Raw genomic sequence first — 144,179 nt, forward strand, 5'->3', positions numbered from 1 at the left:
AAATTATAAATCTATTCCTTTACAATTTGGCCATTTAAATAAAATGATATTCCTGTGGAGTGAATGTGCATCTCCTTCTCTTTTAACTTGTGAATTTAAGTCAAGTCAATTTCATTTTGTATAGCCCAATATCACAAATCACAAATCTGCCTCAAGGGGCTTTACAGTGTGTACAGCATTACAACATCCTCTGTCCTTAGACCCTCATTCCAAATAAGAAAAACTCCCTAAAGAAATCCTTTAATGGGGGATAAATGGAAGAAACCTCAGGGAGAGCAACAGAGAAAGGATTCCCCTCTGAGGACACACAGGAAATATATTTGCATACAGAATATACCCTCCAAAAAAGACAAATTACAGCAAGATGGCAAAATCATAACCTCCATCACCACGGAGACCTGGGAATTATACTTGGTAATCTATAGTTAAAGCTAATATGCCAGTCTACTGGGTCACGTAAACACAACACCATTAGAAGCCGCCTGTTGAATCCACCAATAAAAGGAGCAGCCTGGGAGCAGCCATGGATACCAGCACACGTACTGTATTACATCCTGCTTGCCTTTTCTCACTTGTCTCTGCATGGCCACAAGGCACCAATTTAGAAAATAACTGCACATTTTACTACATAGTTGACCTAGTTTTATGTCACTCTTTCCAAGTAGTGAAATTCCTTTTTATTTGTACACATGCAAATGAATTCTATTCTATGGATGTTTGTACCACTGAATCAACTCACATCATTCAAATTATTGTTATTTTGGAGTTTTCTACCATGAGAACGGTCAAGAAAAGGTGTTCTTCTTTGTTGACCTGCAAAAGGGGGAAAAAATGATTTCAGCATGACTTCAATCAATACTTCTCACTACCTATCTCCCTGCTTTGCCCTCAATGTATGGTCCACTCATGCATTTCCCCACACCTATCCTCCAGCCCTGCAATTACCTTGAAAATAACATGCTAGAAAAAGCCTAAAAGACATTTAGGATGCATGTGCAGTGTATGTAAGGGTGGGGGTGGGGGTGGGGAATAAAGGTCAAGCATTAGCTTAATGGACTGTACTTATCTAGTCTACTGACCACTCAAAGTGCTTTTACATTACAGGTCGCATTCACCCATTCACACACTGATGGCAGGGGGCTTCCATGCAGGGTGCCAACCTGCTCATCAGGGGAAGCTAACATTCACACACCATTGGTGCAGCCATCAGGGGTTAGTAATGTATCTTACCCAAGGACACATCCACATGCAAACTGCAGGAGAATCAAACCGCCCGTTTTATAAGCAATTAATAAAAGACGAGCATTAGTGATGATGAGCTACAAGCTTCAAACCTACTGCCACAGGTGTAACTGAGTACAATGTATCTGATAGGACATAATGCATCTTTTCTACTAGTTCAGTATTCAGCCAGAGTACTGTTGGATAATGTCAAATTGTTTTGATAGGAGACTTCACCACTTCCACTTCCTGTTAGATGTAATTTGATGTCTACTTCCTGTAGTGGAATGTAACTAACTACATTTACTCAAATGTAATTTTAAGGTACTATACTTTTCAGATTACATTTTTACATCAAGTAAAAGAATGGGTTTATGAAGGACTCTTCATTGTTAAAGATTAAACGAGTTCTTCCCAAACTGTTTGTCTCATGGCCCTTCACAAGAAATCAGTGTGTATTTATGTTTCTGTCATGTTTCAGATGTCTTTGAGTAATTTGAGACATTTCTCCTCACACGCTTTCAATTAAATAACTGTTTGAACGAAACATGGAGAGGTAAATTTGTTTTTGTTGATAGGAACAGAAAACAAGAAATTGAGCTGAATTTCCGATTTTCATTTTTTGCCCCAAAATGAAAAAACAACTTGTTTCTGGTTTCTTCTTGTGTCAGTTATTCCCTGAAAACAAACTGATAAAACGTACCTTGGTCTTGAAGCCTAAAGAGGTGAAATGATTCAATATTTAAGGAAAACCTCTGAAAAAGGAATCTAAAGTCATGCAGTGGAACTTCTTTCTACCCAACCAATCATCTAAAACCCCTCACATGTATCCTGTGACCCTTAAAAGCAGTTCAACAATAAAATGCTGCTTATGCATTAACTCATTATTATACCTGACCTTGCTTTAGTATTTTAGGTCAATTTAACTGGTAGTACATTTTCTTCTGTACTTTTACTTAGGTAAGATTTTAAATGCAGGACTTTTACTTTTAATAAAGCATTTCAACATTGTTCTATTGATACTTTTACTTAAGTAAATGATCTGGGCAGTTGTTCCACCACTGCCCACTCCCCACTCCACTTCCATTATTTGCACTTCAAGTAGTCATATTTAACGTGTGTGAGGCCAGGCTTGGCTGCGTGTGGATATTAAGGTGGTCTATCTCTCTGATGTGTCAGCATCACTGCGCTCTGTCTGTGTCTGTAGATTGAACAGTTCAAAGTTGAGGAGGATAATCTGCACAGAGAGCTCCTTCTGCCTGTTACAAGCATGCTGCCTCCTCTAAATAGCCAACCTTCAAATCCAACCTAAAGCCATCAAATTAATCCAGAGATGGGGAGTAGGGGGTTAGGGGTTGGGGGGTGCAGCAGGTAATCTACCTAACTGCAAAAGCTGGTCAAACTTCCAGCTTCCACTGTGGATTTTCACACCCAAAATTTAAAAAAAACAGGAAGTTGACAGCTGCATATGGCACACTGATATCTCACTGAAGGTTATTCCAATTATGCGTGATGGAAGTGCATCCTCATAAGCCACTTTCCTATAAGAAGGGTCCACACATGAATATGAATCAGAATGAGGAGCCGATGGGTGGGAGGATGAAGGTAGAGGAGATGGTGATCTCAATGTCAGTGTGACAGGAGAGGACGAAGCCTTCATTAGAGCAGGGGGGGGGGGGGGATTGGTGCATTTACATTTACATCAGAGACGCGCATGACAAAGCGAGCGTGCTGTCCGGCATTCTCATCTCAATCAGTCAAGCAGTTATCATGGAGCCACAGTGTCAGATTCAACACTGATGCTGCTCTCCAACGCCTTGAATGCACATATTAGAAGACGTTAGGCATTCATTTAGCTGACTGTGGAGAGAGTTTATCAGTGTTGGCTTTCCTCTGTTATTCCTATAATTCCTCAGCATCTCCTTTACTTCACTCGCTTTGAACCTTCAGATATGATGCAGCAAGTAAAAGTGATGGGAGATATTTATGTCTGACTGCTTCCAGTAAATGAAATATTATGAGTGTTTTATCATAATTACACCACATATGCACTTGAGGACTTTAGTCGCAGATCACTGCTACTGCTTTCTTTGGATTTATTGCATTTTTTTTACATTTCAAGTCAGAGTTTGTGAGCATGTTATTCATTTGAATCATCACGTATTTCCTGATGAGATTACAGCTATGTATTAATGCAAGGGAGAGCATATTCTGTCACTACATTTAAGCAAAATATAACACATGATACTAAGTTGAGAATTAGGATACATGTATAAAAATCCTTAGGGTTGCATCAGTGTTCATATTAACCATTGCATACTGTTCATATTCTACACCCTCACAGTTTTGACCCGGTCTAAGAATCTCATAAAAAGTGTTTATACCAAATGTTGAAGCACAGATGTGTTTAGAAAGCATCAATAGTGGATCTGACTGATCAATAAATGTGATTAAACCTTGATTCATGTTTCAGAGAGCAGAGAGAGTGTATGTTTTAGCTTTTACATCACTCATTGTTGGAGAAAAAACATCTACTATCACACAATATCATGTCCTATTTGACCTAAGACATGAAAATATAACATAGCAATAATGATGGAAATGTATTTAATGTAAAGGTAAAATAACAAGAAGTTTATGGAAGTGTGGGGTTTATTGTATAACCATTAGAGCCATCAGTCTTCACTGCTACATCATAAAAACTACTATCTTATTAAAACTATTAACTATTCATTTCACTAAAACACATGGCAATAGAAACAGCTATTAGCACCTATACATAGGTGTAACATTTTAAAATATTTTCATTTTTGTGCAAAAGTCATCAAATTTCAGAGTAAAAGACAGTTGTTTTTACAGCTGTCAAATGTCAAAACAGATCAAATTGACCCAAACAATATGTAATTTTTAGAGTCAGGGGTTAATCCTGGAATGATTTGAGCATTTTGTACTGCAGTGTTTTTTTTTATGCAGCCAATTCCATCAGCACAGAGGAGAGCTCCTTTCTGGAGTATCTTCATTTATTGAAGAGTTTTCACTTGATTTTCTTTGAGAGTGTTCTTCTGATATCTTCAGTGAATTTATTTATTTATTAAACTTACTTTTTGTTTCCTGATGTCTTGGAATGTATTGAAACCTTTGTGGTGATAATGTACTATTAATTAAAATGTAAATGACTGAAGAACACACTCAATTTTAAGGGTGTTAATAGATCATTTAACTATGAGAGGAGAGTTTATCTTTAAAAATGCAGTAAGATCCTTAATGGAAGAGCGATACTAAAATCTCTACAGTACCCTTTTAACTTTAAAGAGCCCTCCCAGTCCCAGACATATAAAAATACTCCACTTGAAACCATAATGTATTTCCAATAGTTTTTCCAACAAAAAAGTATGATTTTCCGCTATAATGACATCTACTTCTTCTCCCCGAATCTATTAATATACAAATTCATTTCAGAAGATGTCTCTTACTTCACTGCAAAGTCAATTCTCAGTATTTGTGCACTAGAAGCTTCCTGTTTCCACATCACACTTAAAATTAAAACAATTGAATATCGGACCAAATCACTCTGTCCCCACTCCTTAATATCAGATTTGTAATTTTACAGCACATATACATCGTTATGCTCAGAGAACAAGAAGAAAAACATACTTTTGAGTGGAGTGGACCTTTAAGTAAACAAGTATGAGCACTAAAATGTATACCAAGTAGAAGTCATCTTAAACAAACATTCCTTTTAGAGTGAAACATAATTGATATATATCTGACAGCAGCAACTGCTAGAGGCTACTACATAGACCTACTGCTGTAGAAACTGTAGCCATGCATCATATTTCATAACGTAATCTGTCCCAAATTGTCCAACTCCTATAAATGAAATCCTCAAGAAAATGCCAATAAGTAAAAACTTCACCACAGTGATTCGATTTCTTTCTTTCATCCAATGCTTATTATCTCTTTAAGATCACAGTATAGGCCTTTCTCACAGTACTCATCCTGACTTGTCATAGTATAACCAAACATTGTGTGAGTGAGTGTGACAATGGAGCATTGTGGTTGATGTATGATATGTGGTTATCTGGAATGGGGCTGTATACAGCACAGGTCAGCACAAACACAACAGCCTATATGATATGATGTCATTTTTCCTCCCTGTATCCTTAGCACACAGTGTGTATGTGTGTGTGTGTGTGTGTGTGTGTGTGTGTGTGTGTGTGTGTGTGTGTGTGAGGTTATGAGGGACAGAGCCATATAGGGAGGCATGTGAAAACAGAGTTTATATGGATCCATCTTGACCTCTGAAAGAGAGAGAAAGGCAAGCAGAGCAGAGTTTATTAGATTACTACTGATCTCTAGTGACGGACTGCCCTTCCAGGTATACAGACATATGGAAGAGACAGCTTGATACTCAGCTCAACACTGCCAGCAAGTGGGCAAAATAAAAAGTTACCTCTATACCAAGGCTCCTGCTATGGTTTTAACTGAGATCCATACTGTATAACACTGGTAGATGTTTACTGGCCAAATCACAGGTAGGAGGAAGAAATCCAGCTTTATTGGAGTTTAATTGTTTATACTGTATAGATAAATGAGGAAATGTAAATACATTACATTTGTTGTTGTATTAGTCCCTGTCAAATTACTTCCAGTCTTGTCCTCTGAATTTTAGTGGTGGTACGACCATTTGCTTAACATCCAGATCACAGGTGTAACTGTAACAGTTTACTGCCTGTCTGACTCTTACATGAAAGAAAATGTATAAGAATCACATATTTGTCCATTAATTATGGTAGCCTATAGGGGACTATATTAAAAGGTATAGTAAGCGATGTGGAGGAAAACGAGAAAAGTTGTTGATATTTGAGTGAAAACCAAAACAACCTCCCAGATCCCAAGATCCTTTGCGCGCCGCTGTTCAGTGCCGGGAAAACATAACAATGGCGACACCAAGCTGTGAAGAATTTACATTTAAATGTAAGTATTGGGTTTTTTTTATTTAATTACTTTTACTTATTACTACTTATATTTTTATACTTTTACTAATTACTTATATTTTATTACTTGACTTATATCTTAAGCTGATGTCCATTTTTGTAAATCTTTGCATCCCTGTGTTAATGTGATCTTGTGTTTACCTTTTCTCTTGCTTCCCTCTGTGTTTAGAGCAATACTGGAAAAGATGGGCCTGGAGGGGAAGGTCCAGCCCCATCAAACTAAGAAAAAGTGGGATAATTTAAAAATAATATAATATATAATAATAAATATATAAATAATAATATAAAATATAATTTAAAATTAATATAATATATAATAATAAATATATAAATAATAATATAAAATATCATTTAAAAATATATAAAGTAGGTACAGGTTTGGATTTGTTTTACCCATGCAAGTTACTAAATACTTTGCTGAAAATTGCTGACGTGATTTATTTCCACTGCCTTAGGATTGCAAATATCCAGGGACAGGAGAGGGGGTCAGTGGGAAGCCCACTGCTGGTACTTGGCCCTGGTTTGTCCTCATGGATGAGGTACTGGGGCAGAGGCCTTCTATTGCCTCCATCCCTGAGGACACACCAGGGCCAAGTGCCGCAGTGGGTGACCACCAGGAAATGCTTCCAAAGGCTAGACCGTCTCATTTAACAACGATTGATGCATCCTTCGGAGGTTCCTTTGGAGGTTCCTCAGAAGGATGCATCCTTGGAAGGATGCATCCCTCTATCATTAAAAAGAAATTTATTAAAAGATTACTCTGATGATGTTATAATCCGGATTAGAACCAAGTACCTCTCTCTCCCAGTCCCTCCAAAAACTAAAGAAACTCATTTTAAGATCTTAAATGATATTTACCCTTGTTGATTTTCTTAGACAAAGATTTAATGTGGAATGTAATAATTGTAAATTCTGTGACCTACATATTGAAACTCTTGAACATGTATTTTTTGATTGTCATTGTATCAGAACTTTTTGGGGATTTTTTCAAACCTGGACCTCAGAAAAGGACGCTCAAGCACCGATCCTAAATTTCAACTCTATTAAAATAGGGGTTTTGATGCAGGATAAAAAGAGCGATATGCTATATAACACTTTAATTATTTTGGCGAAATATTTTATCCATAGATTTTCAAACAGCACACCACTGTTTTTATTTTTTTTTAAATGAGATGTTTATTTTCAAAAAGTCCTTAAAACATATCAAAACGAAACAAGCCTTATGTGTTTATGAAAGTTTAACTACTTTAATTCCAGACTAACTCTGACTGTGTATTTTTTATTTATTTTTTCATTTGTATGTTGTTTTTGTTCTATCACCTTATGTTGGTGGTTATTTATGTATTGTTTGCTTGGTCATTTTGGCCACATGTTGACAGAAATATTTAGAATTTTGTCTATGTAATGCCGGATTTTGTCAATAAAAATTGAGATTGGAAAAAAAAAAACTTAGAAGGGACAGCTAGTGGATAGTGAGGAGAGATTTGGTGATTTTGACAAAAAGTGTATTGGATTATTATCGTGTACTACACGTTTAAAATGAAAATTTAAACTTGAAAATGAAAATGTAATTCCGCAACAACATTATAATCTTCTGTTATGTATACGTGATATAAAATAAATGTACGTATGTAACAGTGCCTCCAGTCTTTTGCATTTACATTCATGGGTCACAGACAGTTTGCATTTTCATTTTCACATCAGAGGAGCCATGGACTGGGGGCGCTATTTCACTTATTACATTTAAATATTGTCCAGTGTACAGCAGATTAAGTCTCTGAAAATGAAATGTCAAATGCTGTTTTATTTTCATTTTCAAATTGTTTGAAAATTGCATTTTAATTTGAGTTGTGACTTGAGTATTACTTACATACATAGAAAATCAGGTTACATGTATATATTGCATTTAAACTTGAATTTAATTACAATTTGCTTTACAAAAAATTGAATATAAAACAGCTTTACCATTTTCATTTTAATATAATCATACAACGCCCATAGAAGTAAAGGAACATGCTAATTGGATTATTGCATTTGTATTTCACTTTTCCTTGTAACACCTTCATATGTGGACAATTATAATGCTATTGTGGTATTACATTTTCAAGTTACATTATCATTTTAATATAATCCCTTATGGGCTTCCATTATAAACCAATTATTGTATGAATTAAAATGTTGACCTGTTCCAGTTACTGCACCCAGTGGTTGTTCATCAATAACTACTTAAAGCACACTTGATATTTAAAGGGCAGTGCAGTTTTACATTGCTTTTTGTATACAAACTACATACATAATCAGAGTACAATTAGTAGAAGTGGTGAATTTTAGATGTGTTAGTAGGTGTATTTCTTAACCTTAGCCTGTTTCAGAAAGCAGGTTTAGTGAAAACTCAGTTAGTTAACCCTGAGATGAGGGAAACTCTGGTTTTTCGGTTTCACAAAGCCAGTTCAGCTTAACTCTGAGTCAGTTACCCTGGCAACATACTCCGTGAACCTAACCTGCTCGCTGGCAGGTTTTCTTCAACTAACCCTGAGTTTCTCCTGCTCTTAAGTTGAAGCCTGCAGGCTGAAGGCCGTGGCAGACATGGCATGTCCTTTTCTTGAAGAGCCAGTTGATGTCTAGGCGCAGATACTCCGCAGAAATCTCCGTCGGGAGAGGATTATTAGACGTGTTATCATTCCCTGATGAGTACCTGTTTGAGCGTTTCCGTTTCTCTGCATCATCAATTATTTATTTAAACAACATTCTCAGCCCTCACATCATTCACATGACACATCGTGGACACGCTCTCAGTTCTGAGCAAATTCTTTGCATTGCACTTCGTTTTTTGCCAACGGCAGATTTTTATACAACATCGGTGATGCAGAGCATGTTTCCAAGGCAACTGTCTGTCGGGCTGTCCGAAATGTGACACTGGCATTGAAACGGCTACTACACATGTTTGTAGTGTTTCCAGGTCACAGACCCACCAGACTTCTCAAAGAAGAGTTCCACAGAATTGCAGGTATCAGTCTAAGCAGTAATTAATTTATGTCATGAAGCTTGAAGCACTAATCAGTCAATTTGATATATTTTAGGGTTTCCAGGTGTGATTGACTGCATAGATGGCACTCAAATTCCGATCATAGCTCCTTCAATGAATGAAGGAGATTATGTGAATGGGAGATCTGTCCACAGCATTAATGTACAGGTAGACCTAAATAGCCTTTAATATTCCAAATTAAATATACTTCACTATACAGCTAATTACTGTTCTCCACTGTGAAGATCATATGTGATGCAGCCCACATGATAGATAATGTGGAAGCGAAGTGGCCTGGGTCTGTGCATGACTCACGAGTGTTTCGTGAGTCTACACTGAGTGCCAGATTTGCCCGTGGTGAGTTTATATAGCTATATTCTATTAGCAATATTTTGTTTCCTCCTATTGCAACTGAAACATTAAACTGTATCTTGTATTATCATAGGAGAGTTCGATGGTTACCTACTTGGAGACAGAGGGTAACCATGCCAGCGCTATCTGCTGACCCCTTACCCTGAGCCTGGCCCACAGCAACACTACAACTTGGCTCACTGCAGGACACGAGCCAGAGTGGAGATGACCATTGGGATGCTCAAGGCCCGGTTCCAGTGCCTTCGTAGGCTCAGGGTCACCCCCGAAAGAGCTTGTGACATTATAGTGGCATGTGTGGTTCTCCACAACATTGCCACTATTAGAAGAGAACAATGTCCTACTCTCCCCCCTAGTGATACAGATAATAATCCTGACTCCTGACTCCTGACTCCTGACTCCTGACCCCCCCCCCCCCCCCCCCCGGCTGATGCACGAGATGGAAGAGCTGTCAGAGACATGATGTGTTAATCATTTCTAATTGACCCAAAGAACAACAATATGCCTCTCATTTTATGAAGTCTTCTTTATTTCCTAGAGGGACAAATGTTCAATGTTGTTAAATCCCTTTTTGTTGAAACAATTAAAAATCATGTGGGCACATCACCCACCTTTAACTGATGGTCCAGCAGTTGTATTTCCATTTTTGTCTTGGTGATCTGCAGCCTTATGTGTTCCATCTCTAGTTGTGATTTGTTGATTTGTGATTGTAAATATAGCTTGTAGATTTGTTTCACAGGGAGCTATAGGAACATAAATGTTGAATTTCACAGTGCCATGTCATTGTAAGTTGTGGGTCAATACTGAACATCTTACTGAGGTAAGCTGTGCTGTGGAGGTTGATGGACCTTCTTCCTCATTGTAATTTCCAGCATTGCTCTGTTAGAGAAACAAGTTGCAAGTTGTATTGTGGAACACAAACTGAAACCAAAGTTGTTTTATTTTTAAAAAGAAATAAGTGTGAACCTCAACATGCCTCTCTGCATCTCCCCTCTCTGTGGCAGCTGATAAGGTGTCTTCATCTTCTCCTGTAATGAAACAGAATGTGTATATTATATTCTACCCATTATGCCAAATCTGTAATATTGAATACTTACAACAGCATGGAGGTCTGTTATGGCAGACGCTCCACGAGGCAGATTACACCATCAGTAACTGGTAGAAGAAGATTAGATGGTTGATTACCCAGACAAGTGCCCCACCTAATTTTATTTTATTTTTTTCTTACAATAGTGTGCAGGTCCCATCACATTTTTTCAAACTGAGTCACCTTATAATAGGTTGATATCTGAAAGCAACAGCAGCCAATTACAAAGACCTGTAGCCTACTGCTACAAGAAAAAGGGTGCCAAGTTGTGTCTAAGATGAATGAGTGGCCATTACTGAGAGAACACTAGAAAAAGGATGAATGTACATGCCATTCATTTGAATAACTTACCTCTTATGTAGGCCCCTGTGTCCTGGGGTGTGGCTGGGTCCGATGAGCTCCCCCCAGAGATGCCCTCAGCAATGGGTCTCCCACTGTCCTGACTGAGGGCCATCTCTTCAGCCTCTGTGAGAGGTGGTGGACTGCCACCTGTTTTGCAGGCCTCAGCCTTTTTTCTGTTGGCTATAATGGAGGTCAAATTTAAATATATCCAGAAAACACAAATTTGGAGACTTGTTGGCTACTGTATGTATAAAAAGGCATTTAGGTGTTGCTTTCATATAGACAATATTAAATACTGGCAGTGTTTCCCTAATGACTTAAATATATCTATCACATGTGGAATATAGCCACTGAATGCTGTTTAATGAGGGCAGGCTAAACAACATCACAATTGGTTGTACTTATTATACCTTACCTGTTTGAACTACATTTTTATATTTCATCTTTAGTTGCTGCCAAGTCCGTTTGGTGCCTGTTGGGTTGCACCTGTGCGCACAAACACACATATGGAATATCATTTTTGAAAAAGTGGAACATTCAAGACAAAATATTTCTTTTTTTCTCCAATTAATACTCACGCATTGACTTGGTCAGCAATTTTCTGCCATGCGAGCTCCCGCTCTTTTACTGCTGCCACAGTATTGCTTTTTTTTAAAAATATATGCTTGCTTTCTGCATATGCAGTCATTAATATTTCCAGCTCCACCGAGGAGAAGTAGGAGGATCGAGGCTTTTTCTCACTTGTTGCCATGGTGAATCATGTTATCTGTGTGCCATTGATGAGGGCTTTTTATATCCTCATGCACGGGCTTCACTCAGGGTTACCTTGACTCAGAGTTGATTGAACTAAGTGTTATCACCTGTTCTGAAACTGAAAACTCTGAGTTTGACAGCTCAGAGTTGGTCAACCTAGAGTTAAGGTTTTAACTCAGAGTTTGTTGAACCTGCTTTCTGAAACGGGCCCCAGCTGTTTCTTCCTGCTTGCTTGCTACTGTATGCCATTGTATCTGCACATTCAGATATATCCAGGATATAAGTGTTTAATATTATGATTGGTAAAGACTCTCTTTTTTGGCAACACAAGCGTCCAGCAGCTGATTGTCCACTGGTGTGAGTACTGATCCTTTAAATAACTGGTATCAAATAAGTAATCAGTTCACCAAAACACCATGTGGACACCAAAATATTACACCCATATTATTGTTGAGCATCTCATTCCAAAACCATGCAAATGAACCAGCTGCTATTAAAGACTCCATTTGTCTTTGAAGGCTTTCTAGACTTCTATAACTGGCTGCAGGGATTTTACTTCCATTTAGCCACCAGAGCATTAGTGAGGTCCAACAGTGATTTGGCTTCCTGTCAGTGTTCTGGTTTATCCCAAATGTGGATGGGATTAAGGTCAAGGCTCTGTGTTGGCCAGTCAAGTTTCTCCACCCCAAACCAGCAAAGGTATTTCTTTATGGACTTTGGCGTTATATGGGGCTTTTTTCTACCTTTATTCAAGAGGGTGGTCTTTCAATTTGAGAGTATAGTTTATTGATTTCACATTCAGACATTATAATTTCTTCTCTTAAATCCTACCCTTAAATAGCATCTGATTATGTTTAGAGAGATTTGCTCTGTTTCTGCTTAACCTGTAGCTTGCTCTCTGATATGTTGTTGCTTAAACGGAGTTCCTGCTCCAGCTTCAGCTCTTCTCCTTGCACTCAGACTGATTCTGTGTGCTTGTGAATCGTCAGCTCTCACATTACTGCTTTGTGTGTGTGTGTGTGTGTGCGTGTGCAAAAATTCTGTCAACATTCCCCAAACTAATAGAATACCAGGTGTCGTGTTGACCCATGAAATGTCGCTGTGGATTGTAGATATTTGAACTGGAAGTTTTTTCCTATCAAAGATTTTTTATTTATCCAGAATGTTCATTCGGAATATCAAAAATTGAAATTGTGGATATCCTAAATTGAAAGCCCAGTACACATGAATGACAAAAGTGATATAGTCTGTCCTAGGAAGAAATGACAACTGTGGATAAGAAAAATGTCTTAAATTTATTTTTGACTGTAAAATCCAAATTGTAAATATCTTGAAATACAATTACTAATCTTAGTACTCTAGTAGTATACATTTAGTAGTGGATATCATTAATTTACTGGTATTAAATGTTCCTTTATGTCCTAAATGTATTATGCCTCAGGGAAAGCTATCTAAATGTCCTTATATTGTTGTCTGGCCCTCAATATAATGACAATAAAGCTACTACTACTACTCTCACTATTCTCTAGTGAGAATACCATTTTGACAAGGATAAATGTTAGTGAGTGTGGTATGATGATATGATTGGCCATGTACTCACCCTGCACCCACCCATGTACCCTATCTATCTGTCTATTGGTTATCCTTTCTCATGACGCATTTTTACCCTAGCCAGTCAGATTAGTTTCGTCACCCGGGTGGTGTCGCGGGAACTGCAGCACACTCAAAACAACAAACCACGGAGGAGGACATTACAACAAGTGTTCCGCCTGTACAGCAGCAGATATCCAGTCCTTTATGTGAGTTCTTCTGATACACACTGATACGTTTAGCTTGCTGAAAGTCTAATGCATTATTCCTCGTGTAGTTGGCAGAGTTAGAGGGCTATTGTCACTAGCTAACGAGATAAGCAATTTAAGCTACTGCTAAGCCTGTCAAATTATGTGGAAAAAAACCGGAAAGAAGGACACATTCATTTCAGAATAAAAACGGGGCATCCACACTACAACGTTACACACTGCTGTAGCTGCTCTGGAAAAATAAGAGTGTGACATTTCTTAAAGTAAACGCCACTTTCAACTGTCTTAAGGGTAATCCTAGTGTTTTTACGTTAATAAGTTATTTTATAGACAACGCAATTAAATTAGCTGCATCCTGTTGTTGAAGCTGTGAGTTTAATATGAACTGTAGCTTCAAGCTGTGAGTTTAATATGAACTGTAGATTGCCCCGGCTTCACTCAGTTACATACTTAAACCTCGAATACCGTTTAATTTTGACAATTTTGACCGGAAGTATTGGTTTCCTAGGCAACAACATGATTCCGTCCTCTCGTGTGTAGTAAAGCCTGTAAAACTGTATTTGTACATTCAGCAGTGTTCTGAGGCACTGCTAGGCTATTCTAATACATTCAGCAGATAGTATGTTATTTCAGTAAAATGTCACTTGCGCTTTTACAGACACAGAGCATTTATGAACAGCATTACGCTGTAGATCCCCGCTGTTTTGGTAAACATTCACCTAATCTGATATCAAAGGTAACAGATATAAGACAGGCTGCATGAACTTGGACCACCCACTTTTACCATGTCAAAAATCAGTACATTAATTTATTATGAATATACTAATCATCAATTTCTATACTTTTAGCTTTTTAATATCTTCTAATATGTGATCTGGGGCCAAACGTGTCCTCTGTATGTAATTACAAAATGTAGCCATCATTTATCTCACTGTATAATCAGATCAAAGTGTCAAAACACCTGTTAAAATGCACTATGAAAAAATGACTATGAGAAAATGACATCTACTCTGTTTAAACATTTCCCCACACACCCCTATTATATTATCTCACCTATATTCCTACACCCATGCTGTACATAGTCATGTTTATTTACTTAAAATACAAATTGAATAAAATCTCTTTGATGTATGGTGGTGACCATGACAGCCCACTTTCCATCAAATCTCACTGAGGTTTTCTGAAAGGTTGACAGCTCTGGCTGTGATGTTCGATGAAAGCCTCAACAAATCTCTCCAACTGAAACAAATGGACCTGCACGTCAGGATTTGGGATGGGGCGTACTGTGCCCTATAGTCACTATGTGGGCCTACCTTTGTAAACCACTTAAACTAAGTCATGGAAATGGGGTAAAATATTGTGGAAAAGTTTTGAAAATTCATTGGTAAAAATGTGTGTGAACCCTGTAATATACATTAAAGTGGATATATAAACACAGACATAATAACAAAAAAGAAGTCAGATAATATTTTATGCAGCCTTCCTAAGAATAAACAGTTCAAGTGATTTGACACACTGTCATATGACTGTTCTTTAAGTAGTAGATGAAATATGTCTTGTATTGTTTTGTAAATATAATGTGTCAGTATTTGGAGGATGACTTTTGGTGCTGTATGTAATGTGAACATGGAGCCTCCTTAATGTTATTTATCACAGCTGTGCTTTTTCTGCCCTGACAAGTCAAAACTGAAAGTCTATTGTATTGTTTTTAACCATAATGTAGCTTTTACAGCATTTTAGCTAATGTGTATCACCATATTATGATGCCCACAAACTTGATTATACTGATTTGTGCTACAGTACGTAATGCTCTTAATTACACTTCACCCTCCTCTTATTCTCTACTATTAGATGTTTAATGTTAAATAAATCATATCTCTGCATATAATCTTTTTGTTGATTTTCTGATTATAACTAACTAATTTTGTTATGGTCAACATTATTTTCAACAGTTTTTTATAGCCTGTTCATATGTTTTATGTTTGTCTTAAAGGGACATTCCATCTATTTACCATATGAAGATCAAACAGTTTTAACAGTAATGTGGAGCACTGCACATCATATCATAAAGATGGATTGGTCTTTTTAATTTCTGGGTGTTTACCAAGCAGAAAGATTCTATCATCTCAAATGCATTATGGGAAATGTAGAATTCATTGTTTTTGGACTAGTTTGTAACAGTCAGCATATTTTGGCATCTGCTGATTCAATTTGAATTTAGCCTCTAACAAACCCTCCAACTTTATTAAGGTGAAAATCTAAATATTTGGTGTACACCTTTTGATATTCACATTATCATACTGTTTAGTCATTTACACTTTAAAAACACTAAATATTGATTATAATTATCCTTGATGGCCAGTATTGTGTAGTAACATACTTGTACCTGTGAATAATGTAATGTATTATACCTCATCACTTTTAGGTTTGTTTATGTTTTAAGGATAAAAGTGTCAAACGTACTATATGAGCTTTATTTTAATTTTTTTATTTTAATTTGAAATATTTTTTCTTGTGATGTCAGTGTTCAGGGTTCCTGTTGGCTGATGGAGCAGACAGCATCACTATGTCTCACAGGCTGACCAAAGAGGAGTTGGATGAACAGTTTGAACTGTTCATGAAGGAGGTAATAGAACACTGTGCAGTCATAGATACAACCTCAGTAATAGAGACATGATTACTGTGCACATCCATGAATCAGTCATTACACACATGCTGTTTACAGTATGACATGTCAGTGTGAAACTGTTACTGTTACTGTGCCTCATCAACAGCATCAGAGGCACAGAGAGGATAACCAGAGGCCTGTTTCATTAAGCACTTAACTCTGGTTTTCTTGTTTCACTTTGTCTGGATCACCATGGTAACCAATGTTGTATCACTTGTTCTATCCAATGGATCATAACACAGACTACTGACCAATCATGTCAGAGGAAAATAGAAGTCATAATACTAAATATAACAATATTTAAATGTACATAACAGTACAAGCAGTACACTAATTACTGGTATTTTCCTGACCTTAAAACTTGCTTTGTTCATCAACAGTGCAGAGTCTAGAGTCTTACTTAATGGAATAATGCTTAAAAAGTAAATACATTGGCTTTAAATAGAATGTGTTTAATGCAAGAACACAGGCAGGTTTATCTCTGAATCACTGTTACATGAGTGATCTTTCCAGTATCTGCTGTTCACAGCTGATCTCTACTGTATGAAAATCTTCTCTGTCACTTCATGTGATGCAGACAGCAGGACTTGTATGTTTATATGTGTGCAGTGTCACTACAAACAGCAGTGCACTGAGTTTACGTTAATGCAACCACATGCAAAGGATAGCAGACTGCTACAATATAACCACATTCCACACTGGTTTGTCATAACTTGGTATTATTTTCAATTACAATATGATGTGACCATTTACATAGGGAATACAGTAGACCAAATGCAGTGGTAATTAGTTCCCAGTGTAACATAAATGCAACTTTTCAATCACATAGACAGTCCTTATCTTTTTCCAAATGTGAATGCACAAACTGTACTTTTCCTCTCTATGCTTTTTCACCTGAAATCAAATACTCCACTCCTGATCTGAAGGTGTTGGATGTGATTGGTTTGTTGTTAAGACATCCGCCTCTCATATGAACGTGCGGGGCATGAACTGGGAGACTCAGACTTAAACTGGGCTAGTTGACAACCATCTTTGTGATACTGGTTATCAGGGAAGTGTTATGTTTAGTGAAGCAGGTGACCCACAGACAGACAGACTACACAGCATGTTCTTGATGACTCAGGCCTATGAAATGACTGATTTAAATTATCTGCAGTAGCAACATGACAGCTGCATGTCTGTGTAATCCACACCAACTCTGATATCAATACTGGATGTTAAAATCTCTTCTTTAGAAGTAATGCAAGTAATGTAGAAGATGAACTTAGATTTAGGGTAAGGGGATGACTTTTTTATTTGTTTTGACTCTGCATGTTGTTGTAGTAGCTGAATTATTTGTTGACCTTGTAAATGTCAGCTGAGCAGAGCTGTGGAGCTGAAATAACAACTGCTCTTTTTAAAGACAGAGATGTGAGTGCTGAATATCAAAGATGGAGACAAAAATAAAGGATGTTATAGGTTGTTGTCCTGACTGCTGCATCATTCTGACTTCAACTCCTTTTCAGTCTGTTTCAGATGACTCTGTGGATTTGGGAGGCTCTGACAAACAGTCAGGTGTCAAAAGTAGTCCGAAATTATCCCGGAAAACAACAGTGTCATGGTGGCAAGATGACGAACACAGTGATGGAGCAACAGGAAGAGGTAATAACCAACTACATTTAATGGTTACTATATACTTACTAAAAGTTACAGCCGACAAAATTACAGTTCATAGTTCATCAATATAAAGTTCCCCCCTCCCAACCCCCTCTGCCTTACACTTTGACTCCTCTTTTCTGAAGTTATGTCCCTCCTCGCACCAGCCTGATGGTCTCATGCTGTTTCTCTGTTTGATTTCTTTCTGCTTTTCTTGCAACACCATGTTCTTCACCTCATCTTCTTTTCTGTTTACTGTCAGTGCTGTGAAAAGGTACAGCAGGTGCCTCGTCAGTTTAGCACATCTTTCAGGCTCATCCTGTGGCTTGTTGTTTGATCTCTTGGTGTTTCACTAACATCAAACTTCAAATTGGCTGCAAACATGCAGCTAGATGAGAGTGTACATTTTCACAGCTCTGTGTTTTCTGTCCACTAACTCCTTTATTTGAAAGACTGTCCTTTTCTTGTTTTTCCTCTTTTTCCTTGCAGCACCGACCAAAAGCAGATTTATCAAAGCCAAAAAGTCTCAACCTGAGAATCAAGAGGGTGAGAGAAAGATGCTACACTGTCTGTTCATGTACTGTAGTATGCACAGTCATGAATCTGATGACTTTGGACTCAGACAATGACTCACAACCTCATTTGGGCTCTTTACTGAGACTGACTTGAGATCCTCCCCAAATTAAGAGCTGCAAGACAGGTGTGCAGATAATCAACTATTTCAAAAGACAAATGCATATTACTGCTCATCAGTGGTAACTAGTAAGCAAGACAAGGCACCTTTATTCATATAGTGCATTTCATACACAGAGGCAACTCAATGTGCTTTACATAAAAACAAAATAACAAGAGATGATTAAGCTGTAGAAATTGGAAACATTAAAACATACAAATAGAAAAAGAAAAACCAAGTAAAGAAAATTAGAAAGATAGAAAGAAAATAAAAAGCTAGACTAAAATAGAGCATTAAATGAAAGTTGCAGCATAAAATAAGAACATACAGTGCAAATGAAAGATTAAAATTTAAAGTGCTTTCAAAGAGCTTAGTCATAAGCACATGATTAAGAAATATATATATTTTTAGCATACACTACTTCTGTAAATGTTCAAATCATTTTCATTTGTCATGTTGTGTTTCTTTGACTATCTGGAAAAATAATTGCATTAGCATTTGGTAAAGTGTTCATAATGACTTGTTCAGGACTTGAGATACACTTGTGGTCTTTATTTAGTACTAGACTCTGGCTTTACTGGTCTGGACTTGACACCTGACTCAGGACTTCATAACCAAGACTTACTAGTGTTCTTTACATGTGTAACAGCAATGACCTAATTCCACCTTTGGTTAATACACCACAACTACAGCTGCTATCCACATTCCATAATGTAATCATGACACATGTTTCACAGGATTGTAGGTTAAAATAGAGGGGATGTTTAGCATTAGGATTATAGAAATGTTTTTAAAAGAATTGATCCTCATAGTTAAGTCTAAATTCCTCTGTATGCCTTGAGAAACATTCAGTCTGCAGTGTGACATCGACTGTAATTGGACAGTGCACATATATTATCTGCCCTCTTTTTCTTCTTGCTTGTCTGAAGTCGCCACTGCAGAGCCTTTTTATAAGCCAGTCCCCAAACCTCGCACTAAAGCTGTGGACAAGACCCCCAAAGATACAGTTACTCAAAGTTTGTGGAGACAGAGAAGTCCAGCTGATGGCTCTGACAGTCTGAGCAGTGTCACACATGAAAAGCTCCAGTGTGCATCAGGACAGAGGAGCCCTGATGACACACTCTCTGATGATACTGCAGCAGTCAGCACTGATAGTCAATCCCAGGGGGACAGTGAAGATGGTAACTCCAGCTCAGACCGCTCCCCCCCCAACCCCCCTCCTCAGTAGACTGATAGACATCACTCACCCTCTTAGGTTCTTGTGTTTTTGTCATAGTGTCTGTTATGTTTTAGTTTTTGTGTTACAGTTATTGTTTTCTAATAAAATGTAAGTGTTTACTAATAATCTTTTATATTTGCTTACTGCTATATTCTATTACATAGGCCATAAAAGGCTCTATCATTGTCATTCACTGCCTGATGGAACGTCATTTGAACCTCAATTTTCCTGTCAGCAATTTCACTTCATAGATAAATAGATAGATTCAAATGACAGAAACATACCTTAAATTGTGTGAATAGGTGGTGACATGATATATATCAGCAAACATCTGAAAGCTGACACTTAAAACACAGCTGTGATTTCAAATATGTTCACCTCAGTTAACAAAACAGAAGTCACAGTGGAATGTTGCATATATACCAAAAGACACTAGGTGGCAGTAAGGAGCTGTAAAGGAGTGATAAAACCTTATCCATCATAACTTCAATAAGGACATACTCTACATGTGTAATTGTGTTAAATAAGTGACTTTACTCTGACACATGGAGTAGTGAGTACAAAGAAGAAGAAGGATGCCCATTCTTTCTTATTAATTATTCACATGATGTTTGTGGTTATATAGACTGTTTTGTCTTGGGTGAAACACATATTTATCTATGTCCCATCAACTAGTGACCATAGTTAATACCAAAGGCACCGGCAAGTACCTGCAGCTGATATTTAATGCCCGACCAATAATTGTTTTTTGCGTCCGATACCGATATTGGGGAGTGAAAAAATTTCGATATCAATATATTGGCCAATAATGTTATATGTACAGAATATGTAGTTAAACACATGTTCCCTCAAATGTAATGAAAGTATGATATTTTACAGTTTAATAATAAATATTATTGTCTAAAATTACATCACTGCACCAAAACAGTAAACTTGTCTGGGAATGTAATAATTAGAATTAGCTAAGAAAACAGGTCAAATATACATAAAATGCAGCCTATGTAACTTTGGAAAATAAAAAAAACTATATTGGCACATATCAGACAACATATTCACCGATACCAATAGATCTGTGATAGGTCAATATCGGCAGATAATATCGGCTGACCGATATATCTGCTGAGCTCTAATTGACAGGCCAGATTTCATGTGGTCTTGACCAACAACCTGTACCTGTAAGTAAAATGTAACATATTCCAATCTCTTGTCTTTTTCAATTCATAATGTTGTGATTGTTTTCTAGTTATTGTGTCAGCTGTCTGTTTGTGGTATTGTATTGTACTTGTTCTCACATACAGCTGGTATTAGCAGTGTGTATATGAAGACAAGAGAGTCCTCAGTATTGAATGGCACATTAACACAAGAGGAGTAAATACACAAAAATAAATGGCTGTGAATTATAGTCAATAGTTTGTCTATTTACAGGTATTATTCAGAACTTCAGCTGATGCTTTATCAATTCTGCTCTATGGCATTTTTGTTTAGGACTCCTGGCATCTGGGAAGACTTTCAGGAAATCTCTGAGGAAGTCTCTGCCAATTCGAGAGGAGGACGAGGATTCAGGAGACACTGGATTGAAAGAAGGCTTGGTAGCAGCTGTTCTCAGCAGAGACAGCACAGACACAGAGGGTGAGTGTGAAACAGGGAGAGACATGAGCAAATATTGTCTAGTCAAAGAGTCTGACAGCATTTTAGTCTCTGTTTACTGTTCCACATCTTGTCTGAACAAGCTATAAATTGAATACGGGACTGCACTTTTTTTTTTGTTTATCATTCTTTCTCTCTTATCTTCATACATCTATAAAAACTCAGCGTCAGCACCAGCTGTGACCAACATGGGGATGGATACTCTGGAGGAAGAAGAGGAGAAAGCCAGGTTCTTTGCCCAACTAGAAGCCGGAGCTTTATCAACTATAGATTACTCCCAACTGAACAGAGAGCTAGACTCATCTACTTCTACCATGGCTAGTAACCTCAGGTATAGAAATAGACACACTATAGCAGTACAAACACTCAACACTCATAGGTCTGAATAAAGATAACGATTTAGTTACTTAGGTTTGTGTTAATTATGTTATTAGTATCTCTGTGTATCTATTCATCATCCTTTGACTGATGAGCCAGAAGTGAAAGAGTGAAATGTCATATAAACTGTGATCTCTGGTGCCGTGTCTGTACTGCTGCTCAGTGCTGTTGTTATAATGTGATGAGGATGGATGTCCTCCCTCCAGGAAAGCTGAGGAATCAGTGGAGCAGAGTCAAGATGATCAAAGGAGAGGCAGACTCACAGAGACTGTTAGAGACTCTCCAGGTAAGAGTAATGATCCCCAAACCTCTCCTCACTTTTCTTTATCTCTTTCTCTGTGTGTCTACATCAGTCATTCTCTCTCTCTCTCATTCCTCACAGGCTCTCCACACTACAGTGAGGATTTTGAAGAAGAGGAGAATGAAAAAGAGGTTTGTAGCTGGAATCTATAGCTATTAAACTCTGAGAGGGCTCTCAGTGACTCATTTTTAATTTCAGCGTTCATTGGCATTCCTGCTTGATGTTAGGTTCACTATGTTTGTAATTTTCAATTATGTGAGTCATTTCAACTCAAGGTCCATTTACTAGCATTCTTTTTAAAGAGAATTGTATTCACATCTCACAATCTGAATGGAGCTGTTTCAGGTGTTACATGTGACCTTGGTGTAGAATATAGTTCATGGAATTGACATTCCTGACTCATTACTCTCAAAAAGGAGCCTCCTCAGTGTTGGTGTTATATTATGTGGTCTGCAGAGTATGTGTAGTATTAAAAATAACTTCACTGACAGATCAATGCATTTCGATCTTTGGCCTTCATACTTCACACTTTATAAAATAACCTATCTATATAAATATGCAAATCTGAGTCAGAAGTACCATAGAACTCTTTCTCCATGTCCTCAGATGGAGATCAGTAGATACATCACATACAACAAAAACCTTCCAACTAGCTGATCAATGTTGCCCGTCTGTGCAAAGCTGTAACAGTAAATGTGAACTATAGGTAACACTGTTTCACTGCCACATCACAAATAGTTAAAAAAAGACTCACCTGTTGAAAGTCTGAACATATCAGCAACAACAGAGTCACAGCATCTCCTTGATAACATAGTTTCCTTAGAAATTGGTGCTAAATAGGACCGGTTGGTTGAATCAATTCTCTGTCAGAAGCTCATGATGTTAACAACAGGTTAACTCCAATACATCATTAAATCTTTGGACTGCATGGTGGTTGGATGAAGCTGAAAACGAGGTCAATAAAGTTTGTGATGACTGAGGCTCCACACTCTCAGCTTTATTTGTGAAATCACAAAATCAATCATTGAAATGTTTTGCCACAGGTTCAGTAATTCACGTTATTCTCTGTTTTTCAGAAGTCTAAAATGTCTCCAATTCTTGCTAAAGGTAAGAAAAACTATATATTTGTGTGTGTGTGTTTGTGTGTGTGTGTGTGTGTGTGTGTGTGTGTGTGTGTGTGTGTGGGTGGGTGTGTGGGTGTGGGTGTGAGTGTGTGGTGGAAAAATACAAGTTTTCAGTCAAAAAGAATGTGGAACATGGCGTCTTCAAACAGTTGACACTAACTTAACATTGCTGTCAGTTTCTCTGTATGATTCCCTGGATGACACCGGTGGAGAAGACATGAGGAAAGACACAGCAGTATCAGTGGAAAGAGGTAACACATACCATAAATAAAAAACCCAACTAACAAAATAATAAATTATTCTGTTTCATGAAATTCAGCATTTAAAACAAATGCAAATGCAAAGCTTCACTGTAAGGTAGTTTTTGTATACATGCTTACTAAAACATGTTGATACAATAAGTGAGCATCAGTCAGCATCAAGCAGTAGCTCTGGGTCTGAAAGGTGAAGCCAGTGTGGAAGTGTCTTAACCCCTGCATCAAGATAATGGCCAGCAGGGGGAGACTCCTAAAAAGAAGTCAGTTTGTATAGAAGTCTATGAGAAAATGACCCTATTTCTCACTTGATTTGTTACCTTCTTCAGTGTAGTATGATGTTCATTTTGTAAATTATGGCTCTCTTTACAGTAAAAATAGACCATAAAGCAGGGTATGCTGTCTTTCAGTTCATAAACCATCATCAGAATGTAAGATACGTTCATGTAATAGAATGTTTATGTGAAAAAATACTTTTCACAGCAGACATTTTGACTTGTCTTAGGATAAGGATAAGAGGTGGAACTGATAACACTAACAATGGCACAATTCCATAACAGTGTCCAAGGAAGCCTTTACTGGTGAAGCATCATGCACTATCACAGGATCAGTCACACCTGTGCCTTTCCTGCTTTGACATGTCCAAATGTCTGCTGTGAAAAGGTCTGAACAGTGGGCAAGAGTGGCACCTCTTAGTGGATCTCTGCTATATAAAGCTGGACTATTTGGCATTTTTTTATTTCCATATAAACTATTGTCTGTTATCAATACTGTATATCTGTGCAGGTCAGTCTTACGTACAGAGTGGAGGCTCAGAGATGGAAGCTCTTCATGACGCCTACAGACAGATCCATGTTGTGGAGGATTCAGACGATCATCATTCATTGGAGGGAAGGGGAAGGCTCAATAGACCTATATCTCCATCCTCTCCTCCTCACTATGCCAGACAGTCCCTACAGCCTGCTTCTACCAATGAGTCAGGTTAGACACACCATACTGTAGACAGTGTTTGGAGGAGTGTACAAGGTTATCTCTACTTCATGTCTGGACATTCCTCTCTACTGTGTTCTTGTTAGTAGCGTGGACATATTTTTATAACTACGTATAGATTTTTACAGTCACTGTCACTTAAACTGTCAGTGAAACATATTAGAGCAGTCACATGTTTTTAATGTAAGCAGGACAGGAAGCTTCAGAGCTTAGCGTAGGACGATAGAGCCTTTTTATTACAGACACTTGTCAAAGGAGGAAAAGTATAGGTGGAATGTATAACCTTAATGATGGCTGCAGTCCATTCAAGTGAGCCACTTAAAGCACTCTGGTATTGTGCATGTCAACCCTCTGACATGACTTTCTGAGGCAATTCATGGACCAGAGTCACAGTTAGGGTTATTATTTAAACCTACACTTTTCTCTCTTTGACAAGGTAAACTGTTTGAAAAGGCTTCATTTTTCAAGAGGAACTATGACTATGGATTAAAGAGACTGCTTTGGCTCAGTGCAGAAGATTTACACAGTCACATTCAGTTTTTGTCAGTTAGTAAGCTTAATGTGCTGTTGTTAATGAAAAATGGTTTGACATTAGATCCATTTTCCATCTTGATTATACGGATATTTACTGGTGGTTATTGCCTGATGTATGTTGTTGAGTAAACTGGCCCTGTATGAATGTGTATGTGTATGTGTGTATGTAGAGCTGCCCACTGCAGAAGAGCTGATGAGGCCCATCCGACCAGAGACGGACCATACCAGAGGTTTCTCCCTGCAGCCTGTCAGGTCAGACTCACTAAATGTTTCTTAAAACTGTGTAAAATGATGAAATCAAAAACCAGGCAACCAAGAGTCCAGTTTACTATCTAAGGATGCTAATAATTGCTGATAATCTTACAGATACAGAATATATACATAAACACACATTTTTTGCAATGAGCCCTCAGATGTGGTTATCAAATACTTGTGACAAAAATATGTAGTGGAGGTATGATATTTAACAGTTTAACTTTAACTTTATTGTATAAAATGGCATCAGATCACTGAAACTGTGAACTTCACTGTGAATTGAATCAGTATAAATAAGTATAAATAAAAAAAACACACACTGGCTGATATATCAGTTGAGCCCTAGTTTGAATTCATGTTGTATTTAAATAACAGACTTTTCACATCTGTGTACATTTCCATTGTTTTAACCAGAAGGTAACATAATGGCATATTACACATGGGCTTAGGCATACCCTTTCTCACATTTAATACTAATACTAATAAGCTTTTACAGATTTTTTGATGTGAGTTTTGTCATATTCTCTGATGACAGTGCTGTACAACTTGACCAAGACAAGAATTTCCCTGATGTGAAGTCTCCAGACTCCCATCAGAGGCAACCAGGGCGTGCTGACTCTGTAGGGTCAAAGGCAGCCAGGGGATTGACGAGCCACCCATCTATCTCCCCGGATCATCTCAACCGGGACTTGACATGGAGCATCAGGGAGGAAGTGGAGAGACTGATGAGCGATCAGACCACTTTTGCTCCTCACTCATCCTCTCAGACTGGCAAAGCTAAGAAACAACCAGTGAGAATGGCTCAATACATAGAAGGAGCAATCTTAGAACAGCTTGCACACTACAATCACACTTATTTCCAAGAATATAACTTTGTTCCATGATCATTATCTGCAGGCTTCCCGTGGCTCCACCATTTCTCATACTACTACATCTTCATGGAGGAAACCATCTGTGTCTGCTGTGAGAGGCAGGAGAGTGGAGGGTAGAGCAGCTGTGACCTCCAGATCGACCGGGCTGAACAGAGCTGCTGCTACAGCCAAGTCCCAGTCTACTGTTTCTCATTCTCAACAACAGCCACGAGAAAAAGCCAAACCCACAATGAGCCAGGAAAAAGATGACAGCAACTACACAGGTTCTGGCTGTAATACTGTTCTAAATCATACCATGATACAGATGCTATAAAAGATTCAGCCCATTTATTTTCCTGCTCTATAATACTAGCTAGTTTTGTATCCTAATAATATTAATAGTTGTCTATGAAACTTGACTTTGCCCCATTTCTGAATCCCTTCATATCTTCATGATGCAGGATTCTGATGTGATTATGTGAAGTCATGTGTTCATTTGTCTGACGTTCATTGGATATCTTTTGTGTTGAACTGATTTGCAGAGACGGGTCAGAGGGTGAGCAGTGAGCTGGTGGCATCTGTCCAGTCTTTAGTGACAGTCCTTCAACAGCAGATAGACATTAGCGGCCGCCAGGATGCTGCAGAATCACAGGAAGTCAGAAGTTCTCAAGAAACCAGACTGACACAACATCTCCTGAGGAAGAGCGTAAGAAAACACATTTTGGTGACTCAACTGACTTGACACATTACTGTAATGAGGAAAAATGCTTGAGATGAAAGTTCCCAGGAAAAAAAAGTGAGCATGCTCAGTTCATTATCCATGTAAGTGTTGTGGAAATAGAGAAGCAGCATTTTTATTGTATTTCAGGGTCAGGATAGTTTTCTAGAGAGTTTTGTAAGGTGAAGTGTGAGTAGTTGTTTATTTGCACTTAGCTTCAGCATTCAGCAAAAAGTATTGTTGCTAAGTTACTAGACAGCCAATGTCTGGAGCAGGATCAATTATTGGTGTTTGCAGGTGGGAAGCCAGTGAGGGATCATCCTTGTTGCTGTACTAGTGTGAAACTCTTCGCACACATAACAAGTGCTTTTCTGTCCTTTACAAACTCAGTAAGTTTAAGGTGTAATGTTTGTATGTGACTTTCAGAAGGAAGAGGACAGCTCTGTGGTGGAGGAGCTCAGAGTCCAGCTGGCCCAGAAAGAGAGAGAACTGGAGAGGATGAAGCAAGAAGCAGAAGAGCTCCACTCACTCAGACAGCACAATTACCTGCTGCAGAGCAAGGTGAGCCCTTCACACACACACACACACACACACACACACACACACACACACACACACACATATATATGAATGCAAGGCAACTTCTTAGACCATTTATCTCCATGGTAACCCACCTACAGTTCATTATCAAGGAACAACTTAGACTCTCTAAGTACGTTAAAGTGAATTAGAATTGAAATAAATAATAAAGGTGGCACTTTATAGTTTTATAACTTTGAAGTAGGGCCACCTTTATTTTTCACAACAGTTAACCATGGCTCCCAGTACCTCCCAGTACCTCCCAGTACCTCCCAGTACCACTAATAACACTGAGGCTGTTTATCCCACGAAGATTGCACACTTGTATATAGTCCCTTAGCAAAAAGTAGTTTATTCAAGTGTACTACGAGTATACTTATTTTATACTAAAGCTGAGGCAGTATACTTAAAGTTTATTTTTTATATACTATATTTTAAATACTTAAGAATAGTATAGTGAAGTATACTTGGCTTATACTGAAAAGTACTAAGTACATTAATACTAAGACTTACAGCTTATACTTTAATACTGAAGCTTATACTTGTACTTTAGTATACTTTTTACTTCTTTCTGCCACAAAGTGCTAATACTTAGTATATCTTGATCCAAGTACAGAATAAGGTCAAGTCATTGACTCGTGCTTACATTTAATTGAGCAGAATAAAAATGATTTTCACTACACACATAAGCTTTGAGGTTTTACCCCTGTTATAAACTTATATGTTCAACATCATATAGTATAGTACAATGGCAGTATAAAGAAGAGTGTACTTGTGGTATATTTTAAGTATACTTCAATAAACTAAAATGTGGTCTAGAAGTATAAACCTAGTACACTAGTAGTATCTAGATGAGTGTACTTGTTGTATACTTGGAAGTATACTTTTGTTAACTTAAAATAACCTTATGACGTATACTTAAAGTATACTTTTATAAACTTGAAAATGTTCCAATATAGTCCGAAGAGGTATTAAATTAGTATACTTCCTAGTACACTACAAGTACATGGTCCGTAGTATACATGCTTTACTTATACTTACACTCAAGCTTACTTAATAAAATGAACTTTTTTTTGCTAAGGGGTATCAGGAATTTTTACACAAATATTGTTTATTATATAGAATTTTATTTTATTTGTATTTATTTTTTATTACTTTCACCATTACGAGGCTAGTGTTCTGTCAAATTTTGAATTCCTCCCTAGAGGGCTCAATAAAGATACCTTATCTTATATTAAACTCATCATTTTGGTTAAAATCTAGTAAACTTGCAAAAAAAACCACTAAACCACCACTTTTATTTAATACATTATGATACAGTCCAAACATGGAAAACACTTTGCCCCACACCAACACTCTGCTCACTATGGAGAGAATACAATGCAGGAAGCAGCTATCACACTAATCTGAACTGACTTTATGCACTGTTTAGCTTTACTGTATGTACATAAAATATATTTTAAAAGTGACTTGTTATGTGAAGATGGTCAATATTGAAGTATTGTATTAAATAAGCTGTTTTGTTGCTCAGCTGCACAGTGCAGAAGAAGCCAATCAGAAGAGGAGACTGACAGAAGCCAGTGACTCTGCTACAGAGAAAAAACTCCAACAGATTGATAAAGAAATAAAAGAGCAGGAGACGCTCATCAAAGGTTACCAACAGGTTTGTTTCTCTGAACACTTCTCTCTTTATGTGACTGTCTTCACTCTTCATTTGTATGTGATTTGTATGCACAGGATTTTATAATACCGTGAAGAGGGATTATTGTTATCATTTTAACCTGCTATTTATCATATAACACAGTAAATGTACTGTCCACAGTTTGATTATAGTGAGATGTGTGTAGGTCTGAATGAAAGTGAAATTTATGCTCATAGAGTGTCGTCTAAAATTCCCACAATGGAGTAAAAGTATTGTCCATGGTATGTTCATCACATTCTGTCTCTAAATTTGAGCTGCACATCAGCCGGCTGATGTTTTATGTTCATTAAGTTGGATCCTAACCTATTTTTCCACACTGGAATACTGAAGTTAGTTATGAATATCTTTATGAAAGACTGAAATTATAGTTGCCCCTTTGTGTGGCTTTCTCATTACTTTTTTAATTTCCCTTATAGCATATTTTGACACACACAGAGGTGACAGGTCTGTTCAGTTGACCATAAAATTGAGGTCCTTAATAATGTCAGCAGGAGGACATCACACACATGGAGGCCACATGTAGAGTTAGTTATTTTTTATTATGTATTGTTTCAGCAGGGACAATGCACAGTAAATATAGATTAGATTAGATTAGATTATTTTTATTTCAAATGTGTGAAATATATTGCAGCAGAAATAGTTAGAGCTCATTTGCTCCTGTAGTCCCTGGGTAGGGGTCACACACACAGTTCTGAATATATGATTAAAAAACAAAATACATAAATATATCATAATAAAAATTAGCGATACATCAAATTACGCTTATAGTAACATTAAACATGACACTTCAGGACAATCAACCTGTAGTTTGTGCATATAACTGTCCTTATTCACAGACTGTTTTTCTAATCTACTGATTACAGCTGAGTTACACTGTGACTCATCGTCTTTTCACTAAAGCTGCTGAGTAAAACTGAGGCAGCATATCAAGCACAACTGTATCCAGCAGTGGTTTTAATGCATTTCCTGTGGTGTTTTTAATGTAGGAAGTAATGTAGAGTAATATGCTGCTGCCCACAGAGCCAGCCTGAGCCCAGTGTGTTTTGAAGAAGCATGCTAATGCTTTATTCACCTCTACAATGTGTCATTTTCTTTGACTTTTAAAGCGCACTAAAACAAATGTGTTTCACAGGAGAATGAGAAGCTATACTTGCAGATGAAGGCTCAGCAGGTCAGGAGTAAAGTCAATGAGGAGGCCATGTTTAATGAAAACCAGAGGCTGCTGAACGAGCTGGCTTTCACAAGGTGAGTTCACTGATGCTGTGTATCAGAGCTCTAGTTTAGTGTAGTGTAGTGTAGTTTAGTTTAGTAGTGGAGGAGTTCAAGTACCTCGGGGTCTTGTTCACGAGTGAGGAAAGGATGGAGTGGGAGATCGACAGGTGGATCGGTACGGCATCTGCAGTAATGCGGACTCTGCACAGATCCGTCATGGTGAAGAGGGAACCCGTTGCTCCTCTGCGTTGAGAGGAGCCAGATGAGGTGGCTCGGGCATCTAGTCAGGATGCCTCCAGGACGTCTCCCTGGTGAGGTGTTCAGGGCACGTCCCACCGGTAGGAGAACCCGGGGAAGACCCAGGACACGCTGGAGAGACTATGTCTCTCGGCTGGCCTGGGAACGCCTCGGGATCCCCCGGGAAGAGCTGGACGAAGTGGCTGGGGAGAGGGAAGTCTGGGCTTCCCTGCTTAGGCTGCTGCCCCCGCGACCCGACCCCGGATAAGCGGAAGAGGATGGATGGATGGATAGTTTAGTTTATTAGGATCTGAATTAGTTATTGCACTGGGCAATTCCTGGGATCCACAATTAACACAGAAAAAAACAATACAGTTATATAAACCCACAATACAGAAATACAATACCAAAAAAATGAAAGAGAAAGAGAGCATGCAATCAATCAATCAATCAATCAATCAATCAATCAATCTTTATATATATATATAGCGCCAAATCACAACAAAAGTCATCCCAAAGCACTTTACACATAGAGCAGGTCTAAACCGTACTCTTCAAGCAAGAAAGTAGCAATATATGTTCAAAGCATACAGGGGGGAAAAGAGGAAAAATAAAATCACACAAATGACAAGATTGTAAAAGAAAAGTAAAGTGTTACTGTGTTGTTGTAAATGTCTTTCAAATATGAATTTAAAGAATCTGTAGAATGTTGGTTTATTTATGAAGCATAATTATGTTCTTGAAAGGTATTTTTCAATCTTTACGAAATTTCTTCCATCTGCACCAGAGAGCAGCTGAATAAAAGTTCAAGGCCTGTGGGAAACGTGTGCTCAATGGATCACACTCAGCGCATCACTGACTTGTTGGCTCAAATAAATACATTTCAGGTATTTAATCAACTGTCATTGACTTTCTGACAGACTGAGGCTCTGTTTCAGCTGCCTGGCACGTCTTTAAAATGTTTGTTGTCTGCAGAGGAATGAGGCGAAGCTGTCTGAGGACATGCACAGGCTGAAGCAGGAGAAGCAGGCTCTGGAGGTGGACATGCAGCTGATGAAGAAAGAGAGAGACCTCGCTAAAGCACAGGCCATCAATAGCTCAGGTCAGACACACTGGAGTGGATACACACTGTTAGGGCTAAAGCTCAAGCAAACACAAACATGTTTCTAACAGCTGAATATACGCATGTCCCCATCAGGTGATAAGACGTTTGAGCTGCGCGTTCTGGAGGAAAAGCACAGAGAGGAGGTGTCGGCCCTGAAGAAGAAGCTGCAGTGGTTTGCAGAGAACCAGGAGCTTCTGGACAGAGATGCAGGCAGACTGAAGGCAGCTACAGCTGAGATACACCAGCTGAGAGAACAGGTGAGCTGATAGAGGCTGATGGTGAAGATGTGTCTCAGTTCAGAGGCTACATGCTTTGAAAGACACGGTCCACAAAGGTTATATGAGAAGACCAGGTAATACAGTAGATAGTAGAAGCATGTGTCAGCATTCTACTGAGGTAAAAATTGATTTAATTTATCGAATGAAAAAATGATGTTTTTGTGGTCTGTATTAGAATCAGATCTCAAGTCAGTAAGTTATTATTGTTGATAGCTACTGGACATGTGAGTGGTTAGTGGGCTGTTATAGGATCAGATCTCATAGTGTCTGCTGTGCTGTGGGGTAGAAAGGCTGCAGTAAGACAGTTACAGTAAAACAGTTACTATGTTTAAAATGATCTGTTTCTATTTCAGGTGGAAAAGCTGAAAACAGAAGTTGGCAGAAGAAGCAGTGAGCAGCAGAGAAAAGCCAAAGACAAATCTATGGAGAGTAAAAGGATGCAGGACCTGGAGCGACAGGTGTTACACACACACAACAACCAATCAGATTTGTTCCCCTCCCTTTTTTACTTCACCACTTAACCAGACTTCCGGTCTTTTACCAGGTGAAGGAGCTGGAACAGATACTAAGACGCAGAAACCCAAACTCGCTGCCCGCTCTGATCTACGCAGCAGCCACGGCCGGGAGCCAGGAAGACGCCGACGCTGCGAGGACACCTGACCGCATCAACGCACTGCTGGAGCGCAGGATCCAACGCCTGGAGGCGGAGCTGGAGAGCCATGATGAGGAGGCCAAACGCTGCCTGAGAGCCATGGAGCAACAGTTCCACAGGATCAAAGTACAACACAAGTCCATATTATAGAAACTGCTGTATGGTTTAGTTACTGATAGAGACTGGTAGTATCACAGCTTTGTTAAGATGAAATAACACCCACAATGTCACAATGTCATGTTTATGTTATCCATCAGCTAACATCATCATCTATTTGTTTATGAGCAAGAGCTGAGCTTCACTATTAAAACTAATGATGTGATCAATCATCCTCAGTTTATTAAGAGACTCTGCTGTGATCTTTGTGCCCTATTTGAAGTATAAGAAAGGGAATCTTTAAAATCCTGATCAACATCTGTATCCAAATCAGTAAATCATTTATTGATTATGAATGGAAATTAACTCTAAACAGCGTCTTGATATCTGACACATGGTAAATATCTGAGCACCAGCTGCACTGTGATTCATCCAGTTAGTGTCTAGTACATCATTCAGATATCCACAATAATGTCCTCTGAACAGATGTGACAAACACACAGCTCAGATTTAACCATCCTGTTGTCTTTCTGTTGAATGTGCAACTTCTGTCCATCCATGTCACAACAGACCTGGTCTGGTTTGACTCTTTATAAAACATAAGGTATAAATTATCACCCAATTCTGTGTTAGACCTTTATACCCAACTTCATTCCAACTTATTACCACAGGTTTTACACATATTTTTGGAAATTAGGGTTAATAATCCTCATTTAAACAAACTCATACCTCATGTTTTAGTTTTTAAAAAAGCAGAAATTATTAATTATTTGAACTAAATTTAAGATCAGAGGAAAATATGTTGATGGGTCATTAAAGTTTAGTCAGGATACTGTTTTGAAACCATTTCAAATTCTTTAATGGCAGCACATAATCACACCTGTTCTCACAGGTCAATTATAAACCTGTGAGGACAACAGGACGGTTAATGAGCTTCATCATAATATAAATATTATAAAATATTCTGAAAAGTGTAGTATCATGGAATACATATATGAAAACGCTTCAGGGAATAGAAATAGCAGGAAATGTGCAGTCTTTGCCTGTATAACTGTGTGTGTGTGTGTGTGTGTCCTACAGCTGCGCTATGAGCAGCAGATCTCAGATCTGGAGCAGAGGGCGGAGCAGCGGGCGGAGCAACGGGCGGAGCAGCAGGTGGAACAGAGGGAGCAGCTCACAGCAGCAGTTTCAACATGTGGTACTGAGCCGTGGGCGTCACAGGTGAGAGGACTGGAGGAGGAGCTGCAGCGTGTGAAGGAAGGCCAGCAGCAGAAAGAGAAATCCCTGCAGGACCAGATCGAGTGTCTGCAGGAGCAGCTCAAACACAAGGTGGGTACAGTGCTGTGTAGACTGCTGGACCGTATGAGATTAAGCCAAATTGTGGACAGACAGTCAAACTTATCCGAACCCCCCTTCCTCCTCCCCCCTGCAGGCTCAGCCCAGCCCTGGCCGACACCAGCGCCAAGCAGAGGCAGCGACTGGTGCGCGGTTAGAGCGGCTCAACCAGGAGCTTACCGCCAAGACACAAACCATCCAGGAGCTGAACCGCACAGTACAGAGACTGCAGAGAGAGAGGAGGAACATGCTGTCTGTCCCCAACACACGACACCAAGCTCGTCCTACAGAGACCAAACAACAACCACCAGCCCAGACCAAGACCCTCTGCCCCTCTGCTGCAGGAGATGAAACCTTTCCTGCTGCTCACTATGAGAAGACCTACCAGCCCACTGTGTTCACAGGTACGCATGAAAGCAAATGTGCTCAATACACCAAATGACAGTCATGGAAAGCACTTCACCTTTGTGTACATGAAAAAAAAACCACTTCAAAAATGCAATAAAACGTGTTTATAATTTGTACTTACTTGTGTTCTTTGCACAGGGTGTCATATCTCAGAGGTCCTACAGGAGAACGAGGCTCTAATGGAGCGCCTGGAGCTGTTGGAGCTGCACGGTGAGCAGGAGAAGAAGGCGTTGAAGTCGGAAGTTAAACAAGCTGAAGAGGAAGTGAGCAGGTATGTGTGTGTGTGTCTCTCAGTGTCAACTACAGCAACAGAGCCTGAGCGTGACACTGATTACGATGTCATCCGTCAGGCTGAAGCAGCAGTTATCAGAGCAGCTGTCCTCTCTGAAGGCAGAGCACCTCGGGGTGTTGGAGCGTCTGCAAGCCACACAAGCACTGGAGCACTCGTCCTCAAAGGTGGCTCAGCTCACTAACGAGCTCAACACTCAGGAGGTACACAAGTCTCTAACCAAACAGTTTCATATGAAAGGGGGGGGCTCCACCTCACACCTGTCACCTCTTTGTCCCTCACATCCATCTGCAGATTATGGTGAAGCATCTGCAGGAGCAGCTGAAGGAGCTGCAGGGTGTCAGAGAGGCTCTGACTGTGTCCAGGACGAGAGAGGACGCTCTGCAGAAACAGGTTTTTATTGTCTCTATACTACAAGACACAGGATGCATTCAATCCATCCATCAATCCATCAATCAATCAATCCATCAATCCATCAATCCATCCATCAATCCATCAATCAATCCATCAATCAATCCATCCATCAATCCATCAATCAATCCATCCATCAATCCATCAATCAAACTTTATTTTTACAGAAGCTTCCATACAGGTAAATGTAGTTCAGAGTGCTTCACCAGCTGATTGACAAGCTGACAGAACAAGTGACAACATAAAGAAAACAAAGAACAATTTGAGACCAATGCACATGAGAGAAAATAAGAAGAATGATAAAAATTTGATTAAAAAAAAAACCCAACAAAAACCAAAAAAATAGTATTATAAAAGTCTAATAAAAAAATAATGAATTATAATAAAAAGTTAATTAAAAATATGAAGAAGATTAAAGTTAAATTAAAGTAAAATAAAATAAAATAGATGAGATAAAATATAAATAAGAGCAAATAGGATAAAAAAGTTTAATAAATCAACAAGGTTGAAAAAGATTTAAAAGACAAAAGAAACAGATGAATAAAATCAGACATGATGCATTCAGGCACAGTACTGAGTGTAGGACGTTCACGTTTTGGCAGTGTTCAGATCCCAATACATGATTAATGTAATTACACATGTAAAACAGGGGAACAATGACTTGAAGTGTTGAAATATGCTGCAGACTGTCTATACGTGTGTACATGCATCCTGGTGCATAAAAAAACTGCTCCAAAGCACAACCAGAGATCAGAAACTCCACCAGTGAGATCAATGTCAGAGCTGTAAAAACTCTTTTATACTACATCACACAGTTTTCTTTTAATGGAACTATAGAAATGTGTGTGTGTGTATGTTGTCTGTTTCATGTTGTGTTCAGCTGAGCAGGCTGCTGAAGGATCTGAAGGAAGCTAAAGAAGCTCAGAGCCCAGAGGTGAGACTGGTGTGCAGCCTGGAGAGGAAGATCCTCAACATGGAGCTCAGACACCAGCACAGAGAGAAAGAGCTGCAGCAGGTAGAGGTGACAGCTCTGAGATGATAAAGAGAACAATTTCAGATAAAGTCAGCACAGTTCTGATCCTCTCTGTCCTCCTGCAGGTGATTGGAGGCTCATGGACGATGCCGGAGGCTGAGCAGCAGTCAGAGGTGGAGCGCTGGAAGCGTCTGGCTCAGGACAAAAGCAGAGAGCTGGAAGCTTTCCGCCTGGAGCTGGACTCTATCCTGGACATCCTGAAACATCTCCAAAGGCAGGGAGTGGTCCTCACACCACCAACATAACCCCCCCATCCAAAAGACTTCATGCACACATCACAAGCTTGTGGTGTAAAGCTAAATAATGACTAGAGGAGCAATAATCAATATCTGAGCAATATAAGGGCTTCTCATAGACAGCCAGAATGAGATCAGCAGCTGCTGTAACATCAGCAGTATTTAGTGTTTACATGCAAGAAGCTCCAATATGTCTGAATGTTTTTCTTAAGATTCAAACACAGAAACACTGTTCATGTCTTTATACACATACCCTAACTGTTGTTATTTAAATTATTGTAATTTATTGAAGCTATAGTAAAAATAAATGTTTTTCCAAGTCTTAACTGATGAATTGTGACATTTACCACAATCCCAGTCATGAATGTGTTAACCTTTTAGCCAGCCTGGCAGCATTAATGACTGTGTCACTCAGTCACTGGCTCCACACTGAAAGATTCATTCCTTGTTGTACAAATAAAGTGAAAATTCTCTTATGCTGGATGTTTTGGGGGTTTTGGACAGTTATATAACACAAAAGACAATTTTGGAATGAGAGCGGACTTCTTGTAAATTATGATGGGTATTTTTGTGTCACCATTTGTGACACTGTAAAGACTAAAGACAAAAAAAATCCTGGAAATGTAATAGGTGACATCAATAACCCTATAGGCAGGTGCAGCGCAGACACTGTGCTTGTCACGCACACATGTGCACGCAGCAGCACACAAACATTCAAAACATCACTAATAAAAGGACCACAATGTGAATTGGTATTATAATGTACATCAACATATTTAAAAAAAGTCACAATGACGTGCCACTATGTATCAGAATCAGTCAATGGCAGTAATGCTCAATGAAACTGTCCATGTATGTGACCAATCCTAGTAAATCCGTCATCAAACTTACAATTCACCAAGGTGACAGCGCTCCTGGATATTAAAGGGAATGAGAGATGACATTGATTGGTTTACCGCTTGTTACGCCCAAAACATACCTATGATTAATGACAGGACTTAAGTCCAACCCTTTTATATTTTTTACCATGCGCCTGGTGCAGTGAACATTTTTCCACCTTACCTTGATGAGATCAATGTGTGGATGACTCATAAAATCACAACTGATTAGTCTACATCTAAGTAAGGCTATAGCCTTGCTACAGCCCCTACATCTAAGTAAGGCTATAGCCTCACCTTGATGAGATCAATGTGTGGATGACTCATAAAATCACACATGCAAAACATCACTAATAAAAGGACCACAATGTGAATTGGTATTATGATGTACATCTATGGAAGAATGATCCTATCTTTATTCAAGAGCGTAGATTTTGAGACCATGATTCTATTCCTTTTCAGTGACACAGCTCCTTCATATGCTCACATTTATTCTCCTCATTCTCACATTTTGTGCTCGCACTGAGATGCTGCTTTCTTTCAAAATGTGTGTTTGAACTCAAAAATCACATGCTTGTGCTCACACTTCTTCTTCTTGGACACAAACATTTCGCTCGCATTTAAATATGTCCTGTGTGCACTCAGAACTAAAGTCTGCGCTCTCAAATCTAATGTGCACGCACTCAGAACACGCACATGCTCTCAGGTATATATCTATGGAGATCTCTGCGCAGACTAAAGGAAGTCCCGCCCTGCGCTTAAAATAGTGTTTCACCAGCCAATAGGGAGACCGCTAGAGTGTGGACCAATCAAATGACAGATGCCGTCTTGGGTACGCTCTGTAGGGGCGGGTATAAGGTCTGTTTGTAAAACTGCTTCTCTCAAAATACACCAATTTACCATATTAGCTAGCTATTTGAATCTCACCTATTTAAGACGCCAGCATATTAATGCATAATTAATCTTCAGTAATCCTAAAAAGAGTTATCATAGGTTAGATTCTCTTTAATTTCATATTAGCGGGATATATTTTATATACTATAAATACTCTTATCTATATGGCAATGTTTCGACAGTCAAAGTATATTGCCATCCATTGCAGACCATGGGACACCGGTTCGCATCCCGGCTGCCGGACTCTTGCTGAATGTCATATTATGATTCTAAATCTAAATTAATAAATTAATGTTACAGTAATAGAATCCGTATAACCAGCTGATTCTCTTATTGAAACGTTTAACAAGAGATGACGGGTAAATAGGCTAGGCTACGTTATTAAAAAGTTATAATAAAAAATACAAGCGTACTCAGTCTGAGCGAGAAACGCCTGATACAAACATAGTGGAGAAGGAGAGTTGACCAAGGAACATCCAGAGAGGAGAAAGTTAGAAGAACATTTAATATAAAAGAAGGACTTTGACCAGACAAGGACCCGCGGACACATCAGTGTGGTTTTCTAACGGTGGAGGGACAGACAGAGACCCTGCGAAGGGACAGACGGAGACCCGGTGGAGGACCTGAGGGTGAAGACGCTGCTGTACTGGACAGGTGAGTAACATCAGCTCTGCTTCACATAAACTGTCAGGTTACCTGCTGACATTCAGCTCACTGTCTAGTTAGTCATGATATGTTGTTGTTGTGATGTTAGCTGTAAAGTAGCAGAGTTGTTACTACAGCTGTTTGACTCTCTGCACGTTAGCTTAGCAGCTAACGTTAGCATCGTGCTAACGTAACCTACAACGTAGCTGCTGTGTATCTGGTGTTTGTTCACTGCTTTCAAAGTGTTTACAGTCATGAAGACATAAACACAGACTGTCTATCACAATAAGATTATTTGGAGTGATACGCAGGCTAACATGCTATGTTATCATTAGCTTCAACTCTTCTCACTGTAGTTGTGTAAAATCAACCTAAACAGCTAACTCCTGCTAGTTTTTACTCCGTTGTGTTTTATTACATAAACAGATTGATACATAGATAAACAGATTGATACACAGATAAACAGATTGACTTTATTGATCCAATATTTGTAAGATCTTGATTTAGAGCAGCATGTTATCCAGTATATATAATATAATGTCTGTTTAATTCAGCTAAAAAAAATCAAGGTTTAGTTTAGTTTATTTGGATCCCCATTAGCTGTTACTCAGGCAACAGCAACTCTTCCTGTTGTTTAAAAAAACATATATTCCAGAATAATGTTAAACGACTCCGTCTTAATCTATCTTCCACCTTCAACCAGACAAGATCAGCATGCATTTGGTCTGTACTTTTTCTTATTGAACACCGGAGTGCAAGACGGGCTGCTCTATATTGTACTAATTGAAGCTTATACAGCTCTTTATTAGCTGCACTAGACCAGATAGCTGAGCAATAATCTAGATGAGACAGTATCAAAGCCTGAATAACCTGTGATGTGGTACTTGGCGTAAGAAAAGAGGAGCATCTTCTTATAACAGATATTCCTCTCCCCATTTTCCCAATAATTTTATCAATGTGATTCTGCCATGATAGTTTACTATCAAGGGTGACCCCGAGACGTTTAGCCTCACTGACCTGCTCTATACAGCTGCCCTTGATGGATATGAATAACTGCTTCTCCTCCCTTAGTGCATACATTGATCCAAAAACAATACATTTGGTCTTAGACACATTCAAAACTAAATTGTTATTCTCTACCCAATCTGAAATATGTTTAATTTCATTTTGAAGGAGAACATTTAACTCTTCCACACTGCTTGATGACATATATACAGTAGAATCATCAGCAAACATAGCTAAACTGGCTTTACAAAACAAGAGGCATGTCATTGGTAAAAAAAATAGAATAGAGCAAAGGACCCAAGCAACACTGTACTGTCTTGACAGGTCTGGTTATTTCCAAAACAAAAATACAATCAGCACATATTTTCTCCACACAGTTGTTACAATCCAACTGTATATGAAAGTTTAACATTGCACATTACTGCAGCCATCACATCAATCTTCTCAGTTATCCAGTAACAATGGCATAAGACTGATAATGGGTCTGTATTTATTCTTTTTAAAGGCATCCCAGACACAGATCTTCAGCCTTTTCCCCAGTTCAATATCCCATTTCTATTCCCCTCAATAAATGTCCTTTCCCTCAGTCATGCCTCCTCTCCCCTCTGTGTCATATACTTATGGCGCTTTTCCACTACACAGTTCCAGCACGACTCGACTCGGCTCGGCTCGATTTGGGTTTTTTGCGTTTCCACTTGGGGTAGTACCTGGTACCTGGTACTTTTTTAGTACCTGCTCTGCTGAGGTTTCAAGCATGACGAGCCGATACTAAATGTGACGTCAAAAGACTGCCGGCCACTGATTGGTCAGAAGAGTTGTCGCTGGAAGAGTCATGAGCCGTCCCACACAAGAATCAAACCCGCCATTTTTAAATACCAGCAACAGTGTTACAGCCATAAGGCTCAATGTTGTTACTTTGTGTGTGACAGAAAGCCACATACAGCAAGTACACCATCGCCTCCATGTCCTCCATTGTTTATGGGTTTGTGTCGCGTATAAAACGAAGTCATGGCAGTATCGCAGAGCCGTGCTATGACGACACCGCCCACGTTGAGTAGGTACTTCTTTAATGGAAAAGGTTGTTCCTTGAACTGAGCCGAGTCAAGGCGAGTCGAGTCGTGCTGGAACTGTGTAGTGGAAAAGCGCCATAACTATCTTCAACTAACAACTGAGTATCGTATTATGTAAGACTTTATACTATTTACAAATATGTTTGTGTACATTTTTCTACTGATATTGTGATTGTTCTGTTTTATACTGATAATAATACATAGATTAAGTAATTTTACTCTGCAATGATAAATTGAAAAATGTTATTACAAACACCCATGTGTTGTTTTCCATATTTATTTTCAATTTTCAGCAAACAATGAGAAAAAAATAAGTTGAAACCTACAAAGTGAATATGAGAAACTTATAAAATTAGGGAAATACAGTCTGGGTGACAGATCTCCACACAGAGCAGCTTGGTATCACTACTCTTCTGCCCAAGTTCATGTTGCTTCATGTTGGAGGGAATCTGCATCTCTGGCAGAAACACCAGGCTGGCTGACCCTGGACAGGGTGAGGTGATGCTGTAGGTCTCCAGGTGATGAAGGCAGGGTGAGGTGATGCTGTAGGTCTCCAGGTGATGAAGACAGGGTGAGGTGATGCTGTAGGTCTCCAGGTGATGAAGACAGGGTGAGGTGGTGCTGTAGGTCTCCAGGTGATGAAGACAGTAAGTTGAACATCATGCTTGGGTCTCTCATCAGACAGTGCAGCAGCTGATGAGACTGCTCAAGGTCCAGGTCCTGAATTATCTCCTGAAATGAGAAAATTGTTAACATTTCATTAGTGTTCATAAGTCAGATTTTATTATGACCAGATGCAGTTTTCACATTATATGTTGAGCCAGTGTCAGTTCAGAGTAGGGCTGGGCGATATGGCCTAAAATCAATATCACGATATATTGAGCAGTTCACCTCGATAACGATAAATGGACGATAACTACCACCAGAGCGATAGATATAACATATGTTTAGATATAACATAAGTTATATCTATCGCTACTATCGCTGACTACCACCACCCCGTGCGCTAAAAAAACTTTGGCCACTAGATGGGGCTGTGGCAGCATAATTGCTCCACAGCCAGTTAAAGATTCCCCTGCACCTATTTATTGCAACTATTTTTTTTATTGTCACTTTAAAAAAAAAGGCCTGTAAAACCTACAGTGTCTAAAAAATAAATGAAGATACAAATTAAGTACTTTTAGTTCAGATTTATTGAACAACTAAGCACAACTGAACAAGTTTAAAAGTATAAAATAACCTGCATATTAAAATACAATGTCTTTGTCACATTCAAGTCGTCAAGTAGCAGGTTCTCTGCATCCCTTGTAAACAAAATAAATAAAATAAATAAATTTAACAAAGGCAATGCCATCAAGTGCAAAGGCATATTCTCTTTAAAGGCCTGGAGGTAGTGTAACTTGTAAACAAATAATAATGTCATGGACAAAAATGTCACTAAACTGAAAAAAAGTATTGCAAATAAACACTTAACACTGCCATATAACGGGTGACAAATGACAACTCTTTTAAACAAATACATTAAATAGTGCAGTATGCAAAAATGTCATTAGAACACTGAAAATTAAGAATAACAGGGGCTTGAACAAGGCACTTAGAGGGGGCAGCAAACTCTGTATCCTCACCTCTTTACTAGCATTTACTCGAGGTTCTTGCTAAGAAACACTAGCATGTTTACCATTTCAGGTTTCAGGCTGGATCTGAGGCATGTAACAATGTTTCCTCCAGAACTAAAAACCCGCTCGGATGGGGAGCTAGTTGCTGGTATGCAAAGGTACTTTTTTGTCACCTTACTTAGAGTGGGAAAATGCACCTGATGCTCTCTCCACCAATCTAGTGGACTTCCCTCACTATCCTGCACAGGAGACATCAAGTAGCTGCTCAGCTCTGCTTCTACTGCTTGCTCAAGTGACACAGTGGGTGCAGTTGAAGGAGTAGCCTCAGTTCCTTTGAAAAAGCTTCCCAGTGATCTCTTGTGCTTCTTTGCTTGTTATGATGTAGAAGGCTGACGCTCGGTGCTCTCTGTGGTACTTGCTGTGTGGTCTGCACCTGCTGCCTTCATTTCTGTTTTCACTTTCTCCTGAATGGCGGTAACACGGTCTGCAGAAATGTATGCCGCTTTAAATCTGGGGTCAACAAAACTGGCTGTGTCCAAAAGCTCTACAGTGGGGGGATCTGAGAACTTGTCATCAAGGTAGGAAAGGATGTCAGATTTGATGGCTTTGGTCAGCGCCACATCATCATCTTCCTCAGCCAGCACTCGTGTGTGTGTGTAGAACAGGCTTCACAGATGAGATGGTGACATACTCTTCCCCTGACAAGGCATCGGTGAACTCCACCAATGGAGCGAGAGCTTTGTTGACGGCCTCCAAGACATCTAAGTCAGACCATCTTGGAACAAGATGCCTTGATGCTCTGTCATCAGCGAGGACCTGTAATAATAATAATAATAATAATAATAATAGTAATAATAGTTATTATTTTATTTATATTGTACTTTTCATCTTAAATGAGAGATCACAGCAATTACAATAAAGGCTACTAAAATCATTACCTGAGCCCAGCCACTAAAAAAGACACACAATAAAATAGAGTACCAAGGATCATAGAACCTACTTGTGTGATGGCATTCTTCTGCTCCAGGATCCTTGCTGTAATCAACTGCATGGATCCCCATCTGGTTGGACATGCCGTTTTGAGCTTGTGCGTTGGCAGGTTCATCTCTACTTGTACCTTGCGTAATGCCTTCTTCTTTTTCCAGCTGTAGGAAAATGCACTGACGATCTTTTTGCAGACCTTCATTGCCCATTCCACAGTGGCTTGATTTTTCAGAGCGTTTTCTGAAACACACACGCAGACATGTTAAGAAAAAGAAAAATGGCTATAGCCATTAAACTGTAATTTTGTAGCTAGAACGTTACTGCTGTAGCTCTAGCCTATTATCTATTATTATTAAAATGTGCACACTTACCAATTGCCAGGTGCAGCCTATGCCCAAAACATTGCACCCGCATCCAGTTATTGAGCTCAGCGGCTTTCACAATATTTGTGCCGTTGTCAGTTGTAATGGCGACAAGGTCCTCTTCTCTGATGTCCCACTTTGACAGCATCGTTCTCAAACCCTGTCCAAGCATCTCCCCCGTGTGATCAGATGGGAAATATGCCGTCTCAAGGACTCTGGTGCGCAGTTTCCATTTCTCATCGATATAATGCACTGTCAGACTGATATAGGGGTCCATAGTGCGACTGGACCAGAGATCGGACGTGGCTGCAACGTGCTTAACATCTCTCAACTCAGCAGCGACCTTTTCTCTCTCTGTTTTGTACATGCTGGGAATCACAGTTTTTGAAAAATACTTTCGCGATGGCAGGCCGTATCTCTTGTCGACGGTTTTCATGAGGTGTTTGAACCCCTTGCACTCCACCGTAGCAATGGGAGCCATGTCTTTAGCTATATTGTAGCCTAGGGCATTAGTGATTTCGATCCATCTTTTTGATGTTCGCTCATATTGTTGAGTACTAGCAAATGCTTCAGTTAATGACTGTTGTCTGGGAGCACTTTTTGCTGGTCCTGCTGATCTCTTCTCGCTTTGGGCTTTTTTTACTTCGTCGTATTCAACCACGTGGTTGTATTTCAGGTGGTGGAAAAGGTTAGAGGTATTGCCCTGGCTGGTGACGACTGTCTTTTTGCACAACTTGCATTTCACCTCTTTCTGAACAGTATCTTCCCTATTGAACCCAAAATGTTGCCACACGATTGACGAAGCGTTTTTCTTCGGAACAAGCTGCTGCTCTTCCTCCTCCTCCACCAGGTGTACCTCCGCCGCCGGCGCTGCAGCTACCGCTTCCACGTTTGAACTGTCCTCCATTTCGTCACCGTTGAGCCTAGTGGAGCCACGTGACTACATGCTACGTGTGTAGTGTCTTAAAGGGACATGAACACAGCCTACCTATACACACATAGCCAAAAGACAAAAAACACTTTTCTTTTCTCTTTTTTTAAAAACCGAATATACCGACATGGGCAAAATGACGTCGGTTATGGTCGTAAATTTCGGTATCGATACATTTTCGGTTTATCGCCCAGCCTTAGTTCAGAGGTAATGCTGTTACACTGATGTAATCTGGATTCATTTCACAGGATAGGGGTATAGCCTTACTACAGCCCCTACATCTAAGTAAGGCTATAGCCTTACCTTGATGAGGTCAATGTGTGGATGACTCATAAAATCACAACAACTGATTAGTCTACATCTAAGTAAGGCTATAGCTGATATTTCATTGGACATTACATTTAGTTACAGAATTAACATTGATGGGAGAAAGACAAAAAATGGCAAATTTTAAACATTAAGATACAATGATATAGAAAGATCTAAAACTATAATACGTGGCTGTTGTCCAGGACACTTCTTGGCTGTTGTTCAGTATTGGGAATACTCCTTGCTCTCTAGTCCTATGAATATGTATACGTATATTATTTGTTTTATTCATATGGATGTAATGTGCAGTACCAGTCAAAGGTTTGGACACACTGCTCAATTCAAGACTAGTGGGCTCATGACAGCTGAGAGGAAAAAGCTTACAGCACCTGGTATTCCCAGGCGGTCTCCCATCCAAGTACTAACCAGGCCCGACCCTGCTACGAGATCAGATGAGATCGGTGTTCTGGGTGGTATGGCCGTAAGCGATGAAGCAGGCTGCAGAAACCCCATTTAAAGCTACGCCAGGGCCCGTTATACCCGCCCGTGTCATTGAAGGAAGTAAAAATGGAATTTTTCACACATTCTATTCACTGTAGACATAATCCATGTCACATATAGCAGATACCACCATACCATCAGCCACATATACCTAATCTTTACACTTTATACCACACCATTCCTACCTACAGTGCCTTCAAATACAAATTGATATCTCACATATTTACTGTATACTACCTATTTGCCCATATTATGATTATTTCTAAAGCACAAAATCCTCCATTCAGCCAAGTGTGCAAAGGACAACACTTAATATGAAAACACATTCATAATATAATGTGTGTATAGCTAGGGGATTGATTTGGGATATCACAAAACTGCACATCTGGTTCTCTTATCAAATCTTTTATATGTGATTTGCATTAGATCCTATCAATACGTTTATGATTTTTTTGTTTTTGTTGTTTTGTATTCATGAAAAATTCATTACCTACAGTTAATCTTTAGGAATATTTCAGCTCTCCAAGATTATGTTTCTGTTTTACCTCCAAATGGCTTGGTAGAACTTTTTTTTGGACCTAGTTGCATGTTTCCTGAGTTCCATGTTATCATAACTGATAGAACCAATGGCCCGAACTTTGAAAATAAATCAAGTTTTTCTTATTCACAACTTTGGACAGACCTTCCCATTCACTTGAATGAGAAACTGATCCAGCAAATCTGTATTGTATTAAGACAGACAAATAAAACCTGCACCTATCCTTTAATGTATGTTTACACTTTCTTATGTTCTCAGATTGAGTGGCTGCAACCTATCAGAGAGAAGCTGTTAGCTTTGGCAACAGTCCTCAGCTCGAAGTCCTCCAGTCTGACAGAGCTGGACCTGAGTAACAATGACCTGCAGGATTCAGGGGTGAAGCTGCTCTCTGCTGGACTAGAGAGTCCAAACTGTAGACTGGAGAGTCTCTGGTCAGGATTCAATCTGTTCATCAGATAACTCTTTAAATCTCTATTTAAATTTAGAACATTATCACTGAACAAAGGACCAACCTTTATAGTATTTTCTGTGACTGCTTCTGTTGCCAATCTTTGGCATAGCTTCTGGCAATCATGTATTATTGTGTCATCATGAGAATATTTAGTTCTATTATCTAATCACTGCATCACTGCTGTTAAAGCCTATCAGACTAAATACATTTCAGTTTCCCATTCATTTGTTAATTCATTCATTAGTCCCCATTTCTGCTTGCAGGCTGTCAGGCTGTCAGATCACAGATGAAGGATGTGTATCTTTGACCTCAGCTCTGAGGTCCAACCCTTCCATTCTGAGAGAACTGGACCTGAACTACAATCACCTGGGAAACATGGGAGTAAAACTGCTCTCTGCTGGACTTGAGAATCCACACTGGAAACTTGACACTCTCAGGTATGGAGAGAACCTCCAGCATTTTTAGTCACTGTTTGATAGAGGTCTACCCTTTGGAAAGCCTTTTACCCATCATACTGTCAACCTGTGTCATCACAAACAAGTGTGTTGTGATGTTAATGAAAGGAATCTCAGTGTGTAGCTGAAATGTGGAGACTGTAGGGACCAGTGTGTGGGTGTCACAATGTATTTCTGTTGTTTACGGATGCTGTGGTCCTGCTGGCTTCTTCAGACCATGTAATACAGTGACAGTCAAAAGCTTAGACACATTTTAGACCATTTCTAAATCAAGGGAATGGGTAGGTCTGTCCAAACTTTTGATTGGAACTGTACAATCCATGTTGCCTCAAGTGGCTAAAAGTTAGAGCCAAGTTTGACAATGTTGGGTTAGGGTTAGGTGTCTTGTTCACAATTCCTTTAGCATCAGCAGTGATGTACCACACTGGACTGCTTGTGGTGAAGGAGCAGGGCCTAAAACCTGTTTTAAGCTTCAATCTGTGGTTAAAAGCTTTGGTTAATGACCAAAATAATGGGATCAAGAATATATGTGGTAAAAATGGTTTCCTTCATAGGGTGGTTAGATTCACCCTCAATGTTAAAATAAGGAACTGTGTGAAGAGCTCAGAGGAGCACCATTGCACCTGTCTATTGAAATGATGGAGTGTATTTTCTTGTTTCAGGGTTGACCATGGAGAGCGATGTTTGACACCAGGCTTAAGAAAGTGTAAGTTAAGTTTTTTGCTGGATTCCTAAAACCAAAGCTTTTGTTTCCATCATTCTATGGAGACTGCATGAAACACAGGCTTGTAGACTGTCAGAAGAATGGCATCTCAAATTCTAATCTTTAGTTTCCACTCAACATTAGAGGCACATAAAACTGAAGTTTGAGCTTGGTGATTTTTGTGTGTTACCAGAATGTTATTTTAAGTCATGTTGACGCCGTATTCCTTAGGTTTTAATTGATAGCCTATAGATCCTTATCCTTATCCTTATAGTTCCTTAGACTTTTATCAAAGAACAAAGATCTCTTCCAGCACAGTTGGTCAGTCACCTGACACACATATTGTGTGTTAATGGGATTTCTTTCTGATCAAGTGTCATAATTACAGTTAAGTGTCAAAATGTTAGTCATAAATCAGTTCAGTCCTTTTGCATTTTGGTGTTATTAAAAAACAAACAGGCTGGTGTTTAGAGATGTATCACTTTTCATGATAAATAGGACAAATGTTACTGTTTAGGTTTCATTCTTTGGTCAAATTTTCCACCAAATTCCACAAAGGAGGTCCAAACCAATAATGAATGAATGCATTTGTATGTAGCCTGCCATATAGCCACTGTTGGTCAAACACTGAATGCTCCCTCAGCTCAGTAGGTCTTGAATGCAACCCCAGGCTTGGCCCCGCCTCTAATCAAGGTAAGGTTATTTAAGACACCTGTGTACCTTTGTTCTTCCTTTTCTGCTGCCATGTGTTCTGGACGGAGGTCGGTATGCTGAGATTTAACTGCCACAAGTTCTTGTTTCTGAGTGCTAACTTTGGTTTTTATGCTTAGTTTCTCTGTTGGTGTCTCCAGCTCGTAGACCCTTTTCTCTACTATGGTGGAAAGTGGTGCCTGGACAGTTTGATTCTATTGTGTATGCAGGTGGCTAACTAACTCTGTCTCTTTTTGTAGGATACCATCTGCTGCTGCTTTTTGCCTGCCCTCTTTAGTACAGCCTTATAAATATTAGAGATTAGGACCATCTATTTTTGTTTAACCTTTGTAGTTGTTTGTAGTTTTATTAGATTTAGTGGAGTTGTGGGCCAGTCTGCTGGGACAGGTTTGTCCCTCTGGTTGAGGTCCCTTCACAAGTGAGTACATGTTAGCACACCTAGAGATCTGCTAGACCCAGTCCACTTGTTTTAACTATTGGTAGTATATTCTGATTTTAATTTTTAAACTGAATTTGTAATAAATACTTTTACATTTTAACTCAATATTGTCTTTGAATCATTTACTTGTCAGCTTATTCTTGAAAAATGTATTGGACTCTATTTTGGAGTCACTGACTTTTTACAATAATTCATTCTCCGAGTGGTCTAGTATCACATCTGGTCACTTTCAAACCATTAGCACTGCACAATGTACAGCAGTTCATTTTGGATACAGTCCTGCTGGAAATGGTCCAAATGCACCATTTCCTTATTAGAAACAAGTGTTTACTAACCTCATTTGGTTACATACTCAACCAGTGTGCTTAAAGTGCCACTTATTTGAAACTTGCTTTAGTTTGGATTCTGCTAATTGTCTTATACCTACAATGTAGACATGTATAAACTTCTTTACACTCTAAAGCATGTAGTTGTGAGCTATTGCACAGTCTGTTGAATACACTCATAATGTAGTCAAATCTGGGGGGGGGGGGGGGGCGGGAGCCTAATATAAACCACCAAACAGTTGCTGCAGATTTTTCAAGTTTTATTCAACCATCACAGATCTTACATTCCAGTAAAGTTGATGTAATCAATGTTTGACAGTTTAAATTTCATCCTCAAACTCAGGCTGAGCAGAAGTGCCTGGTCACATCCCAGCAGGTGGACTCCAGTTCTCCACACCAGTCAAGCAACACTAAAAAAAAAGAGAACACATTACTAGAGAGCACTTGAGTTTTTAAACACATTGCAATTCACATGTTAGCTTAATAGAATGTCTCCACAGCAGATAGGGAAGTCTGCCATGGCAGTACAGGATTGGGGATACATACCTGACATCAGTCTTGGTTCCTGCTGTGTACTGCCCCCTACAGGCCAGCTGCTCCACACACTGCTGTAGAGAAAATAGTTAAAGCAGGAACAATACTGATCACAGCCAGCTGCTATGCTCAGGGTTTGATCATCACCACAGCACTAAGTGCTTTAATATAATTATTGGTTTTGCAGCATGACCTTCATCTCCACACTGAGTAGCTCTGCCTGCAACAGTCAACAAGAAAAATTTACTTAATTAACATCATAAGTCATATGGCTACTTTGAAAACTTATTTTCTACCACCACCTATGAAAGTTCAACTTCAAAGCTTCCTTATAGGAGTGAGTCTGAAGTGTGCAACCTTGTACTTTCGTTGGGCTAAGCTCTGCAGCAGCTCAGCGACAGACTCTAAAACAACCTGCAACCAAATACAGAGATACTCTACCAGCACTGTAACACTGAGCCAGACACACACTACCTGGACAGCTGACTGAGGACTGGAGTGAAAGAAACAGCCACCATGATGTGCATCTACTGCAACTTAAACATTTTGCTGTCTTTTTAAAATCACTAAAAATGATTTGATGTGAAAAATAAAGAAATGTAAAGTTCTGGGACATGACTTGAATGCAATGTGAATCTTAAAGTGAACCATCACAACTCTGTATACACTTTTACTCCAAATAAAAAGGGCAGGAGGTTGGTAGTTTCATCCCATGGCGGGCTCTGTCACCGGGGACCCAGCATCTCTGAAACAAAACATAAAGGTCACAACTTGCTGCAATGGAGCCAACAAGCGTCACAGAAATTGATTACTTAATTACTGGTTTATATATTTATTTAAAGTAAGGTAAACCTTGTGAGGTAATATAAGTGCTCAAGTTCAGCTGCGTGATTGAACACGTTCAGTAACGTTAGCCGGCAGCACAGTAACTATCCAAGTTGCACAGCCTCACTCAGGTGTTATGTGCAAGTCTGTTCCCCCGTCTATATGTGTCCCCACAAAATAACCCAAACCAGTCCTATTCTGATGTGGTTAACTTTAACCCAAGTTTACCTTAACCCCAACCAGCTAAAGTAACCATAACTTAAGTTTACTAGGAGGGGAACGTTATTCGAAGATGAACCGACTTTAACACCGGCAAAAACCGCCAAAAAACGACTCATATAGGCTAATAAGCGCCATTTTATAAAAGTACTTAAAGTTTCTCACGAATTGAGTACAATAATACATTTCTTTAAAAAATCCTAAATTCTTACCACGTTTAATTAAACAGATATCAGAGTCACCTCTCTCACACGCGTTCTGTTTCTTCCATTGACTGTACTGAGATCCAGAGCGAAAGGCACGCTCATATTTATAACATACGGCTGTCGCAGTGCATTATGGGAAGAGAAGCCCTTCCAAAGATCGTCTCTTAAACAGAAGGACCACTAGTTTATTTCCCCCTGGACGATATAACAAAGGTTTTGAAAATATTATGGCCTATTTGTTGAACTTATTCGTGTAAATATATTATTACTGTGATAAATAAATGTAAACATTGTCACTACAGTTCAATAAGCTAGTTAACTGTAATTCACAGTTCCACCAACAGAATATACAGTGGCTTTATATGAGAAAGTTGCAAACTAATTATATAATTCATTCCATCATTTTAAGTCTTCCACTGGGAGATGTTTTCAGGACATCCCTCATACCCTTGCAGTGTTAGTATGAAGTAAGAGAGCTTTCTTGTAGAATTTTAAATCAGTATAGACTGGATAGGCTATCATGAATATTATTTCATATATTTTTAATCAGGTGATCTCATCAGGATCAAAATATATTTCACAAAAGAGTGCAGAAATACACACTTGGTCTACAGCAGTGGTCTCCAGTCCTGCTCCTGGAGAGCTACTGCCCTGCATGTTTTATACACACCTGATTCTAATTATTAGCTGAAGCTCGTTAAGGGGTTTGATAACGTGCTAATAATTAGAAACAGGTGTGTTAGAGTGGGGAGATACCTCAGGGCAGTAGCTCTCCAGGAGCAGGGTTGGAGACCACTGGTCTACAGCATCTGAAACAAATGAGAAACCATTGAATAGACTCAAGGTTAAAAGCCGGCCAGTGGGATGAGAAAGATGGACTAACTGTGAATTAAATAAAATATGTGTGATGTGTTCTTTCATATTAGATTTCACATTTGATATTTCACGTACACAAATATATTAGTGCATTTGGAGAAAAACTGAAACTGAGCAAATGGTCCAGTTACATGAGAGCAGATCAGTTTGATTAAAAAAATGTACAGTTATGTTCAGATCTACCATACTGGCAATCTGGGTAAGTAAGTGCCCAGGGGTCCTTGAGCAGAAAGGGGCCCTTTCTGGTCAGGCTTTACAGAAATGTTGATAATTATGGTCACAGTAGTATGTCTGAAACAACATATGGAGTTACGACGTTTCCACATGACAGCAGCAAAGGTCCCTTCCCGGATTTGAACCAGGGACTCTGCCGTTATGTGGAATGCGCTTTAACCACTCAACCACCCAAGCACCCCCACTCATGTGTTTTTAATGGTATTTGGCAACAATGGCCTACAGCAAAGAAGAATAAGATCTATCAGACTTTGCCCTGAGGTATCTCCCCACTCTAACACACCTGATTCTAATTATTAGCACGTTATCAAACCCCTTAACGAGCTTCAGCTAATAATTAGAATCAGGTGTGTATAAAACATGCAGGGCAGTAGCTCTCCAGGAGCAGGGTTGGAGACCACTGCTGTAGACCAAGTGTGTATTTCTGCACTCTTTTGTGAAATATATTTTGATCCTGATGAGATCACCTGATTAAAAATATATGAAATAATATTCATGATAGCCTATCCAGTCTATACTGATTTAAAATTCTACAAGAAAGCTCTCTTACTTCATACTAACACTGCAAGGGTATGAGGGATGTCCTGAAAACATCTCCCAGTGGAAGACTTAAAATGATGGAATGAATTATATAATGAGTTTGCAACTTTCTCATATAAAGCCACTGTATATTCTGTTGGTGGAACTGTGAATTACAGTTAACTAGCTTATTGAACTGTAGTGACAATGTTTACATTTATTTATCACAGTAATAATATATTTACATGAATAAGTTCAACAAATAGGCTATAATATTTTCAAAACCTTTGTTATATCGTCCAGGGGGAAATAAACTAGTGGTCCTTCTGTTTAAGAGACGATCTTTGGAAGGGCTTCTCTTCCCATAATGCACTGCGACAGCCGTAGGTTATAAATATGAGCGTGCCTTTCGCTCTGGATCTCAGTACAGTCAATGGAAGAAACAGAACGCGTGTGAGAGAGGTGACTCTGATATCTGTTTAATTAAACGTGGTAAGAATTTAGGATTTTTTAAAGAAATGTATTATTGTACTCAATTCGTGAGAAACTTTAAGTACTTTTATAAAATGGCGCTTATATGAGTCGTTTTTTGGCGGTTTTTGCCGGTGTTAAAGTCGGTTCATCTTCGAATAACGTTCCCCTCCTAGTAAACTTAAGTTATGGTTACTTTAGCTGGTTGGGGTTAAGGTAAACTTGGGTTAAAGTTAAGCACATCAGAATAGGACTGGTTTGGGTTATTTTGTGGGGACACATATAGACGGGGGAACAGACTTGCACATAACACCTGAGTGAAGCTGCGTGACTTGGATAGTTACTGTGCTGCCGGCTAACGTTACTGAACGTGTTCAATCACGCAGCTGAACTTGAGCACTTATATTACGTCACAAGGTTTACCTGACTTTAAATAAATATATAAACCAGTAATTAAGTAATCAATTTCTGTGACGCTTGTTGGCTCCATTGCAGCAAGTTGTGACCTTTATGTTTTGTTTCAGAGATGCTGGGTCTCCCGGTGACAGAGCCCGCCATGGGATGAAACTACCAACCTCCTGCCCTTTTTATTTGGAGTAAAAGTAAACAGAGTTGTGATGGTTCACTTTAAGATTCACATTGCATTCAAGTCATGTCCCAGAACTTTACTTTTCTTTATTTTTCACATCAAATCATTTTTAGTGATTTTAAAAAGACAGCAAAATGTTTAAGTTGCAGTAGATACACATCATGGTGGCTGTTTCTTTCACTCCAGTCCTCAGTCAGCTGTCCAGGTAGTGTGTGTCTGGCTCAGTGTTACAGTGCTGGTAGAGTATCTCTGTATTTTTTCTTTGGTTGCAGGTTGTTTTAGAGTCCGTCGCTGAGCTGCTGCAGAGCTTAGCCCAACGAAAGTACAAGGTTGCACACTTCAGACTCACTCCTATAAGGAAGCTTTGAAGTTGAACTTTCATAGGTGGTGGTAGAAAATAAGTTTTCAAAGTAGCCATATGACTTATGATGTTAATTAAGTAAATTTTTCTTGTTGACTGTTGCAGGCAGAGCTACTCAGTGTGGAGATGAAGGTCATGCTGCAAAACCAATAATTATATTAAAGCACTTAGTGCTGTGGTGATTATCAAACCCTGAGCAGTGATCAGTATTGTTCCTGCTTTAACTATTTTCTCTACAGCAGTGTGGAGCAGTTGACCTGTAGGGGGCAGTACACAGCAGGAACCAAGACTGATGTCAGGTATGTATCCCCAATCCTGTACTGCCATGGCAGACTTCCCTATCTGCTGTGGAGACATTCTATTAAGCTAACATGTGAATTGCAATGTGTTTAAAAACTCAAGTGCTCTCTAGTAATGTGTTCTCTTTTTTTTAGTGTTGCTTGACTGGTGTGGAGAACTGGAGTCCACCTGCTGGGATGTGACCAGGCACTTCTGCTCAGCCTGAGTTTGAGGATGAAATTTAAACTGTCAAACATTGATTACATCAACTTTACTGGAATGTAAGATCTGTGATGGTTGAATAAAACTTGAAAAATCTGCAGCAACTGTTTGGTGGTTTATATTATTAGGCTCTTTTTTCCAGTTTTGACTACATTATAAGTGTATTCAACAGACTGTGCAATTTCTCAACTACATACTACAGCTTTAGAGCTCATACAGGTCTCTATACATTATAGGAGTGTCAGAGGCTGACATTTTACCAAATATCTAGCACTGGTTGAAGACATAACTAAGTTAATGCATTTGGACTATCCAAAATGAACTGCTGTACACAGCAGTGCTAACAGTTTGAAAGTGACCAGATGTGATACTAGACCACTTGGAGAATGAATTATTGTACAAGAAGTCAGTTACTCCAAAATAGAGTCCAATACATTTTTCAAGAATAAGCTGACAAGTAAATGATTCAAAGACATTGAGTTAAAATGTAAAAGTATTTATTACAAATTCAGTTTAAAAATTAAAATCAGAATATACTACCAATAGTTAAAACAAGTGGACTGGGTCTAGCAGATCTCTAGGTGTGCTAACATACTCACTTGTGAAGAGACCTCAACCAGAGGGACAAACCTGTCCCAGCAGACTGGCCCACAACTCCACTAAATCTAATAAAACTACAAACAACTACAAAGGTTAAACAAAAATAGATGGTCCTAATCTCCAATATTTATAAGGCTGTACTAAAGAGGGCAGGCAAAAAGCAGCAGCAGATGGTATCCTACAAAAAGAGACAGAGTTAGTTAGCCACCTGCATACACAATAGAATCAAACTGTCCAGGCACCACTTTCCACCATAGTAGAGAAAAGGGTCTACGAGCTGGAGACACCAACAGAGAAACTAAGCATAAAAACCAAAGTTAACACTCAGAAACAAGAACTTGTGGCAGTTACATCTCAGCATACCGACCTCCGTCCAGAACACATGGCAGCAGAAAAGGAAGAACAAAGGTACACAGGTGTCTTAAATAACCTTACCTTGATTAGAGGCGGGGCCAAGCCTGGGGTTGCATTCAAGACCTACTGAGCTGAGGGAGCATTCAGTGTTTGACCAACAGTGGCTATATGGCAGGCTACATACAAATGCATTCATTCATTATTAGTTTGGACCTCCTTTGTGGAATTTGGTGGAAAATTTGACCAAAGAATGAAACCTAAACAGTAACATTTGTCCTATTTATCATGAAAAGTGATACATCTCTAAACACCAGCCTGTTTGTTTTTTAATAACACCAAAATGCAAAAGGACTGAACTGATTTATGACTAACATTTTGACACTTAACTAATTATGACACTTGATCAGAAAGAAATTCCATTAACACACAATATGTGTGTCAGGTGACTGACCAACTGTGCTGGAAGAGATCTTTGTTCTTTGATAAAAGTCTAAGGAACTAGCCTATAGGCTATCAATTAAAACTTAAGGAATACGGCGTCAACATGACTTAAAATAACATTCTGGTAACACACAAAAATCACCAAGCTCAAACTTCAGTTTTATGTGCCTCTAATGTTGAGTGGAAACTAAAGATTAGAATTTGAGATGCCATTCTTCTGACAGTCTACAAGCCTGTGTTTCATACAGTCTCCATAGAATGATGGAAACAAAAGCTTTGGTTTTAGGAATCCAGCAAAAAACTTAACTTACACTTTCTTAAGCCTGGTGTCAAACATCGCTCTCCATGGTCAACCCTGAAACAAGAAAATACACTCCATCATTTCAATAGACAGGTGCAATGGTGCTCCTCTGAGCTCTTCACACAGTTCCTTATTTTAACATTGAGGGTGAATCTAACCACCCTATGAAGGAAAACATTCTTACCACATATATTCTTGATCCCATTATTTTGGTCATTAACCAAAGCTTTTAACCATAGATTGAAGCTTAAAACAGGTTTTAGGCCCTGCTCCTTCACCACAAGCAGTCCAGTGTGGTACATCACTGCTGATGCTAAAGGAATTGTGAACAAGACACCTAACCCTAACCCAACATTGTCAAACTTGGCTCTAACTTTTAGCCACTTGAGGCAACATGGATTGTACAGTTCCAATCAAACGTTTGGACAGACCTACCCATTCCCTTGATTTAGAAATGGTCTAAAATGTGTCTAAGCTTTTGACTGTCACTGTATTACATGGTCTGAAGAAGCCAGCAGGACCACAGCATCCGTAAACAGCAGAAATACATTGTGACACCCACACACTGGTCCCTACAGTCTCCACATTTCAGCTACACACTGAGATTCCTTTCATTAACATCACAACAGACTTGTTTGTGATGACACAGGTTGACAGTATGATGGGTAAAAGGCTTTCCAAAGGGTAGACCTCTATCAAACAGTGACTAAAAATGCTGGAGGTTCTCTCCATACCTGAGAGTGTCAAGTTTCCAGTGTGGATTCTCAAGTCCAGCAGAGAGCAGTTTTACTCCCATGTTTCCCAGGTGATTGTAGTTCAGGTCCAGTTCTCTCAGATGGGAGGGTTGGACCTCAGAGCTGAGGACAAAGATACACATCCTTCATCTGTGATCTGACAGCCTGACAGCCTGCAAGCAGAAATGGAGACTAATGAATGAATTAACAAATGAATGGGAAACTGAAATGTATTTAGTCTGTTAGGCTTTAACAGCAGTGATGCAGTGATTAGATAATAGAACTAAATATTCTCATGATGACACAATAGTACATGATTGCCAGAAGCTATGCCAAAGATTGGCAACAGAAGCAGTCACAGAAAATACTATAAAGGTTGGTCCTTTGTTCAGTGATAATGTTCTAAATTTAAATAGAGATTTAAAGAGTTATCTGATGAACACATTGAATCCTGACCAGAGAGTCTCCAGTCTACAGTTTGGACTCTCTAGTCCAGCAGAGAGCAGCTTCACCCCTGAATCCTGCAGGTCATTGTTACTCAGGTCCAGCTCTGTCAGACTGGAGGACTTTGAGCTGAGGACTGTTGCCAGAGCTAACAGCTTCTCTCTGATAGGTTGCAGCTACTCAATCTGAGAACATAAGAAAGTGCAAAAATACATTAAAGGATAGGTGCAGGTTTTATTTGTCTGTCTTAATACAATACAGATTTGCTGGATCAGTTTCTCATTCAAGTGAATGGGAAGGTGTGTCCAAAGTTGTGAATAAGAAAAACTTGATTTATTTTCATAGTTCGGGCCATTGGTTCTATCAGTTATGATAACATAGAACTCAGGAAACATGCAACTAGGTCCAAAAAAAAGTTCTACCAAGCCATTTGGAGGTAAAACAGAAACATAATCTTGGAGAGCTGAAATATTCCTAAAGATTAGCTGTAGGTAATGAATTTTTCATGAATACAAAAAAATAAAATAAAAAAATCATAAACGTATTGATAGGATCTAATGCAAATCACATATAAAAGATTTGATAAGAGAACCAGATGTGCAGTTTTGTGATATCCCAAATCAATCCCCTAGCTATACACACATTATATTATGAATGTGTTTTCATATTAAGTGTTGTCCTTTGCACACTTGGCTGAATGGAGGATTTTGTGCTTTAGAAATAATCATAATATGGGCAAATAGGTAGTATACAGTAAATATGTGAGATATCAATTTGTATTTGAAGGCACTGTAGGTAGGAATGGTGTGGTATAAAGTGTAAAGATTAGGTATATGTGGCTGATGGTATGGTGGAATCTGCTATATGTGACATGCATTATGTCTACAGTGAATAGAATGTGTGAAAAATTCCATTTTTACTTCCTTCAATGACACGGGCGGGTATAACGGGCCCTGGCGTAGCTTTAAATGGGCTTTTTGCAGCCTGCTTCATCGCTTACGGCCATACCACCCAGAACACGCCCGATCCAGTCTGACCTAAGTAGGGTCGGGCCTGGTTAGTACTTGGATGGGAGACCGCCTGGGAATACCAGGTGCTGTAAGCAGCTCAGCTGTCATGAGCCCACTAGACTTGAATTGAGCAGTGTGTCCAAACCTTTGACTGGTACTGTACATTATGTCCATATGAATAAAACAAATAAAATACGTATACATATTCATAGGACTAGAGAGCAAGGAGTATTCCCAATACTGAACAACAGCCAAGAAGTGTCCTGGACAACAGCCACGTATTATAGTTTTAGATCTTTCTGTATCATTGTATCTTAATGTTTAAAATTTGCCATTTTTTGTCTTTCTCTCATCAATGTTAATTCTGTAACTAAATGTAATGTCCACTGAAATATCAGCTATAGCCTTACTTAGATGTAGGGGCTGTAGTAAGGCTATAGCCTTACTTAGATGTAGGGGCTGTAGTAAGGCTATACCCCTATCCTGTGAAATGAATCCAGATTACATCAGTGTAACATTATTACCTCTGAACTGACACTGGCCTCTACATATAATGTGAAAACTGCATCTGGTCATAATAAAATCTGACTTATGACCTACAGCATCACCTCACCCTGTCTTCATCACCTGGAGACCTACAGCATCACCTCACCCTGTCTTCATCACCTGGAGACCTACAGCATCACCTCACCCTGTCTTCATCACCTGGAGACCTACAGCATCACCTCACCCTGTCTTCATCACCTGGAGACCTACAGGATCACCTCACCCTGTCTTCATCACCTGGAGACCTACAGCATCACCTCACCCTGTCCTCATCACCTGGAGACCTACAGCATCACCTCACCCTGTCTTCATCACCTGGAGACCTACAGCATCACCTCACCCTGTCTTCATCACCTGGAGACCTACAGGATCACCTCACCCTGTCTTCATCACCTGGAGACCTACAGGATCACCTCACCCTGTCTTCATCACCTGGAGACCTACAGCATCACCTCACCCTGTCCTCATCACCTGGAGACCCTACATCATCACCTCACCCTGTCTTCATCACCTGGAGACCTACATCATCACCTCACCCTGTCTTCATCACCTGGAGACCTACAGCATCACCTCACCCTGTCTTCATCACCTGGAGACCTACAGGATCACCTCACCCTGTCTTCATCACCTGGAGACCTAGAGCATCACCTCACCCTGTCTTCATCACCTGGAGACCTACATCATCACCTCACCCTGTCTTCATCACCTGGAGACCTACAGCATCACCTCACCCTGTCTTCATCACCTGGAGACCTACAGGATCACCTCACCCTGTCTTCATCACCTGGAGACCTACATCATCACCTCACCCTGTCTTCATCACCTGGAGACCTACAGCATCACCTCACCCTGTCTTCATCACCTGGAGACCTACAGGATCACCTCACCCTGTCTTCATCACCTGGAGACCTACAGCATCACCTCACCCTGTCCAGGGTCAGCAAAATATGTGCTGATTTTATTTTTGTTTTTGGAAATCACCAGACCTTGAGATTTACAGCTGAATTAAACAGACATCATATTATATATACTGGATAGCATGCTGCTCTAAATCAAGATTTTCCAAATATTGGATCAATAAAGTCAATCTGTTCATCTGTGTATCAATCTGTTTATGTAATAACGGAGTAAAAACTAGCAAGAGTTAGCTGTTCAGGTTGATTTTACACAACTACAGTGAGAAGAGTTGAAGCTAATGATAACATAGCATGTTAGCCTGCGTATCACTCCAAATAATCTTATTGTGATAGACAGTCTGTGTTTATATGTCTTCATGACTGTAAACACTTTGAAAGCAGTGAACAAACACCAGATACACAGCAGCTACGTTGTAGGTTACGTTAGCCCGATGCTAACGTTAGCTGCTAAGCTAACGTGCAGAGAGTCAAACAGCTGTAGTAACAACTCTGCTACTTTACAGCTAACATCACAACAACAACATATCATGACTAACTAGACAGTGAGCTGAATGTCAGCAGGTAACCTGACAGTTTATGTGAAGCAGAGCTGATGTTACTCACCTGTCCAGTACAGCAGCGTCTTCACCCTCAGGTCCTCCACCGGGTCTCCGTCTGTCCCTTCGCAGGGTCTCTGTCTGTCCCTCCACCGTTAGAAAACCACACTGATGTGTCCGCGGGTCCTTGTCTGGTCAAAGTCCTTCTTTTATATTAAATGTTCTTCTAACTTTCTCCTCTCTGGATGTTCCTTGGTCAACTCTCCTTCTCCACTATGTTTGTATCAGGCGTTTCTCGCTCAGACTGAGTACGCTTGTATTTTTTATTATAACTTTTTAATAACGTAGCCTAGCCTATTTACCCGTCATCTCTTGTTAAACGTTTCAATAAGAGAATCAGCTGGTTACATGGATTCTATTACTGTAACATTAATTTATTAATTTAGATTTAGAATCATAATATGACATTCAGCAAGAGTGCGGCGGCCGGGATGCGAACCGGTGTCCCATGGTCTGCAATGGATGGCAATATACTTTGACTGTCGAAACATTGCCATATAGATAAGAGTATTTATAGTATATAAAATATATCCCGCTAATATGAAATTAGAGAGAATCTAAACTATGATAACTCTTTTTAGGATTATTTAAGATTAATTATGCATTAATATGCTGGCGTCTTAAATAGGTGAGATTCAAATAGCTAGCTAATATGGTAAGTTGTTTTTTTGTATTTTTTTTTGAGAGAAGCAGTTTTACAAACAGACCTTATACCCGCCCCAACGGAGCGCTCAAATGAACGAAGGAACGCACCCAATACGGCATCCGTCATTTGATTGGTCCACACTCTAGCTGTCTCCCTATTGGCTGGTGAAACACACTATTTTAAGCGCAGGGCGGGACTTCCTTTAGTCTAAGCGGAGAGCTCAACCTGAGAGCATCTCCGTGACTTGAGTGCGTGCACAGAGTTTGGTTCTGGGTGCACACAGGACATATATAAATGCGAGCGAAATGTTTGTATCCAAGAAGAAGAAATGTGAGCACAAGCATGTGATTTTTGAGTTCAAGCACACATTTTGAAAGAAAGCAGCAGACATCTCAGTGCGAGCACAAAATGTGAGCATGAGGAGAATAAATGTGAGCATGAGAAGGAGCTGTGTCACTGAAAAGGAATAAAATCATGCTCTTAAACTGAAAATCTACGTTCTTGAATAAAGATAGGATATTCATATACTTACTTCCATATAGCCTACATCAACATATTTTTAAAAAAGTCACAATGACGTGCCAATAGAATCAGTCAATGGCAGTAATGCTCAATGAAACTGTCCATGTATGTGACCAATCCTAGTAAATCCGTCATCAAACTTACAATTCACCAAGGTGACAGCGCTCCTGGATATTAAAGGGAATGAGAGATGACATTGATTGGTTTACCGCTTGTTACGCCCAAAACATACCTATGATTAATGACAGGACTTAAGTCCAACCCTTTTATATTTTTTACCATGCGCCTGGTGCAGTGAACATTTTTCGCCGTTAAAATGGCTAAAGTGGATTTGGATACGCCCAAAAGGTACTAGCATCACGCGCTTCACGCCATGCGCTATAGATCGTTAAAATGGGGGCCTAAATGACTTATTTATTATTTATTTACATGTATGGCAGGCTTTTAGTCACAATCACATTGATTTTCTTCCTTTAACACAAAACTGAGCAAACTCTGTATGCTTCAGTCTGTCTGTGTAAACATGGTTGCAACATTAGTTTGGCATACATCCTCATCACAGATGGTTCCAATGACACAAGTATCTCACTAACTGAAATATTGAGCATGTTTTTCTCCTCCACCCACACTAATCCACATCATTTATTTTTGTAACCATTTATTTATAGACACATGGGTGGGAGGGAGGGGTCATGTTAAGCTCATGGTTTTATATGCTGTCATTGCAGGAAGAGAGAAGATCTTCAATAGAAATAAAGTAGCTCACTGTTTCCTCTGTCTGCACACCAACAGCCCAAAGTCTTCTTTAACATCATCAATGCCATCTTGCAAGATAATGAAACAACTCATCCTTAAAAGAAAAAAGATGTCCAAACAGCTGTGTTGGATTACGCAATGGTTCAGAGAATTGTCTTTACATATACTCTAAAAGATAAACGAGAAATATTTCAGAAAATATGAAAAATTCTTAAGCCAAGAATACACTTGACAGTAAATAACTGAGTCTAACACAAACTCATTTTGTTGTTTCTTTATAAATGTGCTACAGGAAGTCATAATTCAAACATTTATCACATTTTAGCAAGAATAATACAAGTATAATAGAGACCATTCATAAGGAAAACAATACACTCCTTTAATAACTTTACAGTATCTTTGCTACACATATTCAGTCTTTTAATGCTAAGTTATCTTTTATTAACCCTTACATACTTTTTTGACAGACATTTGACAGCTGTAAAACACCCCAAATGTCTTTTACTCTGAAATGTGATGACTTTTCCTAAAGTGGACCAAAAATGTAAATATTTTAAATGTTATACTTTTGTATAGGTGATACAATTCTTTATCCATTGAGACTGTTCTGTGTCAAGTTTGATCCGTATCTATTGCCATGTGTTTTAGTGAAATGAATAGTTAATAGCTTTAATAAGATAGTAGTTTTTATGATGTAGCAGTGAAGACTGATGGCTCTAATGGTTATACAATAAACCCCACACTTCCATAAACTTCTTGTTATTTTCACTTTACATTAAATACATTTCCATCATTATTGCTATGTTATATTTTCATGTCTTAGGTCAAATAGGACATGATATTGTGTGATAGTAGATGTTGTTTCTGAATATCAACAGTATGTAAGGGTTAACTGAATTCATTACTTCTGTCCTTTAGGCCATCAGACAAAGAGTCCAACCAATTCAAATACTACAACATCCATTTCCATCTCTTTAACATTTAGGTCATTCAGACTAGCAATCATGTTCTCACAGTATGTTCTGGGTATAGAGTGCTGTGGCCTCGGTCTTTGTCAATGCTACTTCAGTCACAAAGCCCCAAAATAGAGACAGAGCAGGTTATATTATCAATACAAAGAAGAACGTGTTCTATTTCCATCTAAGTGGAATGAATGTAGGTTGAACATGGAAAAAAACAAATCTTCAGATGTCAGGAAAAGCACTGACAGCTATGGATGATGTCATGTATTATTTCTTGTACAGTTTTCTACAAACCTGTGATTCTCAACCAGATGTTCAGTCCATGTCACACTATTTAAGACAAATCATTCCCAGAAGAAGTTGAAAGTGACATTATTTTGGTGAGCACAGACTTCCTGGTTAGGTAATAAGTGTATTTTGTGACCAGTCAGTGGATCTTGTCATTGTTGTAGGTCTAAAACTTGTCTCTCCAGTCTCAGGTGAAGTCATTGTGGTCTTCATGCTTCCTGGTCATGCTGCTCTGATCCCTCTCTCCTAGCAGCAGGTCGTCCTCTCCTACTGTCAAACTCTGCTCTGAGTTCACAAAGTTAGGGATGTTGAAGTGAGCCAGCAGGATGGGTTCATTCTCCATCCTGTTAGCTGTCACTGCTAGTTCCTGCAAGAGTGTAGTGTCCACCTCCTCCTCCTCCTCCTCCTCCTCCTCCTCTTCTTCTTCTTCTTCTTCTTCTTCTTCCTGGCTGCTGCTGGGCCTCATGTGGCCTCCTGATGTTCCTCCACCTACAGCCCCAGGTGTGGTCCACAGGGCCGTGCAGCTCCCCTGAACCTCCTTGGACACATAGCACTGGAAGAGAGAACGAGACGAGTCCAGACCACAAGGATGAGAGGGAGGGGCTCCTTTGTCCAGGTTGGTGTCCATGTAGCCAATCAGACGAGGACGTTTCTCACATGGCTGTCCACTGCTGCACACATAGAGAGAGGAAAAGAGACAGAGATTACAGAAGAGACAGTGCTGCTATCTTGAGTTTAAGAAAAAGTCAGTGTGGCACTCAAGCTGCACACAAGCGGACAGGAAAAGACTACAGAGGGTGACCAACACAGCACAAAAGATCATCGGCTGCCCCCTATCTCCCCTGTCCACCATCTACAACTCCCGGTGCCTAGGAAGGGCAATGAGCATCATAAAAGACCATACACATCCCGGCTACCACCTCTTCAACCTGCTGCCCTCTGGCAGGCGCTACAGGACCATATCAGCCAAAACAAACAGACTCAGAGACAGTTTCTTCCCGAGAGCTGTCACCATACTCAACTCAAGCTTGCACTAAGAAACTGATCCAGACCCAATCAAGATCTGTCACTGCACTACAATATGTCTTAACACCGCCATTTGCATATCAATATGCTCTCAGACATATACCTTTGCACTATTATTACAGCATACTTGCACTAAAAATGTCATGGCTACCTCAACCACGTGCTGCTAACCACTACAGTCATCTTTACTGTACATAATTTTCTTTAATGTCTATTTTATGTCTTTTTAATGTGTGCACTTCATGGCGAAGCTTCAAATCTCATTGTACTTTGTATAATGACAATAAAGGCATTCTATTCTATTCTATTCTATTCTAAAAACACCAAGCATCATGATAAATGCTAAAACATCCCGTAGGAAGCATCAATGTCTCTACAGTGTTATGGATATATCAGTCCTCTATGTTTACATTTGAACTGTATTTTGTTCTAATAAAGTACACAGACCATCAGGGGACACTTATCTGCCATCATATTATCCATCTGTGGTTAGTTGAGCCTGAGAGAAAACAGGTTCCTTTAATCAGTTCTCTCTTGTGCAAGGAGTCATGTGTCAATGCAATACACTTATTCCTATATATAGTTTTTAGTCCCCTGTTTTATTGACCCATTATTTTTAATATATAATACTTGTTGCAGTTTTGCATTATTTTTGAGCCATTGCAACGAAATCTTGTACGGAAGTGCACTGTATAGGTGTCTGTCTGTCTGTCTGTCTGTCATTAATTATTATTATTATTAGTAGTCGTAGTAGTGGTAGTAGTAGTAGTAGTAGTAGTAGTAGTAGTAGTAGTAGTATTATATACCAAGTAATAAAGTTGAGGTAAACGTCCTGTCCTGTGAGACAGACCTTAACTAGGCTCCAGATGATCAATAATACCATCTAAAGATTCCATTTAACATGTTTTAACAACGCAGAATAAATGAATATGTCTTATATATACAGTATATCCAACCAATACATAAAGAGATATGTTAACTAATATATAGCTGCTATTATCGCCTGATATTGTTATCACAGATATATTGGTATCAGCTAATATGTTGTCCATTATGTGCCGATGTATTTTTTATTTTATTTGTTAAGTTATAGGCAGTATTTTCTGTATTTTGATCCTTTTTCTTAATTCTAGTTTAATATATGCATGTTTTTTTGTTCTGTGTTTTTTTATTCATAGCTAACTGTAATGATTGTAGAAATGACATCAGTGCACTAAAACTGTAATCACCACTTGTTTAACTTCTTGATAAATATCTTTTCTCCACTACATATCTTTATCACAAGTGTTTGACAACCACATTTGTAGGATCACTGCAAAAAAAATGTGTTCATGTTTATATTCTGTACATATTACATATTATTTTGCTCCCTAATAGGTAACGCCATTGGCTCCTAAAATCCAGCATCAGTTAGGCCTTAATATTAACATCAAAGATAATGTGCATATGTAGTGAAATCATACAAGTTATTATTGAGAGCTGTTGTGTTTTCTGGATTTTTGGTTTACTGTGTGTTCCTCCTGTGTTCATGCTCACCTCCTCACACCTGTCCTGCATCAGGTTCATCAGCCCTGCTCTGCCTGCACACCTGTCCTGCATCAGTCTCATCAGCCCTGCCGTGTCTTCAATGTCCTCCCATCCAATCAACTCCCAGCTTGCCTTTGTCTAGTCAACTGTTCCCCATCATTGCATTAGCTCTGTCTTGGTTTGCTCTTCACTTTTGTTGGCTCCTTTGTCAAGTTTGTTCTCCTCAGCTCAGACTACTTGTAGTTTATTTTACATGTAATGTCCAAGAATAAAGATTCTGCTTTTGCCTCCAGTCTCTGCATTTGGGTCCATCACTGACACTACATGCATTCAGGGGGTGGGGCCCATTCACAATGGGACCAAACCATTTCATGTGAATAGAAGGGGGTGTTCAGGTAATACAGAGGCTCTGGGTGCTTAATTTTTGCCAGAAACAAGAAAAATAAAGTTTAATGTGTACCTTTTACAAATATTGTATTAATGATGATAAGTTAAATCTCACATACTGTTCATATTCTGACTCATAATAGTCTCTATACCAATTCACATTCATAAATTCCCCATCAGTCATTAATAAATGTTTGATGGCTCCCTAATGAAGCAGTCAGAGAGCAATCACTGTGTTATTGTCCAGGAGAACATTTTATAAAATATAAAGAATACAACATGTTTGTAGCTGATTTTTGTATTTTTTAAATCAATGCTGGTCAGATTTGTACATTTACATATACAAAAAATGTGTATCAAAGCAAAAAAGAAAAGAAAAATTCCAATTTTTGTATATTTGAGGTCACATTAGGAAAAGTCTACCGAAAGGAAATGTATGCAGGGTCTTTTTACAGCTCTCAAATGTTAAAGTATGTAAGGGTTAATAAAAAGATAACTAATGTTCTAATAGTTTTTAGGGCCCTATCAGTCATGAACCATTGAAATCAACTTCTCACCCTCTTATGGCGCACCTCCATGCATTCAAATGAAACAATGTATCCACAAAATAGAATATGTCAAATATAAACTACAAGAATTGCAGATTGTTTTTTGCAAGTCTTTGATCATAAATTAAAGTATTGGAATAGTAGACATTTACAATTTTGACCTGATGGTGAATCTGGATGAAAATGATAGAAATAGTGTGAGGTCATAGATATGATATGTTAATCTGATGACTGCTGAGTTATATCCTGAACAAGTTACAGATAAAATACAAAAATGGCATTGCAGTGTGCAGCTTTCTCCTCTTGTTCTTGTGTTCATAGACCAGATACAGTATCAGTGGGATATGTGTGCAAACATCATTTATCAAAGCTCTGCCTGCAGGACAGTACTGGTTCAATAAACACTATCTTCCTCCTGGAGTTCTTCCTCTCTGATGCGCAATCACCTGGGAGGGCTAAGCTCATAAACAGGTCTGTAAGCTGATATCAAAAAAGTCGATCAGCCAGTCAGTGGGTTAAGTCAGAGGTTGCTGACTGATGTTTTGGGCTGATGTTAAACTAAAAACAAACTTGCCTATACTGTAAAGGATAGATGTCAGTTGGATCTTGTAAATGATGAATAGCAGAGCGACAGTAACACAGCAACAGTGTATGCCACCTTCAATTCAATGGTTGTATTGTTAGAAAATGTTTTATGGGATGGTCTGCACTATGACACATTACACCTCCCTAAATGTTTTAAATGCCGTGTGTCGACATATTTTATTTTGTCATAGCACTTTTTATATTTTATTCTGAGTATATTTTAAACAAGCTACTTTTTACTTTTACTTGAGTACATTCTTAGACCAGTCATTTTACTTGTATTAAAGTCAAATTTCACTAAAGTAGTGTTGCTGTAGTTTTACTTGAGTAGAATATTTCAGTATTATTTCCACCTCTGAAAATGCCAATCAAGTTTATCAAATCACCTGATAATTTATCATTACTTTTCAATTCACATACATTTAATCAATTATACTCATGCTATATTATATTATACATTTACAGTTAGACACACATGCACCAGCACTTTAGGTACATCAGCTCTACCTGCCCTTCATTAGACCATATCAACCCTTTATTTAACTGTTTTCAAAAGTCCTGAATATGTCTTTTGTTTTCATGTGCCTGTTTTTAATGTGAAATCTGATTTTGCATTTCACAGCATTTCACCTCTATGTATGTATGGGTCAAGGTCGCAAGCCGAAACAAGTTGATCGAACAATAAAGTTGTTCTATACTACAAGTGTTGCTGGAGCTTTGGCTTTTTAAAACTTTTTTCCCCCTTCTCTGTGCACCTTAGGAGTAGGTGAAGTTGTGCCAGAATCCTCTTCAACAATTATACTTCATCCATCCATCCATCCAATTTCCAAACCACTTATCCTACAGAGGGTCATGGGCAATTTAGAGTGACTAATTAATGTAACCTGCATGTGATTGGTCTGTGGGAGGAAGTTGGAGAACCCATGCAGGAGAACATGAAACCCAGAACCCTCTAGTTGTGAGGTGACAGTGCTAATCACTACACCACTGTGCTGCCCTAATTATACTCAATTATACTCATTTCATCAAATATTCCAAACACTTGAAGTCACTTTCCTTGAATGATAAATGGCAATGTTGTGTTGCAAATGATGAATAATGAATGTAAGATGGGGAAAATGATGAAACATGACTGTTTTCATCATATCAACTGTTTTAATCAAATCACTCGATCCTTTATCACTCTATTTTTCATTTCACCTCCATTTTTTTAATCAATTACTATTTCTTAGTTCCAGCCCTGCAGTCAGCAGCCAGCAGGCAGAGTAAATATTGACTCATTCTTTGTGGATGCTCTGGTAACCACAGCTCTTAATAAGCCAGCAGGATGATGTCTTCCATCTGCTTCAGCTGCCAAATAACCCAACGCACTGTTATTTCCTCCACTAACACAAACAAAGCACAGCAGTGTGTGTGGACCAACTGTATGAGCTCAGTCAGTGGACATGGAGCACTCTGATACAGATGGGGGATTTGTGTGCAAATGAAGAGGGAAATTAATTTTATAGGGAAATTTCTGAGGTATATATATAAATCTATATATATATATATATATATATATATATATAAATAACATGCAAAAGAGGCTGAGCATATTATTGTAGCTTAATATTTTTGTTGAGTTTTTAACTCTTGGTGGATATGTTGTGTTTTATCATGTAACTACTACTCATCACACTTATTATATATCAGTCAACAGGCCACTCCTGCAAAACAGATTTCACCCCCATACAACTAAAGGTTCCAGTCAATCAATCAGATACTGTGATTTCAGATGCTCTGGTAATAATGCATTGAACCAGTAGTTCCCAACCTGAAGCCATATCTATAAAACTCTGTAGATTCATGATTGAAACAAAGCCAGCAATATGCACACACATTCTTTTCATCAGGTTTATAGAACTATACGTCTGCATGGTTCTGTTTAAGAAATCTTAATCATTGAGGAATAGGCAAGCCTCATTTCCACTCCCACAATGATCCAAAAATGGATGAAGACACACTGAACCAGTTGCTTTCATATGAATTCATCACCTGCTCAACCTGTCTTACACCTGTCAATCAAACAAGATGACGCAATACTGTTCACAAGTTGTGTTACACTGGTGAGGTTCTCATCACACACAGCTGTGAGGCTATTAATAGCATCCATATCATTAATTCATCACTGTAAATTATCAGCAGCAGCGATATCTCAGTGTGTTGGGCTCATATCTAAACCAGCTTTATAGGTGTGACACAACTAAGAATCAAATTTAAAAAGATTAGCTCAGCATGTTATCAATCTAAACAAATAATGTTTTAAATGAACTGCATCTGTCACCTTATATTTACCTCCACCTCATCACATCAGCCTCAGATCACTTTAATAAACACACACCTGCTCTGTAGAATGTGTGAGGTGTGCACATTCTCTCCACTCATTCTGTGTCTATATGTTTATGTGTGTACACATCATTTATGCATTTGGCCCCTGGGGATCTGGAACTCCACAAAGTGTCTCAAGTTAAATCGAAGGGGTCACATGATGATTAAAGTTCTGCTTGTTCCTGCAGCTCGATGTTTGAGCTTCACTGTGCAGAATGATATATGTTCACAGTTTGATAATAGAAAGCTGTTTTCACATTCAAGTGGAAAGCTCACTGAAAATCTGATTTTAAGCAGCAGGCTATTTGTGATATCGCAACTAGTTTGAAAACCAATCCTGGTCCAATATAGATAGACGTTGACATTTTTAATGAGGGAGAAGAAGGAGATTTAATTTTTCAGATTTTAACAAAGAAATTCTACTTTTTTGTGGAAAACTCATTAAATCCTATTCAGGTTTAACTGCTCATAGATCATGTCTGTTACATCACAAGTAGACATGACTTGTTTTAAAGATTAAGGCTGGTGTTATTCTAGTACCAAGGCTATATTAGTACCCACAGGGGCCCCTGGGCACTGAAGCTCATGTCCCCCAAACCACTTTTATTTCATTCTGATTGGATAATGCTGCTGTAACTCCATATTTAGCTTTGGACCTACAGTACCTGGCTTCTGACAGTGGCCATCATTATCAACATCAAGATATATTCTCCCGTACTTGAGAGCCGCTTTCTGCTCAAGGGCCCCTGAGCCCAGATTGCCTGTATGGTAGATCCAGCCATTACTAACACATACAGTCATCAATACTTTCTGACTTTCTGACTCAGCTCTAAGCCCATTGGTTCCTACTGATGATGTACATTTTTTAAAACACCTTACAAATATATAGCTGCATGTTTAAAAAAACCCCATCAATTTCCTAATATAAGATGATATTGTTGTGAAGAATTGGTTTGAAGAATATATAATATATGATTTTGGTATTGTGGATGTTTTGTATGATTTGAATGGTGATTCATGATTTAATAGGATATATCCTTTGTATCGTTATTTAAATTAGGAAATACTTCCTACTATGAAGTTTGTCCGTAGTGTTTAGTTTTGATTAGGCGGAGCAATACGCCGCTCAGTGAAGTCATGTATCAAATTTGTTGTTGGGTTGACACTTGTCTTGTTCTCAAGTGGACATTAAAAGTACACAAGTTGCTCTAAAGGAGCTGTTCCTGTGCTGTTTCTTACTCATGACCCAGAGCAGATTTCATTAAGGTGGCACTAACCTACACCCAGCGTTACACTAACACAGCTGGTCACTGTAGTTTTAAACAAACATTACTCAAATATGAGGAGATAATACATGTGTTGGGGGGATTTTCAGGCATATTTGAATGACATGTTTCTAAAAAGGTTTTTGGACAACAGTGGACATAAAGGAATAAGAGACCTTGATACACACACAATACAGAAAACTAAAAAGAGTAGTTATTAGTAACCCAGACAGAACCCATGCAGGAGAACTCAGAACCTCTTGTTGTGAGGCGACAGTGCTAATCAGTGCTAGTTATTGGTAACTACTGCAACTGATGTAAGATACATCTTCATCTTGACTTCTCGACTGTTACTGCCCAAGCTTCCGTGTTCTTGAAGCCATTTTTCTGAACATTCTTATCTAACTGTATTTAAGTACATTGAGCATAGTTGAATTGCAATGACTCACTCAGGATGTGGAGCTCCAGTCTTGGTCAGAAGAGTGAGCAGAAAGAACATAAAGATGACAAAGACAGCCAGGCCGACCCAGAAGCCGATCACTATAGAGTCTGCAAAATAAAATAGAAAATAAAAAAGATAGAGGAGATGATAAATGCTCTCAATATATTCTGCCAACACAGCCTCAGTATAACATTCATAAAACTAGCAGGAATGATATATATTTTATATATTTTAAGACAAAGACTGTCGAAACATCAGATTACATTGGTGTGTCTTATCCGACAGCAGTATTACAATCTTATCATGAGAGGTAATAACACAGCACACATGTTCCCCAAAGGATATGACAGTTATATTATAGTCAAGCCATACAGTAGAAGACAAAATACCATACTGTACCAGTCTTGCGTCCCACACACAGACACACACACACACACACAGTAGGAGACTTCCTTGGTAGGAATCCACCCCCACTTACTTGACTTATGTGTGTAGTTTGACAGCTAAACTAAATAATGAGAGCTAAATCCTCCATTCAGAAGGATTTATAGGAAAGCTGAGAAAATGTCAGGCCAGTCGGTGTATTGTATTAATCACTGTCCTCTGTTCTGCTAAAGCACAAAAAGGGAATGTCACACATAAAAGGCAGTGACTATGTAAAATACCCACTTAAATCTCTGGCAGAAGCTTCAGTTGAACTTTAGAAGGTATTTCTACTAAGAACAAAATGTGAATTTGACTTCCATCACTTCTATTCAAATTGGGGCCAATATAAACAGAACCAAATACTGTTTCACTGTGGGCATTATTCTAATAAGATTGACTTAACCCTTACATAGTGTTCAGAGTCTTATTTGAGATAAGAAAAAACACTTTTAGCCAGAAATGTGATGACTTATCCTCATGTGACCCTGAATATACAAAAATGAAAATATTTCAACATTTTAACAATGCTTTTTGTGCAGCTGATACACAGACTTGTACTGGGATGGAGTGTTTGTCAAGAAATCATTTATGAAAGGATGCTTTTGTTTTGGGGTTGTATGACCAGTGTAGATGATGTAGATGATGTGCATATTTATATATGTTTTGCTCTTTTGTCATCTACTATTGCCAAAATTATATAGGGTCATAAGTTTGACCAATCATAGAATGTTTTTTTGTCTTAGAAACACTATAAAAAATGTTAGTTTAACTTTGTATAGAGAGATAGAAGATTGCTTTTCTTTGTGTGAGTTCTGCAAATGAATCAAATACCTATCTGTGTCATAGCTCTTCGTCTCTCTTCCTCTTCTGTCTTCTACCTTTGCTTTACCTGGAATTCCCCACAGTGAATCTAGCCAGAGGCTTGTTGGATCTGCCTGTTTTTGTTCAAATAAATATTTATTACACTGTGCTCTGCTTGCCTCTGATTTACTGTAACAGCACACATGTTTTCTGCTTAAGTAAAGACAAAGATCACACTAGGTTCTATTTAACCTCGTCATACATTACATAACAAAACAAATGCATTTCTCATGTATTTGATTGCAATTAACAATTGCAAAATGTCACTTGTATTTTTGAATTATAGTTTATTAAGATCTGTGACTTTTTAAATGTCAAAGATCAATCATTTATTTTTGTAATTTGGTAACTGAGTTCATTTAATGGATTCATTTACATTGCAGTTGGTTCATTCATGAGTTCAGCGTTGTATAGATTCCGCCACCAGGTGGTGCTGTAGAGTCAGAAAGTAACGAGCTGTGAAAGCGTAGAGACAATAAAACTCAGTGTAGTATTGAACACTGCATGAGAGTAACAGCTAGTTTAATTAGCAGCTGAGGAAACACACTGGTGATTTTCTGCTTTATGTTGTTGTAAAGAAATAAAGACAGTGTTAGTTACAGTTCTGCTTGTGACTCAGTCCTTATCTGCAATAGAAACTATAGAAATACAGCTGGAGTTTGAAGCTAACTTAGTGAATGCTAGGCATATCCTCCTAACTTAACTTCCTCCACCTAAATGCATCTTTTATCTTGATGCATGTCCCTATGTATCATCAGCCATGAATATAGTCCAGCATAGATCATCTAAGAAACACAGTGTTTCTTAACAGCAGCGTCTCCTGAGGAGCAGCAGCTGTTACCAACCAAGTTTAAAGGGCCTACATGCAAAATACAGCTTCATTATCTTTCAGGAAGACAGAGGAGACCCGTCCTTTATTGTTATGGGGCCATCATTATTTCATGTCACACCTATAAAGCTGGTTATGCCCCTCTCTCGTTATACCACACAATATCAGGGTCAAAAGTCTGAACTGAAAAAAAGATTTGGAACTGTGAAAATAAAAAGATTTGTATGAAAACAAATTTCAATATCAAAACTTGGACCTTCAGTTTCAAATCTCTTTTTTGAATGAAGAAAATAAAGAAAAAACCTTGATTTAGCTCCATATAATAGCTCAATTTAATCTTCAGATCAATCAGTGCTTTCTTTTTGTGTTTGTGTCCAGTGTTTTAGCAGCAATTCCACAACAACACCATTTCAAAATGCTGTTTATCCATCATCATCATCATCATCATCATCATCATCATCATCATCATCATCATCATCATCAGTCATTGAAAGTGTTATGCATAAAAACTAAAGATTACACTCTCTCTGCTCTCTGAAAGACAAATGACCAGTTTATTAATGACTGATCAGGTACACATGAATGATTTGTGGTTCCCATATTATGTATAGTATGGGGTAGTAATATAGTAATTATGGGGTTATACTGTCAAATGCCTCAATCTGAACAGTATGTAAGTTAAAGTAGGCTAAAGTGCTAGAAAATAAAAATAAAGATAATTTCCAATCTCTATCTAATAATCCAATGAAGACTGAAAGTGGTGAGATTGGGTTTTTATCCCAATCCTCACTCTTCAGTACCGGTGAGGAGTCAAGTGTCCAGTGTGGATGATGATGATTAATGAGAACAACCAGTGAGTCACACAGATATAAAACAAACATGACTCAGTGGAACTATTTAATTTCCACAATATGAACAAACAGGATCATCCACAGTAATACAGTTAAATTCAGGTGCTGAGAGCAGTAATACAGTCAATAAAATCAATCAGTCTAAGCAGATAGTTGTATCTACATAAGAGAGAAATGACATTATTTCATAGGTTTTCTATCTGATTACATTTTCGGAGAAAGTAATTTCTCAAAATCTATTATAAAAAGCTAATATAATGTTGTAATATTGTAAGCAGCCCCTTAATGAATAGTAGTTCATATCTGGTGAGATTCTGTCATAACTGTTTAATATTAATATCTTATTAACTTTAATCTCTTCATATCTGTTTATTTATTATTTATTCTATTTTTTCCCCTTTGGGTTTGTCACTATTTCTAAGGGAGATGAAGAAAACATTATTATTAAAATATTATTATTTACTTTATTTATACATGTGTATTTGAGTTTAATGACTGAAATAAAAAAATAAAAAAATAATTAAATCTGATTACAGACCTGCACTGTTTATTGGTATTTTACAGATGTGGGACACATCTGCCTGCAACAGACTCATTCTACTGTATATTCCATTTCTGTCTATATCTTAAACAGCTGTTTTTAATGTTAATAATGAGCTGTCAGGGTAACAGAAGCACTCCATGTGGCATGTTTGACAAATCCTTTCCAAGTTTCAGGTGGTGAATTTTTGCTCAGAGTAACAGCATATGTAAGTAGTTCTGTTTAATTCTTCTAGAAGCTGAGGGATTGTGGTTTATTACTGTTGACATTACAGTCAGACACACACTGGATCATTTTGATGAATTCCACTTGTTTCTCAGTAAAAGTACACAAAGAAAATGTTACTCACAGCGGTGTGCCCTCAGTCCTTCAAAAGACACCGGCTCCTCATCGTCATAGTATTCATATCTCCATTCATAGTCCAGGACCGGAGGCACACTGCTGCTGTTTGGACTGTCAGATCCGGACATGTCAGACACAGAGAGGCACAGCTCTGAACCACACTGAGCTCCAGATGCTTTCCTGAGATTTCTTGAAGAATCCGGCTCAAACCCTGCACATCATCTCATCGTCACACAGAAGGAACAACACACACACACACACACACAAATCTGAGCTGGGCTGCTGTTGCTGCTGCTCTGTCTTTCTCCCTCCCACACTGTATCGACCTCTTCCTCTTCACCCTCCTCCTCTTCCTCCTCTCTCTACCTGCACTTGCTCTCTCTCCCTCCTTGCTCCATTCTTGTACATTTTTGAAGCAGCTGGCTCTGTGCAGCAAGAAGAGGAAATGGATTCCACTTTCTATTTCCCATGAGTATGTCTTCACCCAGCATTCAATCTTGTGGTAACCTTTTTCTATTGAGATAAACAGAGGCTATACCTGTGGCTCCAATACATAGACACTCCTATAGAAACCAATCTGTCAGCAGATTTTAAATGTGTATTTTTATAGATACCATGTCACTCTCTTTCCCGTAAGCAATAACATTCCAATTTGGAGGTGATTTTTGTCTCATTTACTCAGTTTTCAATATATATATACATATAACTACTTCTTCCTGTCTGCTGTTTACCTGACTATCCTACTGTCTTCAAGTGTACTTTACAAGGTGATAGTTGAGCTGCTCAGATTCAGGATCATAAAGTCCATGGCTGAAGCTGGAATGTTGATGTTTTAGGTTTAATTAATTTCCCATTATGACCTAGGAAACACAAACATCTACAAATATAATGGAAAACACTGAAGACCAAGACTAATTTACAGTGTTAACATTAACCTCCTTTTAGGGAGGTATGACTCAATAAATACTTGGTCACTTCAAAGATGTATACTTTAATTAAACATGCCAGATTCAGTAATTATTATGACCAAATAATTACTTCAAATAACACAAAAGTGTGTTTCCTGGTAAAACTGTACTGTACTGTTTTTGGAATTAATGTGGAATAGTCATTCATTTAAGAAAAATCATGCTTTTGTATCATTTTGGCAGCATTAAGAAAATATTAGAACCAAGAGAACCAAGTCATCTGCACACATGTGAATGTTATTTTTCTGTTTTGTTCATCTAATCCAGGTCTGATTTCAGATTAGCCTATTTATTAATTTATTAGTTTCAGAATAAATATAAAAGATTGCAGCAGCAGACAGAATATTTCTTCATCCAAATAGAAGAAGAGTCACTAGGGATTCTGGACATAGGCCTACATTCAAAACATTAGCTAACCAGCCGTGTCCACGGTCCTCTCTGGGGTGAACTATGTCCTGCCAGTGTTTTGGTTTAACTGGTGACCGTGTTAACTGGTGATTTTCACGTCTGTGTTTTAGCCTAAAAGCCTGTAATTGTAGTTTAAACCCTTTTAAAATACATACTCATCTGTGTCTAATATCTAAGTTATGCTAACCATTTATATAAATTACATTCACCTTTTGTAGCCTATCTATAATGTGAGAAAGTCATCAGTTAACACGGTCACCAGTTAAACTGAAATACAGTTACAGTTTAAATTGGTGTATTCAGAATACAGTTACTTTCTTATAATTACTATAAGATTACTTTACTGCACCACGCAGGTTGTAATGTGCGGATGCAGGTGGTATTAAACGTGCGCAAATATGCTGCAAATCAATGCGTGAGAGCACTTTCCACACAACACCAAATGACAATGGTGGAGAAAGACATGAACGACCAAGAGGAGGAGGACAAAAATGCCTTTTTGGCATGGAAATACAGAGAACATTTTACCTGCACACCTGGTAAAGAAGGTTATTAACCCGGCAACTATTAACCTCTTAAACCCGAAAGACCCGCCGGTGGGGGCAACAGCTCCCCCTATACATTAATAACGTCTCAGGGCAGTTAAACAAGCATGAATATAGTCATATGACACACCACACCGTAACTCGCGGAATAAACCGTCAAAGAAAAATCCAAACAAACTACAAATTATGTCTTACCTTCGCTGTTTTTATGGTTAAAAGTTGTGTCTGGTCGCATAATATTCCTAGTAACAGCTACTCCAATGTCTCTGGATCATTTTGAGTCGATTCAAGACAGTTTCCATTTATTTACATGACATGGGGGATGAATTGCAGATAGCCTAGCTCGTGGTCCTTAATGTGAACACACGGTCTTTGTCTCCATCTAGTGGTTGAACTGTGCTATTGTGACAGATTTAGCCAACTGCACTACTCTCTAGAGGGCGTGAACTTTCATTAGAGGTGTCAATCTTTCATATTGCCCTTTCAGCTGAAGCCTGATTTTTTCTTCATTCATCAATATTTAAGAATACAAATTTTAATTTAAATTTCCCTAATTTCTGAGCTGTGGAAATTAATAAAGGTCAAAGAAATTGCAGAATGGTGACTCTTAAATGCCATTTTTCTTTAAATAGTATCAGTTGCAGGACAAAACGTACCACATTTGTGTTCTGTGTATTTGCAGAACTTTTTCTCTGAAGACAGGAATAAGCTCTAAAGCAAGTGTTAACTAAAATCAGTGTCTCAGATAAACACGTTCAACTAGTAAACTAAAAGTAATCCAAAAGTATTTAGAATACATTGCTTTACTTGAATAATCCAAGGGAATACATTATAGATTACATTTTAGGACATCAGTAATCTGTAGGGGAATACATTTTCAAAGTAACCCTCCCAACACTGACTGTAGCTAACTTGAGTTTACTTGTGCTATCATACATCCGACTGTACAATCGCAAACGGGAAGGAGCGGGACCTGGAATCACTGAAGTGTCCGAGTGACAGTGAATGCAGCACGGTCCGAGCAGAGATACAGATCAGCATCAAGCAGTCGAGTGATTATTTATTAATACATGTGCAGTCAGTGTAAGTCACAGTGGACTATTAATAAAGGCTGCAGCGTATCAAGACCAAGCAGAGCTGCTTTGTGTTGCTTCCCCACTGCTGGTAAAAGTGAAGGGGGTTAACCCCAAAGTGAGAACAGTTAACTTGTTTCCAAGCCAGACTGTTACAAATCTGTCTGTTTTGTAATAGAAATGTTACAAATAAAATACATCAGTACTTTATTGAATGTCTATTCTTTTGTGTGTTCTACATTGTTATGTGTGGGGATTTATGGCAAAAAATACATTATATTCTACTGTCATATACTGTAATCCAATATACAGCATTATATATAATAAATTACAATAGAAAGTTATTTTACTCTCATACTGTATACTGTAATCCAATGTATAGTATTATACTGTTAAAATAAATTACAATAGATGCACTCTTATTTTACTCTCATATACTGTAGTCCAATGTATAGTATTATACTATTTATTCTAATTACGGTAGATGCACAGTACAGTACTTTACTGTTATTTTACAGTGGAATTCTTTACGGTGATGTCTTGGAGGAACCGGCCATCTGTTTATTTGACAACACTTAGGTTTAGGGAAGGATCATGGTTTGGGTTAAAATTACTACTTTGTTCAATGACGGGTATGTTTGTCGTCATGGTTACAAATATAACCACTTGGCTAAGGTTAAAAGACAGTCATGGTCATGGTTTTAAAGAGACAGTTAGTGTTTCGGCGGCAGTGATTACAGCACTTATTTATCCAGACAAAAAGTCTACAGGCTAAGAGTTCATGTTTACCATATTCACAATCTCAGTTAAGCACAGTACAATTTGTTAATTACAACTAAATAAAAATACAGCTGAAGCTGGTGGTAATGTTATTAGTTTTGTAGGTGTTGTGGTCATAAACCAAAGTAATGAATGAATGAGATGATGGATGAAAATCTTGACCTGATGTTGCCAATAGAGGAACATAAACCTAAATTGACCTCTATACTCTTGAATAAGAAGAAGCTCTGCTTCTTACTGGTTTTAACAGACGACATCACATCGCCCCAGTCCTAGCTTCCTGTTCATTTTAGAATTGATTATAAGATTTTACTGATCACTTTTAAAGTACTTCTAGGTCTGGCTCCAAGCTACATAGCAGATATGTCGACTACATATGAGCCGTAGATCCTCAGTTGGGGCCATTCTTGCTGGTCCAAAGTTGAGGCTGAAATCTAAAGGGGGCGCAACCTGCCTGAGGAAATAAGACTCACAGTCACAGCATCGATAACTTCTTTTAAATCACTTCTTAAAACTCATTTCTACAGACTTGCTTTTATGTTATATTGTTTTCTTATTGTCGCTGTCTATTTCATTTTATATTATTTCATTAATGTATTCTTTAATTTTCATTATGTCCTTACTGTATTTCATTGTCTTCTACTTTCATCTTCTTAATGTTGGCCTTTCTATTGCTCTCTGTGTAGTGTGTCTTGTTTTGTATTGTACTGCCTTGCTTTGTGTCAAAGCACTTTGTAAACTCTGTTTTTAAAGGCCTCTATATAGATACTGTTATTTTTTTATCCTTATTATTATGATTATATTAAATATTTCACCCTGAATCACAAATGTAAATCACAGGGTGTCTCTATAGGAAAAATCAGAGGATCACCAAAGTCAGTAGACTTCACAATCTGGAGACTGAACCTCTGTATAAAATGTGGCAATCCAGCCAACTGTTGCTGAGATATTTCAGTCTGGACCAAAGGTGACTGACCAACACTGATGTCCTTAAAGCTATGCTGCTACCATGGCTAATGAATGGCAACTGTAATGAAACTCAAATATGAGAGCAGAAGTGAATTACATGTAAAGATTATATTTAAAATATGAATAATGTAGCAACAGTGCCACAATTTAATTTCCATTTAAATGAAAGAATCAGAATCAGCCCACAGCCAGAATACAGAGAGCCCAGCTAATGTCTACAGTGTGTGAATGTGTGTGTGTACTGAAAAACTGTCAATACTTATCTGTCCGGTACAGTTGGACCAGTACAAACTGGGATCATGACTCTTGACATATTGAGTAGCTGCTGCTGAACTTGTTTATTCTATCTCAGTAACTTATGCACAGGAGCAGCTGAGTTCATCTTAATTGACAGCCTTAGAAAACACAGGTGCATCATATTAATTCCCTCTGAGATGCTTGTACCTGCTGCACCCAGTTGCAATGAATATTCAAAAATATACTTTTATTTAGCCTTGCAAATTAAAGCTATACATAGCTGTATAGGCTATAAAAGGGCTGAAAAACATCTAGAAAGTGTTGAGCTTCAGAGGGCAAGTGATCTGTTTTGTGCTGTATGGTTCTGATATCTGCAAATTAAAACATCTTAGAAGAATTGAAATGTCTAGACCTGTATGATAGACTTCCTAACAAATGGTCTGCACATCCAATTTTCAAAAGGTTTTACTAATCATGTCGGTGAATCACCAAAACAGAAACAAGGGAATGTATCGACCTCATTCAAAGCAATCAGACTGAGATTTTGTTCTGTAATAATACTTAACAGTTTATTGTGAGGTTTTGTTGAAGGGAAACATTAGGGACGTTTCCACTGCAGGAACTTTGGGGTAAATTTACAGGGCCGTGACCATTGGCGCGTGACCAGGAACCGCCAATGGTCAATCTCGGATGGACGGATGGACAATCGGATGGAACTTTTACAGGGGCAAAACTAGTCCCTGCCTTGGGTTATGTACTCCATGCGCCCCCAAAAAATTCCTAGGTGGGGCTTGAGGTTGACCCGGTGCCGACTGGGGTGTGACAACAGAGCGCCAAAACAAGCACCATTTTTAAAACCCAGTAGAATAACACAACGATTGAAATTGTAGATTAGATCAGATGGGTCCTATTAATGTCCTACTCTGCAATGGAGATACAACGGCTGAGAGGACTGAGTGAGACTGAGGACGTTCCTGTAAAGTTCCTGCCTCCTAAACTTAACGTGGAACCTCCTTAATGGAAACGGGACTAATGTAACTTCAAAGATGAAGCCCTGACCTAGTCTCGGATGCGTGGTTAACCTGCCATATTGCAGTGTAGTTTAAGCAAATAAGGTGTAGTGTGTGTTTTTTGGAATATAAAATCTCAAGTTTAACAACAAATGGATTTAATTGATCATGTTAACTCAATAATCCTTGAGGCATTTCTGGAACCTTTGGAGTTAGTTGTTAGGACTAAGTTGCTAAGTGTGGGAACAGTGCTGTTGAGTTTGGAGTGGCTCCTAACCTTTCGTGCTGGCAATGTCTTCTTGTAACACTGTGCCACATCAAATCATATCAAATTTTACTTCATACAGACTAGTGTAGTTCAAAGTGCTTTACAGTTATTTGATTGACAAGGTGATAAAAAGACAGAACAAATGACAAAAAGAGGGAAAAATAACAAAAATGACAATAATAATAGTGAGTAAAACAAAGAACAATTTAAAGACAAAACGGGAGACCAATGTACGCAAGAGAAAATGAAAATGATAAAAATGCTAGGTTAAAATAGATTAAAAAGCACCTTAGTATTAAAAACAGCCATATTTAATGTGGAGGGCATATGTACTTTGTTTTTAAGTGCAGTTTTAGGAGGTTGTGTTGCAATGTAAACAAGATTGTCAATAACGGAGCCATTTGGTCTATTTACCTGACGAGGCAGGCATGCCTTTGGTCCGGTGGAGACTACATCTATACTGTAGTATACATCATTAGGCTTAAGATGATAGAATTTATTAAAATGATAAGAACAACTAAAATCTAGTGAGGTAACACTATGACTCTCCGTTAAGGCTGCTGAGGGACACAGCTCATACCTATAGGGGGTGTCGGGTATCGGAGGTCAGGGAGGAAGTGGCCACAGTGGCACAGCTGTACTCAGTGATTAGTCACTGGCATGAAGAAACTGAAACACTGTGCAGAATGTTTGCGGTCAACATCCTTGATCCCAGACGGGACATGACTGTTTTGCTTTTTTGTGAAATGGTACACTAGCAGTAGAGTCCTGTATATCACTTCCATGAGAGGGACTGATCACCATGGTCCAAATCTAAGCAGGAGAGACATGGTCAGGTTTCAAAACTGGCTCCTACAAAACATTTAACTATATAGAATACAAGAACTAGATTTGTATTTGACAGAACTTTTCTCGTACACAAACCATCAAACCAACTACCCAACCAAGCCATGTGATGTTATCTGCCAGGTACTGCCTTTCTACTATTTTGCCTTTGAAATAAAAGACGTCTAAGTTAATTTCCTGGGAGCTTTTATCCTGCAGCTCCTTGCAGATGTGTAGAATACTTGATGATCATTTCACAGGCTTAACAAGATTTCATGATCAGAATGCCTGACTGAAAGGTCACTTTGCTCTTACCTCTGTTTAAACCAGAGGACTCTTCAGGGAAATCAGAAAATTGTAACTGACACCTTCAATGTATTTTTAATCTGGCCACACAGTTCCAATCATGGAGGTACAGGAACAGCACCCAACAGAGTTGCAGGTGCATCCCATGCAGTATTTGCATCTTTTTAATCAAAGTCCCTTGCAACAAAGCCAGCAATGGTTTGGGCTTAGGTAAACTGAGCTTGTTCTCATTCCTACACTCATCAGGGAATTAAAAATATGGCAAACGACCTCCTTTGTCCTCAAGTAACATGCAAGTGAACACAGCTGGACTTGTGTACTATTGTCCACTAATGCCTGCAGATGTTCATCAATGTGTCTGGCCTTTCCTGACTCAAAAAGGAGTAGAAACAGCACTGTGACAGACGCTACTTTTGAAGGACATATTTCAGCAATTTCCACTGCATACCTTTGCAGAGGCATGGGTACAGTAATAGTTGCACAAATTGCTTATCTAGGTAAGGGTTTATAGTCTGGTGGACAATGGTCTAGGGAGTTGATTGCAGGGAAGAGCAAGGTGACGACAGGGATTTAGACTGTGAGATGTAAAGGGAGGCACACAGGGGATCTGACATGAAATTACCAGACATCGCAAATTCATTTTTGCAGCTGGAAAAGGCGATCAGAGGAACAGGTCTACATCTTCCTCAGCTCAATGTAAGGAATTTGCTACCAAAAAATTGACAATCTGTTCCTTGGCTGGGATTTTTGTATATATTTGATACTACTATTGACAATTCTTGTCTTATCAGGAAAGATCAAACTCATAATCAGGGAGAGATTTGTGTCTTCATTTGCTCAGATATCAACTTTACTGTTTGATCTGAAAAAAAATGAATCTTTTTGATTGACAGTTGATTCATGAGCCAGCTGCTGTTTACAATGAATGTCATACCACTATTGATCGTTCTCTTGTGTCAGATAAAGTCAACACACTGTACGTCATAGGGGGCTAAATGGTAAATGGCCTGACCACCAGGAGCAATTTTCGACATGTGGATAAAAGAGTGGAGGATCAAAGTGCCAACCATGTGACTAGTGGACAATCTGCTCTACCTCCTGAGCCCCAGCTGCCCAGTTCCACTTCAGTTAAGTTATACTTATAAAACAGCACAAAAAGCACTCTTGGTCACTTCAGCACGTTCACCATCAGCTGCAGGTTGTGTACCTGAAAGGAACAAGCTTTGACAAGAACTATTGTTAGATACAGTGTTTAACTTTGTCAATCACAAGGTAAATATGAAGTGGACAGCATTCATAGAAGGAGACAAAGCTTTATTTTGATTTGCCAAGCCCATAGGATGGCTTCAGTGCTTGCTTCTAGAAAAAAAAAAATCAGTTGCAAAAGAAAATGACAGTAAGTACTGATGTTTTTAGTACAGCTACCACAATCATGTGCCAATATTTAACAAAATCAGTTTTTACCTTTTTCATGCTATGAAAGTATTCAGTAATTGCCCAAGGCTGTACTTCAGTCAGGGGGGAAATGATGTAACACTATTTCTGAACTGCATAACATCTCTCATATAGACTGGTAGATTTTATTTAATAAAAGGCTGATGACCACATATTGACATACTGTATATCAGTCTAGCCCTTGTGAGCACAACAATGCAAAATCATTTGGAGTCTATACATGAAATAAGAATGACACAGAGGTTGAAGAAGTACAGCATGTAGATCATGTTATATATAAATAGCACTATTCCTCATGAACAGTCATCCACAGAGCAACCAGTATGTAACAGTAAAACCTTCTTCTAAGTCTGTGGTGTCTCATACTGTACCAGAACAGTCCATCAGCTCATTTCACCGATTTCTTCCTCCTTGATTGACACTGTGCAGATCAGTGAGATCAGCTGATGTCATGTTCGGGAGGACATAAAAGTCAGGTCATGGCATAGGATCAGACACCACTGGCTTCAATAAAACTGGCTGTGACCTGAGAACAGGTGTCTGGACCTGATGTTGGATCGACTTTGTGCGCGATTCAGCCTATCTGGCAGGAAGTGGATTTATATTTGAGCAGTGCACCACAAAAAGGTTTAATTACCTTTTATAGATTGATTGATTTTTTTAAACATAAGAGAGAAATGTTTTGCTACTTTATCTCTGGCAGTGTCTTTACCAGGTGAGATGTGTGATTCATTCAGAATAAATGAAAGAAGTGAGAAGCCAGCATGAGGCACAGCTGAACACAGGAGAGTACCACCTTCAGAAACTCACATCACTTTGGCAATCACAGCTGGCTTTTTTACTTTACCTGGGAGAATATTTTTCATCTTGTTCTCAAAGAAAATTAAAAGAATCAAGCTGTGGCACAAACAAGCCCTTTATAATAACAGCACAGGAGCATCAGTTTGGCTGTGATGATGACAGCGAGACATGCGGAGCGGAACAAATCTCTGCATGCTGTCCTCATGCCTGCTTTCGTTTCATTTTAGTGAAACGTTTTTTGGAAATTGCAAGTGAATCTAATTGTAAGACCCGACATTCAAATTCATGGTGTGTGCTATTAAGAGAGTTCCCCACTCATTCCAGGAAAAAGATGTCACAGTGCAGACTAACGAGTGATTTCTGGGTACTGCAGTAATATGCCAAAATATGCTGATTTGTTTTGGCAAAAAGCAGATTAACATTTAAAAGGGAACTACACACTGACATGAACATGCATGTGTTGAAATCAAGTGTAGGATTTTTGACCACACCCGATGTAAGGGATAGTAATGCCAAGGTTTTACTGTATTTCCAGCACTTTAGATGTTTAGATTCTTGTCTGTTATGTAATATCATCAGAGAGATGTCTGATCGGTCCTGAATTTATTCTGCAGCACGACAACGTACCCAAGAACTACCTTCATCAACATGAAGAACAAGGAGTCCTGCAGCAGATGGTTTGGCCCCCCCAGAGACCTGATCAGACTGAGATTACATGAACAGAAAGAAGCAGCTGAGATGCCAAAATCCACAGAACAACAACTGTGGTGACTTCTCCAAGACGCAGAAAACAAGTGACCTGCTGAGTACCTGAAACACTGTGTGCAGGTGTACCAAAGAGAACTGCTGCTGTTATAAAGCTGCTGATGTCATTTAGGTTTCTGTAGTTTATTGAACTTTGTATCAAGTTAGCTGATACAAACTTTATAGCATTATTTTTAGAAGCATCCTCGCTTTACTTTTAATGCCTGAAACCTTTGCACAGTACTGTCCCTACTGTTTAATTCCAGGAACATTGCAGATTATTTTAGAGATTGTTTACTGTATATAGTATTTTATATCACTTATTACAAGAATATTGTTGTGTCAATTTTGAATGTCCCTCCAGGGATCAATAATATTTACCCTTATGTCTAATCATATACCAGTCTTGTTAAAAACTCTTGACATTATAGGATGACTTCCAATGGACCAACTTTTAAAAAAAAAAAAAATTTTTAATAACAACTATTAACACCAGCTGATACAATACAAAACCATATGAATACATTAAATACATGTTGAGGTTTGAAATTTCTCATCGAAGACTTTTGACTGATGAGGTTTTGTTATTTATCTACAGTTGTTGTACAAAAAGGAAACAATCAACACTTTCATTCCTCCTCCTATTTTTCAATTTGTATAGGTATAGGATTATTGTGAATGTGACAAAGGCAGCTATTGCATTTGCAATTCTGACTTAAAACTCTATGTCTCTGTTTGGCTGATTTTACGATGCATTGTTGTTTGTGTTTAGGTCTTGTAAGGCGTCCTTGAGTGCTTTGAAAATCACCTATGAATAAAATGAATTATCATGATTAATATTATTATATTTGTTGTTCTGGGCCTCACATATGAATGTTTTCTTATATTTCTCTTACATTTGTTATTGTACAAAGCAATAAGAAGAAAATAAGAAAATCCTACATGAGGATTTGTGAGATGTGATCATCAGCATAATCCACTCTCTCTAAAACTGCCATATAAAGCTGTGTGTCCTGCTGTGTTTGCAGGTGAGTTTCACAGAGTAAAAACACCACACAGCTTCAAGTCCTGTTAATAAGAGACCCAAAATAATTAAAAAGTATGAATCCAGCTAACATGTCGACAAAGCAGATCTGCAGTGGGACAGAAGAAAATGACTTGACATTATTAGATGCTAAAAAACAACTCTGTGACACATACATTTTCTGGCCAGCGGAAAGCTTTTGTGGTCGGGAAAAACTCAAGTGCATCAGGTTCAAGATCCAGACTCTGTACCATGTTCTCTCATAGCCGGGGTGAGAGTGAAGTGAGAGGTGCCGACACGCCAGCTATCACGTGACTCAGAAGGAGTGATGTGTGTGATGCTGCAAGGGACACGAGGTGAAGTCTGATCAACCACGGCTGGTTGGACAGGGTCTCCAGGTGACATCACTGATGCTGTGCCTGTGGTGCCACAGTGCCCTGTGGAATATTTCTCAGTATCATTAGAACATTATGCTGTGTTTCTGTGAAACAGGCCAGGAGGTGCTTGTCTGATTTTAAACTGTGGGCTGCTTGCTGTGCGTAAAGAACAGAAGACCATGTGCATCCTGAATGTGTCTCCTGTTATTTCCTCCTTTACACGAGGCAATTCAGTGGACGGAGTTAAATTTCAACGTTGCACCAAAATTTTCAAACAGCGAGAACAGTCACTAGATTGTCAATCTGGGTACTGCAATGTCCAATCAGTGTGTGATTACAGGTTGTCAGTCTGTGTGTAGTTACCTTTTAAAGGCTAAAAACAAATCAACATGACATTAACCTGAGGTGACTCAGGCTCTAATCAGACAAGTACTAATGAAAGTTGCCCTAGGCTCAATGATTTAAAGGCTAACCTTTCAAAGATTGGTTGAACCGTTGCACTGTAATGCATTTCATTTGACTGCAGTGGCTCTCACTCTGCTCTCCTAACTGCATCCATGTGATGTCTGCAGAGGATCCTCTGCTGCAGCAATGCAAGGCTTATATTAATTCTCTTTATATTGCACATAATTCATCAGTTGAATCTCTTTTCTTTTCCTCTCTATATATTTAACTGCTTTAATTGTACACACCTTTACAGTGTTTCAACTCATAGTTTACATGAACTCTATTAACCTTGCTCTAGACACTGACTTAACTGTCTAGAGTTATGAGAATCCTACTGCACAAAATATGGGTATGGAGACATTTTTTGCAAGTATATAGATTATATTTTGTAGAGAAATGTGTGAGCAAACATTTCAGTAAATGTATGTGTGTGTGTTTGCAGAGTACACAATAATAATCTCTTTCACTCCGTTTTGCTTATTTCCTCTCTCAGTGCTCTTGCTGTGAGCTCATAAATGAAAGAGAAACACAGACACTGAGTGAGTGTTTAAGGGCTTGCAGGCACACTGAGCAGGGATGTGAGAGGAGGAAATGTAAAAAAACAGAGTCCAAGAGGTTGTAAGAGGTGTAATTATGTTGGCATTATTAAAGAAATGTATTGAACATAGTTTATCTTAAATTAAATGATCCTTTGCATAATCATTTCTCTACAAAACATTTAATTTGCTTGCAAAAAAATATTATTCAGCACTTAAAATGTCCTGTTGCACACTGAGGAGTGACTCATACCTGGGCTGTTTTTGTCTGCTGTCAGCATCATCGGGTCCTTGGTGCATAGAAATACAAAGTTCCTTTCATTTCTCATGAACACAAGTTTATAAATTGAAATGGACTCTCTCTTTCTCTCTCTCACTCACAGGCACACACAGTCTTTGCAGTGGGGTGGGGGGGTGGGGGTGTTGAGGGTTGGGGTGAAGGGTCGGCAGAGCTCATCAGCCCTGGAAGGCATGGAGTTCCTCTTCACTGAAGCCCTGCTGCTTCACCAACCTGTAACATAAACAAAGAGGAAGTACTGTATGTCAAGGTGAGAATATGCTGACTACAAAAAAGTAGAAGTACACACATTTTGAGGTTTACAGTGCTGAAAAGATGGGGTCACATTTTTACGTTAAATGACCAGAGTGTAAGATTTAGTGACATCTAATGGTGAGGTTGCAGATTGCAACTAGTTGAATAGCCGTCCCTTCTCTTTCAAAGCATGTAAGAGAACATACAGTGGCTGCAGAATGCATGGAAAACATGAAAGCCCCTCTCTCGAGCCTGTGTTTGGTTTGTCTGTTCTGGGCTACTGTAGAAACATGGCGGCTCTGTGAAAGAGGACCCACTCCCTATGTAGATACTAAGGGCTCATTGTAAGGTAACGGAAACACAATTCTTCTTTTCAGGTGATTATACACTAATTGAAACATGAATATTATATTCCATTACTGCTGCGTCTGTTTCACTAGATGTCATTAAATTCTACACACTGCTCCTTTAAGACAATACACACATTGAAAGAGTTATTATGGCTATGAAAAGAGAAATACTGCACATCAAATAAACTTCCCCACACACCTCCACTCAACCCTGCAGCTCAGCCTCAAACCTCTGAATGTTAAACACCTACGTGCTGTTTAAACACAGCAGCAGCTTTATGCTGCTTTAGTTGGTTCAAATTAAAACAGTCTTACTGAGAGATGTTCTTTATTTCCATCTTTACCATAAATCAACTCTGATACACTTCTAAGACATCTAGAAGTTGAGTCAAATACAGTTAGTTTAGTTAATTGAAGAAACACAATGTAGAAAAAGATATTTACTCCAACAGTATATATGTTCATAAGTAATGAACTAGTTGAACTTAGATAATCACTTTCTGTCTTTGTTTCAGAGCTGAAATATGGACATTGGTCATTTTTGATTGTTTGATTGGAACATTAAATAAACTGGTAAAACGTCTTTCTTGTGCTTTGTGGGTGTGACATCACCATTCATATCAGTAGTTCAACCACTAGTTAAATTACTAAAGCACAAAAAAAGTTCTAGATATAACCTTTTAATGTTGCTCTCAGAGTGCATCAGAATGATGCATTTGACTTAAAAATGTACACATTTTCTTCTGGGGGAGCATGTCCCTAACCTCCCTACATTGTCAGACTGAGATGTCAAAACCATATTCTCTCAAAATTCTGTGGGAAACACTGCATGTCTGTGATGTAAGTGATGGGGAACAAAATCTACAGTACAGATCTTTACAAAAATGCAGTCTGAAGTTCAGCTCACACTAATAAGAGACTCCAGTGATCTAAGTGAGACAGATCAAGGAGAGTTTCTACAATTGCAGTCTTTCAAGAACAAAGTGCTCTCTTTTTGTTACTCTGTACTATATTTACTTGCTGAGCTACAGTGGAAGAGGTCTATTCATCCCAGGTGAACTCTGAAATCACTTTAAAAAGATCTCTTTTCAGAACAGTTTGTGTAGAATATCACAGAACAGCAGCACTCTTTAACCACTTACCTGCTGTGTTTGTGTAGCTCTGTGAACTCAACCTTACATGACTACTTCTACTGTTGCTTACAAATAAAGTTTATTATGAAGACACATGTTTGCCTTCATGGACAGTCCTGCTTTATTATAACTTGTTGTAGTCTTAGCCATCATTCCTATCAGTAAGGATAACATTGACCATTATATAAACAGAATGATCCTTTAAGATGCTTCCAAGCAATGAGGTCTTACCCTATTGTTAGCTCTGTAAATGCAGTGGGGCCACACACACACACATAACATTTGGACCCATCTGGCCTGTTGAGGAAATCCTTGAGCATGGATTCATCCACCCGGCCCTTCCTGCCCGTCCAGCCTTCACAGGGCTCAGAGAGGACGTACTCCACCTGAAACCTGACACACATGCACACACACACAAATTCACAAAGATGTACATAGACATTGAGGTCCAGATGTAGCAGAAGAGTTTGTAAAGGTGAAACTTTTCTCTCTTACTTATTCTCAAATATGGATGTATCAAGCCTGAAAAGCTCAGACAACTTTCACACTGTAACTCTTAGTGTGACAAAGTAAAGGCTACAAACACTTCCATATTGCCACTTCTCATCTGGATGTGTTGTTAAAAATTGGGTCATGAATCTTGAGTTAAGAGTCATCACAGCTGTCATGATAAAAGCTTTATGGTACTGATTTTTCACAAAGAATGAGTTATAAGTAAAATCCTTTTAAAACATCCTAATAATACACTGCACTCTACAGTGGAGTGAAAGTGTACTGTTACACAGGAATGGATATGACTGTAATAAACGGAAAGTTCAATAAGGAAGCTCTTCTGTCTCTCATTCTGCCTTTATTCCTTTGTAGGTGAATATTTTTTCCCCTCTCTAATATTGTCCATCACTTCAGCTTCCTTCTGTGTCTTTCCAGGTACTCCATCTTCCTCCCACACACCAAAAACATGCAGGCTAGGTTAATGGGCTGTAGATGTGAATGTTCATCTACTCTATGTTAGTCCTGTGATGGACTGGCAACCTGTCCATGGTGTACCATGCCTCTCACCCAATGTTAACTGGGATTGGCTCAAACTCATTTTAGTTCAGGGGCCACAGACAGCCAATTTGATCTCAAGTGGGTTGGACAATTTCAACTGCAGATTGACAACATTTTGCAAAATATTCAATATGAATGGTTTAAATATGACCGCAATATATAATCATTGTTTTTTCAGAGGCTTGTATTCTGATCGAGTGGAAATAAAAACCTCCAAAGCAGCAGAACATTTTGAATTATTTTTCTGCAATTTTCATACTTTGCAAACTTATCCAGTGGGCCAGATTGGACCCCTTGGTGGGCCTGTTCTGGCCTACGGGCCATATGTTTAACAACACTGCTCTAGAGGATAAGCAGTATGGAAAATGACTGAATGAATGACTGAATGAATGAAGGCCAGTACGAGCATAACAGCCCTGACTCTCTGACTGGTGGTTGAGTACATTACATTGGATTTTAACAAGGAAGGAGAATATGTGGAATAACAAAAAGTACATCTGCTTCTCCAGCATCAGTTTTATCCTATTTTTTAATGCTGAGTCTGACAGAGTGAGACTCTTTAATGACAATTTCAAGAGACTGAACAAAATTCTGCCTGTCAATTCAAAAAGATTCTTCTAGTCTTTACTGAACACTGTAACACAATGCACAGTTTTCCATTCCTCCTATCCTCTTCCCTTCAGCACTTTAATGCAATATAATTGATGCATCTAAATACAAGATAGATAACGTTTTCTCTCATTATTTTTTCCATTACAATATACTTGGACCCCCTTGAAAACGAGATGGTTCATCTCAAGGGGCTATCCATTAATACAATTTGAAATGCAATACATCTTCCAAGCTGTAAACCATGATTAAAGCAGAGTACACTCACAGTTATTGATTGTGTGTAGCTGTTGCTCCTACACAGTTTTAATGTAAGTCACTACAAACAAAAGAATCTGCCAAACAAATGGATGTCAATATTATTAAATACTTATTACCAAGATAATAATCGACATCAGCTATCTTCTACACATTACAACAGCCCACGCGCCCCTGCTTTCACACTCCTGCTTCATTTCATTTACAATGCATACAATTAACATGTCAGGTTGTGACATGGACACACACAAACCTCTCATCATTAGCAGCGAGTTCATCCAGTTGACAGCGCCACAGAATGTCCTCCTCCCGTCGGTTAAAAAAGAGCAGCTTGCTTTTTCTGAGGACAAAAAAAAAAACATGTTGTGATGATCAGACAAAGCCTTGTGAGCCTTTATAATCAGTGGCACAAATAGCTGAAAGGAACACACACTACACTTGTTTACCTAGAACTGTGGGTGGGGAAGCATAATGACAAGGACAAGCAGAGGACAGGGAATAAGGAAGTTAGCACATTTAAAGAGCAGATAGTAAAACACAATAAAAAAAAAGGATAATAGGGTCTTGAGCTGAGGTGTCCACAAATTTGAGAGTTCCAAAGTTTAGGAGCAACAACCTGGTCAAGAGTTTAGCTGCAGCATTTTGGATTAAATATCCAGGAACATTAAGGCTGTTGGAAGGAATTTCAGTGTGTATTTTTATATGAATGTGTTGGCTAATGTTAGCAAATCTCAACTTTCTCATCTTGACCTCCCTGCATGTGGAAATGAAATGCTTTTGTCAAGTCTGAACAAGAAAGTTTTCTGAGTTTGAATCAGAGTGCTACCTTAACGTCACAACAGAAATGGCAGAAAGTGAAGCGGATGCATCTACAGGATCACCACTGCTGATAACTCATGAAGTGCTCTGAGGAAGTGTTTTGGATTTCTAACATCTCTTTTCTTAGTGACAACACTACGAGGGGCAGAAATAAGGATTTCAGTTTTTCCACATTTAGCTGTAACAAATGATCAGACTTCCAGTCTTTTGTAGCGTTCAGGCACTTGTTTTTGTTTTGAGGTTTAAATGAGACAAAATTGAATATCATCTGCATAGAAATAATGCTTGTATATGCTCCCCAAGGGAGCATATACAAGCCAAACAGAATAAAACCAAGGACTGAACCTTGGGGATTTGGATGAGGGGGCAAGCTGTCAACAGAAACAGTTAATAAGATCTTGGCATGTTATTGGAGAAAACAAGTCCAGGACTGCACACTGAGGGAAGGAATGTTCCAGCTCATGTCATTAACCTTGCCCACAAAGAAAGGAATCTGTTACATTCCTCTGTTGAAAAGTGAGGAACAGCAGGTGACACAAGAGCAGTGTAGGAGACTAACTACTTCCATGTAACAGTGTTACGTAATTTAATTAGAAAATAAATGTAAGTGTGATCTGTCACAGTTACTGAGAACAAAATGTGTCAGTAAAATGTGATGATTACAAAGGAGGTTACATCTGAAGTCAGACCTTTAAGATTTTACTCAGGAGGGTTTTTTACTCATTTTTTAATATTTAACATGTTACTGAATACATATATTGCTGTTAATCATTATTTGAAATTACATTATTTTAATATTTAGTAAATAAACCATGATGTGGGCTTATTTGGAACACACATGGGCTTAAATGGAGTCACAGTACCAATTAAACTCACTTTATTCATCAAATATCTTGAACTAATGAATACATTTTCAAATGAGAGATAAATCTTGTTTTATAAGAAATGATCTCTCTTATAAATCATGTCAGTATCCATGAAAAACAGCTCAACTTAGATTTTGGTGCTTAATGGGAACACTTCCCCTAACAGCTGAAAACATTGGAACATTAGAAAAGTCATCAAAAAGTAATCAAATGTAATAAGTTATATTATTTTTCATTGAAATAGTTACATTACTTATTACATTTTAAATAGGGTAACTAGTAATCTGTTACCTATTACATTTCCAAAGTAACCTCAACCTCAACCCTGCACAAAAGTAATAATATGACTAATAGTGTCAATGTTAGGAGTATGCAATCATCAGGTATAAGATTAACAAAGTACGTTCCTCTAAGTTCAAAGTTCTAGACACATACCTTCTAATTTTCATTTTACCAATGTGTTAAGACAATAAAGGGATATTCAAGAACTTTAAATGTGACTATATTGCAATATGAAAGTATTTAAGTGGACCCTCTAATAACCATATTGACTATGGATGTTAAAATGATTTAGCATCCTTAGCTGAGTCTGATAGTTCCCACCTGATGCTGTCGATATCCTGCAGGGCCAGTCGGATGAGACGAGCCATGGGTGTGAAACCTGTGCCTGCTGCCAACAGGTAGAGGTCTGTGACATCACGAAGGGGGCGGAGGCTAAAGGTACCCTCTGGACCGCTGACAGATATATGGTCACCTAAAGAGTCCCAACAAACAATGAACAAGGACTGGTCAATAATCACACAATGGTGTCAAAAAAATCATATGAAATACAACACACAAGAGATTTGTGTTGATGGTATTCATTATGACAAACAATATTGCATGTATAAATAAATAAAAACTAAAAAGAGTGCCTTTCCATTTGACCTGTATATCAGGTCAACAGCCCCCAATAGAGAGAATAAGAAGGTGGAGCAGGAGATTAGTATTAGATAACTTCTCCAGCAGAGCAGTAATGGAAAATAAATGTCATTATTATTAGATCATATAATGCTGAGTTCTGGTACTCATGTCATGTTTTAGGGTCAGAGCACGCTGTCCTGTGTCAATTGAGAACTCATATAACTGTTTCAGCATGATGGAGGAAGAGGGAAAGAAAAACAGGAAGAAAACAGACAAAGGGAATGAAACCAGCTAAAGGAACAATAGATAGATAAAGATAAAAACCAGCTGCATGTTTGTTACTATTTCTAATTACTGACCAAATATCTCCATATATTAGATTCTCATTTGTACTCAACCAGAGTTTCAGTTCAAAAAGCTGAGTGTGACAGCAGTTTGACAGAGTCATCTTAACTCAAGCTTCACCTGTCCGCCTTTACTTGCAGATGGAGTTGTATGGGTCATAGGAAATGCTATATCTATGAGGAACATCAGTGAAACAGTGAGGACCCTGAACAAAAAACAAAATGCAGTGGGGGGGGGGGGGGGGGGGGGGTCAAGGTGACATTTTGTCATCTGAATGTCAGCAAGAGTTCATGCCATGTGCAGCCCAATCTTTATGCTGACAGTAAGCGCAGGCAGCACACGCTCACAGACATGTTAGAACATGTTAGAACATTGAATGTAGTGATAACAGAAACATGGGTTTGATTAAGATGGGCTGTGATATGTGGCTTAAAGCTCTGGAAAAGATTTTGTCAAACCTAAAATTCTATTTGTATGAGTTAAAAATGTTCTGTATGTCCTAAATATTTGAGCTGCAATGATGATGTGTTTGACTTGAAAAAACTCCAGCTTTGTGTGTACTCGACTAGAGCGAGCCGAGCCGATACTAAATGTGACATCAACAGACTGCTGGCCGCTGATTGGTCAGAAGAGTTGTCGCTGGAAGAGTCATGAGCCGTCCCACACAAGAATCAAACCAGCATTTTTAAATACCATAAACAGTGTTACAGCCATAAGGCTCAATGTTGTTGCTTTGTGTGAAAGCCACCATACAGCAGCAAGTACACCATCGCCTCCATGTCCTCCATTGTTTATGTGTTTGTGTCGCGTATAAAACAAAGTCACAGCAGTTTGGTGCAGTGTTGCTCGACGACCCCGCCCACATTGAGTAGGTACTACAGTAATGGAAAAGGTCGTTCCTGGTACCAAACCGAGTCAAGCTGAGTAGTGCTAGAACTGCATAGTGGAAAAGCACCACAACACTACTGAGCCTTTTGTTTGTTATTTTTAAGAGCAGCAATAAGTAGTGCAGGGGATTTTTAAAAAAAAGGTTTGTACAGGGGAAGAGAACCTTGAAAAGAAGATACAAGAAGAAAACGATTCTTAATAAGAAAAAAAAGAGCAATTCTACATCTCCAAAGACGAATCAAGGAATGAGAATCATAAATAAATAATGAACCATCAGATCATTTCACAGCAGTTGCAGCTGTTCATTTTGCAGTGAATTTACCTTTTTAATCTGGTGGGCCATCAGACACTTCATATTGTATATTTAATATTTGTTTAAAGGCTATAATTTCTTCAATGTAGATCACATGAATAATATAAACAGGACTACAGTTAAGGAGTTTAAGTGGACCCTCATTAAATGTGTTAAAATCACATTATCTCATTAATTATTCTATGCAGCATTTCTACATTATTATTTAATTTCTGGGCTTAGTGATATCAGACATCACTAAACTGTCTCGTTAGCTTTCTTTGAGCTCCCACAATGCACCTGGAGGGGAGTCTCAGACACTGGGTGCTTTTCATTCTACTAATAATGCTTCTTCCCATCCGTGCTCCACCTGTCCTACAAGCCATGACCTGGGAAAAGATCAACGTCCTCCATCATCGAGGAAGCTTGGTCCCATACATTTTGTTATGCCCATAAACAAGATAGTTGACTTTTAAAACTTGATCTTTGACAGTTGAAATGCTGTGACGTGAGCTCCTAAAAACAACGTTGGAGTGAGAGAGAATGTGTCATTTGATGAGTTGAATTGCTGTGACTTACCGATGCTCAGACTGTTGAGATGTGGAGTGAGGACTCCATCAGGGTAGACTTTGATCATGAGGTACAGGTCTGAATCTTGTGGTGACTGATGGGAGGCTGCTGCTAGATTCTGCTCTACTGGAGTGTATGGCCTCACAACCTCTGTGTCTGCATATGGACAAAAATAACATTACAGTACAAGTATAGTAGTAGAAGAAGTGTCATTAAATCTACTTTTCATCTCTGTGGCATTTTGAAGTGGAAGGAGAGTCTAGGAAAGGTGGGAGGATTATTCTAATAACGCAGTGCAAAGACACTAACTACAACACTAACCTGCTGCTGCTTTTCTGATTTTATGAATAGAATCAAATTTAATGCAGGCTGCAAATGTGCTGCAGCAACACATTAATGCTTAAAATATACATATTACATAATCTACTTCAATTAAACACTTTCCAACAAAAATCAGCACAGAAAATAACATTGAATGTGATTCCAGCAGGTAAGTCAGTAAATCAGTCTGCATTGAGCTATATATGAATGTAGGTGATTCTTATAGTATCTGCTGTGAACACGCTGCTTTATACTGTATACAAAGCTTCTCCTTCACTTCATTAAATCAATGCTGCATCTGAAGGCAGCAGAACTGATATGTTGAGAAATCTGCAGCCTCTGAGATGCTGCATCAGACCACAGCGTTGTTATACACGTGTTCACTGTGTTTACCTCTGAGAAACCATCTGATGACTCCACACATCAAACTGGTCAGTTATAGCTTCATATTCTGCTTTGTTATGAAGAAGGAGTCGGTTCAGCAGCTCATCAGCCTCTTTTACAACTTTATTTTTAGCAATAGTAGTGTGTCATGTTTTATCCTTTAAACACTGTTGTTTAACATTAATGACTGAACTATGTGACATGTATGAGGTGAGATACATTAGTATACTTGAAAGTGTGTTGGTCTGATATAATCACAAACAGCTTCACCAAATCAATTTCTTTATTTTATCTCAATCATTATTGTTATACTAACTGACTCCATTTGTCTATGGCTGCAGATTTGTGGGTGATGTGTTCATGTTGTGACGTGATATGTGGTCTGAGGTTGAACTGTATTTTCTGTGAAGCTCATAGTGATAAGGGAAGGTGGAGTAGCAAGGCAGCTTAACAGCAGAGGGACTGGAAAAAATAAAACACCTCTGGATGGACTTTAAACACAATTTTTCAAGTTTGCATTAGAACAACAGTCAGGTGTTTAAATGAACATTGAAACCTGTTTTTCTTGCTGTAATGATTCCTCCTGTTCATACTGACCATTAGAAGATCTCTTCATAATGTTTATAATGGAAGTGATGGAGGACTAAATCCACAGTCCTCCTTCTGTGTAAACATGGATTTAAAAGTTGATGTGAAACTAATATGAAGCTTCAGTTAAATCTTCATCTTCTATGTTTCAACGTTACAGTGTTTTTAGTGTCAAAGTCTTTTTGTTACTATACTTCCACCACAGCTCAACAGGAAACACTAAGAGGAGATTTGATGGTAAAAAGACTGTAAATGTGTCAGATATCACTTGATATGACTAACTCACACTGATGAACCTCAATAGAAGCTGATCAGAGACTTTAAATGACTGTGGACACACTGTGGATACAGTCCTCCATCACTTCCATTGAAAGCACATTACAGAGAGAAAACCTTTTTCACTGTTCATATAGACACCTGACTGCTGCTTTAACACGCACTTAAAAAATGGGAACATGTCCTTTAAAAGCAGCCACTCAATTTTGTGTACTTGTACTTGGAAACATGCTCACTGACATAAAAGGTAGCCTTGGTACTGTAGACAGCTTAGCAAAACCCTTTTCCCACTAACTCACTGTTGGAGTGTGTTTCCTCCTCAACACAGAAGGTAGCAGCCCTTATTATTGTCCTAACTTGTCAATATATTTAAAACATGTGTTTGGGTAAAGAACTGAAGGTAACACTCGGAGTATTGGGTTCAGTGTAGCCTGTCTTACCTTGAATAAGTGCTTTGAGGTAGACGTGTTTTCCAACAGGCACGTGCATGACAGTCCCACGTGGAAGTTGCAATCTGAACACATGAGTGTTATGGTTCACTTCAGTCTTTGACACCAACACACAATCCCGATGATAGACAGCTGTAAGAGGGAGAGCCAATCAGTGATGAGATCAGCCCACAAAAGCTATGTATGTATGTGACATCTTTAAACCCAGGCTTTATGTTTTTATTTGTGTAATTTTGCTGTTTAATTTCTCAGATAAATGCTTTCTGTGATGTTGGATCTCACCTCTGTCTTTATGGCGTAGAAATGTATTGTGGGATTCCAGCGGCTGACCAAGACTTGTCCATTTTCCTTTAGCCTGCTTGCGCATGGTGACCTGGATCTTTCCCACTGTGAACGCCGTGTGAACTGTTGTAGAAATTTGAGAATAAGAGCAGGGCCATGAACATCAGTGCTGATTTTGCTCATGCTTTATTTTATTTTATTTTTTACATCAAGTGAAGATGTTGTCTTACCAGCGACGTTTCCCTCCACGTCTTCAGCCAGACCTGAAAGAGCATGAAAATAACACATTTTATTATCAACATAATGATGTATGTGCAGGTCTATAATATAACAGCTGACTCTATATTTCATGTGTAAAGTACACTGAGTGAGCAGAAAAACAGAATCACATGCATAATACAATAACTTTAAAATAAATTCCTTACATAAACTATAAATTCCTTACATATGAAACAGGAAGTGATGATGGAATATTCTATCTTAAGCTAGAAGAGATGTATGCTCTGTGAACATTTTAAACCAACAGCTAAAAACATATTTATTTAATCTGGCTTTTAATTTGTGTCATTTTAATTTATTTTTATTAAATGTCTAATTTTGAAAACCTATTTTATTTTCATTTGTTTATTTGCTGTTATTTCATTGTATTGAAATTTCCTTTGGAAAGTACTTTGAGCTGCATCCCTTATATAAAAGGTGCTCTATAAATAAAGTTGATCATTATTATAAAATATTCAGCATTCATTAAAACTACCATTTCAGTTCTTTCATTTTTTTCTGTACATTTATAATATGTTATGCCCCTCACTTTAATATTTGAAGGAGTCCAAATATTAGAATCCAGGAATTATAAAGTGCTTTAGAGGAAAGAAAGGAGAGTAATGCACTGCATCTCAGTGTTTCTCACTTATGTATTTGCATATGTATATCAGTTAAATGAGTACATTTGAGGAATACTTGAAAATGAATTATAAAACACTACATAGATTTATTTATTTATTTTTTTTAAAAAGATGATTAACATGTTAAACTGAAATGTAAAAAGCCCTATCTTTACTCACGTAAATGAAGCATGTAGGACATTTTTCCCAGCAGCACTTCCAGTCGAAAGACACCGGCCTCGAGGTCAACGACGGTACAGCCTGAGCCAGGTATCTGAGGAAGGAAAGAACACATACATACCTAAATATGTCATCTTCCACCAATGACACAGGCATCTCTTTGGCCAATCAGGGACAGGGTGCATCACTGTTCAAACTTTCTTTAAATGTAGATGGATGGACAGACGGATGCAGAAACCCACTCCATCGTCCCCACATCACACTAACCATAACATGAGGGAACAAAGACGAAGCTGAAAAGGTTTCTTAGGTGATCATGTATTACTTATTTGAGTGTTTTTATGGTAGATGATTGGTTACCTTCCTTTTGGCATAAACAACCAGATGAACAGAAGCGTCAGTCTGGAACCAGTCGTACCTATAACAACAGGAAAATAATGATGTTAGTGATTATGTACCACTGTTATGTATATTTATCATATCGTATATCTGTGGATGCAGTGCGTTATACCGAGGTCGGGAGTCTTTGTCTGGGGGAGGAGCCAACGAGGTAGGTGGGGCGAGGCTAGTCGGTGGTGGAGGTGGAATCATAGCTGAGAAGACAAACAGACTGGTTTGTCAGGTTAGACTGACAGTAACATTTATACACTCATACATGCAAATAGTTTGCATATTCTAATCCATTAAAGCAAAATCACAACCACTACTGAGACATTACATTACATGACACTCTTTAGACAGATTTCCAGGCAGTTATTGGGTTTCCACTTCTGTCAATATCATATAAAATCAAGTAGCATGTTCTTTATTGTTTGCAAATCCAGTTTGCATTTAGAGAATGCTCTGAAATCTCATCCTTGTTGTTTTGCTGGTGAGCTGCAGTGTAAAGCACAACTTTGAACCTGTCTTTCATTTCATAGTCATCTTTTGTGCACAAGACTGTCAGAACAGTACAAAAGGTCTGTATTTATCAAGCAGGTCAGAGTGGGAAAGTAACTTCAAATCATTGTGTCCTCTATTTGTCACATATATTCCTTCTAAAGACTGAAAGTAAACATTTTATCAACTATCTTTACTTTATGTCTATCTCTGTTGATGCTTAGGAGATTGTGTTCAAGCAGAAACATCAGGTGGGAAGAGAGGTGTTTAGGGAACACATGAGGACATAGAGCTTATCAAAAGATCCCATTATGCTAAAATGAAAGCTTCTTTGTGAGCAGGGTGCATCATCAAGGTCACTGTAGCAATATGCTTTTTGGGCAGCAGGGAAATTGCAGCTACAGCAGTGATGCAACAGTGACGATAAGACTCTGTCACAAACAACAATGTTTGTGTGTACTTTTTACTTTTAAAATGACATTTAAGCTATGTATTCATTTTGGAATCATATGTTTGCATATACATCACTAATGCTGTGTCTGAAATTAAGGTCCGACCGATACTGGATATTTGGGGTTGATACCAATACCGATATTAAGGAGTTAAAAAAATTCCAATATAGATATATCACCCGATATAAAAAATATAAATATAAACATATATTTTTTGCAATTATCCCTTAAAAACACTTGTTATAAAGATATATAAGGAAGGCAGGAAATTATACCATTTAACAATGAACTTGTTCATCTCTGGGAATTTAATGATTATAAATAACATAATAAACTAACTATAACTATGTAACACACTAAATACATAAATAATAAACACAAAAAACATGTACATACATATTTAACTTGAATTAAGGAAAAGGATCAAGTATATATTAAATGCTGTCTATATAACTTGACAGAAGCTATCAGCACAGTTTGGGAAACATACCGATAAATCTGATACGTCAATATTTGCTGATATATCAGTTGAGCTCTATCTGAAATCACTCCTTTATTAAATCATTCACTACTCTCTGTATAATAAACACTAAATAGTTCACTCAGTAGTGAGCAGCAAATCAAGATTTCGGACACTAACTAATCATCATTATTTTGTGTCATCACCATCAGCTGTAGAGTCATGTAACTGTAGTTTTCACATCTTTAAAATGTGAAGCATTGCATTGTGGGATTGTACTTTTTTTGTTCCATGGTGGAGTATTTGAGGAGATAATTACACACTCAGCATTCAGATAGTGAAATAAAATAGTGGAGAGTGTATTGTAGAGCACTATATAGTAAACAGGAAGTGATTTCAGACATAGCCTAACTTACCTAGGTCATATATTACACAAACTGGTGGTTTTCACATTTCAAAAGTTTCTGTTGTCTTTTGCACTCTAACTGTGGCTGTCAGGAAAATTACAGTATGTCATCATAATGTGAACTTTGCTAAATGAGGTAAAACAACATCACCACTCTGTTCCAGTCAATGTAGGGACTTTAATAAATAACTGTAATGTCCTGCAGTAAAGCAGCAGTGTTATTAGTCCTGGTAAAACTCTTAGCACAGTCAGTTGCTGTTATTGCCACTCAGACACACACAGTGTGCTCTTTATAGATCAAACACTGCTACTGTCCATCACGTTGAGGCTAACTGTGTGTTAAAAACAGCATGTGAGCCCACTGATGCAGAGATACTGTGGGTGAGTTCAGTGTGTGTGTGTGTGTGTGTGTGTGTGTGTGTGTGTACCTTTAATTGCTGCGGTGGGCACAGTGGCCATCCTGCCCACCAGGCATTCTTTTAACATGGACTCGTAGTTCACCCACCGATGGACCTGTGAACAAACATATTCATGTTCCCATAGCAACACATATGATCTCAGCCATACTCATAATAACCAGTTCATAGAAGTACATTTAGAGCTACAGAGCTACAGTCTTGCAACACAAAGCCATCCCACCAGGCTCATGCAGCTGCTTTTGAGTCCTGCTGAGCTTTTAGAAGACACTCTACATTCACTGTACCAGTCTTTATCAGGTAAGAATAGCACACACATTTAGTCTTCATCATGTCTATAACACTAGTGTACATGAAAAGGATTTTTACTTTCTCGTTCTCCATCAGCTTCCACCCACCTGGTCAAAGAGTTCAGTGCCATCTATCCCAGCTGCCTTCATCAGCTCCTCCTCTCCTCCAGGATGGTAGTCCATGTATGGGGTAACATTGTAAACCAAGCCTGAAACACATGGAAAGATGACATCAGTCCATTGCCCTCTGGTGGTAGATACATGTTTGATTTGAAGAGGGTTTCTGAGTCTTCCACGAGACATTTTCTTATCACAAAACACCAGTAACTGCTGATTTTAGGTATGTTTACGTTTACATTCTGTCATGTGGTTGATTCCTGAATCCAAAGTGAAGTGAAACAAGAATAAACACAGGGGCTTTGAAACTACATGCAAATTGTGGTGAGTCTGAACAATAGAAAGGTAAAACTAAGTGTTATGACAGTTGAGGTGAATATCATCCTGTCTTTATCTATCAAACTAAGTGCAGGTGTTAGTCTTACAGCTATAAATGATGAGATTTTTTCTTTAAAAATATCAAACACCGTATTGACTAAAATATCAGGTGATATTTTACTGTCCACATCAGATATGTGTGTTTTTCCTCTCAGCAGAGTTCAGGGTAACACTGACTCCTGCACATAGACGCATTATAACTTGTTTATAGCTTAGTGCTGCCAGTATGTTTACAGTCTATTAAGCCATTGAAGTGTTTACTTAGACCAGCTGAACTTGACCAGTTAAACCAGTTTCTGATGACTCATGTAATGTATTTTGACGTCAGAGAAACAATGAATGATGATTAAAAAATTAGTCACAAGTGTCTCCTGCTGTCTTTACTGCACAAACTAACTATTAAATATTATATAGAGGGGGAAAAAATGTTACATCATGAGGAGGAACTCAAAAAGATTATCTCAAAACTGCTGAAAATCAGTCTGACTGCTTCTAAGAGCCAGAGAGGAGAGTATATTATGTAGCTGACAAGCTGCATAATTGTGGGATTAACATTCTGCTTTAATAAAAGTGTTTCATTGTTTACTTTGACAAGGGAAAACACTAACTTGTTGGTCTTACTCTATCCAGGAGACACTTTGCAACAGGATTAGTCCTAAAGTGTCCTCAAAAAGTCTTTTTTCCAACAACAGCTGTTTTGAGAAGCTGAGGTCATCCCATAATCAAGATAATCTTATTTTTGAGCCAACATGATACTTTATGATGACTTCAGTTTGTTTCTTTGTCCAATGATATTGGTCACCTGTGCTTCCAGATTCCACAGTTTACTATCACATCAGACTAAAAGGCATGGTCAGTTCAGACATTAGGAGGGTAACAAAAGAAACTGTTCATATGTATTATAGGAAATGTAGCATCCAGTGTTTTTGGAGCCTCTGGCTTTATGAAAGATCTCTTTAAACCACTTGTGCTGAGTCTTCTGTAGAGAAAAAAAAGTGTCAGACACTTTTGACTCTTGAAAGTCAGGCTTTAACTGACTAAATAAATTCTTCAGCCTACAGGTAAAATGTAGTTATCCAAAGTTCTTCACCTTTCCTTTTCAAGCATTTTGATGTTCTGCACTCACACACTCACTGAGCACACAGTGGATGTTATGGCGCTTTTCCACTACACAGTTCCAGCACGACTCGACTCGCCTTGACACGGCTCGGTTTCAGGAACGACCTTTTCCATTAAAGAAGTACCTACTCAACGTGGGCGGGGTCGTCATAGCACGGCTCTGCAAAACTGCCATGACTTTGTTTTATACGCGACACAAACACATAAACAATGGAGGACATGGAGGGGATGGTGTACTTGCTGTATGTGGCTTTCTGTCACACACAAAGCAACAACATTGAGCCGTATGGCTGTAACACTGTTGCTGGTATTTAAAAATGCCGGGTTTGATTCTTGTGTGGGACGGCTCATGACTCTTCCAGCGACAACTCTTCTGACCAATCAGCGGCCAGCAGTCTGTCGAGGCGAGCCGACTCGTGCTGGAACTGTGTAGTGGAAAAGTGCCATTAGTTAACTGGAGTCTGTGAGGGTTCAGTACTTTAGGACTGGGACTCCCTGTCTGGTACACACCTCCCTGAATTCCACTGTATTCATGAATGACCAGGAGGACAAGTGGGATCAAGTATCATCACGCTGACATCAAGTATCCTCCAAATCTACTAAATACTACAGCTGCCATGCAGGTCATTCATCTATTCCTCTCAAGTGTGAAGCATCCACAGCCCCCTATCACACTAAAGAGGCTCACCTCTTATACACGTCCAGCAGTCATCTCTCTTGTTGTGTTTCTTCAGCTCTTCTTGGGTCACTTCAATCAGACGCCCTCTGAGCCCGGTCAAGTCTTTTCCACTCTTTGAAAACCGGATCCAGTCCATCAAACTGTGGCCTGGCTTCAAGGCCACCTAATTAAGCAACGGCAGTGATATAACAGAGATAGATAACTTTATTATCATTCAGGTACACATGAAAAAACACAGTGCACTTTGAACAACATCTCATTGCATTTGACTCTCTCCAAATAGCAGCAAAAGTATACCACAATCAGTCGATCAGTAAAAGTGCTTTGTGCGCATATAGATAAAAAATCTGCAATAAATATATATAAAATTTAGATTAAAAATTATAATTATATTGTAAAGTAAAGTGCAGCAGTTTTCACAGAGCATGTCAATGTATATGTGGGTGTTATTGAGAGAGCAACAGTCAACAGTCTGAGGAGAAGCTACGTAGACATATGTGCTAATGTTAAGACGCAATTTAACATATCAACATCTTGAGTGTGTGCTAACATACCAGATATACAGTATATGCTGCTATCTTTTTAAATTGACACCTGGATCTGGCAGTCTTTGGCATTAGGCCCATACTGCTGCTTTCTCCTTGCCCTTAGCAAGACGTCTCATACTATATAACTAGAAATCTAGCTCCCCCCTAAACATAGCCGTTGGGTTGAGAAAATTATGGCTCATTTGAAGTTGGAAAAGCTTAGATATACCACTCTAGGCTCAGTCAATAAATTCCAAAAGCTATGGCAACCATTCCTGGAGTATTATAATGGGGTATACAACACCAGAAATGTGACTTAATGACTGTAATTTAAGATCAACTTGGTAGAGTATGTTTTATTTTAATTTGTATATTTATTGTTATTGTTTCTTCAAGGTTTTTTTTGCTATTGCTTGTATTGTTTGTAATTATATTAATGCAAGGTTTGTTTTCTCTGTATTTTTAAACTATGATTCATTGGTATTTGTATTACTGACAAATTATTTCATTATTAATATTATTATAATCATCATTCATTTTTCTACATGTGTTGACCTGTCTCTCTGGGGGGGCGGGGGGGGGGGGGATGTATAGTTATACAAAGCATATATATTATACATATATTATTAAACCCAATATAAATATTTGAATAATTATAACTTGAACAAAACTTTAAACTGATATGTTTAGTAGAAGAGTTTGGTGTGTTCTCTACACAGCTAACACTATACTGTGAACAGGTTTCCATGTTTTGGGTGTGTTACCTTGTTCCTCCCGGACTGTCCGGACGGAGCGACTCGCTGCTGGGAGCCCGGCGAAGGGAATGACAACATGTTGTGACCTCCTCGTGGAAAGCTCCAGTCTCGAAGAAAACCTACTCAACCAACTCAAGTTTAGCACAATATGACATGAACGACAGCTCTGTAGTCTCACTCGCTGCTAGGTGTCACAGGTACAGCTCTCTTCCTCTTTGTGACACATCTCTGTCCAAACTGTGTTGAGCAACGCTGCTTAGCAAGAAGGCTAGGCTAGGCTAGGCTAAGCTAGGCTAACAAGACAAGCCTTACTGACTAGTAACGACGCATGATATGTCGTCACGTTCAATTTCTACCACAGTTATTAAACGCTGTGTTCATTCAATCGGTAACAACTAAAGCCATTAGTTGATATCGCTCCAGTCACAATTGCGAGTTGACTCCTGTCTGTTTCTGCAACCATGTAACTTTAGACTACAATAATTGTCGCACACTGTGATGACAACGTCAACAATGTGTGTCATCAAATTGCGACGACCCTCCATCACCCTCTAGTGTTCGTATTGCAAATAATGCTAGTATTAACAGAAGCAGCAATACATAAAATAATATACCTTTATGAGTGAAAATAAGCTTATATTCGTGGCAGACATGTTAACAGGCCACAGCAGGAGAAGCACAGATGTATTTAATAACATTAATAATGGCTGTGTAGCCTACTGTACATCTGAGCAGGCTGTAGCCTACTAGGCCTACATAAATAAAACCTATACGTCTTTTTATTTTACTATTTCATATGTCTCAGCACTCACTAAACTCTTCACTTCTTTGCACTGTTTGTATCCTGTCTACAGTTCACAGAAACAGTTTGACTTGTATACAATCATTCCTTGTGTATATTTCTGAGGGTTGCCATGTTGTTATTTTGTGTAAATTCTTGTATTGTGAACATACTTGGCCAATAAAGATTATTCTGATTCTTACATTGCCAGTTCGAGGGCTCAAGTATTTTGCATGCTGCTTCACATGCATGTTTTGCTGAGAGACTTACAGTAAGTGGTACAAAATCATCATTGATACTGATTAATTCAGTCTTTTAATTAATTAATTACACCTTTTTAAATTAAACTGACCTAAAAAGAAGGGGGTAAAAGGACAATAACTGACCTGGAATTAAACTTTTGAAAAAAGCAGTGAAAGATGACAGACGTCCACTTGATCCACTCTCACTGTCATCGTCATCATCATCATCATCATCATCCTCTGAATCTCTGTGGTTTTCATCTGACATAGTGGAAACATGCTATCTATCACACAGCTTTGGTACTGTATGTATTTACAGTGGAAGACAGTCCACCTCTGACTGCCACCATGGCAGCTGAAAGGTTTGCATCTGAAAGGCTAATCTGCTAAGAGGATTCAAGACAAGAGCTCCCTGACTTCAAAATAAAGGTCCAGGCTTGTTACAGTAAGTGAAGGTTTGGCAGAGCTTTTGTGTTGATGAACTGAAAGTTCGGTGTCCCAGTAAGTAATTCATTAAGCCAGCATGCACAAAACCAGCTCACAGGAACTGCCTCACATAAATGTAATACGTTGGTTATTGATGTAATAACTCAGACCAGTGCTTTTCCTGTCAGGAAGGCAGATTCATGCACAATTACACAGTCAGACAGCAGTGGAAGTCCCTGTTACTGACTGGATGATCCATAAACTGTCTCATTAGTCTACACACACTCAATGTAAAATGATGCCGTTTTTGTAATATGGTGTACAATCATAATTCAAATTTAAATATTTCAGTTTTATTGTGAGTTACATTTAAAATGGTACACTTTAACATTAATTATAGAATTGCCAGTGTCTTTTGTCATTGCAATAGTAAAGCATGTCTTAGTTTGGATTAGAGTGATGTGTTGTGGGGTGTGGAAAAGGGAACTAACATAAACGTAAATTAAAGTGCAAATGTTTCAGTTTATGACAAACATCCTAGCTTCCCCCAGTTTTTAACCATTTTAACAAATTCTTCATGTAATGCATATACAGTATAATATAATATAATATATAATATAATATAATAGGGGGATTATTCACAGTATCCAGTTACTTTTTATATTATGTACTGCACCATCATTTCCTTTTTAAGTGGGCAATGCACATAATGACATACAAGACCAAATACTTCAAATCACAGACTGAAGATCTGTTTCTCTGTTTCATTTCTTCCCTATCTCCGCCTTTTCCAGAGTCACCCAGGATGAGAGACACCAGATGGGTGTTGGTATACTCACAAATACAGCTGCAACTAATAATTAATTTCATTTTCTATCAATCTGCCAATTATATTCTCGATTTATCTGGTTATTGTTTAGTCTGAATGTCAGAAAACAATGACAAATGACAATCACTGTCTCCAAGGTTCTCAAATATCTTCTTTTGTCCCGACTGACCCAAATATTACACATATAATTCACTATCATAGCAAACATAAATAGGGCATTATATCTAATTGGATGATGTTTAACTTCATTTATGAGGCAGCTGCTTAAAGACTGGTGATACCTGCAGTTGCAACAAACTTAGCTTAACTTATAATGAATTCAATGATATTACAGAGAACAACTGCCATGTGGTCATAAAGAGGTTCTGGCAAACCCTTACAAGATTAATTAGTTTGTCCTTTAACCATGGCAGAATAGATAGAATATATATCACATTCTATAGACAACACAGCAACTCCAAATAATTCCGTGGCTATCTCAGAAGGAACAGCCATGTCCTCATTTTGACCAGATTTAGGATTTTACAGATTTCTTAAGACAAAGCATTATAAAGGTTTATTTATCAAGAGTAGCTTCTCACATCATTATATCACTCAAATCACAGCTCCCAATCTGTTTTTGCTCAATCTTAATTCATTATGTTTAGGTTTTATGCTCATATTCTGCTGGTTGTCTATCAAGGATCAGTTTACATGTAACTACATACTGCAGTACAGTGTTCCTCCTGCAGATGGCAGCAAAGCTCAACATACTGATTCAGTGGCTGATAAGCTCTTTCCTGGTTTGTTGGTTTTAATTGTTGTTTGTTGTCTTCACAAACATGGCAACAAAAGTATTGAGTGACAGTGAGGTGTGTCTTGTTACTTGTTACTGTTGTACAAGTGGAGGAGGCTGAGTTAATTTTACACATTGGATCTCCATGCTCTGTCAGTTGTCAGTGAATCTAAAAGTGTCAGGTTTGTTGGTTCCTATAGAGCTGTATATAACCACTATCTTCCTCCCACCATCTTTTTTTCCCCCTTTCCTTTCCTTGCATTCTGCTTCTCTTTTGTCACTCCACCCATCTCTTCCTGTCTCCCTGTAGGACCGGCACAGGGGCAGATAATTACAATTTCAAAAACCATTTGCCAGATCATTACCAGCTAATCCCATGTTTCGTCTGATGAGTCACGCGCCTCATTTGCCACGGTGTGGGGCAGCTTGGGGGCCCTTTCACTTACACCAAGCCAAGGACCACCGGCCTGCCCTGTGGGGCCACCAGCCTGCTGGGGGTGGGGGTGGTGGGACGTTCCTCCGGGACAAGCAGGAATCATTTAGAGGACAGTGTTAAGTGTGAATCTAGATTTGAAATTATTACTTACGCTTGTGTTTGACTGAAAAAACTGCATCCACTGTGACTAACTGACATCATTATAAAATCTGAATATATCTGAAGTGTTGAGTTTAGCAATCATGTAGTGGTGAGTAAAAGCCCCTTCATTCTTTTTTTCCCCTAGAAAGCCCTCTCTCTATTATGTAAACCTTTTGACGCAATTTATCAGATGTACACTGTAAAATTGCCTCTTTTAACTCTATTTTATCCCAGATGAGTTATAAAGTTTATTTAATCTATAATCAAACTCATAACAAATTAAAATATCTGATGTAATCTGATTATTTAACACGTGTTTAATAATTTAAGCTGCTAGGGAAAAGGTTTTTTCAGTCCTCTGCTTTATTATGTCTTATTATTTATTTAGATTGAATTTAATTTAAAAGTACTTTTTTCTTTTTCTTTTTTTAATTCCAACTTGGAAGTGTACTGTGCAAGTAATTACCCAGATCCTGAATGACCTCAGGCACTTTTTTGTGCATAATGTCCTCTAACAGACATTTCAATAGATATTTGAAAATAGATATTTCAAGTAAAATATATAAGATGGAATGAAACATAAATAGTGATGTTTATAGTGCTAATTATACTTTTAGAGGCAAACAATATAGAAATTATCATGAAAGCTGCACTAACTTAGTTTTTTTTAAACAAAGGATCAAATGACTGTGTGTAATGCTTAACCCACAGATAATTATCATGAACTCCACATTTCCCCACAGTTTTACAGCTTATTTTAGTCAATTTTAGGTCATGGTTCTTTGTTCAGTGGGTGGTACATTCTCACTACCAAACAGCAAAGAGACAAAATCAGCAACTAGTTGGTGAACATAGTGGAACATTTAACAGCTAACTGTCAGGAATTGGTGGGGACATGGAATGAGACTCTAAATGAATGCTAATGTTTCTGTGTGTTAGCTGAATTTATAAATAGACAATGGTTTGCTAATATGTTCATTATATACTGTAAAGTGATAGAAAATATGCTACTGTTGTTTACAGCTTGTTCTGCTGCTCCTAAGAGGCCAAAAAGCTTTAAACTCCACTGACTTTAGTAGCATAGCTTACCTGAGCAGTGTGTTGATAAAATATAGTTACACAGACCAACATGAGTCAATTCTGTCTTCATGACCTCAAATAGTACCTATAAGGTTTAAAAGCATCATCACAGATAAGACTGAAAAGCATATAATGTGATACAATACAATACAATTCACATTTCAGTCTTCTACACTTCTACACTTTTATGTTTTCTATACTGTACATGTACCCAAGTACATGGGAATGAGTCATTCCTCCAAAATGTAAGGGTGGTATAATCTAGTCTCATCTAGTCTCAATGATGGGTCTCCATCATTCTAAGGGTTCACGAAATGATTACAGTGGTAAAAAAAAAAAAAAAAAGTCTGCAACATGAGAATCTTTCCTGTGAATTTTCACCTCCTTATTAATCTGAAACCTATTCTTCTCAAACCCATTGACATGCACTCTGGGCAAGCAACATCGTGTTACAGCATTACAATCAATGCTACTGTTAGATTATATTTAGTAGTACACACCTGTATTAAAAATATTCTCTACATGCACATAATACATGTTGTGTTGGTTGTTTCACTAGTTCTTTTCCAGTCCATGTCCTGTTCAACACATTTCTGTACGGTGTCCTCGTAAATTAACAATTGTTGCCTTTGACTTCCTGCAGGACTCTGCATCTGTGCCAGGACTCGTAGCTGTGACAACAGGCAGCATGAGAAACGCTTGGTTCTTACCTAAAGAAACCCATTAGACCTTAATGTCCATCTGTTTCTTCCTCTGTGTGTTCAAGTCTTATTGCCAGTCTTCTTGTAAACATTCACACCCAATAGACTGTTTGCTGTTGTTGTTGACAGTTATTTCCCTACGGTACACTAGTTGTCAATGCACACACACTGCCATATGGTTGTATGTGCGGCGTGCCAGCCTGTGTTTTTCTTCAGTGGGTCAGTTGACCAGACAGCTCATGATGCCACAGCACAGAAAGTTTCCATGGTAACGCACGAGGCTGAGGTGGGTGGATCAAGAAATGGCTTAAGCAACCGTTTTACTCAGCGTGCCGCATACTTGCCGTCATCACTCCAACACTGTCAATATTTGCCAAATACAGATGTTATGACGCGTGCACAAGTGTTTAAATTCTTCTGTCATACCAAGTCTTGATGACTGTACGAGCCGTGATATTTTCTTGTCTGGGCATCCTGGTTTCAAACTATAATTAAAGCTAAAACCAAATATTTGAATATGAAAATAAAGATGTCAATTTGTGTTGTTTCAGCTTTGAAAGGTGTATAAATAGCCTACTAAATATTACAAAAACATCAATATTATGATTTTTGAAAATATGAAGGAATTAGAACCTAGCTGTAATTAGCTGTAATTTATAACTTTTGACAAGAACAGAACATTTAATCTGCTGTATTAATTGATTATTTGTCCACTTGGGACAGTAGAACAATCTGACCACAGCAGATGAAATTCTATCGCCTTATAAAATTAGCTAAAGTGCTAGCAAACAGTGCCTATTATAAATTCAACATGTTTTTTTTTTTTTTTTTTTTAAAGTATATTTTTTTCGGGCTTTTTTGCCTTTAATGTACAGGACAGTGGAGAGAGACAGGAAACAGGCAGAGAGAGGGGGAATGACACGCAGGATAAGACCGCTCGGCTCGGGATTCGAACCGAGGTCACCTGCAATGAGGACTGTAGCCTCAACACGTGGGGCGGGAGCGCTACCCGCTGAGTTATGCTCAACCCCTTAAATTCAACATGTTTAGATGAAAATTATCATTTATTTTGAGATGCGTTTTCAAATAAATGATGAATTTAAGTCCATAATTTCTTCTCTTCTCCAACTCTAGACAGTTAAGCTTTTATAACAATCAGTTAACATCCGCTATGTTCACCAGCTTGCTGCTAGCTTTGTCATTGTAGCTAAGAAAGAAGCTAAAGCTATGTAGAGCTGAGGGGGCTGGTAGAGTTAGTAGGTAATTAGGTTAGTCAGCTATGTTGGTTTGTCATTAGCAGCGAACCCTGACACACCTGGGACTACTATAACTCAGAAACTAAAGGTTGTACAGACTCGGGGGGTAGGCTTGTTGGAATGCTTGTGCCCACAAATTGGGGGTAGAGCTTGGTTTTATCTCAATACCAGCTTCCATTACCATAACCCTAATCTAACCCTAACCATAACCCATTCATTTTCAGTAGGGACATATCTGGGATGACTATAACTCAGAAACTAAAGGTTGTACAGACGGGGGTGGGCTCATTGGAATACTCGTGTCCACAAATAGGGGTGGGGGTAGAGCTTGGTTTCATCTCGATACAAGCTTCAAAAAAGTTCCCATAAAACTATGCCCAATCTACTCAAAATGCTCTGAAACGTGCTCCTAAACACTCTCTGGAGAAATGGTTTGGCCAGTGACAGAAATAATTCACTATACCCTTCCGCCTCATTCATTTTCAATGGGGATTCACTTTACATGTAGTCATTTGAATTATTGTTAATAGAAGAATAATGATTAGTGCAGCTTTATGAAGTTGATACAGCTAAGGTGCTAGTAAACTATCTATTACTCAGCAGGTTTAGATGGACATTCTCATATTAAGTTGAGTTTGCTAATAAATTATGAATTTAACTCCAGTATTCACTCTTCTTTTAGCTTGGTTTTGGTTTTCTCCAACCCTGAGGAAAGATTTCTGACAGTTTAGCTTTCATAACAAACAATGAACATCTACTACCAGCTAAATAAGAAGCTAAAGCTCTGTAGACCTGAGGGGGCTTGTAGAGTTAGTGGTAATTGCATGTGAATTTGTCATTTCACATTTCATCTAGTCATTTTAATTTCTGTTAATATAAAATGAATGATTACTGTAGCTTTAAATATCTTCATACACATTCGTGTGAAAACAAGCATGTCCTTCCAGCTTTTTCCTGGCTGTCTCGCTGACCCTTCACCTCTGACCTCCAGCTCAGGGACTCACTCATCATTGAACCAATCGATTCTGCCTCCAACTTTTGAAGTGAATCCGCTCAACCTGATTGTCTGTGTCTAACTCAGATCCATGTTGATGCAGGTCAGCTACCAATAAATCACTGAGACAACTGCGAGAATTTGCTTTCTTCTTCATGCATTGCAAAAATTTCTGCTGAGTTCATTGTTCACTGAATGATAAACTGAAGAAATTGAAATAAATAGCATTTAAAAGCACAAAAAAATCTGGAGACTGAAACTAAAAAAAACATAAAATGAGTGGATACAAAGTTAAATAGCTGTGTCCGTTTTAACATTGAATCCACATTATATTTTCCATTTTCAGCTTCAAAGTCAGTTTTATTTGTATAACCCACTACCACAAATCCCCCAATTTGCCCCTATCCTGAGACCCTCAATTTGAATAAGGAACTCCCCAAAAAAGCCCTTTGTGTCTTATCTATTTGTAATGTACTTCAGCTGTCTAGCCTGCCAGTGACCACCAACACTATAACCCTCATTCGGGCAAATCTTTGGCACAGCTCTTATATGACAGTTTCAGTCACCACAGCAGTTAAGCTTTCAGTACATAAGTGACAAGGAATGCTGTGTATCTCTGGCTTCATCAGTCAAAAAGCATATTAAGGCCAAGAATGTGTCTGCATGTGTCTCCTGAGACCCAGAGATGTCAGTACAGCCTAACTGCTGTGGTGATCCCCTGCTCACCACGGTGGGTCAGCAGCAGGAAGGGGAAGAAGAGCAGGAATGGTCTCGTCAGTGCGAGGGTTATATGAGCGACCCCGCGGAGAAACTCTCAGCAGGATAAAACCAACTGAGAGCCCATTAGAACTGTGGGAGGGCAAAGCCTGCCTGTCAAAAACGGGCTTCTGTTTCAAAAAAATGTCCACACAGGGTGAGAAGTTTAGTGCCAGCTGACATTGTAAAACATCCAGAGGAGAGGGTGTGCGATTGTAGCTCTTCCACTGTCAGCATACTCTATTAATAATATGACATAGACTTGTACAGCATGTCTAAAAATGATTGCTCCTGTAAAGCCACAAATACAAATCAATAAGAGAATACACATAGCAAGCAATGCAAAATCTCACAAGGTGCACATAAACAAAATAAAACAACAGAGTGGATAAAAAGAATATTCATGGACTAATCATATATGTAAAACAGGATGTACATATAATAGATGTAATTTGAGATGAAATTGATTGAAGAGCTAAAACTATACCAAGAGCAAAACCTGAAATGCTGTGTGTGTGTCTAGTCTTATAAATCATTCATCCATGCAGGATTTACAGGTGGCTCTAACAACTTTCTAATGGTGATAGTTTTCACAGTGGGGGAAAAAATGATCAAAATGTATGCTGCAGCATGAGCCATGTCACCTCTATTCATTTATATACTCAATATGTTCCATATTGTTGTATTTTGGCCAAAGTACAGTTAAATATGTACACATTTGTTTAGTTCTGCTGCGTGACAATAAGAACATAAATAAATAAACTCAATCAGATGTTTCTATGGACTTTTTTACTGTCGTCATTAGAATCCATTCATTGTAACCACTGACTATGAGCTGAACTGCAGCCCCAACTTTTAACATGTGAGTGTGTGATACGCAAAAGATTTTAAAGTTAAACGTTGATGCTTAAACATCCTGAAGTCTTAAAGGACCTTGATGAAATGTTACAAAGTTCAGCAACAGGTACTGTTACTTGCAGCTCACACATTAAGAGGTCTTGATTGTACGATTAGCCACTTATTAATAAGTAGTTCAATTGCATAGTAAAATATAGCACATATACAGGTTTAAATACATTCTTTAACATTAGGGGAAATACGCTTATTTAGTTTATTTCCTAGTGTGAGATAGGAGGATTATTATTATTATTATATTAGCTGGAGCTGAAACAATTATGTTTTTAATTTATTTATTTTTTATCTGTACACAAATATTAATGTAAAGAGGAAAACATGGTTTTAGGAAATACTGTAAGGAAATTAATAGAAAATAGAAATTGCCTTAACATAAAATGTGCATAAAATCACATATTGTTATTTCTACATTAGTTTGTGTTCAGGTGAGACACAGCATGTTAATTAGTGAGCTTTAGAGAGTCTTCATGCTAAGCTAAGCTAGGCTAAGCTAACCATGCCTTAATTTCAGCTCTGTTGTTAACACATGGATGAGTGGTGTCAATCTTCCCAACGGAACCTCAGAAAGAATGTAAATATGTGTTTCCCAAAAATGAGAAACCAGTCCTTTAATGTTGAAAGTTAAGTCCAGTAATCTTTACCTGTTCTTTCATATCTAAATAAGCAAAGACATATGAAAAACTTGTGTCAGATTGTAAATGAATGTAAAGTAACCGTAGTGTAGTTTGAAGATACACCCCAATCCCCCATGATATAAAGCTACCAAGAATATTAAAATATCAAAAACATCAGCATTAGAGGAAATACAGTAAGATAGTTTACTCTTCAGTCATGTACTGTATAGTGACAGTAATATTCCCCACCTGCTGTAGTGTTAACTGACCCAAACCCCATACTGGAAAAGTACATGATATAAAAATAATAACTTTGTCTTTAATGTTTTTTTGTCCTTTTTTTCTATCTCATCCGTCAAGATTTTTTTTTAGGCTTCCTGTCAGGTCCAGTCTATTTATAAATGATCTTTTATCTGTGTTGGTCCTGACAGGGTTCATACATTCTTACCACCAACCATGAGCAGGAGACAATGAAGCTGACACTAAATACTGTCCTCCATAATGAGTCTGACCTCTGATAGCTTCTTAAATGTTCAGCACTTGTGGTAATTATTGGAGGTAGCTTGCTTCTACTAATTGCTTCGTGCCTTGTTGCTGACAATCCTAATAAAGTAGAGCAGGGTTTATTAATTAGTGCTTACTGGGCGCTAATGATATCACATGCAGGTCAGGTCAGACGCTCTAATCACCACTGGACAGGCTCTACTTTTAGCTGACTTTTACCTTGTTCACCTCTGCCTGGTTGAAGTACAGCTAAAGTTTGAGGAATAAAAAAGCTCTCTTGTGGATTTTTTTTTTTTAGCTTTTTCATTATAGTTTTCCCAGAACAGATATCCTAATTTAACTTAAAGTCTTTTTTGGGGGCTGTGAGCAGGACTTTGGCTACTTATCATCAGTATTTTACTAAAAGTAACACAACATAACAGTATGAAATTAATTTAAGTTGGAGAATTTATTTAATTAAGAATGTTTTTAAACTAACTTTTACTAAGTGCAAATGTGCTCAGAAATACTGTATGTATATTTAACCACTATGAACTATGAGCTGCTTGATGTGATGATGAAGGATCATAAATCACATCTTGAGCCTTAACTGATGCAACTTTTTTTTTTTTTTTTTTTGGGGGGGGGGGGGGGGTCATGACTCTCATTCAACCAGTCTCATTCCCACTGTCTACAACTGTATTCAGCAGAAATCTTCACTGTACATATATCCATGCTCAGCATCAAACAGCACAATGACAAAGTTACTAATTAGCTGGTAACATAGTTGAGCATTAAGCAGCTAAACAGACAGATAGTGTGAATCAGGTGGTCAGATAAACAACACCAAATAGGTGCTATTATTGATGTTGATCTGTGTCTGCCAGATGTGTAAGTAGGCAGCTATCGCCATCTGTATATACGTCAGTGACAAATACAGTTTGGCAAGATGAGCAATTCAAAAATATCTTAAAACATAGTTTTAAAAGCAGCATCAGACAAAAACAAAGTTTTTATGGTTACACCACTTAGACATTTAAACCATAGTCCTCTAACATATTCTCTCAAAATGGATTAAAAGCAGAAATTTGATGCTGAGTCCACAAACAAAGAATGTGTGCAAGTTATTCATATGTTATTTTCACATTTTAAGCCCTTTAAATTTGAATAAACCACGTGGACACAAAAAACCCCATCATTGACCCATATATAAGGTGATAATAAGTCAGTGTTGCACCTTTATAACTAGTGTTTTTCCAGTAATATCAGGATTTTTACAGTTGGATCAGAGATTGCAGCTTTACATTTAAATACTTCTGCACATACAGTATTATAATCTAGACAAACCCAGTTATTATTACTTTGCCATACTACCAATGTAGATTACCTTTAAAACACATTTACCTTCTCTGTGAGCCTGATAGCTGCTCCAAAAATATCTCTATTGGACAGAAAGAAACACATGAATATTTTTCAGTAAGGCCATGTTGTGTTTTCTACATTAATAAACAGCTTTTAATCAAACCCATGGCCTCCAACAGCAGTCACACACTGACCCTGATGTTTTTACAAATCTATTCTGGAGACATTAGCCGATCCCAGCTGATCCCTGGTCCCCAAAAAAAGCAAAAAAATGATTCCTCACTGATGCTTCAATCATCTTCAACTAACTGCAGTGACACAGAGGAAAGGAAACCAGCGCCACAGCAAATATTTCTAAATGATTGGATTTCAAAACCCATCAGCAGCTGCAGCAGGGAGTGTTTCAACCCAAAACACTACAAAGAAGCATTCACACATTAAAAAAAATAAATAAAAAATCTCATGATAAAAATGTTACTCGCTTTATCCGCTGCTCTTCCACTGAATAAAATAATTATAAAACATGTTTCTCGCACATCATCAGGCCACCACAAGAATTCCTATCTATCAGAACTTTGTGTTATTCACCAACAAATTCTTGGCTGTAATTATCACAATCTAACAATGTGCTCGTAAAGATCTGAGGCCATAAAATGACAAATGAGGTGTTATTAAATTACTGCAATCATAGTGGTGGGGTGAGAGAAAAAAACTGCTGAATATCTGAATAATTCCCAACTATTTCTCCAGATGTAGCATTTCCTCCTCTATTTCTTTCCTATTCGTTTCAAACGCCTCATGCTGCAGTTCTTCTGAGTAATAAACTCTATTTGGCTTTTACCAACAAGTGACACTGAAATTTCCCACCTTTCTTAGGTAAATATGTACTCTCCCACACTTCTCTATCTCCAGGTCAGATAAAGAGAGGTAAAGAGAGACTGACAATGACTTAAAAAGAGAGAGAGAGAGAGAGGGAGAGAGAGATGATGGAGGTAGAGAGAGAGGCCAGATTTGGGGTGCAAACAGTTGTTGAATAAGCTTGACAGTGTGAGCACAGCTGATAGTGTTTAAGTCACGCTGTCTCCCTCCGTAGGTCCTGCATTGTTCTCGTCTGCCTCTGGCTGTGTTTTACTGCATAATTAGACCTTATTTCACTTGAAAACACCCACGTGCTACACATTTACATCTGCTCGGCCCTCACTTCCTTCCTCATCCCAGAGCTGGAAGAGATGTGGTTAGTTTTTGATGAGAATCTATATCCATATTTCTGTGAATCAACTGTGACATACTTTAACAAGCTGTGGATTTATGTATATGGCTAAAGATGACCACAGTATAATAGTGTTGTAACTTGTGGCTGTTTAATGAAAGCTTTTGGATATAAACTTCTAAAAATCCAGTGGCTCTTTTTATATGAAAACAAATCTTCCAGCCCAAACATTCAATTTAAATATGTGTTTTTTTTTATTGTTGGAATAAATAGAATCAGTGGGAGATGTTGAGCCAAAACACACACCAACGTTTTTTTTCTCATCCTTCAATTTATTGCCTTAACAACTTTAGCAAAATACATCTTTAATGTATACACAAATCCTGATCTGCCACCTTTATGGTTAAAGTCAAGTTTAGACAACTAAAACTACTTGGTTATAATTAGAGTAACATCACGGTCATGCTTAAGGTTACAAAATTATTGGCCGTAATTGTAAGGAAGCAAAGAAGGAAGTCAGGTGTGTTTATTATTACACATGTCTGTGTTCTGCTTTCACTGTAATTGATATGCCTCTCTTGATTTTAGGCTGCCAACTTCAGGCAGGTTCAGGCAGTAAATAAACTGAGTAAATAAATAAAGTAAATGTTAATATAGAGGAAGCAATTTCACATAGAGTGTGGATGGATGGGTCAACAAAACATGACTTTAACACACATCACTCTTTGTTTCCCATTTCCAACCACATCCTTTAATTTAACCACAAAATTATTATTGTAACCATGACGACAAAGGTCACTTTACCCTAAAGGCTATGGTCACAATTTTTCATGCGTGTCTTAAGCAGCCGTCAGGTTTCCATATGAACAGTAAAGAGGTTTTCCTTATTAAGGCATTAGGCGCATACTAGAATAATGGACAAACAACAGAATAAATGGGTATCAAGTGTTAGTAAAGCATTTATCCTTCTAAAACTATGAAAGGACAGGCTCACAATGTTTCAAGTGTGTCTTAAAACAACAGTCATGTATCCATCCTTGTTGTAATCATTCTTCCTGTTCATACTGACTATCCTTCAAATGTGCTTTCAATGGAAGTGATGGAGGACTAAATCCATAGCGTGTCCATACAGTCATTTAAAGTAGATGATCAGCTTCTATTGAGTTTTAGCAGTCTGAGTTAGTCATATCAAGTGACATCTGACACATTTACATTTGCATTATGAAGGGATCTTCTAATGATCAATATGAACAGGAGGAATGATTACAGCATGAAAAACAGGTTTCAGTGTTCATTTGGGCTCCTGACTGCTGACATACAAGACAGATTTGAAAAATCGTGAACCCAACCTTTAAGGAAGTTGTCATTTTTTTTTTTTAAATACCACAATCTTTCTCCAAATATAACCAAGTGGGACTTTTTTGTGTGGGTGTTTGAAGGTGGTGATTTAAGGAGAAAAATAAATACTTGCCTAAATTTTTGGGTAAGGTCGTTATCGTGATTAAAAGAAAACAAGTTTGACTGTCAGTAGGAAACAGAAAAGTGGTTGCTGGTGTTAAAGTCAGCCACCAGCCCGACCTAATCACCCTATGGACTGGGTGGTGCTAATAGCAATATCATGCTTCCATCTGTGTTCTTGACTTACAAGAGCCATAAATCCATGTTAGGAAAATGTATATATAGATAATTTTTAGCATTTGAACAAACAGCCGTCTGACTTTGCTCCTTTAAGTGTCATATTTGGCCACAAGAGGGCAGCTGTCAAGAAGAAATTCCATGATTTTCCATGATTCATTTAAGTGTGAGTTCAAAACACCAAAACTGTGATGGTCCAAAAAAGGTATTCTTGAAATATGCTATAAAATCTGTCAAATCACCACAATTAATCACCAAAAAAACCCCATTAAATATCATTTTAACACTGATTGGTTAGCCGCTAAGAGATGTTATCAGCCTTAAGAAGTTGCGGTCTTCCTCCACCAAGCAGCTGTGGGAGTCTTATAATCACAACACAAACATGGCCTCTGAGGTCAGCAAATTGGATGACGTGGCTTAAATCTGCTTTCCAGAGCCAAGCAAAAGAGACGAGCCAATCCTCATGGTAGTGCATACTCTGAGTGAGTGGAGACTATCATCCCTTGATAAAAGTGTGTACGGAAAACATTAAAGCATCGTCAGCCATATTGAGACGGCCAGTTAGGAAGTATTAGTGAACTAAAATAGATTATTAACAATGATGAGGTGTCTAATACAGTATTTGCAAGTTTCATTATGCCAAAAGACTTTTTAATGCAATTAGAAGCTTCATTTTAAAGATGACTGAAATGTTGGCATGACCAGCCTGTTTCTAGTTAAACAAACCTGCTGAAATAGATTTCATTGTGTCATTGTATCAGTTTCTACTAGTAAAAAAAAAAGACACTAGGCCAAAACCTAATATATGGCTGGATGGTGAAAAAACACTAGAGGGCTTTTAATTTGTAGCCTGGTTACCATCAGACATGGACATCGCAAAATGTCTGGGTTTAACTTTATCTATTAGTATAGCACTTATAAGAAAATGTATAAGAAAAACTTGACATCCTGATAGCGTTGATAAAGAGGACACTGACAGCACACAGACAGACAGCACAGAGCAGCACATAGCAACTGTAGCACCGTGCAGCAGTGAGTCAGTCACACCATCAGGGTGAAAGCTAGAAATATACACAAATCTCTATTGTAATGTATTACCATGCATACTGCTTAGAATAATCTCAGTCAGCAGCTCTTCTGGCAGCAGCACAACATCTCTCCCTCTCGAGTTAGAGTGTGTTACTGTGTGTTACTATGGTTACAAGGACGCTTTGTGTCTCTGATGCTCTGAAACTTTCTTGTAATTCCCAATAATAGGTTTTTAGATGACCTACTACCATTTCAGGCTACGTGATGTTTTTATAAATATAATTTAAATATGAAATAGCCATTCTTCTATATTCATTTCCTGTCCTGATCCACCTAGTTATATATTGTTCTTGATGCATTCTTGGTTTTCATTACACCCTTAACCTAGACTAGTGCAGGTGGTTGTTTCTTGACTTAATCCAACAGGTTAGATGGTCTAGAAATGCAAGAAATTTGTTTTAAATTACGTTTTTTTTTCTGGGAAAGGGATTACAGATCTCACTCCAAGCTAAAGTCAAAAGTTGGCGGGTACACAACAGTCTCCTTTGGCTGGTAAACATGGCACTACTCTCCACTGAGAAAATAATAAAACTTAATTAAGTGACATATTAATAGTCCTCCAGCAACAATTAACAACAACTTTGCTGCTTGCTGTCGGTCTGTGCCAAGCATTCTGGGATACTCAGAATACTACTTCGGCAGCCTTCAGCCAACCAATGGTGTGACTTCATCACTCAGTGACTCAGTTACAGATAGTTGTGTGTAGAGCTGGCCCTACTGTTGTGGTCCAGCCAAATAAATAGTTAGTTTTTACTTAGTACTGTGAGTCAGAGAGGTACAGGTATAAGTTTATCCTCATTGTGCCAACTAAAAGACAGGACATGATGAGCTGTCCACCTACTGTATGCCGATGCCTTCAGGGACTACTGCTTAGTCCGCGTAAAGTAAGAATAAATATGTGTTCTGAGTTTGACATACCACACAAAAGTGTGTTGTTAACCACCCTGCCAAATTTGAATGATTAAAAAAATCACCAAATATATGAAATTAGGCTTCAAAGTTGTATAAAAATCAGCCTCTTTCTCTGCTCCCAAACACTGTGGGCGTGGCCGCCGAGTTCGCTGAAACCCCGCCCCCTACCAAGTGTCACCTGTCAATCAAAGTCACCACCTCTACCAGAAACATGGACGGTACTTCTGAGAGCTTTCTGTGGCTAGCTCGGCGGCTAACTCACCTAACTGGCGAACTGTAGACTGTAGTAGTAGTAGTGTGTGCTGAATGTATTTATACCTCTACAGCAGCAGGGGCGGGTTTATGATTTTCAGATCCGCCCACTAAATCCTGAACACAGAAATGTTGAAACACAGTTTGTGAAGCCTAGCTCCACAATTCAAATCTAAATGGTTGAAATGCTTTTTACACCTTTTTTAGAAATACATTTATAACCTATTTAATGTGTTTAGAAGAAAATGTCTGAATTCACTTTACACTGTCTTTAATCACTTTCCAGAATAATGGTACCTTGACACATTATTGTTTGGCAGACACACATCAATTTAAAACCCGCTTTTTGTGTCTTCATGTTGCTATTTCAGAGGTTTTCTACTAAAATGGAAGGAAGTGAGTTATGGTTATGCTGAATATACAGTTAAACGTCTCTGCAGGTCTACAGAGAGAGGGGTGTTCTAGGTAGGTGTAGGTCACAGAGGCTCATCCAAAACTCAACAACTCGCTGTGTGGCCCAGCACATCGAGCAGCCTGATTGGTTGATCCAAAACAGAAAAGAAAAAAACACATAATTGTAATTCTTACAAACCATACAAGAATAATAGAAGCAGCCACACAAACATCTCTGAACAGCTCCTGGAGATGTGAAAGAGAGTGGTCTAGTATATGAATATAACCAGCTGGACTAATAATCACTGATGCAGAGTACAGACACATTTGTGCTCTGTCTAACTGCATACCTCATGACATAAGACATATCTATTCTCATTTTCTGCAGGTACTCATATTACTCACAAACAAGCTGCCAGAGGAGGAAAAATGTGCAGAGGTCCAATGTGTGGTTTCGTAAAATCAGAAAGCTGCCACCTTTCTGACCCTAACATCAACAAAAACTGAAATTTCTTTTGTAAAAGTAGAATTTATGGCAGAGCTGTTAGATTGCACATGTGTCCCTAATAAAGTGATCAGCCGAAACTAGATTGGTCTTTAAAATACATAAAACTTCACAATAAAATACACACAAGCAAAACATCACAAGTCACAAACTATAAAAAAAAAATAATGAGCTTAAACTTTCAGTGGAGCTTCATCAAACCTCCTAAATCTTTAGTCCATAAATTGTCTGTACTAAGCCTGGTAGATAGCAGGGACACATTATTATTTGCACATGGATGTATAATTTGCATCTTCAAATGAGTCATTATAGTGACCCAGAATGTTGCATGTTGCATGTGCATGCTGTACAGGCTGCTGGTCAACAGTAATACCACCATTTTTATTCCAATTAAATGTGTGGAGATGTCAAAAGAGTATCATTAACTTTAATCCCATGAGTCATACTGGTTGAACACTAGTGATCAGCACCTGTATCTGACTATCTAAAGCTGGTCTGGAAGCAGTGCGTTCATGTGGCAGAGTGCCAACATGCCAAACAAACCATCTGGCATATTTCATAGAAAGAGTTCATCTTCATCATCTAACATACCCCCCCCCCCACTCCCTCCTCAGCTCCATTGTCTTCCTTTCTTCTCCATTATGGTCTATGCTGTTAAATGACAATATCAAGGAGTGTTGACAGATGATTTCCGTCACCCTCCCCATCACACACACACACACACACACACACACACACACAAGCCCACACAGCCTCATCTCATACTCACTCACACACACACAAATACACATCAATAGCAAAACCCATGCTTTACTAATCAGCTTAGCATTCTCTCGCTCTGTCTCTCACCCCACTTGTAGTGTAGGATTGATATCTGATTATGTCGGGTCACTCATCCAGATGGACCCGCGTTCAGACACCCACCCGCCCCACCCCTTCGCCACACCTGACCCCTGACCTCCCCCGTAGCGTTGCCTTGGTAACCTGTTCTGTGGAGATGAGGAAGAGGGCGGGGATGGAGAGGTGGGGAGAACCCAGGAGAAGTGGAGGGAGGGCCGAGGGGGGGTTCTGTGTTTGGTATTCCAGGCCAATCTCTCGGCTGGTTAAGCTCCATGAATAGAGAGTGATCTGGCCGTGAACGTCTTGATCCCCCCTCCCCGCCCCATCCCTGCCTTTCCCCTCCAACATCCCTCACTGTCTCTTCTCTGTGTCTTTTCTTAGACACTCCACCTCTCTCTTCTACTTCTCTTTTTTCCTCTTTCTCTCTGTCCTCTTTCTCTCTCTCCGCTTCTTTTCTCTGCTCCGGTGCCAGACAGATGGTTCAGACAACAAACATTTGTCTGAAGTTTCCGAGAGCATCTCTGACTGCCCTAATAAATAAAGTGAAGGAAGCAGGAGATTCTGTACATAAGACGTGTTCTTTGTGAGTACAGATGCACTTAGCCGTCGCATGTATAAATAACGATGCCAGCTCTTTAACAGTGTTTTTAAAGGCACCCTCATCACAAAAAAGTTACATACAATTAAAGGATATTATGGTTATTGGAGCAACATCAAGTCTCATTTCAATTTGTGTTTTATATTTGTTATCTATCATTTCTAATGGGGAAATTGGTCACATTACTACTAAGATGAAGGATCACAAAAAGTTTATCCAGCTGCTCTAAAACACTTTATTTGGAGTTGAAAGTTGAAAGTGAGCACAGCTGGAATGTGTATAATAATTCTAATAAACTGTGTGTGTATAACTATAATAACTAAATTATAAAAGGTGAAGTAAAGCAAAATGTAAAAGAGAAATTTAACCACTTGTCTGATTTCTCTCCTAAATAATTTTCATTAACCTGGCAGGTGTCTCATGAAAAGCAGGGTTTAATGTGAAAAGCCTGACTTGAATGAACCAGGATTCATTGAATCAATCCATTTAGACTCACCCGTTTATTTAATTAACCTGCATGTTTTTGGTCTGTGTGTGGAAGCTGGAGTTCCTGGAGAGAACCCAAGCAGGGTAGTGTTTAAGTATTTAAACATATGGACTAAACACCTACAGCCTTGTGGAACTTGTGTCAGGTGGAACATGGAGTTGATCTACTGTGCTATGGATTGTACCTCATTTGTACGTCACTTTGGACAAAATGTTGTGTTGAAAAATTTTATGTAAATTACTTTAACTGGTTTGATTTTGATAGCGACTGCTTGTCATGCTGCTGCTAGTGTCTCTATCTAGGGCCTGTTTGGAAAGTTTTGGATTGGATCTATCTGGCTTAGACCCTCCTTTTTCTAAAATAATTTGAATGTATGTTGGAATCAGGTCTGTATTCCACAGGTAGATAGATATTTTTTGGTTAACACCTCTAACCTGTAGATAGTATTGCTGGCTGCATGTAGAGTTTGGTGAGACTCTGCTGCAGGTTGGTTAAAATCTAAACATTTCATTTAATTAAAAAATGTAGTTTTCATAATTGTTTGTAAAATGACTGAAGTACTTCTTTTATGTCCAGGTCATTTCTTTATTCTGTTATTGTCATCATAAAAACTGCATATGAGTTGATCTCTGTTTATTTCTGTATTATCACGTTAAGTAAAGTGAAACACGGCATACAACAGCCTACTGATTAAACGAGTCTGCATTAAATCAACAGTCAGGTGTTCAAATGAACATTGAAATCCCGTCATAATCCACAATCCTTCTGTGTAAAAAAATATTTAAAAGTTGATGTGAATCTAATATGAAGCTTCAGTCAAATCTTCATCTTCTATGTTTCAACGTTACAGTGGTTTTAGTATCAAAGTCTTTGTGTTACTATACTTCCACCACAGCTCAACAGGAAACACTAAGAGGAGATTTGATGGTAAAAAGACTGTAAATGTGTCAGATATCACTTGATATGACTAACTCACACTGATGAAGCTCAATAGAAGCTGATCAGAGACTTTAAATGACTGTGTGGACACACTGTGGATACAGTCCTCCATCACTTACATTGAAAGCACATGCGATGGAGATCTTTTAATAGTCAGTATGAACAGGAAGAATGATTACAACAAGGATGGATACATGACTGTTGACACAGTTGAAACATTGTGAGCCTGTCCTTTCATAGTTTTAGAAGGATAAATGCTTTACTAACACTTGATACCCATTTAGTCTTTTGTTTGTCCATTATTCTAGTATGCGCCTAATGTCTTGTTGGAATTATTGTATATAAGTTATCCCATATTTACCCTTTCTATAATCATTAGTCTTTATAGTCTACAAGCATGCTGTTTTAAAGTTGTTTTTCAGGACCTGTGACCCTGCTCAGGATCTGCTCAGGACGTCTATCTGAAGATCTGTGGCCAATCTGTAACTCTGCTGAGAATGTCTTCGAAGTGTGTGTGACCACCATTGATCAACTTCTGACCTGATCAGGAAATACCACCATTGATAAATTTGTTACCCTGAGTAGAAAATCTTTACAGTGTGTGACCGATTTGTGACCCCCAACCTTTAGTAACACTATGTAAATTAGGGACTCCCTGAAACCAATAAAAAGAAAGGGTTCGGCAAGGTTTGCTCAGAGCGGGGTAGAGATTGTAACTGAGCAGATCTCTGGCGTTCTCCTTGCAAGTATGAAACTCTAATCCTGTTGTCTTCTCTCCTTTGTTTGATATTTTAAGTGTTTTAGGTTGCTTGAACCTGACATTAACTTGGTCCTTCGAGCCGGAGACCAACAGACCTAAAGGATTCCAGCAGGCGTGGTGGACTCCAGAGAAAGACCGTGGCCCGGCAGGACTCTGTAGTATGAGTTCCTAAGATCCTTTTCCAGGACTGGTTTTTGCCCGCCTGTTGGGATCTGAAGGTTGACGGTATTTCGAGAGGAGAAAGACGACAGTGGTGAGTTAGAGTTTGTTAAACACAAGCGATTGACTGAGGGTCTTTGCGCGTTGTGATAAAAAACCCTGAGAATACTAGTCACTATCAGGTAACGAGGGACGACGGAGTCCGAAAATTCCGTGTAAAGTAAAATAGGCCTAGTGGACAACGGTGTCCTGTAAGACTCAGTGAAACGTACGTGAGTGAATGAGAGTGTGAGTGGAAATGAAATACCATTAGGTATCTTCATCTCATACCAAAATAGTAGGATTGTAAACAGCAAACCTCTTGTGGATGCAAAGGCAAGAATTCTCCACTCGAAAGAGTTGAAGTGAGAATTACCACAACAGGAAATTTTCTTGCTGTCCTACTAACAAGAAACCAGTTCTTAGAACACCCTAGGTGTTGAATAACTGGACTAAAATTACTAAAATGGGGAAGAAGCAAGTAAACTAAAAAATAAAGTAAGAAATAGACTCAAAAGATTGGAAATATGTTGAAACCCAGGATCCTGGTAAAATTAAGGACGTACGGATAGAGATACTAAGACAAGCAACTAAAAGATACTAAAATGTAATAAATATCAAAACTTGGGGAGACGTCCCTAGAACATAGAAAATAGAGAAGTATAACCCTTGTACAAAGTAATGAGTATACATAAGGAAGGAGAATAATATAATAATGAAATAAACTAGTTGGAAATTGTTAAAACTCAGTAATGAGATATATGTATGTATGTATGTATGTGTATATGTGTGTATATGTGTATATATATATATGTATGTGTGTATGTGTGTATGTATGTGTATATATATGTATAATTTTTTAAGAAATAAGCCTGTCAAGAAAAGTACAAATAGGAAGTTACTATGAAAAAGTAAGAATTAAGAAAGCATAAAGTAGAGTGAGGGTAAGTAGGAGTGTAGGCAAAGATGCCCGAAGGAGTACTGTGTTGTTGGCGTTGCAGTAAAAAAGGACACTTACTAGAAAATGTCCATTGAAGAAATAGACGAGAAAAAATAGTTGATGTTTCAAAGAAAAGAGGATGATGAAACAGGGCCAGTTAAGTGAAGGGAAGTTAGAGATAATGAAGAAGGTGAAGATGTACAGCAGATTTGGATGACTGTGTTGGGGCCTGATTGGCATTATGTGAGAGGGGATTGGAGTCCCCTAAATAACAATAATGTGGTGTTGGCACATGCTGATAGTGAATTGACTACTCGGGTAAGACACCGTATTGATAGAGTTACTCAACGCTTTAGGCTAAGAGCAAATTATGTGGAGATAGGAAGAAGTTGAGCAGAAGGAGGATGAGCCGTTCAAAGAATAAAAAATAATAATGACCACTGCTTTTAAGACACATAGTGGGCTTCAAGAAGATAATCAACCAAATGGGCCTTTCCAGCAACAGCTAAAAAATGCTATTCATGCAGGATCTAAAGATGCAATCCGTAGTTGGGTGACTAAGCATTACATAGGACTTCCAACAGGAACTCTTGATGAATATGTTAATCATGCTTTGCATGCAGAGAAAGTTGTAAAAGAAAAGAGCAAGAGTAAGAAGGCTGTAGAGACTTTTTACCAAGATGAGGAAGAAATCCTCTACCAGGGAGGAGGTAGAGGAGGTGCTAGAGGAAGAGGAATAAATTATAGAGGCAGAAGAGGAGGAGCAAGAAGAGGAGGAGCAAGAAGAGGAGGAGCAGGAAGGGGAGATTTTAGACAGAACAGAAACCCTTTCTGTTGTTGGAGTTGCGGCAAAGAAGGCCATATGGCCAAAGATTGTCCAGACAGAAAGTATAATTCAGCCTGACTAGGCCAGGGATGGCAGGCAAAGTGTTATCAGGAGAGTGAACAGGATAAGATAAATGGAGACCTTTTGAATTTACAAGATATACTCTCAATGGATGATGTGAAACCTGAAGTAAGATTGTTGGTAAATGGAAAACTTATTACGTTTTTGTGTGGCACAGGAGCTTGCAGAACTACTTGTAGGGAAGGTGTACCACAGGCTAAAAGTAGTGGCAATGTTGTAGTAGTAAGATCTGCGAGCGGGAAGTTAACTGAAGTTGAAGAATCTGAGCCAGTGTGGCTAAGAGATCCAGATGGCTCGTCTTGCCGTCTATCCATTCTGATGTTTCCAGAATGTCCAGTTAACCTCCTTGGGAGAGATGGGTTGTTGTTATTAGGATTGGCATTGGTGCCTACGCGAGAAGGGCGAATTGTAGTTAAAAGAAAAGCAGAACTACAGAAGGGAGACTTTTTCGTTCTCCGAGGGATAGGACTACCACACTATTTCTATTCCCTTGATGTTCCTAATAAACCACCCCATAAGACCAGATGCTAAAGTATTTACTGTAGTGGATATCAGTAATGCATTTTTCTCTGTACCTATAGATAAAGATAGTCAATATTGGTTCACATTTACCTTTGGAGGCCAAAGATACACCTATACTAGATTGCCTCAAGGTTATTGTGAAAGTCCAACTATCTATTCTCAAGTAATGAGTGCAAGCATGGCTAAGTTTCAACCCCCAGGGGGAAGTCAAGTTTTGATATATGTAGATGACGTGTTATTAGTCTCTCCTGATTTGGAAACATGTAAAGAAGACACTTTAGCTTTACTAAAGCATTTGGCTGAAGAAGGCCATAAAGTAAGCAAAAGTAAACTCCAAATGTGTAAAATGCAAGTTAAATATTTAGGACTAATCTAAGTATGGGAGGAAGAACAATAATGGAGGACAGAAAGGTTGCAATTCTCCAAGCTCCAAAACCTTTAGTAAAAAAGCAGATGATGTCATTTCTGGGGTTGACAAACTATTGCAGAAATTGGGTACTAAACTATGCTGAAATAACAGCATCGTTAAATAAATTGATGTATGAAGAAGACCTTAAAATGACATCTTAGTTAAAATGGACTGACGAAGCTGAAAAAGCTTTCTGTGAAGTAAAGCAAGTGTTAGTGTCCAGTACAGCACTAGCATTGCCAGCCTAACAAACCATTCATTCAGATGATTGACTGTAAAGGTAATTTTATGACCTCTGTATTGGCACAACAATATGGAGATAAGATGAAGCCTATAGCTTATTTTTCATCAAAGCTAGATAGTGTAGCTTGTGCACTACCACATTGTGTAAGAGCAGTCATAGCAGCATCCATGGCTGGGGAAATAAGTACAATTACCAAGAAAAATAGCAGTATGCAAATGTGCAGCACACACATCTAGTACTGATAAAGTTTCTCTAGGAAATGCATTTGCAGATAAAACCGCGAAAGCAGCTGCGGCAGGTCAAATCAATATATTGACCTTAGAAGAACAAACTAATTTAGATGATACCACACTAAAAGATATGCAACAACAAAGTCCACAATCTGAAAAAAAGCATTTGGGAAAAGAATGGAGCTAAATTGAAAAATGACATCTATGTATGACCAAATAATAAACCTATCCTACCAAAAAATCTAAATGGGCAGCAAAATTGAGCCATGGTGTAAACACATGTCTCAACAGGAGGGATATTGGGACAGATACATCAATACTTTACCACTTATGGATTCAACTCTTATTCAAAAATTTTTGTAGAACATGTCTGACATGCGCTAAGCACAATCCACAAGGTAATTTGAGACCGCGTAGAGGGCGTTTCCCTACACCTCAGTATCCGTTTCAAATTATCCATATGGATTTTATAGAGTTAAACCAAAGTGAAGGGAAAAAGTATTGTTTGGTCATAATAGATGCATTTTCAAAATGGATTGAACTTTTCCCAACCAAGAATCCAGACGCTTTGACGGTAGCAAAAGCACTTTGTAAGGATATCATTCCCAGGTATGGCATTCCTGAGAAGATATATAGTGATAATGGAACCCATTTCGTTAACCAAGTGGTTAAAAAGATTGGTGTAATGTTCCACATAGATTTAAAAAATCATTGTGCATACCACCCTCAAAGTGCAGGATTAGTAGAAAGGATGAATGGAGCAATTAAGAATAGACTGAAGAAATGTATGGAGGAAACAGGCAGATTATGGAGACAATGTTTAGACCTGGAAAAATTGTATATTGATATTACTACTGGGTTAACACCATATGAAATATTATTTGGAAGAGCTTATAGATTACCTCAATTTAAGAATCAATGGGAAATAGATGAAGAGTCTAATCTAGCTGACTACATGAGAAACATGCTGGAAAAACAAAAACAGAAACAAACTGATGAAAATCCTTCTGTTTCCCAGCAGGAAATCCAATTAGTGGAATCAGGAGATTGGGTGCTAATATGAAGCATAAAAAAGAAACACTGGCACTCACCAAAGTGGGAAGGGCCATATCAGGTATTAATAACAACCCCCACAGCATTAAAAATAGCAGAAAGATCAACTTGGATCCATTTAACACACTGCAAAAAGATCATTTCGACTGAAGACCCTGACAGGGGAGGTGAGCCAAAGACCGATAATAGGGTGGACCTGGACATTTAGAGTTCAGGTAGACCTGAAAGTCAGTGAAGATCTTACAAGCCACCAAACCTGATAGAGGGGGTCGTTCGGTCAAAATGACTCCAAGATGGTTGTGTGTTGCAATTCGGTGTTGGTTCCAATCCCTAATAGCAATTCTTATATTTCTGTTTGTTTGGTATTTGTGGGAAACACCTAAGCCTGATAGACCAATGAACACTGTTCAGACATATTTTGAAAACGTCACATATCACATTAATGAAACCAAGATAAAACCATTAATTCGGATTAAGAGAAATACTGCAGACGATGAGACGTGTGGAGAAGGTATACAGACTAAACATAACCCTTTAGTTTTCTGTTCTCCACAAAATCAAATTGCTTTGATAATAATTCCATATTCCGCACTTAGAAATGATGCCAATGACAAAGGGCAAAACTGGGGAGCAGCATATGAATGGTATGCCACTATTGGTTACGGATGGGGAGCATTGATTGGAGAAACTGGGTACGATTGGTCAGATTGGTCAACATATGGAGTCATAGAAATGAGAGAAAAATTCAGCATGAACAAAACCAAGGATGGTCTAGTACTAAAATATCAGTCTGATAAATCTGAGTGTAGTTCTATAAGTCTGTGGGCATATTCCAGTGGAAGAGATCCTGAATTTAGTGCAGTTTTATGTTATGGAAGTCGAACTAAACCTGAAATGCCAAAAAGAACCTACAAGAAAGGAGGACGAATTCTGATGGCAAATAATGTGACAGTGGATGAATGGTTCCAAGTCACAACTGGTGTTTCTGGAACTAATAATAATTGGTTGTTAATGGTAGAACAAGCTGCCAATATGACTAAGACTGATTGTGTAGTTTGCATGGGACCAAGACTGCTTTTGCAAATTGTCCCGGCAGTGATACCACAGGAGTGTGTGTGAGTGTGTTATAGACTTTATGAATAACACAAACCTCAGTAAAAATTGTAGTATTTGGGATTCAATTTTCCCGATCACGACAGCAGAAAAGGAAAAGCCGTTGTTCTTCAAGAAAGTAGCTAGAGGTAATTTTTACGTGCATTAAAATGGAAAGAGGAGATGGTTTTAGGAGAGGAAACCCCCTAGGTAATCTTACTGCAACCTCATGCAGAAAACACATAAGAGTAAGTACAACTGGTTCTAAACCTAATGATTTCAAACCAGTGTCTCGAGGAGACATTTGGTGGTGGTGTGGAGAGGAAAGACTTTTTGACAGATTGCCTAGAAATGTGACTGGATATTGTGCATTAGTGACATTACTGTTACCAGTTTCAGTACTTCCTATGACGACTGAGGGACTGATCACTGAATCAGTTAAATTTGTGTCACAACAATGGTTTCATAAGAAAAGATCCACTGCTTGGTTGACAGATAAAGATCCAACTTACATTGATGCTATCGGTGTTTCACGTGGTGTACCTAGTGAATATAAATTGGCTGATCAAGTTGCGGCAGGTTTTGAGTCCACCCTCTGTTGGTGGTGTACCATAAATAAAAACGTAGACAGGATTAACTACATCCATTACAATGTTCAAAAACTAAGAAATTGGACCCAGAGCGGATTTGAAGCTGTACATGGCCAACTGGCAGCTACTTCCCCTATGGCTTTTCAGAATAGAATAGCGCTGGATATGCTGTTGGCAGAAAAAGGTGGTGTATGTGCAATGTTTGGGGAAAAGTGTTGTACTTTTATCCCCAACAACAAGGCTGCTGATGGCAGTCTGACTAAGGCCATTGAGGGCCTGCGTTCACTGAATGGTAAAATGAAAGACCATTCCGGTGTTGACACCACCTTGTGGGATTCATGGATGAATGCCTTTGGGAAGTATAGAGCTCTGGTATCTTCTGTCCTAGTCTCAATTGCAGTTTTTGCAGCGATTTTGACTTTGTGTGGCTGTTGTTGGATTCCCTGTCTCTGTGCGTTAATTAATAGACTAATCACTACTGCCATTACACCCGTGGATAGTCGATATGCTCAGATGTATACTTTGCTTGGACATGATGATAATGGTAATGATGATCCTGAGGATAATTTACCTGATCTGTTCCCGATTTCGTCTAAAGTTGATTCTGATTGGTAAACAGTAAAAAGTAAACAAATAACTCTGAGTGTAAACCTGTATGTTCTCATAAAAATGATCTTACAACCGAAAATCTTTTGAAGTGGTTGATATAAGTGAAATGAGAAGATGAGCAAATATGTGATAAACAGGAGGGAAATGTTGGAATTATTGTATATAAGTTATCCCATATTTACCCTTTCTATAATCATTAGTCTTTATAGTCTACAAGCATGCTGTTTTAAAGTTGTTTTTCAGGACCTGTGACCCTGCTCAGGATCTGCTCAGGACGTCTATCTGAAGATCTGTGGCCAATCTGTAACTCTGCTGAGAATGTCTTCGAAGTGTGTGTGACCACCATTGATCAACTTCTGACCTGATCAGGAAATACCACCATTGATAAATTTGTTACCCTGAGTAGAAAATCTTTACAGTGTGTGACCGATTTGTGACCCCCAACCTTTAGTAACACTATGTAAATTAGGGACTCCCTGAAACCAATAAAAAGAAAGGGTTCGGCAAGGTTTGCTCAGAGCGGGGTAGAGATTGTAACTGAGCAGATCTCTGGCGTTCTCCTTGCAAGTATGAAACTCTAATCCTGTTGTCTTCTCTCCTTTGTTTGATATTTTAAGTGTTTTAGGTTGCTTGAACCTGACATGTCTTAATACCAGTAATCCAAGCTTCCAGTATGACACCTAGAGTCACTCCAACACTTTGCAACTCTATTACTGATAGGAATGATGACTCAAACAAAAGCAGAATTTACTTTAAGAGCTTTTAACCAAAGGTTCTATAGCACCATACTGAAATGTTTTGACATGTGGTCATGTAAAGAATCCTACAAAATGCTTTAATTGATCCCAATTAGGAGTATTAAAACATTTAGAGAACCACAATGGCTCCTTTATTGTGATTTCTCTGTGTTGTTTTGTTGTGTGTGAACGCGCCACTCCACTAACCAAGAAAAAACCCTTGAAGAACCGTGCTGCTAATCTATGGAGAAGAATGATGGCTTTCAGATGTGTTGATCTGTTCCAAAACTCTGTAAATGAGGTTTACTCACTAATCTTGTGCTCTTATGGGACACAGAAACACAGTCAAGTATTAAAGGCAGTAACCACTCGTCTCGTCATATGTAATCAATTAACCCCCCCCCCCCACACACACACACACACACCCCTAACACACACCTCTGAATTTAAATACCTAACTTACTTAGGTGTCCATAGCTCCAGAATAAATCTCTGTAGAGATGAAGAGTTTTGCATAAACTCCAGATGTATACACACACGCACACGCAGACACACACACACACACACACACACACACACACACACAAAATCCCACATAAACAGAATAGATAAATGTTCTTTCATACAGTACACACACACACACACACACACACACACACACACACACACACACACACACACACACACACACACACACACACACACACACACAGGCTAACAGTAACAGAGAAGCCTCCTTGGTAAATATTGAATTTAGCCAAGCGGGCTCAGTCTAATCTCCCAGCATGCACTGGGCTGATGCTCCGTTATCCAGATGGACAGCTTTGCTGGGAGTTATTTGGTAAACAGCTCTCATATGTTCTGCTATGTTGCAACCCAGACAAATACATGAATAACAACAAGAGGAGCCAAACCGCTTCTTCTTTCTCAAGTCTTGCATGTGAAAAATACATTGCCTCGGTTTCCTTTAAGAAAACAGGATCATTAAACATTGTTACATTTAGTTACTGCAGTTAGACTCTTGCTGCATCTTTTACATGTTTGGCAAGGGCAGGACGATGATTGCTTAAGTATCCCTACACTAACATACAGTAAGTACACCTGGAGGCAGATCACATGTAGCTGAGGTATGAGCGTGAGGATTGGACTGTTTGTTACTAACAGCACTGGAGATGCTCTCAAAATAAACACAATTCACAAAACATGTTTGCATGCAGTTTAGAGGGTCAGCACATCCAAATCTTTACACTTGATAATGATTATCAGACATAAATCTTTCTTTCTCTCAATTTCATTCAAATTCATATGAGCTTTGTCAGCATGATTGATTATAGTTCCATTTTTGCCAAGGTTAAATGACATATTATTCAATCATTATATTTTATGCAAGAACAAACACATGATGATTGAGGAAAGTGGAACGCATGAGGAGACTCATGTGTTTTCTCTTTGGTTGTGGCAATTGTAGATGATCCCAATAAGATGAAGGGAAGTTTCCCCTTATTTGTGTGGTGAGAGGTTTCTCTCTCTTTATCTCTTTATATCTCTCACTCATGAACACTACATGTTACATCAAGGTAAAATCTAATTCCTTGCACATCGGTGAGCCAATCATACATAATATAACATGACATGTTATATTAACACAGATTTTGAATTAATAATAATTGCACATCGCAACATTTTGTACATTCCATTCTCTTTATTTTGCACTCTGGAAAAGCTAATTTCACCTTACAATATTTTACATATTCTTATTGTATATTTCCAATTTTTTTTAATAATTCATAATCTCTTGTGTGTGTCTCTCTGTATTTTCTTTTTACTTTGTATATACATATTATTCATACATTATTCATGTGCTTTGCGAGCTGTAGTGCTGTGGTTTATATTCCACAACACCAAGGCAAATCCCTTACATGTGTAAACCTACATGGCAACAAACCTGTTTCTGATTCTAATATCTATGTCTTCAAAATGTGAGTCACGAAGAATGTGGGAGATTTTCATTTTGATGTGATACAGACTTCTTAAAATAGTTTCTGTCTGACTGAAGTGTTTCCTGTAAAGAAACTGTACATTTGAATTCTACAATAACTTGTAGGAGCTAGTAGCATCACAGTATCTATGAGGAAATATAAAACATTGAGCATTTAACATCAGTGTGAGGAGATAACCACTTTCGGTCACACAAAAATTCCAACCTCTCCAAAAAAATGTCACAACATGTTTAATTTACAGGATTTTATTCATGTAACTTGAGGGAAGATATACTGACTGTGTGACTGGAAGAAGAAAAAGAAGAAGAACAAACGTTGTGGATAGGACTAAAACAGTAATCATGCTTGTGGTTTTCTCACATCGTCCTTTCACAAGTTTTCACAACACCGCTTGCTGGGAGTGGAGAGAAAAGCTGATTTTTTTTAAGCAGCAGCAGAAGCACTGATGGACATTCCTGCCAAGGTTGAAATTTCCATTGCTAATATGAACTTTGCATAAGTGCTTATAATGGTAGCGTCGATTCAGCCTGGTTATTGTTTTTCCACTAAAGTAAAGCAAAGCTGAGAAAATTCCTGAGTAAATATAAACTTTGCTTAAGTACTTATATGGCTGTTTTCTCTCTCCCATATGGCGGCCAAAGGCACAAAGCCTCGGGGGGAATACCAAGCAGCTCGGCTAAGCCCCCCGTCCCCATCCACTAGACAAAGAGACAGCTCTTCAAAGCGGCACAGGGCCTTTAAACAGTTAACAGCAGAGAACGCTTTTAAACGTGACAGTGTTTGAGAATACTTTGCACCGCTAAACCCTTGAAGATCAGCCGCACTCCTGCTGACTCCCGTTGCCGTCAAAAGAGAAAAATTGACAAGATGAACTCATGGTGATATCCTGAGATTACATTCATTGTCTTTCCTCTCTACTGTTTGTTTTTGTTGCTGCTGCTGCTGCACGAAAATCACACTCCTATCATCTCCCATGGGCCTTTTTTACTCAACTCTTACTCTGAAACAATGCTACATACACCATTCAACTCAATACAACATATATGTCTCCTGCTGTTTCCATTCATTTGCATATTAAACTACATGTGATACATATTTAGCTTTTTCTTATTATTTTATATTTCTTGTATTTATATCTATTATACTTCATGATTATACTTCATCCATTGTATTTATATCTCAGGCAGTGTATGCAGCACAGACTTCATTCCATTTTCAAAACACTGAATATTACACATTTATAATTGTACATAAGCTCATTATGATTTATGACCTATGTAATTAATTAAAGCCTTAGGAGGCCCATTCACTCCCATAGTATTTCAAGTGCTTCACACTAGTAAACTGCACATATGATTATTATGATGTATTATACTATATGTTTTATAATGCATGCGAGTCCTATTCACCTATATACAGTACAAACTGCATTTCAATTTAACAATGCTCGATGCACATATACTGTATATATATGACACACCATAATGATCTATTATACAATGAATGTATGAGTTACAATATGTTCTATAATGCATGTATTTATAGCACCTGTAGCCAATACAAACTCTATTTCAATTTAACAATGCTCCATGCACATATATATATAGTTACAATATGTTTTATAATACATGGAGTCCCATTCACTCCCATTGTATTTGTGACAAAGTCATATTTAGTAATTGCATACTATCAATCAATAAATCAATCTTTATTTATAAAAGCGCCAAATCACAACGAAAGTCATCTCAAGGCACTTTACACATAGAGCAGGTCTAAACCGAACTCTATAAGTCACTACTAAACTGTCACTATGCTCCTTATACTTAGATGTACAGTTTATTATTATTATGCATTTAAGCCTAATGCAGAAATGTTCTATTTACTACCATTACATTTAAAAGTCTACCAACACACTGAGGTCAAAGAGTTTTCATATGTTTAAGTCATCCAGAAATCACGCCGATCAACATCAATCACACACATTTTCTCCAGGAAATTCTTCAGTGAGCTTTTAAATTAGGGCAGGAATTGAATTTGAAGTTGGTGCTAGAATGTCAATAGTATAAGAGGACTAGCTAAATGTGATGTGTGTCTATGTGTATGTGTGTATAGTCCACACACACACACACACACACACACACACACGGGCGTAGCCGGGCTTCAGACATCACTGTTTATGTGTAAGTCTAATTGCTGCGGGCTGCAGGGAGATTTAAGAGTCTGAGCCCTGCTGCTGCATGTCTTTATGGTGGGAGTGTGAAGTGTTATCATTAGTAATGTGATTAACACCTTCTCCACAAGGGCGGTAGGGGGCAGCGGTTTGTGTGAGACGAGTGTGTGTGTGTGTGTGTGTGTGTGTGGAGAGGAAAAGAGAGAATAATGTGGTGGGTTTGTCGTTCTCACTCCAGCCTGTAATATCTAGGAATGATGGTGTGTTGCATTTGTTGCAGCAGAGCACTATAATTACCTTGTTAATATATTAGTGAGCGGCATTGATTACCTGGTTAATCCGATCACAGGGCCCCGCAATTGATCCTTCTGCAAGCAGCCCGACAATAGCACTTTAAGCAAAGAGACGCTCAATAGCACATCCACAATTGGCTCTCTCACAGCTTAATTGGCTAAAATAAGCCAAACATTTTGGTTTCCCTCTCAACGGCCAGATCAATGGAGGGAATGAGGCCTGAATTCAGATGACTTTCTTAACAAGCTCAGCTGAGTTACCCCCCACCCCCTCCATCTCCCCTAACATCCCTTCCCCCTCACCTCTCAGTGTTTTCACTGATTCATTTCTCAATGATTAGTTTGGTTTCTGCTTTAAGAGATGTTTGAAGTCAAGAGAGACAAAGAGTTTGTCACAGGTCTCACTAAATGGGATGAGGACATATTGTATTACATATTCCTAACAGTTTGTGACAGTTTATGTACTGACTGAGGATATTTCTGTTTTAAATGTTTTATATGTAGGATTGCAATAGCATCACCAAACATACCAGCATTACCTAACCACTTGAATGGAAATGAAGATGAGAGTGTATGTTAAAACGACTTGTGCATTGCATTCACAGTGACCCACTGTGCACAAAGCACATGAATAATGTATGAATAATATGTAAGTATAATCATTTATAATGGACATTTCAGGTGAGTTCATCTTACTTTTCATTTCCAAATACATTGTTTCTTTGTTTTTTTCTTCCCTCAGGATACATTGTCTAAATAAAATGAATACAAGGGGTTATACAAGTATTATATTATACAGTAATACATATTATAGGATAGTAAATGTAATTCTAAAACATTTTCCATAACTTCATTCTGAATTGCTACAATTACAGTTGTATGATGCACTTTTATTCATTTGTACCGATGCTATACTGAAAATGTGATAACTTTGTTTAATCCTGAGCAAACCTTTTAACAGCACAAGAAACTGCAGGGGAGATTTATGAATGACAATTGTGTTAATAGTGTTTTTACAGCGTATCCTTGGTGACAATTTTTAAAACTTCCATGACAAACTAAAGCAGAACACAACCCTGACTTTAAACTAGTGAGATTTATAACCTTTTTAATTCCTTGTGTGGTTGTTCTATGCAATGCATTCCAAATCCCTCCATTGCCAGATTTTAGTGATGAAATTGGTAAGCAGAACAATCTCTTATAACTCTTGGCAATGGTGGCAGAGCTATGATAAGGGGCGACAGTCCATTTTGGTTGTTGTGTGTTGCCTCAATATAGACAGGTGGTCAGTGTAATGTTTTTGTGTAGTAAACTCCACCCGTGCATCTTTGAATTGTTCACCTTGAGAAATTCCTACATTGACGTAGCCCTTCATTACAGTAAGTTTTCATTGACATTTAGAATTATCAGTGACTCTGCAGTTCCCCTTCATTATAGAACTTTATAGTAACTTTCAGCTCATTGTTAGAACTGTACACTACCTGCTCAGTACAAAATGCCAAACAGATACAGTTAGCTGTAGACTAGTTGGTGAACATAGTGGAGCATTTAGCAGCTAAAGAGCCAGATATTACCTCAGGAATTGGTAGACAATCAGCGTCAAATTAGGAATCTTGTGTGATATTATGATCTTGCAAATACAGCTGCCTTGCAAGGTATGAGCATATATGTCTGATGTATGTATGAAGAGAACAGTGGTACAGTAACTCAGTGGTGCACAAAGCCAAAAGAACCACTTCCTAAAATTACTGCACATGCTAGGTGAGCCCCAGACCCAATGGAGTGTGCTCACTAGAGACCCCTACTGGCTGAGACAGCTAACTTCCAGTTTTGCCCTCCAGCTAACCTGAAAGGGGATAAAAACCGTTTAATTGTGCAGCTCTTCTGGACTTTTCGAAATGTGATCGGACTGAATAGATCAAATTCTGATGCTCCAAAAAATGTATATGCTGATTTATAGATGTCTCTTTCACAATGTCTATGGGGCTTTTTGGGTCCCATAGCATCACATAACATTGTAATTACACAGTCTGGCCACTATGTTAAATTGGCACTGTTCCTGGGGACTTGGGTAAGACGGTGATAGGTGGTGATAGACAGACTCTTCCAACCAGTTTCCAATGATTTCCAAATAACTTCTCTGATGTTTGTGTCATAGATGGTTTACCTGTACCTGTTTGAAAAAGATGTGCTAATTTCATCATATTGACCAGACACTCATTAATATGTAGCTGTTCCAAATCAATCACCAACACACCCTTTTTCGTACCCTTCCCCTTATTACTACTCATTCATTTTTTTTCTTCACATTGCACTTCTCTTACCCAACTTGTTAGTCTCTTTCTCGCTCTCCGTCTGTCTCTTCGCCTGTCTGTCTGCTTCTCTCTGAGGCCCATCTGAAGGCCAGCTGGTGGTTGACAGCAGCTGAAGACCATAAATCAGACACGGAGGCAGAATTCCTTACGCCGCGTTGGCATTCACTTTGTCAGCCATGAAATAAAGATGTAGCGGAGCAGGAGGTCAAAGCATACGGAATCCACCCCCCCTACGCCCCCCATCCTCCCGAAAGCAACAACAACCTAACATCCACCCTTCTAAAAAAAATCTTTATCCTTCCTCGGTGACTTTCTCTCCACAGGTAGCTGCTCTCATCACCTCTTCATTTGTGTGGTCTGCCCTGTCTGGACATAATTTACGATTTGGTAGAATTGGGTTTGACTGTTATGGGTTTCTGACAGTGAATAGTAGTATTTCTGGAAGTCTGCTGAACTTGATTGTGAAGAATTCTTTTGTCACATTTTGTCAAGATCACAACCTTTAAAAACAACTTATAAAACTATTTTATGTTCACAACACAAAGCTGCACTGATCTGTATTTTTATATTAACCATGGACTAAATACAAGTATGAAAGTGGATGAACTGACAGAGAGGAGTGTTTTAGGGTCTTACACCGTGCCGATTAGGCTTTACGACAACTTTATAGGCTAACTCTCACTGCTCTCATTACTCCCATTTACAGCCGCAGCAGGCTTGTTTTAGCAAAAGAGCTCAGATAGACTCATTGTACACTATACCTGCTGACTACCACACAGCACACATGCACAGTTAGACTATAGTTAGTGGAACATTTGCTGCTAAGAGACAGATATTATTCTCAGGAGTTGGTGGACATTTACATTTATCAGGTGGACACAAACAAGACATTAAATAGATGCTAAATGGTGCTCTGTGACTGTTGGATATTTGTACGCCATAACAATTTCATGAGCTCATTATATGTCAGTTTACAGCTTGTGTTTACAGCTTGTTATGCCCAAAAAATTAATTATGAACTGCGTTTGTATGTCCTCTATACCACCACCACCATTTAGTATTCTTAAACCTTGGGCCAGCTATGAGCCATCTTAGCTTGTTTAACCCGTACATATTGTTTGGGTCAAATTTGACCTGTTTTGAAATTTGACAACTGTAAAAACACCCCTAATGTCTTTTATTCTGAAATGTGATGACTTTTCCTAAAGTGGCCCAAAATGCACAAAAATGTAAATATTTTAAATGTTATATTTTTGTATAGGTGATACAAATTTTTGTCCATTGAGGCTGTTCTGTGTCAAGTTTGATCCGTATCTATTGCCATGTGTTTTAGTGAAATGAATAGTTAATAGTTTTAATAAGATAGTAGTTTTTATGATGTAGCAGTGAAGACTGATGGCTCTAATGGTTATACAATAAACCCCACACTTCCATAAACTTCTTGTTATTTTACCTTTACATTAAATACATTTCCATCATTATTGCTATGTTATATTTTCATGTCTTAGGTCAAATAGGACATGATATTGTGTGATAGTAGATGTTTTTTCTC

The 144,179-nt window shown here is 38.4% G+C and overlaps 3 protein-coding genes, 2 long non-coding RNA genes and 3 pseudogenes across 5 annotated transcripts; 4 read left to right on the plus strand and 4 right to left on the minus strand.

The window, feature by feature from the left end:
- The first annotated feature begins 2,733 nt into the window (after positions 1–2,733).
- On the plus strand, positions 2,734–9,996 carry LOC128366879 (putative nuclease HARBI1; annotated as a pseudogene).
- A 6,163-nt stretch (positions 9,997–16,159) lies between these two features.
- cep162 (centrosomal protein 162) lies at positions 16,160–36,765 on the plus strand. The gene is made up of 27 exons (XM_053327646.1): positions 16,160–16,219; positions 17,767–17,902; positions 21,601–21,766; positions 22,020–22,099; positions 22,196–22,245; positions 23,191–23,221; positions 23,415–23,489; positions 24,279–24,473; positions 25,187–25,284; positions 25,868–26,062; positions 26,169–26,406; positions 26,665–26,828; positions 27,267–27,401; positions 28,951–29,082; positions 30,254–30,366; positions 31,358–31,457; positions 31,546–31,672; positions 31,769–31,932; positions 32,307–32,411; positions 32,498–32,731; positions 33,782–34,030; positions 34,134–34,440; positions 34,583–34,715; positions 34,795–34,936; positions 35,028–35,126; positions 36,025–36,159; positions 36,243–36,765. The coding sequence occupies exons 1-27, from the start codon at positions 16,160–16,162 to the stop codon at positions 36,420–36,422; spliced, it is 3,843 nt and encodes a 1,280-aa protein (XP_053183621.1). The 3' UTR covers positions 36,423–36,765.
- On the plus strand, positions 22,046–23,438 carry LOC128366605 (uncharacterized). The gene is made up of 4 exons (XR_008321868.1): positions 22,046–22,099; positions 22,196–22,245; positions 23,191–23,221; positions 23,415–23,438. It is a non-coding gene; the product is annotated as an uncharacterized LOC128366605 (long non-coding RNA).
- Positions 36,766–45,484: 8,719 nt separating the features above from the next.
- Positions 45,485–45,594, minus strand: LOC128367149 (uncharacterized; annotated as a pseudogene).
- A 3,886-nt stretch (positions 45,595–49,480) lies between these two features.
- On the minus strand, positions 49,481–49,972 carry LOC128366604 (uncharacterized). Its single transcript, XR_008321867.1, has 3 exons — positions 49,959–49,972; positions 49,778–49,839; positions 49,481–49,641 (listed from the first exon to the last, which is right to left on the minus strand). It is a non-coding gene; the product is annotated as an uncharacterized LOC128366604 (long non-coding RNA).
- A 7,644-nt stretch (positions 49,973–57,616) lies between these two features.
- Positions 57,617–75,846, minus strand: mrap2a (melanocortin 2 receptor accessory protein 2a). Its single transcript, XM_053327647.1, has 6 exons — positions 75,688–75,846; positions 71,838–71,937; positions 64,145–64,351; positions 63,927–64,027; positions 58,361–58,383; positions 57,617–57,625 (listed from the first exon to the last, which is right to left on the minus strand). Exons 1-6 carry the CDS (start codon positions 75,806–75,808, stop codon positions 57,617–57,619), a joined length of 561 nt encoding a protein of 186 aa, XP_053183622.1. The 5' UTR covers positions 75,809–75,846.
- Positions 58,435–58,545, plus strand: LOC128367156 (uncharacterized; annotated as a pseudogene).
- A 13,022-nt stretch (positions 75,847–88,868) lies between the features above and the next one.
- LOC128366552 (cytochrome b5 reductase 4) lies at positions 88,869–107,358 on the minus strand. Its single transcript, XM_053327288.1, has 15 exons — positions 106,917–107,358; positions 105,635–105,788; positions 103,441–103,541; positions 103,055–103,139; positions 100,941–101,022; positions 100,790–100,847; positions 100,430–100,523; positions 99,599–99,631; positions 99,369–99,491; positions 99,078–99,218; positions 97,078–97,224; positions 94,674–94,824; positions 92,639–92,725; positions 90,700–90,861; positions 88,869–88,964 (listed from the first exon to the last, which is right to left on the minus strand). Exons 1-15 carry the CDS (start codon positions 106,983–106,985, stop codon positions 88,910–88,912), a joined length of 1,542 nt encoding a protein of 513 aa, XP_053183263.1. The 5' UTR covers positions 106,986–107,358; the 3' UTR covers positions 88,869–88,909.
- Between the last annotated feature and the right edge of the window lie 36,821 nt (positions 107,359–144,179).

The sequence above is a fragment of the Scomber japonicus genome, chromosome 10 (assembly GCF_027409825.1).
Source record: "Scomber japonicus isolate fScoJap1 chromosome 10, fScoJap1.pri, whole genome shotgun sequence".
NCBI lineage: Eukaryota > Metazoa > Chordata > Actinopteri > Scombriformes > Scombridae > Scomber > Scomber japonicus.

Coding starts and splice junctions, on each gene's coding strand:
- cep162 (XM_053327646.1), top strand. CDS start 16,160: ATGTCTCACAGGCTGACCAAAGAGGAGTTGGATGAACAGTTTGAACTG. Junction 21,767..22,019: donor ACCATGGCTAGTAACCTCAG/GTATAGAAATAG, acceptor TCCTCCCTCCAG/GAAAGCTGAGGAATCAGTGG. Junction 22,246..23,190: donor AAGAGGAGAATGAAAAAGAG/GTTTGTAGCTGG, acceptor TCTGTTTTTCAG/AAGTCTAAAATGTCTCCAAT.
- mrap2a (XM_053327647.1), bottom strand. CDS start 75,808: ATGTCCGGATCTGACAGTCCAAACAGCAGCAGTGTGCCTCCGGTCCTG. Junction 64,352..71,837: donor ACTGGAGCTCCACATCCTGA/GTGAGTCATTGC, acceptor TGTGTGCAGCAG/TGGACAGCCATGTGAGAAAC. Junction 64,028..64,144: donor ACATCAGGAGGCCACATGAG/GCCCAGCAGCAG, acceptor GACAGCTAACAG/GATGGAGAATGAACCCATCC.
- LOC128366552 (XM_053327288.1), bottom strand. CDS start 106,985: ATGTTGTCATTCCCTTCGCCGGGCTCCCAGCAGCGAGTCGCTCCGTCC. Junction 105,789..106,916: donor GACAGTCCGGGAGGAACAAG/GTAACACACCCA, acceptor TTGCTTAATTAG/GTGGCCTTGAAGCCAGGCCA. Junction 99,219..99,368: donor TCTACGCCATAAAGACAGAG/GTGAGATCCAAC, acceptor TCCCTCTTACAG/CTGTCTATCATCGGGATTGT.